Source organism: Aythya fuligula, chromosome 16 (genome assembly GCF_009819795.1).
Source record: "Aythya fuligula isolate bAytFul2 chromosome 16, bAytFul2.pri, whole genome shotgun sequence".
Classification (NCBI taxonomy): Eukaryota; Metazoa; Chordata; class Aves; order Anseriformes; family Anatidae; genus Aythya; species Aythya fuligula.
In genome coordinates, this window is record NC_045574.1 from 2,930,373 (window position 1) to 3,035,821 (window position 105,449).

The following is a 105,449-nucleotide window of genomic DNA, read 5'->3' on the forward strand; positions in this document are numbered from 1 at the left end:
TTACACACTGCAGTGAACAGCAAGTGTGTCCGTGCACTCATTTTCAGACTGTGCCGGTGAGCGTGGTACCCGATGAGAGGTCCCCTGGCCAACAGCACCAGGAAGGGAAGTAAAACACCCAACGGAGTCCCGCATAAAAGCACGGAGCAGCAGAAGCAACGGCCTCATTTCACCATTACGGGTTCCTCTTGCCATTTTAGCATTGCTCCTGGACAGCAAGGATGTCACCTCCCCGGCGGGAAGCACATGCAGGACCCACAGCATTTTAAAGACACCCTAAAAACGTGTTTCTCCTGCACCTCAGGCACGAAGTGATTAACAGCAGGACTCCACGAGTGCCTTCTCCATCCATCATCTTTCACCAAGGAGAGGTCACAAACACCTCCTTGGTGGGACAGCACCGTTCTGCCTGGGAGCAGAGGCACGAGCAGATGATGCCGCCTTACACCCTCCTGTAAAATTACCCCCACACCGACGGGAGCCCTTGGACATCGCTGACGGAGGCACAGCGCAGCTGCAGGGCCCGTTCTGCAGCCCCTTGCTGGCACGGAGAGCCGTGTCCCTCCCGCAGGCCAGCTCCGCCGTCACCACGCCGCTGGATCCTGGCAGGCTGGCGTTAAAACCCACCTCCTGCTCTGCACATCATCTCCTGGGCAACTGCAAAGGCGGCACTGCGGGCTGTGGTTGGCACATCCAAACCAGAGGGAAGCGGAGCGTGTCTGCGGCGGAAGCAAGCTGACAGGACACAGCATAAAACGGGATCAAACGCTCAGTTTCAGTTATTATGAAGATCAGAGTGGAAAAGGTGAACTGCTCCCATCTGGCTTGCACCAAGACCACCACGCTCGCTATGCCCAGCACTTCGCGCCTGGGTTTCTTTCTGGCTCTTCAGAGTGAAAAATCCACGTGATGGCCTCGGTCCGGCTTGCAGGAAGGGGATTAAGGAGAAACCCAAACCTACAGACAGGCAGCGCTGGGGCAGCATCGCATGCGGCCAGGACAACCCGAACAATCGCTCTTCGTCCATCTCCCTTTTGCACAGACACGCAGGGAGTCCCCCCTGTTTCTCAAGTTAAACGCAGGATGGCACCCGTAACACGGGGCAGAAACCCTACATCCCAGGTTCAGGAACCAAGCAGGCCACCGGGCCGTACCGATGCCATCCCCGGGCTCCGTGAGGCAGCTGCGGAGCAGATCTGCACCGAGCACAGCCAGCAGCAGCCTGCGGGATGTCCTTTGGAGCCGTGAGACCTTTAAAAAGCCACCTCCGCCTTCCCAGCAGCAGCAAGCTTTCCCTACAACCTGCCCAAAAGACGAGGATCTGAGGGATGCCAGGCTAAAACTCCAAGGCTATGGGTTTGCCACGATCCAGGAGTACCGACACAAGTGCTTGCAGCCGCGCACAGATGCCGAGTCACCGACCCGGAGTCTGACAGCGCACAACAAACACCAAGAGCTGCCAGTTACTGTGGGCTTGGAAAACAAAACAAAAACCACTCCGCCGAGATGTTTTGCCCTCCTGAATTTGGCGATGAAACCCGCCCCACAGACAGGGACCGGGGCACGCACGGTGCTGTCAGACGCCCCAGGAGACCCAAGGGGGGGAAGCATCGCTTCTTGCTCGTCTCTCCGCTGCTGCGATCGCAGGTGCTGGTCCTAAAGCAGGGGCGGTGATGCCGCTGCAAGGCCTGCCAGCCAGCGGTGTCCCCTCACGTATGGGAAAACGTGGGATCCGCTCCGGGGGATACACGCTTTGGGAAAGAGCTCGCCTCTGAACGGGCTGACCCCAGGCACAACCCCACACAGCCGGGCACTGGCCGTGCCACGGAGCCCCCACACACCCCACAGGGCCACGCACAAACACCCAGGGGTGAGAAGCAGCCCGGGGGCAGGCAGGGGGCACGGCTCGAGCCCTGGTGTGGGGTAAAGGGGAAAACCCCAAAGCTGGGTCGGTGGCCGTGGCCGAGCGTGCCTGGCACAGGGATGGGGAGCGAGGGGCGCCCCGGAGGCTGGGAACGGGGTGATGGGGTGCCCCGATGTGTGGGGGCTGTGAGGCGATGGGGAGCCCCTAAAGGCAAGGTCACAGGGATGGGAGATGTCCCATCGGGGGGTGCAGCAGTGTGCGGGGACAGGGTGACAGGGTGACAGGGGTGCCGCAGCACCACCCCAGGGGGGCGATGGGGCCCTAAGGCTGAGGGACACGGGGACAGGGACCCCCAGGGACCCCCAGGCAAAGCTTGAAGAGGCAGCAGGAGCGTGGAGGGGGGGACCCGGTGCAGCGGGGGGGACACGGGGACGGCAGGAGGAGGGGGTCCCCGGGCGGGGAGGGCAGCGGGGAGCGGTGTGGGGGGGTGGATGCGGGTTTGGGGCGGGCAGAACCGAGCCGGGGCTGGGCTGGGGGCGGCGGTGGGGGCGCAGCGGGGCCGCCCGTTACCTTCCAGCGCCTCGAAGATCGCCTGCGCCATCTTGGAGCCGGGGCGGGCACGGAGCGAGGGGAGGGGAGCGGGGAGGAGGGGAGCGGGGAGGGGGCGGCCCCCGCCCGCCCGCCCGCCGCCAGGGGGCGGCCCCGTCCCGCAGCCCGAGGGGCCGGGGAGCGGCGGGCGCCATGGCGGGCGGGGGGGCAGCGCCGGGCCCCGCGCCCCGCGTCCCGCTGCGGGCCCTGCTCCGCGCCCTCAACGCCCTCCTCAGGCAGCGCCGCCACCGGGCCGCGCTCGCCGCCATCAAGGGCTTCCGAAACGGAGCCGTGTGAGTGGGACGGGGACGGGACGGGGACGCGATGGGGATGGGGGGGTGCGGCCGGTGGGGGCACCGCGCTCCCTGGGGTGGCGTCTGCTGGGTGCCGGGGGGGCTCCTGGGGTGCTCCCCTGGCGGTGTCCCCCCAAACCTCACCATTTCTTTTCGTTTTCACAGCTACGGGGCAAAAATCCGCGCCCCCCACGCCCTGGTGATGACTTTCCTGTTCAGGAGCGGCAGGTACCGGCCCGCAGGCACCCCGTCCCCGTTCCCCAAAAGCCCAGGTTTAGGAGCAGGAGGATTCGTGAGCCCACTGCTGTGATAACCAGCAGGATAACTTGTATGGAAATGCACACGCACAAGTGTATGCAGTCGTGCAGGTCAGCCACTTGTCTGCGGGTTGGGCCTTGGCAGAATTAGGCAAAAGCACAGCGTGAGAAGAGCGTTGGTTGACCCCCGATGGGTGCCCCCCAGCCCGGTGTGCCCCCCTCACAGAGCAGGAGGTGCCCTTGGGGTACCAGAGCTGATGGTGGAGGTGGGCAGGGTGAGGGGGGTAAGGTCTGGGCTGGTTGCTGGTGGTGCTGCCTGTTCGCTCTCCTAATTGTCCGTTTCTTTTGTCCAGTTTAAGAGAGAAACTGAAATCGATCGCTCAGGCTACGTACACCCATTCCCGGAACTTGGCGTATTTTGTGTTCACCTACAAGGGGCTGATGGCATTGCAGTCCTGGCTACAGGGGAAAAAAATCCCGTTTCATTCTTTCTTGGCAGCCTGCATTGGGGGTTGGTTAGTGTTCGGTGAGAACAATCCCGTCAACAGCCAGGTAAATGTCTTTGGTGGACGTTGGGTTGACAAAAAGACCAGCGGGTGGGTGGTTGTGTGCCGGGAACCGGCCGGTGTAGCGTGGCATAGTGCTGGTGGTTCAGTTCGAGAGCTGACAGCTCTGCTTGGCCTCCAGAGTTGCACTTGTATCTAGGACAGCAGGTTTGCAGCCCAAAGCCACCTGGTTCCCCCACGCGTTCTCTGAGCTGTGGTAACCGCCTGCCTCTGCGCTCCTGGCCTGCTTGCTTGTAGAGTTAAACCCACAAACTTGAGCTTTGTCATTTGTAGAGAACGATTGATTACAGAGCTACACTTAACTGAACTGCCTAAACTGACAAAAGGTGCTCAGGGGGAGTCTGATCTAGAGCTGGTTGTTACCGACTTCAGTTGGGGTCAGAAAAACACAGACACAGATTAATCAGAAGCGTTCTACTTGTGCAATCCCCTGCAAGACAGCACCTTCGGTCTGGTTTTAGGATGTGTCCACACTACTGAGCCTGTCTGTATCTGCTTGGCAGGGTGACGGAGCTGCTCTGTGGCTATCGGCAGCAGCATCTGGGGTCGTGTTAACTTAGCAAAGATGAAAGTTGTGCAACTGAGCTGCAACTGTGCAAAGATCTGTTGCATCAGGTGTGATTTACTGCTTACTAAATGAGAGCACCTGCAGGGAAGCAAGGCTTTGAGGACATAAGGAAGACACAAACATCTCCAGTTTAAGATTTTTTGATATGTGAACCTACAGTCCGTTTGCCGTTAGGTTGGGTAAACTGTTCCTGCCCCTCTTGCACAGCTTATCCCTTCTAAATCACTTCCTCTGACCAGATTTACTGGCTAGGTTCTCTTCCTAATGTTCTCTGGGTTTTCTCTTTATGCAGATCGTTATGTACCTGCTGTCTCGTATCCTGTTTGGCTTGTCTCGGCTGGCGGTGGAGAAGGGCTATGTCCCACAGCCCAAGCAGGATCCCTTTCCACTCGTTGCTGCTCTGGTGTGGGGAACAGTTCTCTGGCTCTTTGAGTACCACCGACAGACTCTGCAGCCCTCCCTGCAGGCCTCCATGACCTATCTGTATGACGACAGTAACGTATGGCATGACATTTCGGACTTCCTCATTTACAACAAAAAGCCTGCAAGCGAGTAGTTGGTTCCTTGGAAAACACCTGTGAACATGACGGTACCTAAGGGAAAAGGTTGTTCTGTCGCTCTCAACTGGTTATTATTATTATTTTTTAAATTAACTTCTGTCAAGGAGAGTTGCCTCTTGTGTCCTGACCAAAATGTTCTGATTAGTCTTCTACTAGCTCTGTTTAGAGCGAGTTAATACCCCGCAGAAACTTGTTGCAATGCCTCAGGGAGAGTAAAATGCCTTGGGAACCTTCAGTTAAAATCAGTCTTCTTTTAAAGATGCCTTATTTTTTCCTGTGAATGTATTTTGTTTGGTTGGTTGGTTGGGTTTTTGTTTCCTTTTAAGAAAGGAAATATGCTCGTAAAATGGCAGCTTGACAGTAATTGGGGAATAGGTCTAATCATGGAAAAAATGCTCTAGGAGTTGTCTGGGTGCTCATGAGATGGAAGCATTTTTCTCTGCTGCTGTGCTCCCTGTCGTGGGAAGATGGGAGTGGGAGCCCTGCTCGGTTCTGGAAGCTGAGACATAATTTCTTGATTTCTAAAATATTGCAAGGAAGGTTGTGTGCTCCCTAAGAGAGTTCCTCTGCAATCTTTCTTCTCTCAGGGAGGCAATAAGATGTTTGAGAATAAAACTTCTGAGATTCTCCCACACGAGTCTGGTAAATCAGGCTTGGAAGGAATATTTTTTTTCTCAGTTTCTCTCATCCACTTGGGCTGCATCTGTCTTTCTACCCAGTGCACTAACTTAATACCCTGTAATTATTTAAAACTTATTTGTAAAGCTTTTGAAAGCTGCTTAAATTAAATACCAGAAACAGTTACGCAATTTAAACTCCTTTGAAAACCGGCTGAGGCACATTGCATGCCCTCGGCTGTCACGCTGGGTACTTTATACGTAGCAGGGAGATGCACTTTCGCTTTGGTGGAAGCCCATGGGTCCAGAGTCCACCCCCTGCACCAGCGGGACGACCTCGCTGTCATCAAGCTCGAACGTACGCGTGGCTGCTGCAGTGCTGTCGCTGGGCCAGGCTGAGGTCACGCAGGAGTATTCAGGTGGCTCTTCCTTTAAATGCACTGCTGAGTCCCACAAACAGCACGTGCCAGGCCTTCACCGAGGGTTGACTGGCCAGCTGAGAAATGCTCCGTTTCATCAAAACAAAAACTTTTCAAGTTGATGAAATCAAACTGTTAACAGCATTAAGCGCTGATAGGTCTGTGTGACACTAAGCCAGTCATTCACTTAATGATGGTGTGTAAAACCAGTAGTCAGGAATTATTTCAGTGTGATATCACAAGAGTCAATAAGCTCCCTGTGTTGTTCCCTTTTGTCTCAGTCAATATTACTTGTTTCTTGCTCTTTTACCTTCTGTTGCCTAAAAGAAGTTAGCTGTCTGTGTACACATCCACTTTTCCATCCTGACCTTGTTGTTTCATAATCCCACTGATGGTGCTCTTCATCATTTTTTGCAGTCTCGTCTTTACAATCCAAGCTCTAGCAATTTGTTGTATTTAATGGTGTGACTGGAACGGGAAGTCCAAGTTCAGGTACCTTCTGTGTAGGAAAAAATTCTTGATATCTTAAAGATGTTTTTCCTTCATCTCTTTAATCTTTTTTATTACTCCTGTGCATCTTCTGAGTGCTGCTTTGCTTTTTATTTTTCCACGCTCTCTGTCACCAAGATGGAGAGTTGAATGTTCCCCTCCCCACAGCCTGTCTGTTGCTGTGAGGTTCAGGATTGAAATCGCATCCAGAGAGGCTCAGCTTGAGTAGAAATCAAGTCTGCTTTTCAGTCTTGACCTACATCTGGCACTGAGGAGAGCTACGTGTGCTGTGAAGTCTCAGTGCAGAGATGGAAGCATCCTTGTGCTCATCCCATGCAGATCCATGACTACTCTTCTTTGAGCCCAGAAGACAAGGATTACTTTACCATCGCCTGTGGTCCCTTTACCTGCTGTTATGGTCTGTCTGGAATGTTGGGGTTGGAACACGGAGCAGTATTTTGTCAATTTTTCTGGGCCTGTAGAAGTTAGGAACTGTTTTTGCACTTCTTTCTAGCTCAATATTTTCTTTTGTCTTGGTGATCTCAAAGATTCAAGTAGAGGGGAAAAAAAAAACATGAAGCTGTAGCTGAGTTGTGATTTCTGTATAAGTATCATGGCTGTGTTTGCTCCGCTGGTGGATGCCTGAGGCAGTGTGTCCTGACAGGGCAGTGCTGCACCTGACCTTCGTGGCAGAAGCCTCAATGTGGTTCTGAACGAGCGTGTTAATATTGAGCTAATGTTGCTGAACAGCCTTTGGTGGGATTTGAGGAAACCCTTCCAGAATCTCAGAGCAATGGCTTGAGAATTTCTTCCTAAAACTGTCAGACTGACAAACCCCAGGCCACGTGTGGTTATTGCAGCACACGCTGCGGCCTGGCTCACACGTGAGCTGTGTCTGTTTGAAGTTTTTAACGTTTTGAACAAATTGTCGATGTTCTTTCAGGAGAAAGGCTTACAGTTCTCTTACACATGAGCTGATGTGCTTCTGCTAGTCGTTGTGAAGCACTTCTCTGCCTGTGAAGTCGGAGGGAAATGTCCTTTTTGTGCTGCCACGCGCAGTACCTCTGTCCTCTCTAGGTGGCAGAATCAAGCCAACAGCAGGGCTCCAGCAGCAGCTTGGCAACTGGCCGCCAGTCGTCCTTGGTTCAAACTGCCCTTTTTCTCTTGGGAATCTACCGCCAACCTCACTTTCAAAGTAAATCGTGCCTGAGACTCCAACCATCTGTACTGGTGACCCAGGAACCAGCTGCTGTCCCTGGAAGCGAAGTGCAGCTCGTCCCAGGAGCAGGCTCTGTGCAGCCGCCGGTCGCTGCGCTTTGGGGGACGGTTTGTGCTCCTGCTGCGTGCGGGCTGGGCGCTAAGCTGCAAGTCACTCCTTTCCCCGGGGAGGTAATTGGGACGGTTCTTTAACGGCATTAGTGCTCGTTGCCTCTTCTGCCACCAGATAGCTGGGGACGGACCCCTTATGCTGCCGATGTGCCGGAACAATGCGGGCGTGTAGTAAGGAAGCGAACTAGAAGTAATTTGTCTGAGTCAGACTTTTGGATACATAAGTGACACTCCCTGCCCTCCCCCAGCGCATTGTGTAAGGAATTGAGTCCCCTGTTTGTGTTCCTCTTTATTAGCATTAAAACCAAAAGGGATAAAGAGACAGTTGGGAAGCCACCTGCGAATCGGCCGAATGCTGAAGGAATCACAAAGGAGAGCCGTTTTTTCTCCCCGACCCTGATCAGTTTTGAATTTTAAGATGAACATGCTTTTGTTTGTCTACGTCGACCTTATTTCCTCTTCTTATTTCTTCTCAGCCACCTGACTCTGAGATGCTGAGCGCCTCGAAAGAGGAGCAGGGCATCTCCATGTTTAGCTTGGTTTGTCAAAAATTGGGATTTCTGGATAAAACTGGTGCGTTTGTTTTAAATTGATGCTCCTCCTTCAGATTTTAAGCCTCTTTCACAGAGGGAACTTTAAAGGTTAATGAATTGAACTGATCAAAAGTTTTCACCAAGCCTTGACTCTGTATCCTGAGCTATTAATCATTTATTTTATGAGTGAACAAAGCGAGCTGAGGGTTATTTACAGCCGCCGCATGCTGCCCTGGCATACCTGCTGTGCTTCACTTCTCTTTGGAAAATTGCTCTTACATTAGTGTGCTTTTTCAGGGTTGCTGAAGGAAACATCTCCGGGACAATTACATTATTTAACAAGGGTGAAAGCTGAGTGGGTGCGTGATATTTGGTTTAGCTGAGGTACTGCATCTGATCTGTGCAGTTCAGGAGAGGGTCATTCTGAAAGAAAAACTGCAGAAGATTTTTGGTGTCGCTGCTGCAAGACTTCCTTGCCCCGGTGGAGAAGTTTAAGCTCTGCTTTAAACCGAGCTGGGTGTGGGGTGGCAATGATGGGATGGCCTCAGGCTCCTGAAGCAGACCAAAAGCAGGTGTTCAGAACATCCCCCCTGCACCCTGAGCTCTGCAGCCAGCTGGGAGCCTTCGTGGATGGCTGGTGCTAGTGAAGGAACCAGTAACCACTGCGGGTATCCTCTCGAAGGAGAAACTGGTGTGACTCAAGCTCATTTTCACTGCCTCAGCACAAACACGACCTTTGGAAAATACCCTGAGCCGCGCACTGTTTCCTATTTGTCAGGTTGTGTTTGTCTGCCTGGATCCTGCTAACCTGAGCAGACTGTGCTCGCCTTTCTGGTGCTGGTTTTGAAATCCACCTGATAAGGAGTAGAAAAAACGAGGCGTAATGCTGCCCAGTGCCATGTCTGGCTGCCACTGTTAGTGTTTTAGGGGTGCTAATCTTGAATTCTCAACCTGTGTGTTCAGACCAGATTGTTGGAGGAGGTAACTTTTTTTTCCTTTACTTAGAATTTGCTTCTCTCTCATTTCTTTATGAGACTTGTGATGAGGAGGGGAGAAACAAATTAAATGCTCTGTAATGCAAATATTGTTACCTCTGGTTTTGGCCTCGCTGTATTTTGCATTCATAATTGCCATGTAACCCAGGTCCTGATTGTGGGATGGCATAGGATAACGCTAAGTCCATAACCTCAGGTAACTTGTGGTGATGCCAATCGGAATGCTTGTGGCAGCTCCCCGGTGGGTTTAAGCGGTGTGAAGGAAGGGGCAGTGGTGCTGGAGTAGCTCTGTCTGCTGTGAATCAGCTTCCTGTGCAGCCGGTGCAGCAGTCAGCCTGGTGTAAGATTTCTGCTCACCTCCTTTGCAGATTGTTTCTGTATAGTTGGGTTTTGAAGATCATGTTGTGCTTTCTATAATAATAATAATAAAACTAATTTTTTGACTTTTTTTTTTTTACTGTCATCATTATGAAGCTAAAATATTTAAAGTAATGCTTAATTAGTGCATGCTACTAGTCCTGCCTGCAGAGAAGAAATGCTGAGAGGGTTTTTCAAATCAGCCGTGCCCTCACGTTACCTGCTCCCAAAAGCCAGCGCTGGATTTACCACGCCACCAGCTTGAACTGCTGCAGCCCCTGGGAAGGATCCCGTCCTCAGTGACAAACTGGGGCGGCTGTCATCTTCCTGAAGCACAAACTTCCCCCTGTGCTGGCTGCTTGGACCTCTCGGGTGTTGCTGTATCTTCAGACCAAGTGAGTCAAACTGGGGCTAGGCTGCACCATTCATGACGTGTGCCGGGACGTGCTCGGTGTGAGCAGGAATGAACAGGACCGGCTCTTGCATTGCAGCATGAAGTCAGCCTGGCTCCTTTGGGCTCCCTGGGGTGGTTTTAGGGCAGGCTGCTCCTCGGTACCTTGCAGCTCATTGCTGATGTGGGCAGGTGGATTCAGAAAGCGTGCAGCTTCCAAAGAACACAGGGCTGAGTCTGCCTCTCCCATTAGCTAAGAAAAATAAGGACTTACACAAATGATCTGGGTGCCTCTTCAGAGCTGAGAGCTACAGAGGAGGTGTGCCATGGAGGTAAAAGAACCATGGAGAACCCCTTCTTGGTGCCACCAGCTGAGCGGCTCCTCTCCTCGGTGTCTGTGCCACCAGCTGAGCCAACCCACCCTGAGCAGCAGCAGGATGCCCGCTGGAGGAAGTCGTGCGGGTGCGGTTGTGCCGGTGTGCGAGCTGAGCACAGCTCACAGCCCACAGCTCACAGCTCACAGCTGCAGAGAGCGGGGCCGGGCTGCAGCTGGCAGGGCCAGTAAACGCTTTGGGGGTTCTGCGTGCTAAGGCTGGATGAGCTCGGGGTGCTCCAGCCTCAATCAGGAATGAAGCAGCATCCTCTGCATCTTGCCAGCTGCGCACACGAAGGAGGTGTGCCTTGCAGGCAGGCTGCAGGCCCGCACACCCCCTCTGGCCTCTCCAAACACAAAGCACTGGAGTTTGGGTCCGGCCTGTCCCTGCCAGCAGGTTGCATCCTTCCAGCCCTCCTTGCTGTGTGCTCCCACAGCCGGGAGCTGCTCGCACACACCTGCTTTGGAGGCAGCCAAAAATCACGACAGCAACGGGATAAATCCCGCTGGTGTCCAGAGCGTGAGGAGCCCTCCTGCCCCTGTCGGTGATGGAGAGGGCTGTGGGAGCAGCAGCCCCTGCAGCTGTGCCGGGGGGATTCATCTGCATGCAGGGGAAGCCCCCGTCCTCCTCTCCCCCCGCAGCATTTGCTGCAGTGACGGTTTGCCTCCCGTTTGTCCTCGCATCTGCCCTTTTCCAGCACCACCTCGCAGATTTGGCACCGCGGCCCCGTGGCACAGCCAAGCCGTGAGGGGAGGGGGGGGGGGGGGGGCTGGGCACGGTGCGGGGCTCAGCCTGCTCCTTCTGAATAAACCGCCCTGTGAATTGGGGGGGTTGGGGGGATACAAATAAATAAATAAACGCTCGGGCTGCCATCCCCCCAGCTGCCCCCGGCCTTTGTGTGTGTGTGAGGGAGCAGCTGGTGCGGCAGCTGCCTCCTCCTCCCAAACCCTGCCTGGCCCGGCCGGGGCTCCCCAGGGACGGGCAGCACCGGCAGCCCCTGGGGTGGGCTTTGTGCGTGTCCCCCCCCGGCAGGAGCAGGCAGCGGGCAGGCAGCTGCTCCCACTGCTGCTGGCGAGGCCGGGCGGGACACGGCAAGGGCCGAGCGCTCCGTAACTGCGCCCATCGGCGTACCGGGGAGCCCTGCCACGGCCCCTGCCACAGTACAGCCCCCGGGGGGCGGCCAAGGACGAGAAGCCCGGCCCAGCCCCCAGCCCCCAGCCCCCAGCCCCCAGCCCCCAGCCCAGCCCCACAGCGGCTCCGTGCGGGGTTGGGGGCTCCCGGCCCAGCCCCACCGCTCCTCGCCCCAAGCCCTCCGGGCCTCCGGGCCCCGCCTTCGCGGGCGTTTTGGGGTTAGATACCCCCGCTTTGGGTTCTCCCAGCTCTGCCCTCCCACGCGGGGCTGTTATCAGGGCCCTGCACCCGGGGGTGCCGGCGGGGGGCGCGGCCCTGCCCCGCCCGGCTGCCGGGCCCCGCGGAGGGGCCGTGCCCGTGCCCGTGGCCGTGGCCGTGCCCCCGGGGCCGCTCCGGGCGCGCCGTGCCCGCGGCCGCCGCCGCTTCCCCTTTAAGGCGCGGGCGCGCTCCGCGTCCCGGAGCCGCCCCGCGATTGGCCCCCGCCTCGGCGCGGCGCCTCGGATTGGCCGCCTGTCAGCGCGTCCGCCGCCGCCCCGCTCGACCAATGAGCGGCCGGCACCACCCCTCGCTCCGGCGGCGCCGGCCAATGGGGCGCCTCCGTGCGAAGGGCGCAGCCAATGGGCGGGCGCGCCGAGCCTGGCGCCGCTTTCGCGGCAAAAAGGATTTGGCGCGCAAAAGGCGCGCGGGGCCGGAGCGCGGGGACTGCCCGGCGGTGGCGCGGCGCGGAGCGGCCCCGCGCCCGGCATGGGGCGCGCCCCGGCCCCCGCCCCGGCCCCGGCCCCGCCGCCCGGCCCCTGAGCCATGGCGGCGGCGGCGGCGGGCGGCTCGGCGGGGCTGGCGGCGCTGCTGGGCGGCTCCTCCCCGCACCTCCTCATCGTCTCCGCCGCCGAGGAGCCCGCGGGCGGCTGCCGCCCCGACGCCGACCTCCTGCTCTTCGCCACGCCGCAGCCCGCCCGGCCCGGCGCCGCGCCCCGCCGCCCAGCACTGGGGCGCCCGCCGGTAACCCGCGGGACGGGGCGGGGGCCGGGGGGGAGACGGGGGGGCGGCGAGGGGCCGGGATGGGGCGGGCGGCTGCAGGGGGGGCGGCGAGGGGCCGGGCCGGGCCGTGCCACGCGGTGCCCCGCGGCCCGAGCCAGGCCCTGCCCGGCCCCGGCGCTCCGGAAGCCGCGGGCGGGGGCCGCCTCCTGCCGGGCCTCCCGCGGGGGGGAGGCCGGGGGGGGGCCGGGTGCCGCCCGCCCCGCTGAGGAGCCCCTGTCCCGCAGGTGAAGCGCAAGCTGAATCTGGAGAGCGACCACCAGTACATAGCCGAGAGCCTGCCCGCCGCCCGCGGCAAGCCCAGGAACCCCGGCAAAGGTACCGGCACCGGGGCCAGACCTCACCGCGCCGCGTCCCGGGGTCAGGCCGGGCCGGCTGTAGCCGCGCTGTCCCCAAACTGCGCCGCTGTGCGCTGGGCTGGGGGCGAGGACCCCCTGCAGGGGCCGCCCTGCCCAGCTGCAGGGCTCGGTCCCTACCCCTGGGGCTGTCCTTGTCACCGCAGCCTCCTGCGCACACTCCTGCCATTCTACCACCCTGCAGTGTCCCCGTGTGAGCCACCAAGCCCAGCCATCGGTGCCACAGCCCAGCTCATGCTCGCAATCAAGTGCAGCTGCCAGAGCCCTGCCCCAGGGTCCTGCAGCAGCCCTCCCAGGGAGGACCCTCCTGTCCCCAAAAAATAGACCTTGGGGTGCCGCTGGTGGCACACGGAGCGAGGTGGCACTGGGGTGGTGTGGGGACCTCCCAGCTCCGGGGCTGCGTTCCTGCGGTGGCTGAATGCTGCTTGTCCTTGCCCGCTGGCAGGGGCGAAGTCTCCCGGGGAGAAGTCCCGCTACGAAACCTCGCTGAACCTCACCACCAAGCGCTTCCTGGAGCTGCTGAGCAAGTCGCCCGACGGCGTGGTGGACCTCAACTGGGCGGCCGAGGTGCTGAAGGTGCAGAAGAGGCGAATCTACGACATCACCAACGTCCTGGAGGGCATCCAGCTCATCACCAAGAAGTCCAAGAACAACATCCAGTGGCTGTACGTCCCCGGGGACGGGGGGGGGGGGACGCTCGGAGCAGTGGCGGTGATGACCGTGGGGATGGCCGTGGGGGGGGTGCTGGCTGCGTGGGACAGCCGGGGGGGAGGTGACAGCCCCGTGTGTCCTGCAGGGGCAGCCAGGCCGCCGCGGGGGCCTCCAGCCAGCACCGGCTGCTGGAGAAGGAGCTGCGGGAGCTGCAGGCGGCCGAGCGGCAGCTGGACGACCTCATCCAGACGTGCACGGTGCAGCTGCGGCTGCTCACCGAGGACCCCGCCAACCAGCAATATCCTTCCGTGCGGGGCCGGGCCGGGTCTGGCGGGGTTGGAGGGCTGGGGGCGGTCGAGCCCCGGTGCCTGTGTTCACCCATGCGGGGCTCGGTGCGTGAAGGCGTCCCCGTGTCTGCTCCTTGACCCGCCACACCGCAGCCTACGTCACCTGCCAGGACCTCCGGAGCATTGTGGACCCCTCCGAGCAAATGGTGATGGTTATCAAAGCCCCCCCGGAGACCCAGCTCCAGGTCTCGGACCCGACGGAGGTGAGTGGGGGCCCTCCCCGGTCCCTCCCCAGCTCTGCAGAGCCCTTGGTAACCCTCCTGGGCTCCCCGGGTGTCCCCCTGCACCGTGTCTCACCCGTCCTGCCTTTTCCCCAGGCTTTCCAGGTCTCCGTGAAAAGCACTCAGGGCCCCATTGACGTGTTCCTCTGCCCCGAGGACAGCTCGGGGGTCTGCAGCCCCGTCAAGAGCCCCTTCAAAGCGCCCTCGGAGGAGTTGTCCCCTGGCTCGTCGCAGCCCAGAGCCTCCCCTCTCCTGCATCCCGCCCAGGACGTCAACATGCCGCTGCTGCCCGGCGAGCAAGGTGGGCGGCGGGGCTGGGGGCAGTGCCTGGGCTCTGCGGCACAGGGACAGCGTCCTCAGCATGGCTCAAGCCCCACGAGCCCTGGGGTGAGGGTGCGGGGCTGCAGGCGATGCTCGGGCTGTGTTTTTGCTGCCTGTTACGGATGGCCCAGCCTCTGCTCTCATGTTTCCCCGGCTGCCCACCGGCAGCGATGGTCTGCGCCGTGCTGAGCTCAGCAGAGGCAGCCTTGGAGGTGTGTGCCAAGGAGAGGTCGCTGGTCCTCTCCATCCCGGCACCCCATGAGCAGTTTGGGCCACGCTGTCCTGATGACCTGGATGTTTCCAAGCTCTTCAGGTCGTGCCACGCGTGCTTTCTCGGTGGCGGTGCGGAGCATTGCCCAGAGGTGCTGCTCCGTGGCGTGTGGTGGGGCTGAGAGTCGCTTTGTGTCCCCACAGAGGCCCTGCTGCCGGGCGCCAGCGTGCTGCCCAGCAAGTGTCCCGCCGAGGAGGTGAGCCTCTCGCCGCTGGCCTCCATGGACGCCCTCCTGGAGCAGAGCAAGGACGATTTCTCGGGCTTCTTGGCGGATGAGTTCATCGCCCTGTCGCCGCCGCAGCCGCAGGATTACCACTTCGGGCTGGAGGAGGGCGAGGGCATCAGCGAGCTCTTCGACTGTGACTTTGGGGACTTCACGCCCTTGGACTTCTGAGGCAGGCGGGTGCCTGCGTCCAGGCGCAGCCGCCGAGGGCGAAGACCCCTGAAGCCAAGGGGCCGTGGGGCAGAGCAAGGGACGGCCGCCCCGTGCCCGGCTTTGCCTCTGCGTGGTTTCTGGTGCCTTTCCTGGGGGTGTCCCTCGGCGGTGCAGCGGCCACAGGCCCTCTCGCCACCCCCCTGCAATATTTCCTTCCCCTCCAGCATCTCGCTGCGGTGTGACCGAGCCCAGCGCCGCTCAGGGCAGCTCTGGTCCTTGGGGGGGGGGATGCTGGGGTGCGGGGGGGGCTCCCCTCTCGGTGCCCCCTCGCCACGGGGGTGCCCGTGGCAGAGCTTTAAGCAGTCCTGTGTATAGATTGGATTAATTTATTTTTGGTTCCCTGGGGACAGCGTTTCGTTTCCTGGGAGGGGCCGGGGGGGGGAGGCATGCGGCAGTGTGGGGGTGCCGGGAGGTTTCCTTATGCTGGGAAGGGGCTGGCGGAGGTGTGGGGGTGCCGGGTCGCTGTGAGCCCCCCCTGTGCGGGGAGGGCACCGTGCCCGGCTGAGCGTGGGGTATTTATTTATTATTTATGCCGTGTGGGAGCTCTCCCGGGATGTGGTGGGCAGGGGGAGCAAGAGTGGGGCATGAAGTGGGGGGGGAACGGTGCTGGTGGAGGGCCCCGGCGGGGGTCTGCTGGCACACCCCAGCTTTGCTTTTGCCCCCAAACGGGGCGCTGGCAAAGCCCCTGCTGTGCCAGGTGGCCATGGGAAGGGCGATGGGACAGGAACGGGGCCGTGTGTGTGTCCCCCAGGGATGAGGGGGTCCCGGGGGTGCATGGGGGGTGGGGATGCTCCCCGGCCCTGGTGCTGGTGAGGACCAAACATTGTCTCCAGGTTTTCTCTTCTAAATTCCCGTGCAGCCATCCAGGCCGAGCCCCTTCTGGGGTTTGGTTCCTCCTCCCTGGCCCAAGGGTTTGGGGGGGCGGCAGGGAGGAAGGGGGGGCCCTGGGCCAGGCTGGAGCCGCACTTTCACTTACTGCCTTTTAACAAGCTTGTGTTCCTCTGAGCTTCGTGTTTAATAAAGGTTTCTACTGACTCTGGTCTCTACTTTGGGGCTGGGCTCAGCTGCCTGGGGACAGATGGGGGCCTGAAATGTTGCCTACACCCAGAGCTAAGGGCTGCGGGGCTGTTTTTTTGTTTATTTTAACTTGCAATGCAAAGGTGGGGCTCTCAGAGTCTGCAGGAAGCACTTGGGTCCTCTTGTGTGACACAGCCTCTGCCCCGGGCCAAATGTGGGTGAAGGACAGGAAGGGGGTGTCCCTGCAGGGCTGGGGACACTGCAGATCCCAGGGAGATGGGGACATTGAGGGACGTGGGGGAGGGCGGCGTGGCGGGTCTGGGGGTGGCTGGGACGTGCCGCTTCCTTCCCGTCTTTGTGCACTCGCTCCTCGTTCTTTCTGCCTGGCTTCCTGCGTGTTACTTATTTAAATACCCTGATAAATATTTCACTCCGGCCTGCGTTGTTGCATAAGCCCTCTGCTCCCACCTGGGCGTACAAGGCCGTGTGGTGCCGGGCTGCCCTGTGCTGCTGGGGCAGGTGCAGTACTCACACGGCTCCTCGTGCTGAGCCGGGATGGGTTTGGGTTTGGGGGTGAGGGCTCCCTGCCCTTGGGGGTGTGCTGGTCCCTTCCTTCTCCTCTGCAGGGTGCCCAGACCTGGTGGGGCTGCAGAGCTGCCCCCTGCCCCTCGCCATGCTCCCAGCACAAAGGAGCAGCCGTGATGCTGCAGGGAGGTGGTTCCAGAGGGGTTCATGGCACTGGAGCATCCTCAGTGACCTCCTTTCCTGCCTCCTGCCGTGCAACAAACCACCCCGGCCTTTGGGGCTGGGCCGGGCCGAGGCGGTGGGAAGGTGGCAGGTTGTGCTGATAGGGATTTCCTTCTTGGTGAGTGCTCGGCGTTTTCCTGACAAACAAAGCCCAGCTGGGAGAGCCTGGCTGCCAAGCCTGGCATGGGTGGATACGTGGCGCGTGTCGTGCAGTCGTTTATCCCTTCCCATTTTTCATGTCCTTGTTTTTATTTGTGGAAATCTGTACCCACATTCGTGATGTCTGCAGCGTGGAGCAGCACAGCTTTTCCCCTTCCCCTGAGCAAAGGTGAACCTCCCTGCACCACCACCAGCAGTGCTCACCGCCGTGCTTGCGGGATGCGCTTCCTCAGGATCAGCAGTCCCTAAAAAAGCAGGGCCAGCGCCGTGAGCCCCGGCAGGGCCAGGGCACGTCCCCCCTGTGCCATGCAGCCCATCTGCGGGGCGATGCGCGGGCTGCCCCACGCCGGGCAGAGCTCTACAGGAATAGCTGCTGTGTCCCAGGGATGAGTCACGGTGCAGCTGAAGGGCTTCCCTGCTTCTATTTTGGATCCCTGCAGAAAGAGCTGATCGCCCGTGTAGGAGTTCTCGCTTCTGACAAGCACGCGTGGGGATGGGGCGAGCGTGGCTGTGCCACCTGGAGCGGGGAGTTGGGCACGAAGGGAAGGAGCCTGACACCAGCCCCATTTGGGGCCCAACACCAGCCCTGTTTGGGACCTGCCATCCCCCTGCAGGTGGGACAGCCACGGAGCTGGGTCCTGCTCTTTGCCTCGCTTTGCATTCCGTACTCCACCTCCCCAAAAGCACTGGCATTTCTTTGGAAAATAAGCAAAGCAGGGAGCTGAAACGCAGCCTCGTTTATTCACCAGACACCAGCAAGCGGGTGCTGCGTTGGTTGATACCTGGCTGTGTGCCTGTGCCCCACTCTGCCTGGGCAGCGCCGCCGCTGCAGGGCCAGCAGCGAGGCCGTGCCCTCCTTCCCTCCTGGAGGCGTTTGGGTATCAGCCACGGCTTGTTTTGGGAAGGAGACGTGTTGGGAAGGAGAGCTGGGTGCGATCCTCTTCCCTCGTGTGCACCCGGAGAAGCCGTGAGACGAAACCTCCCCGTGAGGCATCCTTGCGCTGGCCCCAGGCTCCGCTCACAGCCGTTTCCCCCTGGGAAGGGGGCAGCCGCCCAGCCCCACGTGCTGTGGCTCCGTCATGTCGGGCTGGGAAGCATCTCGGCTCTGAAAGCTGGGTTATGAGAAGCTCAGCGAAATGGGTGAGGCTGCAGAGCGCCCTGTGAGGAGAGGAGCTGTGCTGATGCAGCCTGCCGGGCCGTCACTCTGCGCCCAGACGAAGCCCCGGGTTGTAAATAAACCCCTGGGATGTGGGGTTGGAGAGGAGTGGGGAGAAGGGAGGCTGCAGGGGCCACCGGGACCAGCCGTGGACACCAAGGGGCCTTTGGCATCACTGGGGGGCAACCGGAGCCAGCTAGGACCTCACTGGGCTGACTGGAAACACACTGGGGATGCAGTGGAGACACGATGGCACCACACTGGGGCTGACTGGGATCACACTGAGGTGACTGGGATCACACTGGGCTGACTGGGGCTGTGCTGGGCTGACTGGGACCGCACTGAGGACGCGTTGGCACCACACTGAGGTGACTGGGATCATACTGGGCTGACTGGGATCACACTGGAGTGACTGGGATCATGCTGGGGCTGACTGGGATCACACTGGGATTACACTGGGGCTGACTGGGGCTGTGCTGGGCTGACTGGGACTGCACTGGGGACACGCTGGGGACGCATTGGCATCGCACTGAGGCTGACTGGGATCATGCTGGGGCTGACTGGGATCACACCGGGGTCACACTGGGCTGACTGGGATCAGGCTGGGCTGACTGAGGCTGTGCTGGGCTGACTGGGTCCGCACTGGGGATGCACTGGGGCTGACTGGGATCACACTGGGGCCGACTGGAGCCCCCTCCTCCCCGCAGGGCCGCCACAGCGGCGACCACCACGGCCCCCCTTGCACCGCCCCGCCCTTCCCCTTTCCACCAATGAGGAGCGGGCCGGGAGGTGCCAATCACCCGGCTGGGCCAACCGGAGCGCCGCGGGGGCGGGCCCTGGGCTGAGGCAAAGTTGCCGGGCGGCTGCGGAGCCGCTCAGGGGCAGCGCGGGGTCCGCCGGCCCCTCACGGCCGCACCTCACGGCCCCCTCACGGCCCCTTCACGGCCCCTTCACGGCCGCCTCCCCTCACGGCCATGGCGTGCGCCCAGCTGCTGGCCATGTGCCTGCTGCCGGCCAAGGCCGGCTCCGTGCCGCACCGGGAGCCGCTGCCCATCTTCCACGACGTGAGTAGCGGCGCCGGGGAGCGGGCCCCGTGCGGCCGAGGGGGGTGAGGGGCGTGTGGGGGAGCGGGACAGAGCCGGGCCGGGCCGGGCCTCAGCCCCGCAGCTTGCCGGGGGGGGTTTAACGCCTTTTAACGCCTTTTAACGCCTTTTAACGCCTTTTAACGCCTTTTAACGCCTCCCCGGGCGGCTCTCTGCGGCTGGCCGGCTCCCAGCCGTGCTCCGTCCCGGGCATCGCCCCCGCCGTGGGCACGGCCTCCGCTGCCGGCACCTCCGAGAGCCCCGAGGTGCGGAGCTGCCTCCCTGCCCTCCCCCGGAGGCACCCAGCGGGGCCTGGGGAGCTGCAGGAAGGGCTGGGAGCAGCTCCAGGGGCTTCCCCGCTGATGCTCGTGGCGGGGAGAGCTCCCGGGGGCTTCTGCTGTGGTGAATGTTCAGAGGAAGAGGTGACAGAGGGGGCCGGGTGAGAGAGAAGCCGGCTGTGCCTGCCTGGGTGTGCCAGGTTGTGCCAGGCCGGCTCTAACGAGCCAGGTCAGCTCTCCTGGTCAGCGCTCCGGCATTCGGCACTGCTGGGAGCTGCTCACATCCCGGGGAGGTGAGGAGGAGGAGGAGGAGGGGGGGGGCTTTATCTGATGCCTCGCTGTGGGTGCTGTGCGAGCCGCAGCGCTGCCGTTGCAGTTCTTTCTCTGCAGACATCCCAAGCCTCTGGGACGTTTGGCCCCCAGGCTGGACCCCGGGGCTCGCTCGCTTTCCTCTCTGCGTGCCAGAGACTGAGCAGAGCCGCCTGGGCAGCCAGCCGTGAGCACAGTGCTTTCACCCTGCTGTCCCCTCCCTGCAGCCAGCCTGGCCCTGGCTGAGTGTCCGGGAGCTGGGGTTGCTTCCAGTCCTGCATGCAGGGGTAAGCCTGTGACATCCTTCCTTCCCAGGGCTGGGGGGCTTGGGAAGTGTTGGGTTGGTGCTTCCTCCATCGTTCTCAGCCTGTCTGCCATCGCAGGCACTGAGTGGGGTGCAGCTGCTTGGGCACAGGGACAAAGGGACAGAGACATCTCTCTCTCAGGCTCGCAGCAGCGTTCCTGCGTTTCTGGAGCTGCCAGCTGCCCTGAATGTGACTGAGGATTGAGGCAGGGCTCCCCAGCAGCCCACGCAGACCTGTTCCCACTCCCAGGCTGAGTCCCCCTCACTGTCCCCAGCATCACCTGGTCTCAGGGGACATGGGGCAGGCGCTGCCCCCTCTCGCAGGGCTCTGGTGGCTCTGCTTCCCAGCTGAGCTGAACTCAGGTAGGAAGCGCAGCCCCGAGAGCCCCGGTGGCAGCAGATGCACCAGCAGACCCTTTAGCCTGGAGAAACCTTTGCTTTAAAACCCGGAGAAATCCCCAGCGTGTGGGAGCTGCAGGTTTCTGTACTTAGCTCTAGCGAGGAAGCTCTGGAGCGCGCCGTGGGAGCCCTGATGGGCGTCCACAGAGCTCCCTGCTCTACTTTCATGCAGGAAGGCAGCCTGGCCCTGCTGGAGGCTGGCACCCTGCAGGTACGTTACCTAACGCTGGGCAGCTCGGGGCAGCGCTTCCAGAGGAGCCTGCTTTGCTCAGAAGAGCATCCTCCGAGGCATCCCTGCCTGTTTTTGGCCATGGGGATGCACCGGAGAGTTCCCTGCTGGGACCAGCATCAGAAAATCCTCTGCCCGGTTGCAAGGGAGCAGCATCTTTGGGAACAGGATTCTGGTTTCAGCTGTCTTTGCCTCTGTGCAGTTATCATGAGTGGCTCCTTCAGCGGCTGACTGCGGGGTGAGCCCTCAAACAGTGCAGCAAAAGCATCAGCGGGGAGCAGGGGGTGCAGGGGCAGCTCAGCAGGGACGGGGCCTCCTGCAGCCAGGAGCAGAGCAGGTCTGGGGCACTTTGATCAGCGGCTTCTACTTTGCAGCTGCTTGGAAAAGAACCTAGCACAGTTTGCCTTCCCTCTTTCCTGCCTTTTTTTTCATTCCTGATCTTTCTTCAGACCTGGAAGGGATGGCTGAAAAGAAAGTTGTTACACAACTTGCTGTTGTCAGCTCTGCTAGGATGTGCTAGCCAAAGCCTGTGCTGCGCTGTCTGCGAGATGTTCCCAGGCTGCAGAAACCGTGCTGCTCCTCCCCAGCCAGCCAAACCTGCAGAGAGCTGCTGGTGAGCAGGGAGGGAGGAAGGGACGAGGAGCCCCAGCTTTCTGCTGGGCCATGGGCAGGAGAGTTGGGTCGAGACATGGCACTGGAGCAGCCCTCAAACTGTGCTCTGGGGCTGAATTCGTTACAGATGGATGAATGAATGAATTAATTGCACTGGAGGGGGTTCACGTGTCCAGGTGTCCCAGGCAGAAGGACTGCAGGGGGTGGTTACACCGCTCAGGGCAAGAGCTGCCCGTCAGTGCTGAGGGCTGAAGTGTCGGCGGTGACGCTCGAAGTGTTTCCATTGTGGGCGTTTTTTTGCTCAGTGTCCTTTCATTGAAAGGATCTGAACAATTCAACACCTCCCATCACAAGTCTGTAGCAAAGCCGCAGCGATGCCCTTTCTCCTCTGTCCCCCTCTGTTCTCTAAAAGATGCTCTGAGCAAGTGCTGGGCCCGCTCAGGCAGCAGCGGGTGTGCTGGGAGCTGTGTGTGGTGGAGCAGAGGGATGGTTTTCGTCATTTACAAAGGGAAATCTCCCCCAGACCGGTGTGTGCAGCGCCGTCCTTCCCAGCCCCGGTAACGTGGGCTCCTGCGGGGCCCGGAGGTCTCCCCGCGGTGGCTGGGGAGGGCCGGCAGCTGGCTCGCTCCTTGAGCCGCGCCGCTCTTCCTGCCGCCTCTCAACCCCGTTGTGTTTTTTCCCTTTCAGATTTTCCGGCGAGCCGACAAGAACGGTGAGTGCTTTGTTCTGCCGCCGCCTCCCCCTCGCAGCCTGGCTCTGGGCGAAGCAGCAGCCCTTCCCCGCCGAGGGGCTTGCTGCAAGAGCAAAGGATGAGGGCAGGCAGCTCTCTGCCTGGAAGAAAAACGCCTTTCTGCTCTGCCTGCTGGAGGAAACGCCGGCCAGGGGCTGGGAGGGGGCTCCCCAGCCTCACTGCCTGCGTGTCACGGGGGGCAGAGCCTCCTGGTGCTGGGTGCTGCTCGGTGGGGCCAGCAGCGGGAGGGAGGGCAGAGCAGGCTGTGCAGCACGGCTGGCCAGGCTCCGGCAGGCTTTTTCTCCACCCCTTGCAGGACTGTTTGGGTCTCTGCCCTGTGTTTGGGTGACCTGCTGGAGTCCCTGGTGTCTGAGAGTTGGGCTCTGTTAAATCTGACACCTGGAAACCGGCAAGTCCAACGTCACAAGGCATTTCTCTGAGCCTTCCTCCCACTGGGCTCTTCTGGGAGATTGCAGATTCCAGGAGCCGCTTTTATTGCAGAGCAGAATGCAGCTCGGGAGCTGAAGTTCTCCACACATGGGAAAGGGGAAGCTCATGAGTCAACCGAGAGATTTTCTTTCCCTTAAAGATCTGACACCATCCTCACTGTTCTGTGTATAATAGCTCTGTGCTGGGGAGAGCTAAATGGAAAGCCTGCCTGGAAAGTCACTGAAGTACAGAGTGTCTGGATGTGTTTCTGAAAATGCTGCAAAGAGATCTTTTGGAAGGGTTGGAGTGGCTGAAATGCCTGCCCGGCAGCACCCGCACTGCTTGCCAGCCTTCCTAGGTGTTTGGTGGGGATGCTCTGGCTGGTGGGACATGCTTTCAATGAGATCTCTGCTCTAATTATTATGCACAACACGCCCAACCATCCCACGCTGCTGGTAAAGAGGCTGCTGGGAGGATGGCTGGGGCTTGTACGCGTCTTTCTGCAGATATATAATTATTCTTCCCTTTTGTTTAAATGCAGATGATGGGAAACTGTCATTTGAGGAGTTCAAGAACTATTTCGCTGATGGGATCCTGAGCTCGGAGGAGCTGTGGGAGTTGTTCAGTGGCATTGACAGGCGTCATTCAGAGTAAGTACCACGGTGGTGCAGAGGAGAGGAGATGAAGGAGGATATAAAACTGCCTGACTGTAGATGGAGGACGTTTGGAGGCGGGTGCAATAAATAGTCAGGGTGAGATAAACCTACCTCTTGTAACACGCAGATGTTAAAACCCATTAAACACCGGGTACAAGTATTGCTGGTGAGAGAAGCCAGACATTTTGAGAACAGGCGTTATCAGATTTACTGTAGTGCTATAAAAGCAAGCAGCCATTTAAAATCACATTATGTTGGTTTGAAAAACGTATTCCAGAAATACACAGCCCTACGGAGCAGGTTGTGTATCTGCAGGAGGAGCATGTGGTGGTGTGAGGACGATGAACAGACAGCTATCTCGGCGGTTGCTGACACAGGGAACTCGTTTTCACTTATGTAAGAACTTCTTTCCACCAGAAATGGGCCTTATGAGTGTCGGTGTAACTGTGAATTTAGGCCAGCTTCTTTAAAAACAGAAATGAATTGCACTTAGCTCTTGGTTGCTGTAGATTGGGGCTACCCAGAGAAATCTGTTGGGCTTTCTAGAGAAATCTGCTGGGCTTGGCTGGCTTTGTCCCAGTCTTTCAGAGATCAGCGTGGCCTCGCTGGGGATCCTCTGCCCTGCCTGCTGCTGAAACCAAGGGTGTTTTGGCCCTGGCAGGAGCCGGCCTTTGATTGTCTGGCTCGTTGGGCTCGTTGGATGCAGGCAGCAGGAGGTGCCCTGCCAACACCTCCTCATCCTCCTGGAGGTCCCAGGGGTTTAGCAGAGAGCCGTCACCTCTGTGTGAACGCTCCTTCCATCGAGCTTCACTTTGGGGTGACTTTGGTGACCACTGGAAGCAGACTGCACGGAGCTGGGGCTTTACCTGGATGCCAAACGTCTCCTGGTTCCCTGCTGTGTTCCAGTCGGGTTCCTCCACCTGTCCTGACCGACAGAACAGGGCTGTCAGAAGGCACACGAGTGGCACCACGGAGCCTTGCTAACGCCACCACAGCCCGCGGCAGCTCTGCCCAACCTCAGCCCCTCTGCTTGGGGTTGGGCAGGGCGCTGAGGCACCCTCCCAGCTGGCTGGGGCGTGTGGCAGCAGGTGCCAGGCCAGCCCCGAGCTGCCCCGTGGGCTCTGTGCCCCCGTGCCCCCAGCAGCACGCCCTCTCCAAGCGCCGTGCGTGGCCCTGGCTGCGGCGGTGCTCCCTGCATGACGGCGCGGTAGCTATGACAACGTGGCAGCATTGAGCTGGTGACATCTATTAGCAGGGCATGACCACTGTGGTTTTGATCCCTTTTTGCTGTGAAGAACAGAAGGGACATCGCAGACAGAGCTGGTTTCCAAATTTGTGTGTTGTGGGACTTCAAGGCCGCGTAGGAGGCCCCCAGCCCCGTGAGGATGCCCTCATTTCTGCAGGAGCAGGCTGGAAGCCCCGGCCGTGAGGCTGTTTCAGGGATGCTCCCCGTTCCTGTCCCAGGCTGGTACATGACCCACACGCAGGGAATGGTGTGAGCAGCTGCGAGAGGGATGGATTTGGGGTTGTGGCTGCAGGGAGCTGTGCACGATCGCTCCAACCTGACCCCCAGCTGGTGAAGGAGGAGGGGGGGGCATGTCCTGGAGCAGGAGCCTGGCTCTTACTGCCTGCTGAGAGGCATCTCGTCCCCTGCAGACGCGTTTCTCAGTGTGCTGTCATCCTGACCGGGAGCTGTGTGCCTGCCAGGCTCAGGGACTTCAAGACAGGCTTGTCCCCAGGGAGATCCTGCCCAGAGGCTGCCGTGTCTCCCCTGGGCCACCCCCACTGGTGTCACACACAGCACAGCCTGCCAGGAGTCGGCGTCAGCTCTTGCTCCAGGCTGGGTTTGGCCTTGCGCTGATCCGTGGCATTTGCTGCCACACGCGTGGCACAGAGACTGCCTGGGGCAGGCAAGCAGCCTGGGCTCTGGGAAGCCTCGGGATGCGTCGGGCGGTTCATCTTTTCGCTGAGCTTGCCAATTCTTCAGGGCTGTAAGGGGTTGTGCTCTGTGTTTGTATAAAGAGGGGACCAAAAAGCGTACACAAGGCTGTGTGCAGAGCCACTGCACAGCACGGGCAGCAGAAATCAGGCAGCGTTTGGTGTGCTGGACCAAAGAAACCTTCCTGTGGCTCTGTGTCTGGAGCTGGGCTTTGTCATTCGTGTTTGGGGTGCTCAGGGGGACCTTCCCCTTAGGGCAAACTCGTGGCTCCTGAGGGCTGTGCTTGTACCCCGGCCGTCCCCTCAGCAGAACCCTCCTCCAGGGCTGCCTGCTTGCTCCGTGCTTGCAGGGACCCGGTATTTTGGAGGACTGGGTGGAACTTGCCACTGGATCCAAGAGTTGCTGCCTAAGGACACCAAGAGATGCCCAAGAGCGTGGTTCTATGAGCCAAGTTTCTTTACACTCATGATCTCCTCCTGGCCTCTCAGAGCAGTTTGCTGTGCCAAGGAGGGCTGAGGGAGTTTCCCCTGCGGTGTGGTGTTGCTGGGCACCTGAGCCAGCACCGTGCCCGCCTGCAGTGCTGCCTGCTGCTGGCTCAGTGCTGGGGACAGCAGCTGGGGATCCTGGCCTTCGCGCCAGGTCTGCCCTGCCCTGGAGGTGCTGGAAAACCCCTGGCGTGGTGCTTGTCTGCACCACTGCTTGTGGAGGGGCTGTGAGCACGGGGAAGGACGCAAGGAGAGCCAAGCTGTGCTGGGCCAGGGCTCTCCCAGTATCTTTCTGCCACCAGCGTGCACAGAAGGTGCTTAACAAGGCCATGTAGGAAGCACCTTTACCCTCACAGCTTCTAGTGGCCGCTGGTTTGGAACTTTCTTGACCAGACCACCAGCTCCCGGAGTTCTCTGCTCCACAAATTTGTCTAATTTTGTTCTAAAACCGTGTAGGCTTTCGGCTTCGACCACATAGGCTGCAAGTGAGTTCCACAGTGGAGCTGTGTAGCATAAACTGATTTTCCTTCGGCGTGTTTTAATGCTGGTGTTTGCCAACCGTGTGGGACACTCTGCAGGTCGTTATGAGAGGCACTGTGAGGTGCTCAGTGAAGCCTTCTCCCTGCAGATGCTGTGATTGCTTTGGGCTTTATGGAAGGAAAAAATGTTCCATTACTGAGCAGAGCACATCCAAACAGTCTGCTTGTGTCTGAAATCAAAGGCTCAAGGAGCAGTGGTGGGAAGAGACCTTCAGAAGGCTCCAGGTCAACCTGCTGCCGGTGTGCTGCTTAAGTGTGAGTTCAGCACGGGCATGGTCAGCTCTGCAAACCTGCCCGGTGTTCTCCTTTCATGCCCCGGAGCTTTTCTGGTGATGGGAAAGCTTCAGCACTAAGCCAGTGGCTGGGTCTGGCCGTGAGGGTGCTGTGTTCATCAGGTCTGGGTTGAAAGGATTGTTTTCTTGTCAGTGCCAGCCTGACCGAAGGAGACACAGCAACAGAGATTTTTACACCCAGACGTTATCCGTGCCTGAGTAATGGAGTGCTGCCCAGACACATCCCGACTCTCTTTCATCACTGCGAGACTGCATCTGCTCCTCTGGCTCACAGAGCTGACATCTGTGAAGATTAATATTTTAGAGGTCTCATACATTATTCGTTCTCCATCCAGAGAGGCCGTAGCACCACGCTTTCCTCCCCTCTCCTCTGTCCTTCCCGTCAGGTCGTGCTCCACCTCCTGTTTGTTCTGGCGCTGGGGCAGGGTGCTGGCAGCCCGTGTGTTTAGCCACCTCCATAAGGTTTGGTTCTATTTTGAGCTGGTGGAATAAAAGCTGAGGTGTAGCCCAGCATGTCTTCGGTGGTCTGGGTGGTGGGCATAGTAAAGCTCATCAGAATGTTCCCTGTAATGTCTCTGAATCCAAAACATTTGAATGATTTTGTTTAAAATTTTATATTTCCCCATGAGACTTTTTTTTCCTGCAGTTCTCAAAATTATTCCATTTCGGCTTTAAAATATCTCCTTATTTGAATTCTTTGACATTTAAAAGATGATGTTCCACGTTGAAACCAAACGCAACTTCTCTTTGTGATTGGGTCCAACCGCCAGGTTCGCTGTTTGGTTTTGCTTGTCAGAAAGCACAGTGCTCAATCTGGCGCTGGAGCAGAACAGAAAGCTGCGTCTCCCAGGGAGAAGGCGTTTTCATCCACCACAACTTCTGGGAGAGGAAAGACAAACGCTTTGGGAAGGGGTGAAAAAGCTCCACTGCCGCAGAAGGGCCTTGGGAGAACCAACACACGGCTCGCAGCCTCCCCGGGCCTCTCTGCAGCAGTCCCCAGCCCGGGCTCCGCGTCCTCTCCCAGGGGGCAGCGTCGCAGAGACCCCGCTCCGAAGGTGTCAGCACCGAGCTGCGAGGTGTGCAGCTGGGCGCTCGCTGCTCTTGGTGTCAGCTGCTGCAATCTGCCCTGGGAGGTGCCAGGCAGCCCCCGTGGAGCTTTCTGTCCTGCATCTCCTGGGAACGGTTAGAAAAATGAGGGTCAGAAAATCCTCCTTTGGGTGAGAGGGAGCGGTCAGGTGGGAGTGAGAGGAGGCTGGGTACGGGCTGCTGGGAGCCTGAGGCTCTGAGCTTGAGCCGCGAGTGAAAGATTTTGGGTTTCAGTAGAAGCACTGAGCTTCTACTTTAAAAACAAACAATCTTAGAGGAAATAACCTCAGTCCTTTGGTGCCGTGGAAGAATGGTTGTGTAAACTGTCCTCCTGTCTTCGGTCAGAGCCTCAGTGTCAGCATCAGCCGGTCTTTCAGCTCTGGAGAGCAACTGCACCACTTGAGAGTGCGGTGTGAGGGTTTGGGAGCCAGACCTGTGATCACAGCGGAGGTTTCCAACCTGAGCATTAAATGATAAAAAATAAATAAAAAAATCCCATCTGCGTTACCGAAGCTGATTGATGTTTTCTTGCATAAATTCCAGGCGCATTCTGACAAAATCCTAACAACATAATGATGACAAGATCCTCCATCATCAGTTCAAGCTTAATTACAGTTAATCAGAGGTTTGAGCACAGTCAAAATAGAGCGATGAGGAAATGCGGAGCATCTCAGGATAAGCACTTTGGAGGCAGAGGGTGCCTCTGCGGTGCCAGGGGAGGGCAGAGGGAGGGGCAGAAGGAAGCCTCTTGCACCCTTGCAGTCCTGCGAAGGGCTCAGGATTAGGCCCGCAGGATCTCTGCGTTAGCTCCTCCTGCTTTCTGGTGTGACAGAGCTGCTGGTGGCGTTACAACGATGCTGTTGGCACTGATGCTTTTGTGCTGCGCTCTGTTCGGACCGAGCCACGTTGTGCCCTGGGAGCTGATGTTTCAGCACTGAGCTGGGAAGAGCCGGGTGTGATTCTGCACTTGTGTGGGCAGGGGCAGGGGGGGCAGGACCTGGGAAGGGAGCGGGAATCCTGCTGCAGGAGGCTGGGTTTGCCACGGGATCTTGGTGATGGGCTCAGCGTTTACTCCTTCAGTGTTCTAGTGATTAATTAGTTACTGTTCGCTTTACGTAGCGAAAAGAGAAGCTACAAAGAGCTACCAGCAGGCTCTGGCCTCTCCTTCCAAGCCGCAGCGTGGGTGCTGCCAGCAGCTCTCTGACACACGGGCACCTGGATGCCCAGTCTGGGGTCTGGGCAGTGCTCTCAGCTGGCGGCCCCTTCTCATTCCTGCTGGAACTTTTCCCAGTTCCAGGTTCTTACTGGGGACAGACGCAGATGCCGGGGTAATGTACGTGCTAGGTATGTGCCTGTGTTTTGCTAACGTGGGTCCACATCTCTGCTTTGGCAGGCTGTGCCTATTTCTTGGACGGGGACCAGTGGCTGCAGTTAATCCTCTGGGGCACGGGTGCTGCGGTGCGTGCCGAGCCTCTTGTGCCGCTGCAGCAGCAGGGCACTTCAGTGGCTCTGCAGGCTCCAGGCAGCTTTCAGGATTATGTGGAACAAATTAAGAAGGAGCAGGACGTTTTTGCAATGTAAATTTATGCTTCAAACCCCAGTCCTCCTTGCGGAGCTGTGGTTGGATGCACGGAGCTGCTTAGAGATGGGATCAGCAAAGTTTGACAGAGTGGAATTGGCAGATGAAGGGGCGTTGGTTTTGTTGATTATCTGAGTAGTTTCTCAAGGGAAATGCTATTTTTTATTCTCATCAAACACTGTCTGCAGTGCCAGGACAGTGCACCAGATCCCCGCCTTAGTCAGCTCCTACAGTAGGTGTTTGAAGCAGAGGAGCCAAATCCCACCCCAAATCCCACCCCAAAACTCTCCCGTGCCTAAGCAGGGGGCTGCATCCAGCTGCCAGGGGGCTGTGGGGACCCCTCACACCCACAGGGGTTAGGTTTGCTTCTCAGGTGCAGCTGCTTTAACACAACTAGCTGCTGTTCCTCGCCACCCAGTACTTCCCCTCCCAGCACCCCAAATTTGGGTTCTCCAGGAAGTTGTAGGTGGGGAGCATCCTCCCAGGTCAGTGCCCTCCCCTGGGACACCCGCTCACCGCCAGTCCCCTGGCCTCTGGTGGCTGTGCAAGCTTCAGGGTGCCCCAGCAGACAGCTCTGCTCGCAGTAGAAGCGGTGCCGAGGTGTTGTGTGCCCTGTGAGGAGTGGGCAAACCTAAAATTTGAGCTGTCAGATCAGAAACGAGAGGCTTCATGGGTGGCCTTGCCCAGCAGGATTTGCACGTTTTGCTAATTGGAAGCACTGCGTGGTGTTGCACCGTGCAGTGGAAGCTCAGCAGGAAGGCAGACCCAGAACCATCCCTGGCAGCGCTCACACGAGCAGCGGGGCCGCGTCCTCGTGCTTGGAGCCCAGCGAGCTGCGGGCAGCTCCAGGTCCTCTGCACGTGATGGAGCTCCAACGTTTAAAAATCTCCTTCGTGCTGCCTTCCACTTTCCCGATGAGAAATACAAATGGCTGCAGACACTGAGGGGATTCTGAGACCAGAATTTCTGGAGGGGAGGCTGATGTGAGTGAACGCCACCCTGGGGCATTTTCCCTGCAGGTGATGCGAGGCATCGCAGGCAGCCCTGCCTCAGCAAACCTCTGCTTCAGCCTGCAGTCCCCTCCCGACAGCCGGTAGGTGTTTCTCGGTGCTTCCTCCTCCCTCTCCACCCCAGCTGTGCCTTTGTTAGCACGAGGAAGGAGCTCAGCCCTCTGCCTGCACTGCTTGCAGACCTCGCAGAGCTGCAGGCACGGGGTGATGGGGCTGGGCTGGGGGCTGGGGGCTGTTCTGCCATGACCCCGTTGGCACTAACGGGACGGCCTCTCTGCCTACCTGGACCTGCTGGCTTTTCTGCAGGATTCCTGCCTTGCCTGGCTTCAGGGAGGCTCGGGGATCCGACCAGCTTTCCAGCGTGTGTGTTTTGTTCTTTTCTTTATCACGTTTGCTGTCTGCAGGTCCTGTGGAGCTCCAAGCCTTGCAGGAGGCCAGGAGAGGGCCTGCTGCCGTGCGGAGAGGATGGGGCTGAGGCAGGAGGGGGGTGTCCTCGCTGAGCACGTTGTGAGCTGGGGGGAAAGAGGTGCTGCAGCAGCAGCTCTTGGGTCTTGTCAGGTCCAGGACCAGGAGCTCTTTATTTTAAAAACAGAGCTTTTAAAAAAGCACCGGGGGGCTCCAGGCAAGCCTCTGAGACCCTGCTCACCACAGCTCTTTCTCCCAGCCCAGCCCCACCATCTAACAGGTGTTTTTTTTTTTTTTTCTTGCAGCAACGTGGACACAGAGAAGCTGTGTGGTAAGTCGGCCGACCTTCCTGCTCAGCGTGGGCTTTGTCTCCTGTGGGTCCGCGGCGGGGTTTGTGCCCACCTGGGCAGGGCAGGGCAGGGCTGGGTGGCTCAGAGGATCTGCCCCTGTGTCTGAATCCCTCCGGGAGGGTGTCCCAGGGCGTCTGTGCTTTCCTCCAGGGAGGAGAGGTTTTGTCACGGGAATAGAGGGCTCTCCTGCTGCCAGGCAGGAGGTGTGACCCCTGGGAGAGGGATGGGAGTGCCCTGAGCAGTGCTGGGGCAGCTGGCACAGGGGAGGCTGGGAAGGAGCTGCTCTGGGAGCTCACTTGCCTTCTCTCCCATTTCAGATTATTTCTCAGCGTATCTTGGAGAGTACAGGAACGTGCTTTCCGCTCTGGAAACGCTCAACTCTGCTGTCCTGGCAGCCATGGACAAAACCAAGCTGGTAAGGACGGGGCAGGAGGGCGATGGGGCAGCCGGGGGGTACCAGAGCTGTGGTGAGCTCAGCTCCTCGTTCAGTGTTATCCTTGGGCTGCAGGGGCCACAACCGCGGTGCCTCCCGGGTGCAGCGGGTTGCCTGCAGCAGGGAGATGTGAGGTGGGTGGGCTACACGAGGGTCGGTCCTGCTGCGGGCAGCTGGAGCTCCTCACAGCCCGTGCTCCTGCCCGCGGGGACAGGAGTTGCTGCAGGGACAGGGAAGGTGCCAAACGGTCAGAAGGAAAGGAACGGTGAAATTCAGACTGCCGGCTCCGTGCTGTGCCCATCCCTGCTGCGAATTCCTTCCCCCCTCCTGCAGCTCGCGCCGACGGGAGGCAGATCTGAGGCTGCTAATTAGGCCGAGCAGCGTCCTGCCTCGCGAGCCTTCCTGCACACTGCGGGGCAGGGGCTGTGGCGCCCAGCACTGCAGCTGACATACAGCTGTGGGAAGAGCTGCAACCCCCGTGGGGACGAGGGTCTTGTTCGCATCTGGAGCCTGTAAAATGGCTCAGCTTTGTGTCTGGCACCTCCTTTGTGCTGCGCTTGGCCAAAAGGCCGTTCGTGAGGCTCTGGCAGGCAGCAGGTGAGGCTCTGTGCTGTCCTAGTGCTGCTGCGGGCAGCAGAGCCAGCGTGGCCCTGCCCAGCAGGGCAGCCACAGCTCTCTGCTGTCTCTTCTTGACTTCGGGAAGAATCGCCTCAGTTCCAGGCAGGGCGAGTGAAGCACCCACAGCTCGAGCTGTCCTGAACCTCACGGGAGGAAGTTTGGACTGAAATTTTCCACGTACCTGCTGGGAGCTGTGTGCTGCTGGAGGAGTCAGGGCAAAGCTGAGTCGGCCATGGCAAGGAAGGTGAATGGGGAAGATGGGCAGCTGCCCGCTGAGCAGAGGGACGAGGAGGGGCCGGTCCTGCTGCTGGCTCTGCCGAGCAGCCTCAGTGGTGTTTGCATCTCTGTGAAGTCACCGGGGATGCAGCCCCCCGAACCTCCCTCTGGCTGTATCCAGCCTCAGCAGCGTCTCCCTGTACAAGTTCATTAAGAGGTAGAATGATTCATCTGGAGGAAGCCGTGCTTTATTTGAGTTCTTTTCTGCCTTATTTCTATATTTATTTATTTTAGTAACGAGTTCATTGTATATTCATGCGTTTCTCCAAAGTACAGCACAATTACTGTCTGCTGCGCAGTGCTGGCGTGATGTATTCATTCACTTAATGCTTCCTGGTGTAAACATCCCAGAGAGCTCCGTTATAATTACACATCGCTCTGCAGCCGTGTTCAGCACGTACCTTGAACTAATCATTTTCTTAAATTAACTTCTCATTTTTATCTCCTGGCCCTTTCCTTGGGCTTGAGGAAAGACAAAACAACCTGTGCTGGGCTTGTTGTTTAAGTTGCAAGACCTTGGATGCAGCTGCTAGGAAATGGGGCTGGGCAGGGACTCCTGGCAAGGGGGAAGCCGGTTTCCCCTACTGAAACAGATTTCTGTGGGGTTGTTTTCCCACCTGTGGTGGCTCTGCCCAGAGCTAGGAAGAGGAGGACGGGGCGGGCAGGCAGTTGCAGCACCGCTCTCACCCGTGGCTCAGCCCTGAACTCCTGGGTGCCCCGGGGCAGGTGCTGACCCTCCCGGGGTGCTGCTCCCTGCACTTCCCTGCTCAGCTGGGCTCCGCACCAGGGAGGAGGCAGGAGAAGGGCAATGCTGTGGCTCTGTAGTCACGGCTTGTGCTGGAGCTGTGGGAAATCTGTCGCTGCTGGAGGCTGGCAGAGATAAAATGCTGCTTTCTTACCTGCTGTGACCTGGATGCATACCCATGTTTGTATTTCCAGGTGGGGATTGGTCGTGGGCTATTCTGGGATTATAGGGTTGGATGGGAAGGTTTTAGACAAAGCTCACACCGCTCAGAGGCAGAGCAGAGGGCAGAGGTTTCCCATCTTACGTGCCTGCCTGCCAGTTCTGTTAATTCAGACCTCCCTAACGGCCCCGGGGCTGAGGACCAAGAGCTGCGGTTTGGCAGAGGAAACCTCACCCTGGGGGTTGTGCTGGAGGCACAGCAGCACCGGGAGCTGAGCAGGCTGGATGGGATCTGCCCACTGGCATGGTCCTCTCCATGAAGCTCTGCTTACACAGCAGGGCTGCGGGGCCAGCAGAAGATAATTTTCAGTCCCTGCCTGGTTTTCCCCAGGCTGTATTTAAGAGAGCTTCCCGTGGTGCCCAAGGAGGCAGCGATACCCCTGCCAGCTAGAGGAAGAAGGGCACGTGGAGTGTGACCTGGGGCTCACCAGTTAAACCATGGCACCTCCTGCTTAGAGCACGATCTGCCTCCAGCTCCTTCCTTCTGCTGCCGGAGGGCTGCTCTCCCCTGCACCCTCCAGGCACTTACTGCGCAGCTGTAGAAGGTCTCGTGTACGTACGAGCCCACTTTACAAGATGAAAACCAAACAGAGCATGAGATGCTTTGTTAGCAGAAGGAAAGCACGCCTCACGGGAGCTGTGCTTGGCACGCTCAGACGGCGCTAGGACAGTGCTGCAGCAGGTGAGGCAGGGAAACACAGAAACCAGAGCTCGGGGGGGGCACACTGAGGCCGTGCTGGGAGCCGTGGTTTGGAGCGGTGCCACTGGAAGGACTTCCAGTGTCCGGGATTCCCACCTCTCTGACGGCCAGGAGACCTGGCGTGGCTCAGAGAGGGCTCGGTTCCCTCTGCCAGGCTGCTCGGTCCTGTGCCCGTAGCACACCTTGCTGCCCCAGCAGCCTGCAAAGCGTGGGGAGTGGAGGCCAGGTTGATCCTCGCCGCCTCCGAGGCTGCGGTTCCTGCAGGAAACGGTGTTTGTGCGGGCAGCAAACCTGCACGTCGCTTCTTGTGGGTCCACGGTTGGCAGAACGAAAGCAAATTGTCAGTGGGTTGTGCCCATTCTTCAGTGCTGAAAACGTGGTGAAGGAAGATGCCTCTTCAAGAAGAGGTGCTTTTTTTTCCATTTTTTACCAAATTCCATCATTTCCTTATGCATTTTTAAAATACAACTGCTGCTAGCTATGCTAAATATGCTAAATGCACCTCTTTCTGTGGCTCCACTTTGCGGTTACAGTGTCATAGTTTCAGAGTAAGGAGCAGACTATGGAAATACCTCGGGAAGCAGTCTGATATTTCTCTCAGGAACCCAAGTGCTAGAATCTTCTCGTTCCCCAGCTTGCCATCGCTGCACGCTAAGCTATAAATACCTCTCCAAGTCAGATGCTCTTACGTCTCCGTTGGCAGGAGTTCTGCGTTCACCTATTCCGTTCTGTGAACATCATCATAGGAAACTAATAAAACCCCGCAAAGCACAATTGCAGCAGCTCTTGGCAGCTTGGGGATTTTCGGTTGGGTCAACAGAGCAGAAATACCTCTCTGCAACCAGAAGAACTCCTCTTGTGTCTGCCGAGTTATTTACAGCTTTCCAGGAGTCTTTGCTGTCAGCAAGAAACGCGGTGTGCTCGCTGAGACACAACCTTATGGAGACTGTTTCTGGGGGGCTGGCGCTGCTGGCTGCAGTACCTGACGGGTTTTGCTCTGCCCCCAAGGTGCAGCTGAAGCAGAGAGGAGTGTGTTTGCAGTCACTTCATTCCCTCCCCCGGCATGCAACCACCCAGGCTGGTGCAGAGGAGGGAAATAGAGTTTGAAGGGCACTGAGATGCCTCCGGTGACCCGAGCACAGGGCGCACGGCGCTTGGTGCTGAGCGCAGGCGGCGTGTTTCAGCCCGGGGGCTGGAGGTGCTGGGTGAAGGAGGGCTGCCCGGCCTCGGAGGGGTCTCACAGGGCAGACGTGCCCCAGGCTGGGGACTGCTGCTTCCTGCTGCGTTCCTGAGAGCTCTGTGGGGCTCCTGAGGAGTTATTTCCAGCCTTCTCTCCGCTGGTGGGCTGAGCAAGGCACGGGAGGGAGCTGCCTTGTTGTTGCAATGCCCGTCTGAAACGTTGGCGTGTCCCCGTGGGACCTGGCTTTGCCTGTGCAAAGTGGTTGGAGGTGCCTGGGAGGAGCTCTGGGCAGGGGTCAGTGCGGGCTGGAGCCTCCAGAAACATCAGGCAGGAGCCTGAGCTCCTCTGTGTGTAGCTGAGGGTGAGCTTGTGGGGGCAGCCCAGGCCTCTCAGCGTGAGGCACCCAGCACGGGATCTCCCAGGGGGTGTTGCCACCTTCCCAGCGCTGTTCCAGGCAGGGGGAATTGCTTCCCCCGAGCCAGGCCAGGCAGCAGGGGTTTCTCTTTCGCAGAGCTGCAGGAGGAACGGGTCTCCTTCGGGCTGCTGCGTGTGCTTTGGGAGCAGACAGCCCAGGCTGTGCCAGCCCCCGCCTGCGGGGAGATGCTGGGGTAGGGACAGAGACACTGGGGTAAAGTAAAGGGCTCTCCCTGCAGAGAGAGGGGCAGGGGCAGCAAATTCAGCCCAATTCCATCCTGGAAACAAAATGGACCGTGCCATTAAAAAATAAAAGGTGGATGGAAACCGACACCCAGCACAGGCTGCGCTGAGAGCTGCCTGCTCACCTGGGTGGGGAGCAGGGGGCTGTCGGCGCTCTGCAGACGAGCATCCTCGCCACTTCCAAGGCCGGGAGCTGGCGTCCCTGTAGCCCTGCAAGGACGCGTCCCCAAACGGAGCTGTTCCCAGCAGCTGTTTGCAGCTTCAGGTGGGATGCCTGCTGCCTTCGGATGCGCCTGTGCGTTGGGGTAATTACGGCAACGGCTTCGTTTCTCCCACGCAGGTGTTGAGTCTGTCCCCCGGGGCAGGGGCTGCCAGCTCCGTGCCACCCCTGTCCCCCAGAGACGCTGCCTTTGAGCCCCAGCCCGAGGAGCGGGGCGGCTCCAGGTGGGGCCTGGGCCTTGCACCGCGTTTTTGGCACTGGCGTTGAGAGTTTCAGTCCAAGTGCTTTTACGCAGAACTTCTGGAATTTGGGATCCTTGGTTCTTCTGCCTGTTGGAGAGAAAACAGGATAGGAATTGGAAGTATTTGACCTTAATAAAGCAGTCGCATCACTGGAGGCTGTCTTAGAGAGGGGAGAGGGAGCTCGCAGTGCCTGGCGCAGGGGTGACAGCCTGGCTCTTGCGGTGGTGGGGGTGGCTCAGGTCCGGTCTGCCTGGTGGTGTCCTCGAGGAAAGGGGTGGTCCCCTGCTGCTGGATGTTCCTGCAGAGCAGCCAGCTCTCCTGCATCAGGTGGAGACTCCCTCCGTGGCCTCCCACCACCCAGCCGTGTCTCTGGGGATGCTCACAGCGCTGCCCTGTGGCTTCTCTGTCCCTCAAGTCTTAAACGCTGGGCACAGGGGCTGGCCTCAGGGTGCTGGCAGCACTCCCCAGCTGCTCCCCTTGGCCTCCTCCTTACCTTGCCTCCAGCAGTCAGCTCAGGTTTCTGCTTTTCATCAGCTCGTGCTCTGTACCCGGTGCTGAGCTGCTGTGGTGTCAAGGTGAGGAGCCCCCTCCTGGGGCAGAGTTGCTGTCCTACAGCACCCTGTAACCTCCGCTCATCCCTCCTGCCCCCTCGGGGCTCCTGCTACGCTGGCTGCTGTGTGCAGGCAGGGAATTCGTCCATTCTCCCCAGCTCCCGTGTGCCTCCCTGCACCCTCCTCTCACGACAGATCCCGCTGCACCTCCTCATCCTGCTGCAAAGCCCCTGCCCTGCCCCGAGCCTGCCCGCTGGCACCAGCAGCCGAGGACTTGTGTCTGTAAGGGCACAGCCCCGTGCAGGTGTGTGAGGGAGCCGAGACGCAGGAGGCACCTGACCTTTCCTCCCCCCTTCCCCGCAGAGGTACGAGACCTCCTCCAAGACGGAGCAGTTCCTGACCCGCTTCCTGCTGCGGGAGACCATGCACCAGCTGCAGTCCCTGCAGGGCTCGCTCGAGTGCGCCGTGGACACCATGGAGGAGCAGGCGGGGAGGGAGAGGTAACGGGGCCCTGGGGGGACAGCGGGGAGCAGGATCTGCCCTTTGCAGCCTCAGCTGGCCCCGCTGAGGACTGGCTCCGGCTGCCCTGTTGTGTTTCATTCCTTCAGGAAGGACGTGAAGAAGTCGGAGAGCTCCGTGGGGCTGAGGTCAGGGAGGCGCTGTGGGCGCAGAGGGCAGAAGAACGTCTGCCTGTCCCCGACGGACCCCTACTCCGGGATGCTGACCACAGGTACCACCGCCCGGCCAGCCTGGGGCTGTGTGCTTGGGACCTGGTCTGCTGTGGGGTCGGGCCCGGTGTTCCCAGAAACATCAGCCCTGGCCGTGGCAGGCTTTCATGTGTCTCCTGGGCAGTGGGGAGAGTTTCAGGAGAAAATAAGTTTCTTGCTTTCGGAGTTCAGAAGCTTTTGCAGTTTTCTGAGCTTGCAGCGAGCCTTCTGCCTTCCCTTGCGCAGGCATTTGCGTCGAAGCTGACAGCCAGTGGATGGCCCAGATCAGCAGGCTCCAGCAGCTCATCGAGAAACTGGAGTGCAAGGTGCGTGGCACAGGGGGGCGGGGGCCGGGCCCACCTCACAGCGAGCTGTGCTGGGCTGGGGGTGCCTCTCGTTTGGCTTTGTTCCAAACTCCCTGCAGTTAACGATGGCTTTGTGAAACGCAGAGCCCACGCCTGGAGCCCCTGAAGGAGGACGCAGCGAGCAAAGGAAGGGATGAGGTCAGTCGTGGTCCCAGCTCCCTGCCCAGTGACTGGGGAGCACACAGGTTGCCCCTTGCACACCTCCGTGCTCCGGGAAGGGTCACCTGCGTTTGCTGCCTCTGCTCTGGGTGGGCTCCTTGCCCAAGGCTCACGTGGCTTCTTTGGGGGCTGTGGGTTCTCACAAGCAGTCCGAGGAAGGCAGCCCGCTGCTCGGGAGGGCCCAGACCTCCCGGCTTCTCTCCAAGCCCCTGCAGGCCGTGCACGGCCCCAGCAGAAAGCCCCCAGGGCCCAAGTTCCCCTGTGGGCTGGCAGCGGACACGGGGACATGCGGCAGTCCCAGAGCAGGGCACTGTCACCAGGTGGAGCACGAACCCCTGGGCTGTGCGGGCTCAGTCTGCTGTAACGGGGACGTGCCCAGCTCGGAAAGAGGATGATTTTTGGTCTTGGCTCTGTCCCGGTGGGGCCAGCCCCATGCTCGTCACCTCCCTGTGCTGCAGCAGGGTGGGAGCAGGGCAGGCAAGGGGACGGCTCTGCCTGCGGTGCCCCCCCGCTGACCGCCTGTCCCCGCAGCACATCCTGGTGGCCAAGAGGCAGATCTCGGTGTCCAAGAGCGGCGTGGAGGAGTTCCGCCAGGCCTTCAGGTCCTACACCGAGGTCACCGCCGGGCAGAGCAGCTGCCTGCAGTAAGTGGGGCAGGGGGCAGGGCTTGCCCAGAAATGGGGGGCCCCATCAGGGTCATAAGGGCAGACCTGGGGAGAGGGGCCCTGGCTTGGCTTCTCCCCTGTGCCAGCCCTGGGCAGTGAGCAGGGCACAGCCCCTCGTCCCATGCTGGGCACAGTGACATGGGGGTGGGCTGGGCAAGGGATGGGGGGGGTTACACCGACAGGAATGGGGGTGGTGTGCGTGTGTCAGAGGGTGCAGCACTGCTCCTGCACTGGAGGACTTGAGAGGAAGGGGGAGAAGCCAGGGGAGAGCTCTTGTCACAGCACCGCCTTATTTAAAACGTGTGCAAGGCTGGTGGGGAGCATCCGGGCCCACCTAGAGCTGCCCCCCCGTGCGAGACCAAGGCTCAGCACCACTGCGGAGCCGGGGCAGGGCTGAGGATGGAGCCCCAGGTTGGGTGCCGTGGTGCAGTGCTGCCAGGCGCCCCCGGAGATCGCGCAGCTGCGCGTGGAGAGCCCCTCTCCTCCTCCTCCCACGGGAGGCTTCAAGGCACTCGCGGAGGGAGATGTTCGTCCTGTTCCCATTTCAAGTGTCATCTTTCAGCTCTTCAGCTCCAACCGTACAAAACTGCGTTTTCGGGCCAAACAAAAGGAAGCTCCTTGTTTTGACGTGTGGCAGAGAGGAGGATATTTTTTCTCTGGAGCTGACGGGCTTGCCTGGCATGAGAGCTGCCCGTGTGGCAGCCGGGCTCCCCGGGTGGGCAGAGCTGGGCTGAGCGACAGGAGCTGGTTCAGGTGCGGGGTCCCCTGGAGCAGCCAGCGGCTGTGGCTGTGCCCAGAGGTCCCTGCTGCCCCTGGGGGTCCCGGTGTGGGGCTGGCGGGCGGATCTGCGCCCCTCGCCCCCAGGTGGCCCCAGCTCAGGGTCGCTCCTGTCCCTGCAGCGTGTCTGCCTGCAAGCTGACGGACGAGGCCTGCTTCATCCTCTACGAATTCTGGCAGGACGTGACTTCGTGGAGGAGGTTGGAGGCTTTCCTTCTGCCTGGTGGTGGTGGCGGGTCCGGGTGCTCGTAGACATGCTGGGGGTGGCTGAAGGGGCTCCCTTGGGACTCCACGGTGGCCCCGCTCGCCCCCTTCTTGCACAGCCTGTGCTGCTGCTGGCACTGCCCTGCCTGGCACGGAGCCCCAGGGGCATTTGCAGTGGAGATGGGGATGGAAGCCCAGGCAGGGGTGGGGAGCGGGGCAGAACGGGACATCCTGCTCTGGGCAGCACCGTCCCCCTGTGCCAGGGCACAAAAATGCGCCTACAACAGAGGGCCACAAGCAAGCCCTGCCCCTGGGGCTGGAGCAGGACGGCCTCCTCGCCCCGTGCTGCCCTGACCCTGCCCGCTGCCTTACAGCCACTTGCAGTCCAGCTACAGCAAGAGCTTCCAGCGCGCCATCATCAGCCTGCTGGAGTCCCCGGAGCTGCTGACCACGATGCTCTTCCCAGGTGAGCGGGGCGCGAGGTGCCGGCCGTGCTGCTGCTCTGAGGGCGAGCAGGCGCCTCGTCTCACTCCAGGGCAGAAAATTGGCTTGGGGGATCACTGAAATCGTGTTTTCTAGCATGTTCTCTGGCCTGGATAGCCAAGCAGCTGGGAGCATGTCCCAGATGGCAGCTGTGCTGAGTCCCACTGATAGCAGCCTGAGCCCTGGCTCGAGCACGCTTCACGCCTCAATTTTCTTCCCCAGATCCCTGAAACCTCTCTGCAAAGCGCTGCCCCTCCTGGGCCTCTCACAGTGGCTGTGTCCCAGCTTCATTTTGAAGGCTGAGTGGTGCAGAGGCAGGGGGGAGCCAGTCAGGGAAGATGTGTGTTCCCTGGGGCAGCAGCAGGAACCTGACCAAGAAGTAAGGAACGGGGGGAGTGTAGAGAGACAGGACCACGTCGAGCTCCAGCTGAGGGTCTCTTGGGTTTCCTGGCACCACCCGTGGCAGTGGGTTCTGGTGCTCCAGAGCCCGCTGCCTACAGGGGAGCATCAGCTCCTGCTGGGCAGGGGCAGGGGCAGATCCCAGCTCTCCATCACCCCCAGCTTCCCCCAAACCCCCGTGTGATGCCCTCCTGCCTGCCGCCGCCCCCTCAGCCCTCCCCTGTCTCTCCCCAGCGTCCTGGTGGATCATGAACAACAACTGACCCCGGCGACCAGCAGCTCCCCGGACGCAGCTGGCAGGCAGAAGGACGCAGAGCCCCCTGCACAGCCACCGCCGTCGCTCGCGTTTGTCACCTCCGCCTCCCTGCCCTGCGGCCCCTGCCTCGTGCTCGCCTCCCGCAGCCCGGGGGCTGCCCGCCCCTCAGCTCTGGCAGTTTGCCCCTTCTGCTCGTTTCGCGTGATTTATTTATTCCTCTTCCTCCTGGTGCCCAGGACAGCGTGCAGGGAGGGGCTGGGGGACGTGGCACGGCAAGGGTGGCTCTGGCCTGCTGTCACAGCCCCGTCCCTCACCCCTCAGAGCCACCCTTGGGGGAGCAGTGGTTTTGTCCGGGGAGCTGGGCTGGCTTGTGCTGTGAAGAGTGTTTTATAGGAGAAAAAAAAAAAAAGATTCAGCAAAGGCAAGCGGAGTGTGTTTCTGGACAGGACTGCCAGCCGCAGCCCGCACAGCCAGTGCTGGGGTTTGGGGCAGCCTGGGTGCACCTCCCCTGCGCCTGCCCCCCCTTTGTCCTGCAGCTGAGGGACCCAAACCCAGACCGGCACCCAGAGGCTGGGCTGAACACCCAGCGGGGCAGCTCAGGGCGTGCAAGGAGCCAGGAGAGCCCCTGGGGCTGGAGCAGCACAAAGACCGCCCCAGCCCATCCTCGCCTTGCAGAGCCAGGAGCTGCTGTGCGTGGTGTGGAGCTGGTGGCACCCAGGGCAAAGGGGGCTGGGCAGCGCTGCCACAGAGCGGTGCGAAGGACGGGGGCTCCCTGCAGGGGTCGGGGTCACGAGGAGCAGTGCAGAGGCTGGGAGCTGCCCGCCAGCACCCTGCCACAGCACCACAGGGGGGGCACCGAAGCCAGGGTGGGCCCCGGAGGGTGGCAGCAAGCAGGGGCTCCCTGCGTGGGACGGGGCGCAGGAGGGGACCCAGCTCATCCCTGGCCACAGAGCTGGGGTTGGGAGGGAGTTGGCCCCAGCCACCAGCTCCTGGTTAACTTGGCTCCTGCAGGGCCCGGGGCCATGTGCAGCCACCCCCAGGAACACATCGCTGGTTCCTGGCCTGGGAAGTTCCACCCAAGCTCCAGGGCCCCCCAGCTGCCAGGACACCCCCAGCCATGGGCAGTGCTGTGCCTCGTCCCTGAGTCCCGCATTTATTTCAGGAGGGTGAGGGCACTGCTGGGATGTTCCCTGCTGCTTCTCTGAGCCCCCCGCACCCCGAGAAGCCAGGCTTTGGGGTCCCCCCACTGCCCCCCAGGTGCTGGGGAGCAGGCAGCAAGGGGTTGGCACTGCAAGCTCCCCCCCAGCATGCTGCAGGCTCCTCTGTGCCCCAAATCAACAACGGGCTCAAAAAAACCACGCTTCAATGCAAAGGGAAAGAGACCCAAAGTTCCCCAGTACCTGACTGGCGTCCAGCTCTGCCTGCGCCCCTGCAGAACCCCCGGCAGCTGCCCGGGCCCCGCCGCAAAGCATCGGTCCTTCAAGGAAAGAGGCCTGAGGAGCTGTACGATGAATATAGTCTTTTTATTGACTACTTTTGAGTAGAACAAACTAAATACATCTGTAACAGTTTGGGTTCCTTTATACAGTACATTAAATAAGTTATGCACAGGAATGAAGTAACAAATTCCTATTACAGAATTAAATGTCAAAAAAAAAAAATAGAAAACTCACCCCACCAAGTCTTCTTCCCAGGTCTGAATTTCACATTTATCGTTACAATTATTTTTTTTTTTTTAAAAGCAATCGTTCTAATCATGACCGTTAGTACTTCATTCATTTACACTGGGGTTAATTTTAATACACAGCCAAAGTTGCATGAGAATTATGGAAGACAATCTATTTACAAGCCATTTCTCCAGCACGGCACCGCGCTCGTTCCTTTCTCAGCCGCTCTGGCAGCGCTCGGCCCCCCCGGCCCCTGGTGTGCACTCAGGGACCCGCCGGGACGCCGCAGCCCCGTGTTGGTACCTGAGGCAGCTCCCAGTTCTTGTGCATTGTGCTGCGGGCACGGGACAGTCCCAGCTGCCACTTGAGAGCTTTCGTGGAAACCAGGAGACTTCGTGGCTTTTTTTTCAAACTGAAACCTCGCCGATGTGGGACTCGCCCGCTCTATCCCCCGACAGCAGCTTCCAGTGTTCCCCGAGGGATGAAGCTGGTTCGCTGGTAACTCGGTTATCCCTGGGCACACCCCTGCCAGCCAGCAGGCAGCCACACCACGGCACACCCGGTGACTATTCATTACATCTCTATTATTCACCTCCAATTGAAAAAGTGATCAAAAATAATTTGGGAATTACTTGCCTCATTGGGCTCCAACCCAGCAATCATACAAAAGCAGTCACGGAAACACAGCTTTGCTGAATAGATGGTTTCCTGGATCCCATTTGTGCACAGCATGTGCAATCAGTGTGCGTCCCCGAGGGCACGCTCCGGTGCCTCCCATCCGCCACCGACAGCCTCCGAGGGGAGAGCTCCGAGGCTGTGCCGGAGCCGAGCCCCGCAGTGGCTGTTGTTGGGTCAGAGCTCTGCAGGCTGCCCCCGAGCCCTCCCCACGTGCTGACGCAGGGGCTCTGCTCCCTCCTGGGGCTGGCGCTGGGTCCCCGCAGCTTTGGGTTGGGCTCAGGGTGCTGACAAGGCGGGGGAAGCTGCACGGGGCCCCCGGGAGGGCTGCGCGTCCCCACGCACCTCCAGTGGGGCCAGGGGTCCCCGGGGTGGGTGAGAGCCGGCACAGGGTGCCGAGCCCTGCATCGGTGTGGCCAACGTGCGGGGAGAGAATGGGCTATAAATAATCCACTGCAATCACGTTGGGATCTTTGTGGTTGAAAACACCACCGGTAACTCTCCAACCAACAACTTCCATGCAAAGAAGAAATGCTTTCTGCACAGCAAAATAATGGCAGCCAGGTGGAAAGCGCAGTAACCACCCACAAGGAATCCAGATTTGGTCTGCACATTTTCACTCAGCAAAGGTCCAACCCCGAGTATCACGCAACTGCCTGTCCAGTTACAGAGAGGGATTAAAAACAGGCCCTCCAGCAGTGACCAGCCGTACTTCCCTGGTACTGACATTTGGTTTAGAGCTGTCCTCAGCAGACGTGTCCTCTCCTCAGCCTCCACAGCCTGGAGCCGCCACCCGCCGCAGGCAGGAGCAGAGCAGCTCAGTTCTCCCCAAGCAGCTACGTATTTGTCATTGCACTAGAGAATGAGATGCTCTTGCTGGAAAATCGGCTCTGGTCTGTTCAAAGCAACAAAGAGCCAGCACGGCTAACTGAGAAACCTTTGTCTGGGAGCAAGATTAAAAAAGAAAAGATGCGTATTATGGAAAAAAGGTAGCTGAACGAGGGGGCAGTTCGGACACCTCAGGAGAAGAGCCTGAGCGCGTTTGACCCTTGAGAACAGGGCTCCTTGGCTGGGCACCGCTCGCTCTGCATTTCCTGCCGGCGCTCCATGGGGGCCGGGTTCCCCCGAGCGAGTGCCCGGCCCCCCCCAGGTCCCACACGATGCTCTGGTGCGGCCCTTCGGAGAGAGCAGCACGGAGGCACCTGGAGCGAGGCCGACCCAAGTCCTTTATGAGCCCTAAAAAAGGCAGAATGAGATGGCAAAGCCCAAGTGCCGGTGCTCCGGAGGAGGCGGCGTGGATTTGTCAATTGTGTCAAGTGACAGAAGTGTCTGCGGTGGTTTTTTTTCCAACTTAAAAAACAAATAAATCGGGAAAACTAATCAAATGGACTGACCCAAAACTTCCCTTTTAGAGTCCGTTCGTTTCTATTGCTGTCACAGACGCTGGAGTGGAGGATCGAGACGTGGCTGCCGAAGTCTTCTCGAGGGCCGGGCTGGACACGCCGTCGATGGCCTTGGCGGCTGTGGAGCGCCCCGCGGGCAGAGCCAGCGGCTTGCTCTGGCTGTGCAGGCTTTGGCCGCAGATCCGGTGGTGCCTCTCCCAGTCCTTGTGCTGGCAGAAGGAGCCGCAGTACCGGGCGATGTTGCAGCCACTGCAGGTCTCGCTGGCCTTGCGGCCGCAGTTCCAGCAGCTCTGAAAGGACCCAAGACACCACACTTCAGAACACGTTTCGTTTCCAGAGCTGTAGGACAGTGCTGACTCGACAGCTCTGGAGGGGACGTTCATCCCCCTCTGGCCCAGATTTAGTAATGTTAAGATGAGCAATCCATTTATTCTTGCTATTTCACAGACCTTTGCCAAGGGTACTAACCCCTACTCCTCTGCCCTACAAAAGCCTGCCAGACTGCGCTGCACACATCCTCTCCCCTAGATCCACCCAAACGCACACAGGAAACAGCAGGCAAGGACTGAAAAACACACCACAGATGCTGCTATTTGGTCTTTTTATTTCCTGTTTTAAGCAGCTCTATTTTGGTACCGCTCCCAGCCAAGCGCTCTCCGCAGGGATTACAGCGCTGCACAGGCACCATTTGCTCTGCACCCTGCCTAGCTGCACAAGAGGTCAGAGCCGGCTAATTTGGAAAAGAAAAAGCCCGTTTGAAAGCCTCCCAGCCAGGTGGAAGCGCTGCCAGTGCGCAGCCTTCAGTCTGGACGAGGAGCAGAGCCCCTCTGGCCGGCGGGCGAGGCGTCAGCTGGTGGGCTCATCGCCCGCGCGGCGCGAGCACGGGGGCAGGGGGCCAGCGCCGGGAGCTGCGGCCGCAGCTGCTCCAGAGAGGGGAGCGGGAGGATTAGCTTCCCTGCAGCTGGACCCCTGCATTAGCAAACGCCTACTGGGAGGGCAGCTTCAGCTGTGAAAGAGCAGCCCCTGCCAGAGCCCCGGGCCTCTCTCAGCAAGGCACATTTCATGGCCACTGCTGCCGCGAATGCAAGCGGAAGGCTGCCGGGCCCCATGCGCCCACCAGCAGGGTCTGTGCCCACGGCGACTTCGGGGCTGTAAAAAGAGCCCATGCGAGCTGGTCAGGAGCGAGCAGCTGCTGGGAGCAGCAGGACTCGCAACCAAGAGAGGCCCCACAGGAGCCTACAGTAACTGGGAGAGCTGGGCCAGCGCTGTGCGGCTGTTTGCACTTGGAGCAGCGGCTTCAGACGTATTCCCAAGGTTCCCCGGCATGCCAGAACACACGCCAGCCTGTGAACAGGGCCCTTAGGGAAACAGGCCAGGGACGTGGGGTTCACGGGGTGCTCACTCGACTCCCAAGGTCCTGCACTGCTCCCACCCCCTGTGCAGCAGCACCGCGAGGGGGACGCACAGACCGGAGGACGCTCCCCTGGTATTCCCCTACAGAAAGCTCATTGCTTATCTCATTTCTTCCCCAGCAGTTCCACCCACTCCCATCATGTGTTTACTGACTGCCGCATCTGTCCTTCAGTGATTTCAGGGGAAGTCTCACAGCATGCCCACTGCTGCAATAACACCTGATGCTTACATGGCTCCTGCTGCGTGGGGTGCCCAGAGCGTCCCAGGCCCCGAAGGAGAAGGGAACCAGATTCACTGCCCATGTGGCCTGAAGCGACACGAAGCCCTCACTCCCATCAGATTTTTGGTCAGCAGAAACAAAGCCCAAAGCATTTGTGCAGAGAAATGAAAGCAGTAAGGCAGCCACAAGTGGCCATGACATCGCAGCGCAGGAATTAACCGAGCAATTTGTGCTCAGTGCAGCTGAGATCTCCAAAACTTAATGAAATGTGTTTCCAGTTAAAGGACAGCGAGAGTGATAATTAATGACTGAGGGGTGGAAAGGAATTCCCTGAGACACCCACTCAGCAGGTGTCGCTGGCTATGACAAACCAGGAGCCCTCCCTTCTTTCCTGAGATGCAAAAACCTCGTTAGGTGTCACCAGCCCTCTGCAGGGCAGGGACAGCTGTCCCCCACACAGGTTTCTCTCTGATCTCATGGGATCAGAGGAGCAAGAGCACTGCAGGGCCTGTTTCTGGAGAGAAGCTACCACACGCTGCCTGGGCACGTGTTTTGTGAGCTCACAAACTGGCAAGGTCCAAGGCAGTACGTATCCACCGCGCTGGTCAGCACCAAGGCAGGGTGTGATTACAGACCATCAAGAAATGAGTAACTCTGACCTCTCGTGGGACCCAGTTTCTACCCTGCACTGTTTTAAAGCCGTACCCACCAGCACCCTTTTCTCTTTGCTCTCTAAATGCACAGAAATCCCTGGTGGCTGCCCCGTGTCCAGCTAACGGTGCGCAGCTGGGCCCTCACACAACCACACTGCACCTGAGGGCTCTTCCAGAGGGGAATCAGTTTAGGCTGATTCCTCTGCCAATAAAATACAACCTAAAATTTTCTTTTTTTTTTTTTTTACAGTATCAGTGCATCCTTTTAGTTACTGACCGGGGAGAGGCTTTTAAAAGGGAAAAGGGATGGGGGACCTGCAGGCTCCAAGCCACCCCTGGGCAGGACCCAGGGCCTTGGTGAGTCCCTGAAACTCCCCGCTGGGGACGTCCCCGCAGCTGGGCCAGCCCTGGCACCGTACCTCCGTAGACTCCTCCTGTTCGTTGATCACAAGGAAAGCGTCCTCAGTAGCCTGGCGCTTGGCGTCTGCAATGGTCTGCTCCATGCGAGCCCTCTCGGAGGCGATCATCTCGAAGGCCTTCTGCTCGGCCTCCGCCACGGCCTTCTGCACCTCCGACATGGCCTGGCGCTTCACCTCGTTCACGGCTTCTTCTGGAAGGGAACAGCAGCCTCAGCAGCCTGCCCGAGCCTCGGGGCGATGTCAGCCTGGGCAGGACGGGGGCACGGAGCTGCAGTGCCGCGGCCCCTCTCGACTTGGGACACCCACGAGTGGGGGACACGGGGCTCAGTTGGCGCTGCTGCCACGGCTGCTCCCGCCAGCAGCAGAGCCAGGCTCGGCCCCGCGGGCTCCCCGCCGACACCGTAGGCAGCAGCACCCTTGGCAAAGCCGGGGCCGGGGGTGCGGGCAGCCAGATGTGCACATCCCGGGGCTTTCCTGCAGCTGGCCTTCTCCAGTCGCTGCGGAGCAACGTGCAGCATCTGTGTTTACCTCAAGGGATCTGGCAGCGTCCCCTGCCAAGGTTCCTAACAAACACTTACCAGCTTTTTTCCATATCTCCTCGGTGACGTAGCTCGTTCCCGACCTGCTGCTGAACTCCCGCAACGAATCTGTTGGAACAGGGGACAGGGGAAAGGTTGGCAGAGCCTCATCCCAGCCCACGGCCGGCCGCGGGGTGGCTGGGGAATGCCCGGCTGTGTCTGGGGACCTGGCACAGACAGCGGCCCGGCAGGGTTGGGTTAACAGGCTAAAACTTGAAACAAAGGATTCCTACAGTTAGGGCCATTCATCAAACACTTGGATGATAAATTACAACATTTAATTAGCGCCCTGCATAATTTATGATGCAGTATAACCCATTTCCATCTCCCGGTACTTTATAACAACAAGCAATACTTATAAATACGTGCCATCAAACATCTGCACTGCCCACTGGCTTGGAACATCAATCTATAGGAGCAGCAGTTTACATTAAAGGCAGCACTTTTCATTCCCAGGGGCAATTCAAAGACTCGAGTGGATGGACAAAGCGTCCTGCAAGCTCCCTGGCAGTGAGAGGTGTATACATTCCCCAGCACCCAGGGAGCCAACCTGACAGATGGGGACGCTCATACGAGGATCTAAACACAGAAACCTTGTACTGTCTTCTATCCACATCTCTTTATTTAACACTTCAGAGGAACTTTCTGAAGGGTCAGATGGCACTGGCAGAACGAAAGCTGATTCATGTCAAGGGCTGTGAGGTTATTTAAGCTCGTGGCAGTCTGCAGTGTGTCCGGGGAAGCTTCCTGACATTTAGCTGCACCTTCTCGCAACAGCAACAGAGCCTGGAATTGGCTCCAGGTTCCAAGGAAGGGAGAAAACATCAACAAGGCTCCCGATAAAACCAGAAATGGTGCCACCTTCAGCAGCACAGGGCTGTAAGTACACGGGCTGTGCTGCACCCAGGTGCTGGAGGGCTAGGGGCTGGCCGTGCTCCTTGGGTCCCTACCCTCAGCAATCAGATGGAGCCCAGCGTGCTTGGGCTCATCTCCCTGACCTCAAGCTCTGCACGCTTCTCCTGTCCTCTGCGCTTTTCACAGTTCTAAAATTGTTCTAAAAGAAGCCGTCAAGCTATTGCAGAATTTATTTATTTTTAACCAAAAATTAAGTTACCTCCTTTCGGTGAAACTTTAAAAGCCATTCACAATTTCAAATCTGAAATTCAGATCTGCATGATATTCCCAAAGCAGGGCAAGGGCTGATTTAGAAGCAGGATTTTTTTTTTTTTTAATTTATTCTTCCTTCCATTTACGCACTTGCTCCCACACTGAAGTTTCCACATACACAATCCTCCCTGTTGCTTCTGTTTAGAAGTGCTATGACTGAAATCAAACTGAGTTAAAACCCTAAGGGTAAATTAAGATTTAAAGCTGCAACCAGCAAATGCTCATTAACATATTCTATTTTAGTTGCTTTTTCTCGTGTACTTGTTATTGTTTTCCTACGAAATACTCATTCTCACTGCCTGAGAACTACCAAAACTTGTTCAATTGCAGCTAAATCTAAGCTGGACCCAAATTCAGGTGCTCTTTTGACATGCAGGAAGATTCGCTCGCTCTCTTTATGTAACTTACCCAACTTGTTTGTATTACACCAAATTGACATCTTGAGTTTGACATTTATTATTACTGGTAGAAAACATGTATTTTCATTTTTGAATGAATGAGATTTTTTTTCCCAGCACTTGCAGCAAATGCTTTTGGATGGAGATTAGAATTCCCATCCAAATGCATAAAATCAGCACCTTGAGCTTGGATTTTGTGAAGGGTAAAAAGCCCTTGCCTATTGGAGGGGAAAAAATATTCAGTTGCAATGAAGTTAATTGACTCATGATAGGAAAAAAAAAACAAAAACATTTAAAACCTGAACTAGAAGTAGTAGTAGCTCTTACACCAGCCTCCAGCATTTTCAGAATTAGCAGGTCCTGCCCTTTAAAATCCTTTATGCAAGACAGGCTGGAAGCAAAAGAGGAAGGAAACCAACAACTTTTCCTGCCCAGCTGGGTTCTCAGCCTTGGAGGATCCTGGTGTCGAGCTGCACCTGCTGACCAAACCCAGCCGAGGAAGATGCTCTCCTGGCACCAGCAGAAGCTGCTGCCAAAAAGTGCCTTCACACTTCAGCAAGCGCTGGCTCCAGGAGCTCACCCAGGAGCTGCCACGCGGTCAATGACTCGTCTCTCTTCAAAGCTTTGAGAACAGTTATGCACTGATCGAGATTTATTTATTTTTTAATTCTTCAAGGTCAAAAATAGTTTGGGTTCCAATGAAAATTGTGTTCTTGACTGGGGAGAGTAATGGCAGCTTTTCATCTACAAGGTAATGCTCAAAATTGCCACGATGATAGATGAATTATCACAGAAAGTGATTTACCAGCGTGAGTTTTTCCCTATAATTTCGTTAAGGGAAGTCAAGCTGATCTTTTCAGTATGTTCTATTTAACAACTCATTATCAGTCTAAAGAGTTTTAGAGCCAGCATTTGGTCACCATGCTGGAAAGAAGAAATCATTAGCTTTTTTTTTTTTTTTTTTTTCTTTTTTGGTAAATTAAAAAGTTCACAATTAAAATGGAATCTTTTGAAATTAAAACTTTGCACACATTCTTTTTTTTTTTTTTTCTGCACAGCAGGTAGTAAGAAACGTCAGCCAGAGGCGGGTCTTACCGCTGCTGATGGAGTCGGAGCTGCTGGGGCTGTGCTGCCTCGAGCCCAGCTCGCCGCCCGCCTTGCGCGTCTCGGCCGTCTCGCTGCAGCGCCTCTTCCAGTAGTTGAGCTCCTCCCGGTCCGCCTCCTGGCAGCGCCGCAGCACCGCCATGGAGCGCCTCGTCTTCTCCACCATCTCCATGATGCAGTTCAGCGCCTGCGGGGAAGGACCAGCTTTCAGTTTTTCTGCCTGCCGACGAGGGCTGCTCCGGGATTTCTCGCTGGAGGTACCCGGGGGGCTGTGCCGGGGAGGTGGAAGGTGAGTCCGTGCGGAGGATCGGGGTCTGAGCGCGGCGCTGCAGAGGGAGCAGGGCCCGAGCAGGCCCCTGAGGTGGGTCCCGTACCCACACACGGAGTGCAGGTGAGCCTGGACACAGCACGAGCTGGGAGGGAGGTGGTGACACCCACACCGCTGGGCTTTGGTCACCATCAGGTGTGGCTGAACAGCTTTAGGGCCCTGCTCCTGAAGGTGGAGGCGAGAACAAACCGGTCCCTAAGGGAACAGTGTGTCCCTGCAACGCACTCTTGGCCAGGGGACAGTTTTTTGTGACTTTTATGACACGTCTGTCTCTGACCTAGAGGAATTGGGCTTGGTACCAGCTCTCTACAGCCACATCCCAACTCACCACATTTAGCTATAGGGCTTGACACCCACACAAAACATCAGCTTTTGGGTATAAGCAAGCACGGGGACCCTCTGCATTTATGATTAAAGCTGAATTTCAATCCCCTCTCTGTAGGGAAAATGCTCCAGTGAAGAGCTTGGACCAGCAGCCTTGCTCAGTGCAGAACAACAGGCTCTGCACAGGGTCTGCCAGATGTACCAACTCTTGTCCATACCCAGCTGTGACCCACAAAAGGCTGGCAACCCAGGAAAAAAAGCTTTTAAAAAATAATGATGGGGTTGGTTATTCTGCAAATTCCATATACTTGCTGCATATAACACATCTGCATGCCTGGTGGTACAGTGCTGGCCTGGGCAGCTGCAGAAAAGACCTTTATAGGGACAAGGCTGGGCTTGGTTGCTCTGACAGCCATGCTCTAAAGGAGAAACTCCCCCGCTCAAGCATTGAGTCCAGGCTGGGTTTGGCTTCCACTGCCCACGGGCAGAAGAAAACTACCAGGACACTGCTACTGCTCCTATCTGCCCTCCCCACCATCGACCTTCCTGTGGTGGCTTGCTCATCTACTTGGAAAGTCTGGACATGGTACCAACAAGAAGAAAATCACAGATCGGGGCAGGTGAGTGCTGGGTTGTGTCCCACAGAGCTTCCCACAGCTCCCAGTGCTCCTTACATGATCCAGATGCTTCCACTCATCAGCCCACTCTCTCTCTGTCAAGCGGTGGTCCACCAGCTCGTCCTGGTACCCTCCATTCAAACCTGCAACAAACCACAGCCACAACAGGGGTTAGATGGACCTTTCAGAGCTGGAGAGGTAACGTGGCCCTGAAGCAACAAACAGAGCTGCATTTCTAACCATGTACAGCTGTGATTTCAAACACTTCCCAAAGAGAAGGCTAATTGCATGCTGGTGCTTGTACCCCTGCTTGTGTCACCATCTCAGAAGTGCTACAGTCCCCTCACTGGACCTGACTCGCTTGGGAGGGCAGTTCCCTTTTTATAAAGCCGTAGGAGCTCAGAGCTGGTGATTCAGGCTGCCCTGTTGGAAACAGAGCTCACCTACACACCCCCTGCAGGGCTGGGGACAGAGGAGGGGGTCAAGCTCCGTTCTCTCCAGGCCTCACACAGCTCCTGGCTGAGTCACCTCTGAAAAGTTCCGTTCTGTTCCCATGGTCATCATCTTTGCCTGCTGGGTTGGCTACGCTCAGAACAAACACCAGGTCCTTCCTCCTCATCCTCGGTGGCTCCATCCTTTATACAGACAGAGGGAAATACCCGCTCTGCCTCTCAGCCTTCCTGCTTCAAACCTTTCAACGTTAGGTGTTTTCTCTGAATTCCCTGCTCTCAAACCTTTCAATGCTAGAGGTTTTCTCTGAATTCCTTACTCTGATCTTTTGGGGCGTGCCTGGAATTACCCAGCTTTAGGTGTGAGTGGCTGAGCAGGGGCCAACCAGGGACAGACTCCTCAGCTCCACTGCTGGACCTCGCAGCTCCCACAACCTAAGCCCGTCAGACCCTCTCACCGAGGCTGCTGTGCCTGTCCCGAATCTCCCTGTGCTCCAGCATCTTGCTGGGGTCTCTGTAGAGGTGGGAGGTGGCGATGTCTTCCAAGGTGTAGTGCTGGAGGGGCGGCGGGGTGGGGTGGAACTGCCCGCCGGGGTTCATCAGGGGGATGCTGAGGGCTGGGCTGTGCCGCGGCGCGGGGCTGATGGTGCACACCCGCTTGGCCGGGGGCTCCGTCGGCAGCGTCTCTCTCTCGAAGCTGTTGTCTTCTCTTCTGCAAGCACACCGACAGACAGGATTCGTTAGCGCCGCATCAACGTGCTCAGAAAGGGAAAGATGCAGAATTGGGGCAATGATGATTTTACTGGGGGGTAAAAGCAGGGAGCTAAACCAAACATGCTCAACTTGGGAACAAATCCACGAAATGACCTCGTTAAAAAAAAAAAAGTTCAAAATGCCTGAGTGTTGTGATTCATCTTTCCAAGCATGACCAAATTAAGATTTCACAGTTTTTATAAATTTGATGTGTGCTCCACATAATTACATAACAACTTCTTCTTGGAATAAAAGTAGTGAAAATGAGCCGTATCCCTCCTAGCACTGACAGTGCCGCCACTCTCCGCCTTTCCAGCCCAGGTATTTCAGTGACCATCTACTGAACTAGTCCCTCTGGGGCAGAATCTGCCTGAAAGCCCTCAGAAAGGATCCCCAGCTGAGCTCTCAGTGCAGGAGTACTGTGAGGAGAAGCTACAGCCACGGACAGCCAGCACTGTCTCATTCACATAGCTGTTATGAGTGCTAAGATCTTACAGTTTGGCCCTGGACGCCGCTACAAATTTCGTTTCGCCTTTGCTGCTGTGAAAACCCACGTCTTCAGGAACTTGGCAGTGGTACAAGCTCTTCTTACCTGTCCGGGCTGTGCCTCTTCCCGTTGCCATTCACCTCGATCAGCAGCTCGGAGGAGTCGGCTGGGGAGGCGGTGGTGGCGTTCAGCAGGATGTGCTCGTGCTGTGCCAGGTACTGGGACGGCGTCTGCTTGGCAGCCCGGGCGCAGTGCAGCAGCTCGCGCTGGAGCAGAGGGAGGTTGGCCTGGAAAACAGGCAGGGCTCTGCTTCACGCGGGCTGCACGGGCATTTGCTCCGTACACAAAACCCCTGCGAGCAATAAAAGGTGAAGCCTGGGCCCCCGCTCAGTGCGTTCCCTCCTGGGATGCCTGCGCCGTGCAGATCTGCCTGTGTGATCTCAGCATGATCACAGCACCGAGCTGCTCCAGGCACGCTCCCTGTGCCAACACCCCAAATATTCTAGATCTGAGCACTGGCAAATCAGATTATTGGATGAGAAGGTGCAGCACAGAGCTTGGTTTGTCTCACTTATCCCTGACACGCAAGCAGACATACGTGGCACTCATTACAACGTTAGCTCTCCGTGAGCCAGTCGCACATGGCGATCGCTATGGTCTGCGCAGTCTGTCTTGGACTTCAACAAAATTGTTCTGGTGCTTGAAATGAGAGCTTTGCTACTAGTGACACGCTGCCAAGTAGCACAGACCAACACACAAATTGTTAGCAAGCCCCACCAGCTCACTGTCACCTTCAGAAAGGGGATCACAAACGGCCTTAGGGGGAAGTTCGTCGCCTCTTGCAGCTTGCAGTGAAATTCCTCAATTGTCACCGTTGAGTTCTGAGAAAAGAAATTAAGAAATGAAATGACAATTTGCTCTTATTTTTAGACAGTTGGGAAACAGCTCAAAATGAACAGAACTGGAAGGGAGACTGCATCTGCCGTGACAGGACTGACAACGTTTGCATCGGATCCCGCCTAGCACAGCCAAAAAGACTCAGGTCAACGGAGCAGAAAGCAGGGAGATCGACCACACCAGGCAAGGCGTGAACATGGCACGCAGCCAGGCGCTCCCAGCTCTGGGGTGGGAGGCAGGGACCTGCTCTGGAGGCAGTGGGACCCAGCTGCCACCTCCTGCACCCTGCCCAGGTGGCCTGGGGCAAGCCAGGGGAGCCAGGCAGTGGCTCCAGCTGCTCTGAGCTGCTCTCCTTCCCCCTTCCTTCCTTTCCCCCTTTCAGCTCAGCTCATCTCACCTATCTGCCACCCACAAAGCGACTGCCAGCCTGCTGCTCACCCCAGCAGCACGGGCTCCCCCAAGGCTGTTTAGGCTGTGCACTCCCTGGACAAGCAGCATTGGATACACTGCACCTACAACGCTCGTCCCTGCAGCAGTAATTGCTGTCAGGGGTGAGAAGGATGAGCAGGGAACATGAACAGCTTTTCATTTCCTTTCCAAAGTGGTAAGCTAAGCTACTACCTTACACCCACGGAAATATACAGGCCTGCCTGCTTTCGGAGGCAGCATTTTGCATCCAGTGCTCAAGTTCTGTAAAAACCCGAGGCTGCATCCAGCCTCACATTTGTTCTGCCCATGCCAATCTGGGAAGCAGAAATACTCTGTGCCTGCAGTCCAGCCCCATTTGCTGTGCACTGAGCCTCAAGAGCAAGCCTGCCAAAAAGCAGAAACCAGCTCAGGAGCTGTGCTGGGTGATGGTGCAGCTGGGCTGGTGGCATGGTGCTGTGCTCCAGGGCCTTGGCTAGGCTCGCACAGAGACTGCACAGCCATTTCTAGCAGTGAATTTGTGAATCTGCAAGTCTTAGATACAATCCTGCAGCCAGACCCATTCTTTTCTTTTTTGAAGGACGCTTTCAGCTCTCCAAAGATGCAAAGGGACAGGAGGCTATACATCTACTGCTTGTGCATGCTATATAGCCTCAGCTATTGCAAATCCAAGGGCAAAAGCTGCACAGAGGTGTTATTTACCAAGCCCCTTTTTGTCTTTGCACCCTCAGACTGTCCTAAACACGAGTATGACCGAATGACAGTTTGCACAGCCACCAATTTCTTTGTTAATGCAGGCGAAGCAGCAGAGTATCAGAAGCTGAGGCCTCCAGCTGCAATAGCACGTTTCCCATCTCCTACAGACCTCGGCAATGGTTCACCCTGCAGTGCTGGTGGGGCTGCGCTAAGCTGCGCGGGACAGCCCATAAAGAGGAAAGAAGCCCATTAAATACACTGGGCCCAGCACCGTGTATCAGAACTGAAATGCTTGAAGCATCAGGAGGTTCTCCACACACTCCAGACTTAGAACTGGACTTTTGGAAAGGGGTAGATGCAGACACTACCCCCACACGGCATTTCCGGAAGCCCCAAAATTCAGCATCCTCCTTCCCCTCAGAAAGATGTGCTTTCAACGCCCCCACACCGTACTGCAGAGCTGCAGGAAATAGGATGGGGCCCTGGGCATGACAGGCCCACCAGTTACCCACAGCGGGTGCACAAGCAGTGGTCTGCAGTCAGAGGTGCTCTCAGACAGAGCAGCTTTCAACTTCCAACTACCAATTTTCCAGAAGTTGTAAATCCCTCCTACTCTAGGCTTATGGGGTGCAAGGAATTAAATGTTTCCCTAGCAGAAAACTGCAGTCTCCTCTGACCTGTGTGGAAGCTTCACCCAAAACAGCTAACCAGGAAGCACAGCACAGCCACAGCTTCCAGCAAGGATGGCAAAAAGCCCCAGACATGCAGCTTTTGTAATCAAGTTCAGTCCAAAATCTTCTGGGTTTCCTTAGGTTCAGCTGCAGCCGGGCTCATGTCAAAGCAACGCAACCGGCCAAGTAGCTTTTGAAACCCACTGAAGACGAGAAATAAAAGTCAGCGAGTTTACCAGAAAGCATAAACACTGCGGAGCCGTGCTTGTAAAGACACACGGGGTTGTGCAACGCCGGCACGTGGCGGCTGCCAGGATCCCACCGCTACCATGCTTTTGCCACAGCAAAGCCCCCCCGGCCGCCGTGTGGCTCCGCGGGGCCGTGCTTGGCCGTGCTTACCACTAAGGCCAGGACGAGGGTCCGGACCTTCTCCCCGATCTCCGGAGAAATGTCGTTGCCGAACTGCTGCAGGGTGGTGAGGAAGCGCTTCAGCTTGCTGAGCTGCCGGGCCCCGCAGGTGGCGGGGAGCTGCTGGTTCGTCAGGGAGGAGGAGGAGGAGGAGGCAGGGCCGTTGCCGAACCGCTGGGGGGGGGACGGTGCCCCATTGAGCGTCGGGGGGGAATGGTTTATCCCGTTGGGCACTGCAAGGCAGAGAAAAAGTGTTATTGGTGTGAGGTGGGCACGTCCCCAAGGGCTACTGTTTAAGAGGATGGGGATGGTCACCAGCAACGCCCCAGCCGATCCAACCATCCCTCCCGGCCACATCATTTATGGGCAGCCCGCAGTGCTCGCCGCAGCCCGGGACCTGCCGACGGGCACCGGAGCTCAGGTGCTGCGGGGGGCTGGCGGCACGTCCCGAGGGGCTCCTCCTGCCCATGTGCCCAGCCGCGTGCCTCCCCGGGGCCTCGCAGGGTGTTTCACAAACACGCTTGTTTTCCCAACCTGGTCCCATCTGCGCCTTCGCCTCCTCCAAGCAGAAAGCATGTTGAAACAGCCTTCGGTTGGGGAAGTTTGGGAAGTCCGCGAGGGATTAGAATAAATTGTTGACATCCCCACGCTGCCGTTGTGCAATCTGAAGTCGTGTCTGGGAAACGGTGGAGAGCAGCTGTGCGCTTGGGGCCCAACTCCACACAAACCCAGAATTTTAGAGGTGAAAAGTACACCATCTAAATAGAGATTTAGCTGACGCACTGGGTTATCCTTAAAAGCCCAGACCCAAAAACTTTGTGAAGGCGAGCGCTGAAGGACACCAGAGCCAATGCTCTGCCCTCGCACCCTGGCATGCCCGGGCGGGGGAAGGCGTGTGCTGCTCCTGAAGTTTCACAGCACGTGAGAGATGCAAAAACTCCCACCGCAGCCTCACAAAGATTGCTTCTTGGCTCCTCCGAAGAACACCGCCGGTTTGGGGTTTTCAGAGAAAAATACGGGACGTAGCCGAGCAGTTAAACCGCCCTGGGGCACACCGAGGGTGTGCAGGCTCCACACACCTGGACCTGCCGTGGTGAGCCCGGGGAAGATGAACCACAGTCAGTTAAGATCCAAGGGAAAGATAAGGCTGAAGAGACCTTCAAAGCTGGCTCGTGCTAACCAAGGGGTGAAAGGCTTTTTGGGGGCATAACGAAGACACGTCCCTTTGCACGCACAGGGACGATGAAGTGAAGGTAAGTTCTCGTTTCAGATTGTGAGGGCAGAGGTGTAAAGGCAAAATGAGCTCACGCCTTGTGCTATGGATCAATGCCACTTGGGAACTTCTTGCCCACACCGGCCTCCCCGAGCCAGTAAAGGAGCAGAGATGTCCCGCAGAGACACCGCACGCACCCACAGGATTAGCAATAAGGGGTGTAGCAGCCAGCACTGAGCTGGTTTGAAAGGACAAATACTCATAATGAGCATTTAATTCATGATACAAACGTTATAAACGTGGGGCAAAGCCACCCAGGAGGAGCTCCTCTCAAGCAGAGGCGGGCCGCTCAGCTCTGTGCCCTCTGAAGGCTGCGGCTGAGGCACTTTGCCCCATTCTCTATTTCTCTTCCTCTTTTCTTTCACAGGAAGGAGGAGGAGAGCATGGGCTGCTCTGCGTGCAGGCAGGAAGGAGCAGGGGCTGCAGGGGCTGCAGGGGCTGCCCAGGGCAGGAGGCAGCAGTTGATGAACTCGGGCGCTGCTGTGGCAGCCCAGCAAGCCGGGGCTGTCTTTGGATGGACGCAGCTCCAGTAACTGCTCTCAGCATTTTTAGGCTCACCCTGTCTGACCCTCTTGCAAACTGGATTACCGCAGAGCAGCTGGCAGTTATCTGATCCTGCCTATCTCCAGGATCTGCTCAGCCACAGACCACGGAGCCTTACCAGGTCCTGGGCTCCAGATGAGAAAGCAGAGCTGAAGCAAGCGAGAGCAGGCTGGGGAGACAGCACACAGACCCTGGTGGAATTACAGGTGTGAGGAGGAACGGAAAAGTCATCGCCTAGGGCTACACCATTAAAACCTGCTTTAGGTACTGAACAGCTTAAGACTTTCCTTGTTTTTCCAAGCCTTCTGTTACTGATTCGCTGCCTGCACGCAGGCAAAGCCTTCCTCTAGCGTGCTCCTCCTCGCTTACCCACGCTGTGGGCTTTTGCAGGGCAGGGTTCACACAGCCTGGCTCTGACCAAGACCCTCAGGCACAGCTGAGAAGTTAAAAAGCAAGAGTAAACTTCATTACAGGTTGCAGCTCTCATCTCTCCTGAAAAGAGGCAATTAAGTCATCTGGAATCAGCAGATTCAGGCTACTTGGGCCTTAACAGTGTGTCAAACAACCTGATTGGAAAAATTAATTTCTGTCACTTTGCTAATGGTCTTTTTCTGCCTTCGCAAAAGGAGAGCCATTAAAAAACCCTCAGTGTATAAAGATGGGGACAACGTGTCTGGCGGGATAACCCAGTGATTAGCGTTATTGCCAGCATCACTCAATACATTAGTGAGTGTCCTGAAAGAGAGGCTGAATTGTAAATCTGCGAAATCCCCTGCCAACACGAAACTGTGAGATAGCCCAGACACCACCGTGGATAGCAAAGCAACACAGAACCAGCTAGGGAGACTGTCAGCACGGGGAACAAAAGGCAGGCAGAGCCTGAAAAATATGTATGTGCCACTTGTGCGGGTAAGATAATTTCAAGCCCAAATGTTAAATAAAATGGCTTTGCTCTGGAATAATGCTTTTAAGAGATGATGGCTTAAATGTTGTATAAGGGGGAAAAAAGAGCTTGTGCTCTTTCTAGGGTGTGAGAAAAGGCTGTTTGGGGAAGCCACCTCCAAGCAACAAGCTAGGTGAAGGAAGCTGCTGGCATGAGGCTGCTCTGCGGCTGGGCAGGGCAAGGATGAACTGCAGCTTCTTAGGAAAGATTATGAAGCAAGCAGGGAGAAAAGAGAATTTGGACGGACAGCAAGGAATTTCTGAGGCTGGGAAATTAAAAGACGAAAACTTTCTAATCTCAGCTGCAGAAATGCTGTCTGCAAAGCAAGATACAGCAGAGTGGGAATTAACTCCTCCAAAGATACAGAGAAAAGCCCAGCTCTTGGCTCCTTTGAAGCCAACCTGATAAAAAACTTCAATTTCTTAAGGAGTTCACTGCAGAAATCAGGGCTGCACCTGCAAGGAGAGTGACTTGAAGCGACTGCAGCAGCACTGGGGCCAAGGGAGGAGCTGGCAGGTGCTGGGGGAACATTACAGACCCCATCACACATCCTGTGTAAGCAGTGAAGCAGCGGGATGCCCCCAGCCCTCGCTCCATTACCACCACACGGCACTGCCAATGCTCGCCATGCTGGCTAGCGGCCCTGGCAAGCAGCTGAAACCCCACTAGTGACTTCTACAAGCCAAGTTCCCTCCTCGCTGGATTTAGTCTCGTGGACAAGCAGTGTTACTGGTGTCTTACGTGCAGCTGGGGTGAAGGACACGGGCCGGGGGCCGCCGGGGTTGACGGGGGGCAGCGGCGGCATGTTGGGAGGAGAGGATCTGGACTGAATCTTCACTTCCACGGGCGATCCGGGCATCACTGGCACCCTCTTCTCACCAGCAACTGTACAAAGAGAATGTGGTAATGTTATTGACAGTCACAGACAAGGATTTCCCTGCTGAGCTCGCGAAGCAGAGTTGTGGTGGTGAAGATGGAAGGAGGGACAGTCACACAAGCCTGCCCGGCTGCTCTGCATAGAGACAGGAGCAGGGCATGGACCTGTGCAGGTGGCCACACACCTGGGGTGCAGTGGTCACCCCAAGACCCTGGCACACAGGCTCGGGATGCTGATATTCACCATCAAAGTCTCTCAACCATACTTTCTCACCCCTCGAGCCCAAAAACGCTTCCACAAACATTTTCCTGTTTGCTTTGCTTCCCCTCGTCCTTTAAATCCCCTCGGTACTCCCAGGTACGCCCATGATGGCTCACGGGTTGGTTGCACGTTTGGTTTTTAAAAGCAAACTCACAAATTGAGCATTTCTGCCCCTTCTCTCCCTCGTGAACGCCGAGCGCAGCCTCCCCGCGCTGCACAGACGCGGCCGCACACACACGCATGAGCGAGCCCGCGCGGCGACGCAGTTCCTGGCCCACAAGGAAGCACACGGGTGCCTGGAGGCAGCGCCAGCCCCAGCTGAAACCACGGCCCCTGCCCTTCGCCTCCCGCCTGCTGCCGAAGGCCGGGTGCCCAGGCAGCGCGCACCGCCCCGTGTCCGCTGCGCCCGGCCCCGAGGTGACTTCTCCAAAACCTCTGCCAGGTCTGAGCTGTGAGGAGGGTGGCATCCACACCAGCAAGGTACCGAAATTGTCAAAGTGTCTTGAAAACAACTCAACACAAGGCATCTGCAGCCGCTCTCCTGTGTGGGGTCTCTCTCTCTCTAACGCAGCTCAGCTGGACGCGGTGGCTGTGCTCCTCGCTCCAGCATCAGGCTCCAAACTCATCCTCGGAAGGAAACAAGACAGAAATAGGTGCTAATGCAAGCCTTGTTTTGTTTTGTTTTTAAATCCAGACAGGAAAATACTTCTGACACTATAAAAGAAGCCTGAGCATCTCTGAAGAGCAGCACAAACCTCCCCAGGAGGCACTGGGCACCGCAACCTCAGCTGAGCAGCGCGGGGCCACCCGACGCGAGCCATCCCTTCGGCAACGCGCTGACCACTTTCTGCTCCTCCGAGCGACGCCTGTCTCGTTTGATTAGCTCACTAATGAGTTGTGACTGCGTTCCAGCATGCCCTTCACAAAAACGTTGACAGGTTTCCAGCATGTCCATCTGTGCCCTGGTTTGGGGGCGGTGTGGGGAGGGATGGGGCTGCCAGTTGTCTTTCCCTTTCCCTTCTTCCCCTTGTGTGCACGCTTCGGGCCACCTGCTTTTTGGGTGATGGAGCCAAGGGCCCAGAGGAGCAGCTCGATGTGGTGCACCCATCAGCACCCGGCACTGGCGAGCAGCGGGGCCGGCGGGAGTCTAGTGGGAGAGCTCCCCTTCAATCCAGCCAAGAAGAGATGAAACTGCGAGGTTTGGATGCTCGCAGAGGGCGAAATGGAGCAATTTTCTTCGACTGCTGTTGGTAAGCAGAGACATCTGGACCTGCAAAATGGGTTTGTGCTCCCAGGAAAGCGAACGTCGCTGCTCAGCACGCTGCCAGAGGAGCTCGCAGCGTGTTGCAGGGATGGAGGCAGGCAGCAGAGCGACACGTGCGTGCCCCCTCCCTGCCAGGCACGGCTCTTCTGCCCGGGTCTCCTCCACCACATGCAGCTCTGCTGGCGAGCTCCCCGCTGCGCGATGCCCCTGCCGAACGGGTGCTGGTCGTTCCTAGCATCTGCCTGGGGCTCCTGCCCCTTGCACAGCCCGCATCGCCTGCTGAAAGAGAGTGCTTCCAAATCCACCACTGGAAAAACCAACGCAGGGCAGCCACCGTCCTGGCCTGTGCCTGGGACAGCTGGCTCCTGTAATTAAGGGCAGGTGATGCCTCTTCAAACTGCTGATAGAGAGACCGCGTGCTGTAATCACCTGCTGGTGGCATGGAAACACACCCCTGCCACACAGCACTGCTGTTCTTACAAATACCTACCAGCTGTAAGAAAACCAGCTCTCAAATTCGGGCAGCTCCTATTAAATGCTGCGTTCCCATAAAGAGAAGCACTGAGCAGGTAGAGAACACCAGCACCAAACCTGCTGCTCCGCCACTCCTGACAACGAAGCTGCCACCTCTGGGAGTGCAGCCACGGCGCTGGCCAGGAATCCTCTCGGCGAGGCACCAGCACCTGCCTTGCCCCCGCGTGCCCTGCACGAGCTGGCTGCTTTATTTCCCCTAGGGCACGTCCCTGCTAAAGCCAGCGAGGTAACAAATTCAGTTTGTTATTCCTTGTGGTTTTTTTCTGGTTGCAGGGCTGTCTGGGGGAGGCAGGGGCAGCGCTGGCTGGATGCTGAGGCCCCGTGTTTTCCTGCCACTTCAGCACAGCTGGAGTGACTGGGGTGGTGGGGCTGGAATCGCGGTGAAACCCGTGCTCGTGGTGCTGCCACGGTAGCAGGTTTGTGTCTTCGCTTCAGCCTGCCTTCCAGAAACAACATTTGCTGGGCTTTGCTACCGCGAACAAAGCAGAGAGATACCAAAGCCATGGGAAACTACAGTCAATTTTAACACAGTAATGTAAGACCGATACTAACACCATACTGCCAATTATTCCAGGGCGTTTGGTCCCACTCACACGTGGTTTGGCACTGGTGTGCCCGGCCACACTCGTGCACAAACACAGCATTAGTACAACTACCACCACACTGCCGCAGGAAGACTGCCAGTGTTTGTGCTCACAGGTAACACCCCAGCGGGCAGCATCATGGCAAGGGCAGGAGGAAACAACCCCCTTCGTTCCTCCCACCCTAAGCAAATGGAGCAGGAGAGCCAAAGAGTCAGAGCCTGGCCTGAGTTCGCTTGCTCCATTGGGGAAGAGCCCAATCCTTCAGGAGAACTCCTTCCTCCTAACGCAGTCCTAGGGCACGTTAAATACGGCGCCGGAGCACCCGCAAAGAAAGCAGAGCTAATTAAGTTAATTTGCAGCAGGGGCGGGGGAAGTCAGATGGAGTTTATTCCCCCGAAATAAACCCCGTCACGAGGGGTTTACTGCACGAGGCTCCGAACCCGAGCCCCGGGAGGAGCCAACAGCTCCTCTTCCAGGCGCGCTGACAGACAGGCGAGCAGCAACCAGGGCTGTGAAATTTAAAAGCTTCCTGCTAATGACCCGGGGCATCTATAAATGCAGATAAAAACCATCTTTCTAAAACTCCCGATTTTTAGTCCAAACACATCCATTTAACGAGAGTCACGTGAGCAAAGCAGACCGTGAGCGAGGGCTGGAGTCAGCCTCCCGCTGACCCAGGGCTACAGACGAGCCAGCGGGTCTGTCCCTGGAGGCACGGCGCCTTCCCCCACTCCTCCTTCCCCATTTCAGCATTTGGATATATTTACTCGCTCACCAACGGCAACATCCAGATGCACAGAGGATGCTGAGAAGCTCCTCAAAACGCCTGCAGGTCCCACCAGCACGTCAGCCACCTGAAATTGTGCTTCAGTGCCACTGGGGCTCTTTGGGTCACACCACCAAGATGTGTCCATGACCAAATACTCCGAGTCTCAGGACATCTGCCTACACTGGAAATGTTGATGGGTTCTCCATCAAAAAGGCTTCCTTCCAACCCCAACCGAGACCTTGGTGCTGGATGCGCAGCCACCCCGGGCTCCTCACAGCCGCTGCCCCTGCCAAAGGAGACTGGGCTGGAAGGTTTGCTCTCATGGCATCTCCTTTTGAAACATTTACAAATGTTGTGTCGTTATTTTTCCAACAGAGCCTGCAGGACACAGATTGGATGTGTTTATGGCACGACGCTTGTGCCATCGAGCTGCCAACCAGCAAGACTTCGCAGCGCCACGCGCTAACTTGGCGCCCAGAAACAGCAAATGTCAACCTGGGGAGAGGACGAAGCGCCGCGGCCACGCGGGGCGGGTGCCGGAGCTCCACATGGGGAGATGATTCACTTGGAGCAAAGCAAAACCCGAGCACGGAGATGCTGTTTTAGTCTTGGCTTGGTGCGAGAATTTCATATTCTCAAAAAGCTGATGAAGTCTGAAGAGCAGATTTCACAGCGATCGGAGTTCCAGATTTCAGATGCTGCAAAGCTTCTGGCTGGCTCGGGGACAGCTGTAGGCATATTTCAGTTTATGCTGCGTGCCCTACATACTGCGTCCCAGTTACGGACCCAGGTGTACAAGAGACCACGAGGTCCCCTGCGTGGAGAGGAGGAAGAGCCAAGCTGCACCCATCAGGGGAAAATCCGGGGCTCCGAGTGGTGCTTGGGGAGAAGCCCTGCTCCTTGCTCACCAAGGCTTGAGCTGTACGACGCAGGGACATGCCTTGGAGCAGGCAGCCTGAACACCCAGACAGATTTCATTGGGTTTATTTTCTTTAAAGAAGTCTTCTGGCTGTCGTGTTTAGTATAAAGAGAGTGTTGCTATGATAGGTAACCTCAGAAGAATGGCTAGCATTTGCTCCCATTGTAAACTGTATAAAGAAGCCACTTTATTAATCTCCTCGTGCTTGTGGGTTTGAGAAAAGGAAAAAGGCACAAGTAAAAATAGTCACGCGTTAGGGACCATCTCAAATACTCTGGAACTGGAATTAATTCTTAAGTGCCTTTAGCAATTAGAGAGCAAACTAAGTAAAGAAAAGAAAGAAAAATGCCGCGTTACCTTCCCAGCAAAGCAGGACCAGGAGGAGCCCGAGGAGGCAGGCGGACAGCCCGGCGCTCTGCTCTCGGCTCTGCAGAGCGATGCAAAAGCAGAACCCTTCATCTGGTGGCAGCAGCTGAGCCCCGAGCTTGCAGAGAGCAAAGGGCACAGGAAGAGAGACAGCCACCGATATGATGCAGAGAACGGAGAGCTTTATACCAATTTACATAATAACGTTTATAGGGGCACAACCACCACCATACAGCTACCCCGTGTGAGCACAGGCTGTATGTGCTGCCTCTTACCCCTGCTGCCAGCTCAGGAGGGTAAAGCCTTTCCTCCTCCTTCACAGGAAAGCCATTTAAGCCAGTGGCTGAGCGTTTGGGGGGCACACCCAGCACAGACACTGGTATCTCCAGGTGTTTTTGATGCAGGTGTAGGATCCCCTTGGCTCCCTGTCGCCGGCTCAGCAGGCAGGAGGAACCTGCCTGCCCTGGCACCGATGCTGTGGCTCCTCCTGCCAAAAGCTGCACGGAGCCTGAACTGTTTCTCACAAAGCCGTTCGGTGGGTGCAGGCACTCTAGCTTAGCGTGCTCCAGCTTTCTGTAGAAGTCAAAACATGAAACGCGTTGGAAGAAATAAGGAAGAAGCACAGTGAACAGGACACGGTGCCGCACAGCCAGCTTTTTGCTTCTGCAGCTTGCAGGGTGGAGAGAGCAGTCGCAAAACGAGACTTTGAGAGGTTTAACTGGAGCAAATGTTTTCACCTTTCATACAGAATAGGCAGAATGTGCCCCAAACCTGAAGAGCCACCCTGAAGAGCCACTCAAAGTGAAGATCCCCAGGTTCAGACCTGCCTCCCCGGCTGCTGTCCCGGAGCAGAGCCCAAGGTCAGGTCTGGCAGGACAGAGCCGTGGGGCACGCGGGCGCTTGCTCAGAGCCGGCCACGCAGGCACCTTCTGGAGCCCACCGAAAGGCAGAGACCTGCGAGGGCAGCTCAGCCCATCCTAAAATATTCATCAGAGCAGGTGAGACGAGCCACGCTCTAGATGCGTCTCCATTTCCACTGGCCCTAGCACCTCAGATGACCGCTCGGACTAGAGGCGTAAATTACAAAATGCCTACAGGTCAGCCAGACGAGCACTTCTAGAAACAGCCCTTTGAAGCAGAGGCTCATTCCCCCTCCCCCCTACCCCATTTAAATGGGTAAAAGTCACAGGTTTAGGATAAAGCAACACAAAGCTTGTCTAAATGGTAACAGAGACCATTTGCAACAGGGAAGCTGAGGACCCCGGTGCCCTCTCCGGTGGCTGGCACGACCCTGATGGTCTAGGGGAGTTCCTTTAACGAACCTAATATATTGTCTGGGAGAAAAGGCCAGGGAAATGGCCCCAAAACCTCCCTTCCAGCCCAACCGTGTCTGTGATTACAAGGGCCCGCTGCAGTAGGCTTGCTTTGCAGGGTTCCCTGTTGATAATCTGAATGCAAACAAGAGGCAGCATCAGTGTAACCTGACCCGATAATGTAAATAGGGTGAAATGAAATATGGTTCGCCACCTCCCCAGCTTTGGCGAATGTTTATTTTGAATAACATGCTTATCTGCTCCAACTGCTCACCATCTGTTTTCAGTCTCCACCAAGCTAATATTTTTCACATTTAGGAACTGAGAAATGGGAAGAATTACATTTAAATTTTATTAACATCTTCCCTCTGCTCTAAGGTTGCCTTTCCCTCCCCTTGACAGCTCTAAGCCATCTGCAGAGCACCTTTGCGGCTCTCCAAGGCTTGCAGATAACCTCTCATCTGCATGCAAAGCAACAGTGCTGCTACTCAGACTTTAGCAGACGCTGCTTACGGCTGCTCCATCGCAATCTCTCCATCACCTGCTTCCAGGCAGCTCCCCAAAGCTCAAAATGAAATCACGGCGCCTAGGAAAGACCCAATATTTTATCTTTTTGCAGCATCACTGCATCAGAAAGTGCTGCATGGGAAAGGCAGAAAATAAGCATCAGAAACGAGGCAGCTGATGCAGCAGCCCGAGGAAGACGAGGAGGAGTGGGCTAAGTCCTCACTGGGGGGGAAGACAGAGAGTGAAGAGGTCTGGAGTTAGGAGGTTACATTGCTACACGACTACTGACATCTATCTGCATTTAGGGTGGCTTCCAGAGGTCTCCTTGGGTCAATAAATGAGAACTTACAGCCAGACCTGGGGGACAGGAGCATGAAATGGGTCGGTGGCAACGGTGGTCAGCCGAGTCCACTCGCTCCTGTCCACCTGCCCCCACGCCGAGTTGTATAAGACGATACTACAGCATCTGTGGCAGCGGGTAGCTGATGGTGCTGCAGGGATACTTCCTCCACTCAACGCCATCAGCCTATTTTTACACTGTTTTGCTTGGGTTTATAGCACATCTAGGCTCCTGATCTGCGAGATGCTGTGGGAGTGGAGAGGACTCGGCACCTCGCAGGAGAGCCTCGCATCGCTCAGGAGGGAGCTGCTGAGTCTGGGACAGGCATTTTATAAATCAAAAATAAACGCGTGTAGCTCCATTGCCATCTATTTCTCTCCCACACACAGCTGTTTCACTTTAAATCTCAATTCAATACGAAGCTTGGATAGGAGAACTTGAAAGAGCAAAGTATTTTATCGTTCGCAACCAGTCCAGAAAGCAGTTAATAAGGGAAATAAGATTAATAATTTATTCCTGAAGGCAGACTGCAGATCGTTATCTGTCTTGCCCTTCAGTGATTTTTATAAAAACCTATTAATGTTCCTGACTCTACAGACTCATCAGTAGCCCAGGTTGGACTTTGCAGCAATTCTCCTCTGCTCTGCTCCCAGCCAGACGAGATGGATCCATACCGGAGCCAGTGGTGCAAACCAAGGGCTGCAGAAATCCACCCCACGAGCTATTATCGCATCTAAAATCCCCCACAGGCTTGGTCAGGGGCCCCCAAATTCTCATAGCCTTGCTTGTGCAAGGAAATAAACCAGCATGGTACCCCCACACCAAGGAACAAGTGGAAATGTTGCTCAGGGACATGATTTAGCAGCAGACTTGGCAGTGTTGGCAGGTTGATGGTTGGTTTTGTGATCTTAAGGGTCTTCTCCAAGCTAAACGAGTCTATGATCCTATGAGTAGGTACTAAGACGGTGAAAGCTGGCCGCACAGCCACCTACACCTGGCTCAGCAGCCTCCCAGGAGCTGGGGCTGCTTACCAAGAAGCCGTCTCCATCCCTGCCCTCCCTGCACAGCTCACACCCAGCAAACACATTCGGGGACTTGGATATCAGGAGCTGGCTCCGAGCTTCAGCTCCCTGGCACCAAAACCAAGGCAGCAGCCAGGATTTAGCCTTCAAGGTGGAAAGGAAAGCGCTGTGGGGATCAGGAGAGCACTCCCCCCCAGCCACCCCCGGCATGGCTCAGCCCACCCGGCCGGGTTATAACCAGGGCCTCATCAGGGCCAACTGCATTTGAGCAATGTCCAAGCAACTAATGAGACTAATTAAACTAACCAGCCAGACAATTCTGACAACCAGGGATGAATTAGTCCCCAGAAGTCCCTGCCCGCCACACGGCCCTCCCAGCACCCTGGCTGTGTTTGGGCGTGGAGCTCTCCAGATGGGAACATCTGCCTCTCGTTTGCCACGGGGAAGAAAACACGAGGAAGATTAACAGCTCCCGAGCCCGGCGGAGCCCAGACACAACAAGTACAAAAGGGATACGACTTAGAAAGAGTCTCGGAGCAACAGCTTGGTGTCAGGTTTTGTGTTTTTGAAATGACCATTTTGTGGGACTGGTTCATACACAGAAAGGTCGTGTCTGGAACAAAGAGGCCGAGGTTCACTTATAGCCAACGCTGCGCACAGCGAAAGCAGGAATTGAGTTATCTGCACTTTACAGGGGTGACATGAGCACTTCTACCATCTCTGCCAATCTTTTGGCATGAGGGCATTACAGAAGTTGGCTTTAAGGGCTTGTCCCCAAAGGCCTGCTCTTTCCAGCCTCCGTTTTGTGTGCAAGGCGGCCTCTGTGCCGCAAGGCCAAAGCCCCCAGCACAACACTGGGGTCTTGCAACCTTCCTCCCCCTCCTCCATGCTCCTCAGGAGCACGTCTTGGTTACAGAGGTACCCATTTAGAACAACCCCAAAGCTCTTCTTACTCCTAATTAGCGGCCGGGTTTTTGGTACCTATTCAATGCCCACCAGTTTTAGCGGGCTTTCAGCACAAGCCCTCTCTGGAGAAGCCAGCCTGCTGCACAGGGTACTAACAGCACGAAATCAATTTCATCCTCCCGTCTGTTAAGGTAGGACTGGAGTTTCACAAAGCAAAACCTTCGGTATGGGTGAGACTGCCTTCAAAACTTGTGCAAGCACTGCTTTTAGAACAAAGCTGGGCTAAGATCTGCTGAAGGTAAATGAAACTCATTTGTTATGAGGATTCCCCTAGGTTCTATCGAACACCTTTGCGCTATAATCTGCAGTGTGGAAATGTTTTTTCTTCCTGCTTACATTAAACAGTACAGACTAGATAAAGATACAACTTCCATACCTGTAAATGGGTGACCCGAAAAGGAGAACAGTCACTAAAGCAAGCTCAAACTTTTGTAAATGTTTTCTACCTTTGCAAAGGCTTTGAGACCGCATTTAGGATATGATTTTATCTAGCACTCATAAACCCTTTTAAAACTTGGACTGCTTGCCATTTAACAAGCGGCTCCACCCTTCTCCTGCTTCCCAGATGGAATACATATGCGCTGAGCTCCATTTTGTTACCTTCCCCTTCAACGCAGCAGTATCGGAGAAGTGACAGTATAGCCCAGGGAGCAGCATTTAATTGGCATCCTCTTATTACTAATTAGCTCTGAGGGGCTCTCCACAGCTCCTAATAGTCAATAGAAACGGATCCGCTGATTTATATGGGCTCGCTGCAGAAAATTACGAGATGCTGGTGCAGACTTTGAGGAGCAGCCCCGGCAGGAGAAGCAGCCCACGGAGCAGCCCGTGTGGGGCCGGTGGCATGGAGGCCGTCTCCAGCTGCAGGACGGACTCACCCTGGCACGGGCACAACGAGCAGGGCATGCACAACGTCGGCAGCACCCAGGGAAGGGAACCTTCAGGCAGCATTTCTGCAGCAGCAGGGCTGTGATTTTGCAGCACTGTTCCTAGGAGGCTGAACAAAATCCCGGCCTCGGCTACGACGCTGCAGCAGCGCTCACCGCCGATGCAGCCCTTTCTTTGTGCAGGGCTGCTGCAAAACGTTCGGGTGAGCACTGAGAGTGATGTTCCCAACCCAAGCACCTTGCCTGGTATGCACAGGCTGTAGCAGGGAGCATCGGACAGCTCATCTATCTTGCAGACAGATCCTGCAGCCTCCACCCTGTGAGTTTGGTTCATTGCTGGAAGCAGAAAAAAAGCCACAATGGCCTGCTCTGAGCTACCAGGCTGCTGACCCTACTTTTTCACTGCCCATTTATTCCCCAGATCTTAATTTGAGTAGGAAAAATAAAGTTGTGGAAGAGAAAGTGATTTTCTAGCCAATTCTGTAAGAAATTTAGCAGATGTTGAGAAAGATGCTGTTTCTAGGTCACTGCAGTGAGCCCTTTTGCTTAAGGGCTTCCCACCAGCGGTTCCTCTCTCCTCACTACGTGATGAATCCTTGCCTGCCCAGGATCAGTCATCCGGGAAGCTCCCTTTGGGAAAAACCTCACGTCAAGCAGGGTCCATTTCATTTGCTGGTGCACTGTTAACCTCCGTGCTTGCAGACATGCCGTTTCAAATGAAAGAGATCGAGGTCAAACCACTTGCCTCTGCATCAAGACACGTGGCCACCGTGCTCCGTCCCAGCTGATGTTTGCAGAGCCGCTGGGTTCCTGGCAAGCCTGTGCCTGCTTTGCAGGGGCTGAAGCAGAGAAGCAGGCAGCCCATGCACCGGCACGAGGCTGTTCTGTTTCTACAGAAGCTCCCACCCACCCTTAAGAGGATCTTTCTGACCAATGTGTCCAGCATAGCAAATCCTCATGTTGCAGCCCCGATGCTCCTGGCTGCAGACTGCCACCTAAATCCCCCTCCGACTTCCAGCACACCAGGAGGGAAGTCGCTCATAACCAGGATAGCTTTTGGGAGCAAAACTGCAGGTTTTCAGCTGCACTTCCAAGCGCAGCTGAACCAGGAGGGGCAGCTAAAACACCTCAAGGATGGGCAACGTGGGCACCGGCTGGGCAGCGCCAGGGGCAGCACGCTGCAGGGCATGCCCCTGCAGGGCCTGGGCTGGGAGAAAGCTGCTGAGGGCAGGGTTTCTTTAAAATAAGAGGATGGATCGAAAGCCACAACCAACTCTTCTTAAAGTCATCGAGTAATTGAAGATTTCAGGATTTTTTAGCCTAATGACCAAAAGATCCACAGGAGGATGGTTTAAGTCAGAAGCTTCAAAACAATGATTCAGGGTTGCATTCCTCTTCCCTTTCTCCTTCTCCCAAGCTCTACTGCTCAATGATTTGGTTCCCATCATTATAAATCAACCTAAAAAACCACCACTGACTGCAAAAATAGCTAGCACTGAGCAAACCTGGATTTCATGAGGCATCACAGATGCCACTGAGCATGCAGGGACCTGAAGCTAACGAGAATGGCTCCAGCAGGTCTGGTGTCTAAGGGGTGAGGGTGTCTGATGAGTAGGAAATACTCAGACTGAACAATAGAGGAACTAAGATAAAAAAGGTCCACTCCTATGAGGCAGACCCAGAAATACCAGCACCCCAAGCAGCACACCAATAACACCAAGTAAAAAAGCACAAGCACTTCTTTAAGAAGTGAGAAGATCTCAAGGCAGAAGACCACCATCTGTACCAACCCGCTAGACCACAGAGAGGCAAAGGTAATACCAAGGCCGCCTGAAGCTATTACCAAAAGCCTCAATTAAACTAGAAAAAGCCAACCCGTTTGTGAAGCACAGAGCAGGGCAGGTGCAAGTCCTGAAGCTCATCGTGGTCAGGTGAAAACAAAGGTCTTCTTCGCCAGAAGAAGAAAAAACATCCAAACTCTGCCCAGAACGAAGCAGCCACATAAAGACAAAGGAAAAACGGCTGGAGGAGCCCCCTTGGGTCCCTGGAGGATGACTCCGATGGGCTGCTCGGTCCCATCGCAGGACCCGTCAGGCACTGCCGACCAGCCCCAGGGCTGACACTCCACTAAATGGGACCTAAAACCAGGGCTCCACGACACCAGAGGCCCGCAGCGTGCTGGAGGGGGGCAGAAGTTGTTTCCACCCCTGGCATTAACAATTTTGTGCAGGTGCCCAAGTCCCAGGGGAGGGCCGCAGGCAGGACCTGGCCAGCCGGGCCTCTGCCCCTTTCCCTGAAGTGCCTCATCCCCTTGGGTGCTGAGCACAGTACCTGCAGCCCCACAAACACTCCTGATCAATGACAGGCACGGGATCCAAACCAAGAGGGTATTTGTGAGAAAAACTCCTCACATCCCCACCCAAATCGCTCTTCCCTTCGCCCTGCACCCAGCCATAACCCTGTCGCGCTGGGCCCTGGCAGCAAGGCACGGGGGGTGGATTTTAAAGGCATCCAAGAGAGATGGTGTGGGTGGGCACCTACAGGCCTGTAAGGCCTTTTGGAGCCACAGCCCCACACAAGCAGACGGACACCACACGGGCACGATTGGTGCAGGCAGAGGTGTCCCACGGACAGCCCTAGGGGCTCCAGAGCTCCTCAAGGGATGGAGCGAAGGGGTGGGCTCGGCCCAGCTCCCAGGGGACAGGGACGTACACGGGGTGGCTGCTGATGCACTCGTTTCCAAATCATCATCCTACACACAGCACAGAAAGGGCTTCAAGCTCCTGGGTCTGCCACAAACGGGTCAGCAGTGAGCTGCTCGCTGTCACCTGGTGACAGAGGTTAAACAAGAAGCGTGACCACCACAACTGCAGACGAGGAAAGAGATGGCACCCCACACACCAACAAGTGGAAAAAAAAAAAAACGAACAACATAAAAAACAAGTTTGTTTTAAACGGCTATCCTCCCCCCAGTCACAGCAAGGCCTGTGACACGGTGCCTATAAATTCCCTCTAATGATGCAGCAGCCAGGCAGGGCCCCATCTGTGCCTGGGCACAGGTGAGACTTTTCACTATGGTGCAAGTGCAGGCTGCCTTTCAATTACACTCACCAGCCCATTAGGCAAATGACATTTGCATATGAGAGGAGAACTAGAAAGTCACAAAACAGGCCCTGAAGTAGAGTATGTTTTATACCTACATGCAGGCGCCGCCGCTCAGCCCAGGGCTGCGCCTGATGCTCTCTGGGTTTCTGCCGGGGCGCTGGTGTACTTCTGGGGACAGGCATCTGCGTGCCCTGCACCCCCGTCTCCCTAAAAATCCAGCCGTTTCTGTAGGGCTCTGCATTGTTTTTGGGTCCTGTCCTGCAGCGGGCTGGAGAACAGATGAAAATATCACGGGCTCAAAAGCATTTAAATAGATTGCACCTGGGTTTCAGTCCCGCACTCGGGCAGGGCCGAGCACTGCGCAGCACTGAGCGCCACGACTATTTCCAGCACCCCAAGGATGCACAACCAGCACACGCTGCCCGGCGGTATGGGATTACACCGGTGTCCGATGTCACCGAGGGCATTTGCGTGGAATAAACAGTCCTGCTCAGGTGATCCCGAAGAATTAATCTGCCTACAAGTACTTTTTTTTTTTCTCCTGGTGAGTTTATGCAAAACAGACACAACCCAGCTCATCTCCCAGAATCCAGATGGCACTTGCAAACCTTGTCTGTGTATCAAATGTTGTTTTTTAGATCAACTGTCCCTGGTTGACAACACAGAACTTCATGATGCTATCTTTAGAGAGGCTCTTCTGCACAGAAACACCCTTTGAGCATACGTTACAGGGAATATGCTACTGCAGCTCCGTGTTTTCAGCGGACGGAAATGTGGCTGCCCCCGGGAGCCCACACAGCCCAGCGCACACCGAGCCTGGCTGAAGATGAAGGGTAACCCAGCCCTGCCGCCAGCACCGAGCCCCTGCGAAAGAGATCTACCAACAAGTTAAGATTGCAGAGCAAGGTTCACTTCCAACGCTGCAGAGACGCAGGATGAGCCAACGGCAAAGGCCACACGCACGGAAGAATTACGCTTCCCCCAAACCCTACTAAATGACTTAAAGTAGCTGAATACAGACAGCAAATCCAAGCTTTTGTTCCTTCATTTCTCCTGGAGGGTTGGAGATGCCTCCCCCACTTTGCCATTCACCTAAATACAAGGGCCCAGTAACAAGCTGGTGATTTACTTCCCCAACGTCTTAATTTCCTCCTCCAGATTTCATGCAAAGATAAAAGCAGCTCAAGCAAAGTACTGTTTTTAAGCACTCCGTTAATAAAGAAGAGAACTCCAAAACTTTCTGTTTCACATACTCCTGAGATGGTAACGTTTCCCTTGATACAAAAGTAGTAGTAGTTGTTAACAAAACACCCCCAAACCCTCACCTTGAGGTGTTTTCTATGCTCCTCAGCTCCAAGATCAAGAAAGCAATCATGTGAAAACGCCTGAAAAACCAACCCTGACCTGTGCATGCTGCCACCGGGCAGCACAACAGCATTACAAACGCTGGGAGAAGACAAAGAGGCTGCAGACACAGAGAAGGTTACGGCACAGCTCATCTCCCAGACCAGAAGGTGACACCAGCGGCGGCGGCTGAAATAACCCATCTCACCCGCTGCTGAAAAGAACATTTCAGAACAGCGACATCAGGTAAAGCAGCTTCTTCTGAAAAAGAAAGTGATCCAGGAGGTAGCTCCTTCCATATTGCAGGCATTCACAGTAAACACCATATGGCCTGTTAATTTAATTAGGGAGAAGAAACCCCCTAAGTTTGAGATTTGACTTTGAAGGGTTTAAAACAAGTCTCAGGAAAATTGCTCAGAATACTGCGTGTGGTTGCTGTACTGGCTCCATCCATCCTGCTGACCCCATCACCTGGCGACTCACCTTAAGGGGCTTTTTTGTTGTTTTTGTTTTCTTTTTTACAAGCCCGCTGCCAGATGTGCACAACCTGCCCTGCGCTGGGCAGCTCGGCCAGGGTGGGGCTGTGTCAGGGAGGAGGCACATGCAGCAGGTGATCCGACTGTAAAACCCCTCTCCTCAGGTGCCAACCCGAGTTTTATTTTGAGTCCTTCTCACGAACCACAGCAGTGGAGTCCCCCATCAAGGCAGGGTGCTCCTCGGGGTGGAGGGCAGCTGGACAAACACCAAGGAACCTACGAGAGACACACAGCCTCCGGACAAGCCTGGTCCTTGCCTGTAGGAAAAACTTTGCACTGCTACTTGTGAGGTCAACCAACCAAGCCCCGGCTGTTCCCAAAGACACGGACACAAATAACCACTTGCCTCAGCATCTTCCAGCCTAGCAAGAGGGATGCTTTGCCCACAGATGCTGCGTTATCCGAACAAAAAGGCTTCTCTGTTTTTAACACACCTTCCAGTGAGCAGCTGGGGGAAAATGGGAATTCCCTTCTCAGACTTGGGAAGAAAGCAAGGCCAGAGACCGACCGACCCAAGCATCCTACTACAGTTCCTCCACTGGAAGGGAGTTCTAAAGACTGAGCATAACCTGGAAAAAAAAAAAAATAAGAAGGAAAGTAAAAATAGTCTGTAACAATTTTCCTTAGTTTTGCTTCAATCTGGACAGTTACCAGTTCTTAACAGGTTGCTCTAAGGACAGAAGAGAACATCTATGGTCTTCTCTGGGCAGATTCAGATACATTTATGGGTGTCAGCAGTGCAGGGGCACGAGCTGCCCAGGGCATCAGCAGCAAGGAACGATGCAGACCCTCAGGGAGGTGGCTGCTGGGGCACTCCAAGAAGGCAAAGGCAAGGGTTGTTAAACCCACCGATCCTCTACAAAACAGCCTCTCAGGCTGCGATGGCTGAGGCTCACGGGGTGCGGAAGGGATTTCTTCTCCAGCCAGCCCGCTGAGCTCCTGGCAGCGCACCCAACAGCTCGTCCGGGTGCTCTGGAGAACATCAGCCCCCAGCGAGCTGCTCAGCCAGGAGCCATCAGCTGCAATGCTGCAGCTTCAACAAACTCCTCCCGGGAGACCCAGCGCAGCCCACGGGACACCCAAAACTCCTCCGTAGGAGCACACAATCCACCCGTCCTCCTTCTGGACTGTCCTGCTTTCAGCTAGGAACCACCGGGCTGCCCCATTGCTGCTCTGGAGTGAGAAACCCAGAAGAGATTCGGGGTTTGGGTCCCGTGCAGCCTGTACTGGGGGAAAACAATCCCGCTCCCAGAATCTGGCAGCCTCGATTTGCGTGTGGTTTCCCTTCAGCTCCTCTCAACGTTTGATAACACGAACAAATTAACAACCAACCTGTTTGTTTTTTTCCTTCTCTATCCAGACCCACGTTGGGATCTGCTCATTTGTTTTATAGGTGTGGCATAGAAGCATGCCAGGCAGACGGGTTTCCCATTTTCTGATTACAAAAAAAAGCAAACAAAACCCAGCACCAAACATCTCAAACCAACAGACTTTTTCCTGCTAGCCAGGGACCTCCTCTCAGGACACTGCAAAGATTTAATTTACTGCCACTTGCCCTCTGGCTATTTTACATTTATGGGGTGGGGGCTGAAGAAAGGAAGGAGGCAGGGGCAGGGTGTAATTAGCTCTCCTTGTAAAATGTTCATTGCAGTTGTAACAGTGCCTGGGATGCAGAGCCTATCGGGGGCTTAATAGATTTCAGGGCATTGTTCTTCGGGAGTGAAGTGTGTGTGGGGTGGGGGGAATAAAAAAAAAAAAAAAAAAAAGGAAAAAAAAAATCAATAAGTGGATCCTACTTCTTGCCACAACCCCATATGGAAGTAATCAAGCACGAGGGTGGCAGCTGGGGCCAATAACAGTCACCTGCAGTTGAGGGACATGGGGGTTTCGGATGGGTTTTTAATGCTAATTTCCTCGGGAAACAATGAGGGAGCGAGCGGGGCGCAGCAGACGAGGGCGGCTGAATAGGGACCAGCCGGAACAATGGCTGCACCTGGTGCTGGGCGCAGCGGCACAGAGCCGGCACGCGGCAGCAGCGCACGGCACAGCTGTTCCCCCACAATCAGCCGCTCCCCCGACGCCCCGCCAGCAGCCCAAGCCAGGCGAGGGCTGTCAGCGCGCCCGGCTTGCCGCAGAGCAACAGGTTGGAGTCGTGGCGAGGCTGCAGCGGGCTCCGCACATCCTCATCCTCATCCTCATCCTCCTCTTCCTCCCCACCTCGGCTGCGGTGGCTCAGTGGGGGCGCGTTATTGATGCCTTGCGGATCTGGGTGTTGCTTTTTTTTTTGTGTGTCCTGTTTCTGTTCGGGAAACGGGCTCGTGGACCTCCCGCAGGACTGGGGGAAGCCCAGCAGCAGGTCTGCAGCAGTGCTGGTTCTTCAGAGCGGTCTCGGGGCCGGCCCCCTTCACCCCCACACCTCCTGTCCTGCCTCTGATGGGAAGGACGGGAGCCCCACAGCTGGGAGCCAGCCCAGGGAATTCAATGCACTTTATCCTAAAGCCTTAAGCTTATAGAAATGCCACTGTACCGCCCCTATAAAGGCTGTGATAGTTACACTTTAAAATGCTTTGAAACCTCTGAAATTGCCATTGTCCTTTCGCACGTAAGCGGCTGACACGGAGTGGTGGGAAGGTCGAGGTCCTGCCTCACCGAGCTGGGAACCAAACCCAAGCCTCTCCGCTCAGCGGAAGGCTCGCTGCTCACCAGTTCCTCCCAGCTCCTGCTCTCCACAGCCGCCTGGTTTTCCAGCTCCCACCAGGAGCAGTTCCCCAAACGCCCCGTCAATTAAGACAAAAACTTTAACGGGCTCCCGGAAAGCCGCGGGGATGCTGTCCCCAGGGACCGCTCCGGAATTTCTCTCAAAACCCACTTCATACCTAGCCCCTGACAAGCAGCCCAACATGGAAATGTTCACTGGATGCTGGGATAAAGCAAAGCTGTCAATCTGACCCAGAACAAGCCAGCACTTTTATGATGGGGAAAAACCCACCCAGCAGCAGATTACGACCACCTCCAGTTGAAGACACCAGCCAGCGCTCCCTTACACCCATTTCGTATGCCCAAGTCCTCAGCTGACTTCATTCAGCTGTCCAGCTCTGCTGTAAACATTGTGCATGCACGTCAAGCAAATCTTGGGTTTTGTCCAAACCCTAAAAAAAAATAATAATCAGAGCTGGAAAAAGCAAGAGCCACCTGGCTTGCCCATCCCAAGGCAGCAGTGCAGAGGAGCGCTGCCCCCTGCGAAACAGCGCCCACGGGGCAGCGAGGAGCTGCCTCGAGAGCTCGGTCTGGCTTCTGGGGTCAAACCGTGTCCTTTCCCTCTTGCACCAGTTGTTGCAGAGCGACGTGCAGCAGCGCCCCGTGCTCTCTGAAATGGAGGTGAGGCGATTTGGGACTGGCACAAGACCCACCAGCAAGGCTGCAGCGAGACAGGAAAACCTCTCCTGGGGGCACGGCTTCGGTAAGGTTAAGAGGAACAAAACAGGAAAAACCCCAAGAGCCTGACCACAGGTTCCCTTCGGTTTTGGCGGGTTGCACAGCCAGCAGATGCAGCCTGCAGGGTCACGGAGGCCGGCAGGGTGACACTGCCATCACCCCGCAGAGCAGGGCCCAGCAGCACCGCTTTGGCCTTTTCACTGTTAAATGGGGTTTCTGCTCTTTTTCCTAGGGGCCCTCCTCAGGTTAACCATTTGTTCTCCTCGCCCTTAGCGATTTTTATCCCTCCTCAGAGCCTTCCCACCCTGCCCGCAGGCACTGTCTGCCCAAACCGCCCCAGCTTCACCTCCTCCCCTTGTTCCATGTCTGGGCTCCCTGGGGCTGGCAGCGGCTGGGACCGAGGCACCTACGGGGGGCCCTCAGCCATCCCGACCGAGCCAGGGCAGTTCCCCACATCAGACAAGACTTCTCCTTCTCCGGATTAAAACTGAAAATCGTGTCATCCAGCAGGCAGCTCTGGAAACGGCTTCGCTCGGATGCGCTGCCCCATCCCCACACAGCCACCCCCAGCAGCCACCCAGCTCCACGCCACCCCCTCCCCACCCACACCCCACCTCCTTCCCTTTAGTTTTCCTCTACAGGACCCGCAAAGGGAAAAAAAAAAGTTTCCCCCAGGCAAGAAACCAGCCAATTAGTTGTCGGACGGCCAAATTACGCCGTGCCAATGCCGGTAAAACTTCCGTCTGCTTCGAGCCCCCCGGAGCAGCTGCTCCTGCACCAAGCCGGGCAGCCTGCAAGCTCGCTGCAGCGGGGCTCCTGCCGGAGCACAGAGCTCGGCTTTCAGACCCTGTCACAGCCCGCAGAGCCTCCCGGAGGTTTGCTGGTTTTCTTTCCTCCTTTGTGCTGCTGTGCTGTGAGACGCTCAGCCCGCAGAGCTGCTGCCCGCCTGCTCCCCGGGGACGCGGGGACACTTGGCGAGCGTTTAACGTGTCTGGAAGCAGGCTCGTAACGTTATTCAGAAATAAAACAGCAAAAAACAACGGCCACCAAGCCATACCTCCGCCCTCTGCGAACTCCAAGAGCAGGAAACCCTCGAAGTGGGAAGGCAGCGCTCCCTGGGGAAGCCCTGCCACTTGGCACAGCAAGAACCAGCCCGGACAAAGCACCAGCAAGCGCACAAAAGAGGAAAAGAGGAACCATCCCGCACGGAGCACCTAGCACACCGCCTCTCTTCCTCTCCGCTTCCGCAGCGAGCGACCCCCCCCTCCCCTCCCGGCACATTTTGGCTCCCCAAACTTTGCTTTGGGCACCCCTCCCATGGCAAAGCGCGCCGCAGGGGCAGGAGCAGCCGGGTTGATTTCCCGGGGATATTTCGTGGAGCAGCCACCCAGCCCCGTGCCGTGGAGGGATGCTCACATCCCGCAGCTCCCGAGGGCTGGAGGAGCGTCTGCTGCTGCCCAACCTTCCCAAAAAGAATGGGGTGGGGGGAGACAGGGGGAAGGGCAGGTTTAAAATATGCCCATGGGGTCGGGAGATTTCGGCGGAATAAGGCAGGGTGCGAGATGCAGCAGTCTGCAGCCCGGCAGTGAAAACGTCAGGGCAGGGAGGTCTGCTCCTGTACCACCGGCTTGATCCGGGAGATTTACATGCTGGGAGCATCACTTGCTGCTGGAGGAGCGCAGAGACAAAAAGGAGTGTGCTGACACAATGCAGAGCCACGCTGAAAATACGGGTAAAACTGAGGAAACCTGGGGGCCGACGGAAAAAATCCATCTCTGCAGGTTTCCCCCCGGCTCCAGCATTAGCATGCACCAAGGGGAGGCAGACCGGGCGTAGTGGAAAAACCACATTTTGCTACAACACGCACAAACCTCCCCGGCTCTCCATTTCCCCAGAAAGCACCGAATCCTAGCCTCGTGCTCGGGGGGGATTAAAAACGATTAAAAAAAAATAAAATAAAAATTAAAAACAACCATTCCACAGCCCCGTAGCGTGAGCCCTCCCGCAGCTCTCCCCCCGTGGGCTGGGTGTTTTGCCAGCTGTGCAGCCCGTGCAAGTTTTCCCCCGCTCCCCCCTCGCCCCTACCTGCGGCGGGGTCGGGGCGCCGCGGACCCCACGGCACGGCACGGCACGGCGAGGCAGCCCGGCCGCCCCCCCGTCGCGTTTAAAAATAGATTGCTTACCCTAAGCGGCGAGGTTAGCGCGATCCAGCTGCTGGTGAACACACCTAGTTTCTTCGCAGTATAAATAAAAAGGGCTCTTCCTCCCTCCGCCGCTCTTAATCCGGGAGCGCAGGCTGAGCCCAGCCTTCCTTCTCCTTTCATTAGCTGGACATGTGTCAGGTCCCTCACATCTGCGCTTTCTCACCGCCTGGAGCCGCCTGTCCGGTTCCAGGGAAACACAGATGGATCCCAGATGGGGAGGTCCTGCCAAGCAGACCGGCTCCCACCTTGCCAAACGCCCCGCTCCAGGCGCGCGCCCGCGGCCGCCTGCCCGCTCCCTGCCTGCGCCGCGCTGCCCGGGCTCCCGGCCAGCTGATGTCACCCAGCGCGCACCTCCCAGCGCCTGCAGCCCACCAGGATGCTGCTGACGGCCGGCGACAGCCGGGGCTCTGCGAGCAGGCTGCCCCTTGCAGCGGAGATCGCCCTGCATCGGGCCGGGAGGAGCCTTTGGTTTCCTTTTTTTTTTTTTTTTTTTTTTTTTCCCCGTAAGCCAGAGCGGGGTACGCTGTCGGGCGAAGCAGCGAATTGATTTCCTGAAGGTTTCCCCGCGCACGTAGATCGCTCATGTGAAGTCCCCCGCCAGCCCCAGCCGCGCAGTTCGCGGCGCTGGAAAGCCGGCATGTGGTAGCAATTAGGAGCAACAACAAGATAACAAGATACTGATGTTGCAAGGGTACCAAACGAGGACTGGAAAATTCAAAGGAAGCGCAATTAAATGTGTAACGTATTACTCAGATCGAAGAGGAAGTGTTAAAGGAAAATGTAAATCCTAAATGTTTTATACATGGAGTAAAGCCCACGAGGGATTTCACAGCACTAACAGAGCAGGCTCGTAAAAGAAACCCTCTGGACACCGCTGCAGACCGTGCCCCCCCCACACCCTGCTGTAGCGCCCAGGCTCCGCAGCTCTGCCACCTACAGCACCCGCCTTGGTGGGCAGCCCCCAGGGACCCCCCCGCACACACACACACACTGCACCCCCCCAGAGGCCATGCAGGCAGCTGGGAGGGGAAAGGCCGTTTGCCTTTTGCTTGCAGCAAATCTGCTCCGCAGCCCGGGCAGGGAGCGCTCGGGCACGTTGCAAGATGTGAGGAGGGATTCACCGTGCCAGCCTGCCTCCCTCGGAGCCGGGCAGGTTCTGGGCTCCCTGTAATCCTCCTCCTGACACCTTCACAGGCCATTGCAGCTCTCCCTCCAGCTATTTGAAAACCAGACACCGAGGTACCTTGCCAGGACAGCAACAAACTACAAGCTCCCTGCTGCCAAAGCGGAGGGACGCCGGTTTCTCAAAAGCCCAGAGACCTGCAGCTGGCTGGTGCGAGCGTGGCAGGACATTTCCTGGCTCAGGAGCCCCGAACGCTCCTGGTTAGGGCATTCCCAGCACTTGGGAGCTCACCAAGCCACATCCACAGCAGCCCCCCCGCCTCCTGTGCCCCCCCCAGCAGCTGCAGGCACCTCCCCGCAGGGCACGGCACCGAAGCGCTGCAGCCCAGAGAGTTCAGCTCGCCGGGGCTCCTGACACTTGCGATGAGGGTTGCGCAAAACCCTCCAGCTCTCAACATTTCATCAGCCGAGATGGAAAAACCATCCCTAAATTACCCAGACAATGAAGCGAGACAAAAAACAAACACAAACCACCAACAAGGAGCAGCTCCCCTTGCACCAGAATGAGCGCCGCTGGTTTCCTACGGCCCCGGGTGTGCCGAGGCGATGCCCGGCGCCTCGCGCTGTGCGGTCCCCTCACAGCTCGGCCCCAGCGCAGCAGGGACCAGGGGATGGGATGGGAAACTTCAGGCCACCCCAAGTATTTTTACGGGCTGCCCCAGGAGCTACGGGTGCCCCATCCCAGGGGGTGTTCAGAGCCTTGGCCAACCTGGTGCAGCGCGTGGTGCCCTGCCCATGGCAGGGGGTTGGAGCCAGGTGGGCTTTGGGGTCCTTACAAACCCAAATCATTCTGTGATTTTGTGATTTTAAGTATAGCTATGATTTGACGCTATAAACCTTGGTGAAAGGCCACGTGCTCCTTGCCATGGTGCCCAGAGGGCAACTTGTACAGAACCCCAGTGCCCTCAGGAAAGGCATCCCCAGTTGTGCCCGGAGGAGCAGGATCAGGCCAGCCCCATGGCTCAGCCCCACGGGAAGGATGTGCCCTTCCACACCAGCTTGTATCAGCTCTCAAATCATCATTACTGGAGCTGGCGCACAGCCGGGTGCCACACACAAGCCTCGCTCCTGGAAATCCATCCTGGAGAAAGCCTCCCAAACACCGCCAGGGGCTGTTCGTGAAGCAGGGGCACACAAGGCACTGAGCAGCACCCCCGAGTCAGCCCAGACTGCCCCACGAGCACCCAAAAACCAGAGCCCGGAGCCCCGCGACCCACGGACAATGCAGTGGAAAGACGGAGGGCAGCAGCTCGGGAAATTGCTTTCCCCGACGCCGCGTTAATCGGCTTCTGCTTTCTTCTTGTGGGAACGCTGCATGGAAAGAACGATGCAAACGGAGTTTGAACACTGCGAGCTATTGATACCTGCTGCTAAGTGTGGTTTTTGAGGAAAGTGAGGAAATCTGAAATATTTTCCCAGTTTCCAGTGGAATTTTTATGCCTATCACGGCCCATTTCCACAGCGAGCACCAGGGACCCGAGCTGCTCGTGATGTCTCCTCAGTCCCACCCGGCTCTCGGGGCACGCTGCGGCTGTGCTCTCTGCCTGCTGTGCTCCTACCTTGGAAAGCAGCTTCACAGGCCCTCGTGGCAGGCCTGGAAAGCCTTTGCCATTTGAAGCTGACCGCTTTCCACCGCGCAGAAAATAAATCCAAACGCACCAAGGCAGCCAAAGCCATTTATCAAGCTAAATGGAAACTGTAAATTCATGCTAACTGCAATCCGATGGAAACCAGTCGGGATCCTCCTCCTCCTCCGGGCTCAGGTTTGGCAGGCGGCTCACACGGTTTTTTGCCTTCCTTTCGCCGTCCTCGCAGGCAGCTGGAGCCGGGCCGGGCGCGCTCCCTTCGAAGGATGCTGGAGGAGCATCCCCCCAGCGGCCCCGAGCGGAGCTCAGAGCTCCCCATCCCCAGCCAATTTCTCACGTTTAACAAACATCCTCTTTTCAATACCTCCGTTCTTTAAATTAGCACATGGCAGATTACGTTAATGAGCTTAATTTGTCAAGTAAATCTAATCATATCGCCTGCTTCAGTGGGGAACAGGAGCAGCGTTCAGCGTTTGTGCCGTGTCAATTCTGCCTGGAGAGGGGGAAAAACATGCACCAAAAGCTGGCCTTAACTGAAATAGCAGAATTTACACCCAGAACTATGATCAAACACCAAGGAAAAAACAGCGGTGGCAAAGGTTCGACAAATTAAGTACAACCTAATCAAGTCACCAAAACTTTACTTACGGCCACTGATTTATGGCTGGGGGGGGAGGAAGATAAGAGACCTGAGTGCCGGCTGCCCTCCTCCTGCACTGGTAAAGAAGAAACACCCAGGAGGTGATGTCATTAAAAAAAAAAAAAAGAGGGGGGGGAATGGAAACAACCAATTCCCCCCTCTAACACCCTCACTGATTAGAAATCCAAGTCTCTGTAATTGTCACGGGCATTTAAACCAAACACAGAAATGCGGAAAAAATGAGTAATGCTGCTTGGAGAGAGGAGAGCCCGGCCTGCAGAGGATTAGGCCTCGCTCGGCAGCCCTGCAGCCCGGCAATATTTTCCAAAGGGCAAGGTCAAAAGGTGCAAAATCAACAGCGGCGCCGCGGAGGTTCCCGAGGTGCCCCTTGGACGCCGAGCTTCAGGCTCAGCCGAGGCGGCCACGGCCCTGCTCTTCCCCAAACCCCCCCAGCTCCCCATCCCTCCTGCCACCATTCGCTTCCCTCCTCCGGGCTGAGACTTCTCCCCCAGGAGCTGCTTTTCTTTCCTTATCTCGGGCTGCTTTACCAGGAGCCTTTTTCGCCCTTTATCATCGTTTCCCTTCCCTCCTGCCCCTGGGGACGGCTGCATCTGTGAGCGCTTCCCAAGCTTGACTCGAGCGTGCCGGTGACGGATCTGGTGGCAGGCACACCGGGTGCCCCTGCCCCTGTCCCAGCCCCTCAAACCAGGCGGCAGCTCCACATCCCACAGCCCAGCCACCTCCTGCTATCAACATGCACCAAAGCAGCTTTATTTCCTTGGGGATTTACTTGCCACTAACCCGGTAACCTTGATTAAAAAAAGCCAAGTTTCTCAGCCACGCTGCAGCCTCCCTGTAAGGTGCTTAAAAAAAATTCCTCAGTTCTGGTTTGTCCTTTTCACCCAGCGAAACCCCAACTGGGGGCTTGCAGCAGGGTTCCCGGCGGAGCCCGTCCCAGTTGCTGCCACAGCTTTGGTGGTTTTGCAGGTTTAGCGCCGAGCGGGGCTCCCTCCCTCCCCGCCTCGCTGAACAGCCAAAAAACCACGTTTTCAACGGTGACTTCCCTTCTGGTTTCTTATTTTTAATTTTTCACCATTTTTCTTCCCCGAGCCTGTCTTTGCCGGCTCCTCTTCTGCTCTCAGTCGGCTTGCCGGGCCGCTAGGCCCGTAACACACAGCGAGGTTTGGGGGCGAAGAAACAAACAGCCGACAAAAAAAAAAAAAAAGGAAAAAAAAAAAAAAAAAAAAAAACACAACAAAACCAGCGCAGCCCTTTGTGCCTGGCCGGCATTCCAAGCTCCCCGCTCCTGGCTCCACCAAGTCTGATTTAGTAGCACTGCTGGGAGCTATTAGTTTACGAAAGCCCCAGCACGCCCACCCAGGCGCAGACGGCTGCGGGAGGCTCCCCTTACACCGCTGCCATGTGCCTCTCTCCCCCCCTGCCCGGAGCAGGCGGAAAGGTTGCGGTTTCGCTGCGGGCAGGAAGCCAGCGAGAAGCCAGAGCGGCGGCGAGCGCGGAGGTCAGGCGGAGAAGGGCTGGATCGCATCCACGCCCCGCCGCTGCCACATGAGAAAATATTAATTAACGGCGAGCTCGTTGAGGGAGCGCAGCCTCCACCCGGCTCTGCCTTCTCTGCTTTTACCCTGCCCGATGCTCCTTGCCCCCATTCCTTCTCTTGTGCGTTTTGGTGGCCTGCAACCGTTCCTCCTGCCTTCCTGGCTCCTTGTCCTCCTTCCACCACCACCCTTTCTCACCTGATTTCTGCTCCACGTCTCCATTCTGCTTCCACCACCTTCTCACTTGCCTCCACCCCTTGCTGCGGTGGCACGGAGAGCTCCAGCACCCCAATGATGCCGCACAGCCACTTGCTGCCTGCCTCCGCCACCCACAGCAGCCCAGTGAGGCAGCACCCCAAAAAATCAGAGGCACGGGGAACCATGAGGACGTCCTCCCTGCGCTGCTGCTCGCCCCCCAGCAGGCTGTGGCACCTTTGCCTTGGCACTGGCAGATGCACAAGATGCAGGAGAGCCAAGCGTGGAAGGTGACAACAACTCCACCGGCTTACGCTTCCCACCAGCTCTCCTCTTGGAGGTAGGAATAAAAGCAAGGTTAAGGGACATGGGCGGTAACATGCAGAGGCTCTTAACAGCTGCCAAAATTTGGCTGGCTCGTTATCCAAAAACGCCTGCTCGGGACGCAGGAGAGTTAACTCCCTGACACTGAGGATCAGCTCTCTGGAGGAGAAACAAAGGAAGAAAACAAGCGATGAAGCATCGCTCCACAGCCACTGGGGTTGTGAGAGTCCCCAACTGGCTTCTGTTAGGACTGCATCCATATTTGGGTGCCTACAGATGAGGAAAAATAAATAGTAAGTTTAAGAAAGGCTCATTCCCAGAGTTGGAGAACAACCAGCAGGTTCCCTTCACTTGGCTCCGCCGCCTTTGGGGCGTTTGGACACAGCCCAAGGAGGGCCAAACGCAGGGAACGAGGACCTAAGATTTTATTACCTCCATCTTCTGTCAGCAGTGCAGCCTGTTTGCAGATTTACAGTTCATGTCAACAGGAAGTTCATGTTTACAAGTTTCCAGGAAAAAAAGCCAGCATTCCTGTCCTATGCAATCGCTTGGTGAGAATTCTGCCTCCCATGGGAGTTCACAGATCGGTATGCTGAACAGAAACAAGTTTTAGCCATCTGAAACATCCAGACAAAAAGATAAAGCTAGGAAAAAACCGAAGGCCAGAAAGAAAACAATAATTCAGCAATTTAGCGGAAAATACACAGCGAGACACTACAACCATGTCTGGAAAAATACTTTTTAGCATCTGGGATTCACGCTTAATAAAAACAGAAGAATTTTAAGAGGGTGAAAAGCTACATTCAGGCGCTAGCTGAGTTTTTCTCCTCTGGCCCCAAATCCCCTGTAACCTCCGTGATGTGGGTGCCCTGGGGCCCATGCTGTGGATGGCTCCCCGGCCTCGCCGCCGTCCTGAGGCCTTCGTGAAAGCGAGGGGCAGGCAGGATTTTGGCACATCGGCACTCCGGTGCCCTCCAGTCCCTACACACGGTGCGGTGCCGCAGCTGGCACGCTGAGCTCCCACCCCGGCCGATTTCACAGCCGCTTCCCCCTCACACGGCCACGTTTTGAGAGCAAAGCTTCGAACAGGGAACCCCGAGCCGAGGATGCCGCTTGGCACCTTCAGTCAGCAGCAGGCAGAAGCGCTCCCCTTGCCTATGGGAAACAAAACCCCAACCCTCCTGCAAGAGTCACCCGGAGCACGGAGACAGTGGGACAGCCAGAGCTCCAGCAGGATGCCGAGGGACCCCACTCAGATCAGCAAGTACAGATTTATCCCATGGCGTTTATCCCATGGTGTACCCTAGATAAATGGCACACCCAGGGCGCGTCCCGCTCTCCCAAGCGCGTGTTGTGCCCAGGGAAGCGTCTGCCCCGACAAACATCCCCGTTCCACCAGCAGAATATTCTTCACCACCTTCCCGAAACAACCTTGTTCAACGAAACCACGTCGGTACAGAACATCAAGGCTCAACAGAACCACGCTGCTTCTCCCGAGAGATGGCTGAAGAAAAACAGGCCAAAAAAAAAGCATTCAGGATATAACGTGCAGAAGCTAAAAGCCAGCCCAGCTAAGGAGAAGGCCCCGACCTGCCAGAGGCATCAGCTCCCCCGTGAAGACCCCCCCAGACCTGCACCCAAACCCTGCTGCAGCCACCCCCGGCGGGTTCAGGGTGACCCAGCTCAGCCAGAGGCGCATCCCCGCCTGCTGCCACGCACCTGAGCGCTTCCACACTGAGGCTGCACGACAAAACGCCCGGCTGCATCAGCTGGATGGCAAGGAGGAAATGAGGAGAAAGCCGCCCGAAGCTCTCAGGGCTTCCTTTCCACCCGAAGTGCTCTGCTACCTGCGTGCTGAGCCCTGCCGGCCTCCCTGCCCAACCCAGCACGGCGCAGAAAAACGCTCAGGCGGCTCAAGGAGAAGCTCCAACAGAGCGAGAGGAGCGTTGGAGCCGAGCACCGCACCAAAGCAGGCGGAGGGCTTCCACCCACCCCACTCAGCAGGCAAGCGCCAAGAGCCAGAAGCGAGCAGCCTGCGTGCTGCCGTTCATTAACGTGCCCGGGGGGGGAAGAGGAAGAGGCCAAAAATTACCTTCGATCCACAACGCAGACGCACCAAACTCGAAACTTCAGCAGCTGTCGAAACCTTGATTTTCTACACCGCAAGTCATTGAAAAAAAATACAGACAGCTCAGGGAAAGCAACGCGAAAGGAACCTCTTAATGTAAAAACCCAGCACTAAAAGCTTGGGGGAGGAGATGAAAACGAAACGTTCACCAGCAAAGCTTCTCCAAAGCGGGGTTGGAGCCGATGGTGCGCCCAGTTACAAGGCAGCATTCTTGAAATAGTTGATTTGATTTGGCTGTGCTACTAACGAGAGGAAGAAGGAGAAAAAAAAAAAAGCATCTCAAGCGTACATTTACTTCCTCTTCGTTTCACTAATCCCACCCGGAGCCGAGGTGAAGCTGTGTTTATTGCCGGCAATTTTGCTGCGGGGTCGGCTCTGCCCAGGTGAGGCGGCACGCTGCACGTCTCCTTCTTAACTTTTCCCAGCTGTGTTTTGCTGGCTCTCCCGAGCCTCCCCACCTGTTTCTGCAGACGGAGCAGCTGCAGCTGGAGGCGAGCACCTGGCAGCAGGAGCGGCTCGCTGCTCCAGCAGCTCCTGCCCTCCTCGGGGCCACGCACGGCTCCTGCGGCCGCTAACCCAGCTGCTCCCGGCCCGAGCACCCCGAAACCTTGCGTGGTGATTTTAAGGCGAGTGAGACTCGTTTGCATGAGGTTAGCTTTGGGCAAAACCGTGCGCCCTATACAGCCGGCACTGCTGTGGGTCGCAGCCAGGGCAGGTGCATGAGGGTGGCGCGGTCACGGTGGGCTGACTCGGCAGCACGCCACCAGCACGGGGTGCCCCGAGCTCGCACCCGGGCCCTGCACCCTCCTCCTGCAAGCCCAAATTCGCCAGTGAGGCCGTTTGTAGCAGGAGCACACGAAGAGCACCTGCAAACAGCGGGGACCGCTGGGACACACACAGGAACCCAGCCAAACCTCCGGGCACAAGGTCAGCAAGAGGAGCTACCTGCTGCCGAGCACTGAGTTTTGGAGGAGTTGAGCCTAATTCAGAATCACAGCCTTATGGAGAAAAGGTCCACCAGATGGAGCGTAGTTTGGAAGGAAGGAGATAATCTGAGGGCAAAAAAATAAAAGTTGCAAAGACAAAAGTGACAGGTTCAGGGAATTAGCTCAAGAGAGCCCAGGGGGCAACTGGATTACCTCTGGTCCTGGGCTCCCCAGTACAAGAAAGCCGGGGATCTTCTGGGATGAGTCCAGCGGAGGGCAAACAAACTCTGGGAAGAGTCCAGGGGAGGGCCACTAAGATGATACGGGGCCTGGAGCATCTCCCCTGTGAGGAAAGGCTGAGAGACCTGGGGCTGGTCAGCCTGGAGAAGAGGACTGAGGGGAGAGCTCATCGATGTGTATAAATACCTGAGGGGTGGGAGACAGAGGGATTTGGCCAACCTCTTCTCAGTGGTCTGTGAGGACAGGACAAGGCGCAATGGTCACAAGATAGAGCCTAGGAAGTTCTGAACCAAGATGCCAAAGAATTTCTTCACGGTGAGGGTGCCGGAGCGCTGGGACAGGCTGCCCAGGGAGGCTGGGGGGTCTCCTCTGGAGATATTCACGGCCCGGCTGGGCGCCTCCCTGGGCAGCCTGCTGTAGGGAACTGCTTTGGGGGGGGGAGTTGGTGATCTCTGGAGGTCCCTTCCAACCCCTACAGCTCTGTGATTGGTCCTTATGCAAACTAAAAGGTTTTTAAACCAACTGCTCGTCTGGGAAGATGGAAACGCTCTGGCTTCATGCCCTCAGGATCACATCAGCAGCAGAGGCCATGGAACGAGAGGAGCAGGCCAGGAGATGGGACCTGCGCGTGGTGAGAGGCGTGGGAGATCTCTTTGCAGCCGAGCCCGCCTGAGTGGATGATGCTCACAGCTCCCTGTGGGTCCCAGCCCCAAAAACCCAGGTCGCTGTGCCCGCTGTGCTCGGCCTCCCCCTCACCTCGCCTGTTTCACGGCCCGGTCCTGCAGCCCCAAATTTACTACAACAAGGGAGCGAGGCCGTTTCCTTGACCCATGCAGAAGGGATGACCCCAGCGGGATAATCCCGCCTTAATGAGGGAACAATAGGAGCTTTGATAAAGCATACAAACTTCATAAAAGCCCGACTAAAACATTCCTTCGTCTCCGGGCCTGGACAGCGGGCCTCTGAAATGAATTTCGTGTGTGCCTGCCTTAAGCCGCGTAACGCAACGCGGGGCAGGGAGGGCAGCCTGTGAGGGCACCGTGACACCCGCAGCGGTGCTGAGGGCAGCTTTCCCCTGCCTTCTGCCACCTGCGTGCCACCCCTCCAACAAATCCCAACTCAGAGGAGCCCAAGGACACCACAATCTCACCTGGCTCAGCGGAGACACGGTGAAACCCGCAGCTGGCTGCCAGCGTGGGCTGTGGTGCAGCCCGGGACCTCTGCTCTGGTGTTCTGCTATTACTCAGCCTCTTCAAGCCTCTGCGAAACCGAGACCCGGGGCCAGGTTTTGCATTAAACACTCATGTGTGTTTGAAAACGGCTCCTCAGTGCAGCCTAGGTGCAGCAATCGCCGTGTGCTCACCGCACAAAGCTCCTCTGACACTTGTTTGCTGCCCCGGCGAGACCTCGTCCCAGCGGCTCAGAAGTGACATTTCAACACTTTCTCTGACCCTCGAGTGTAAACACGCAGCCGCTGAGGAAAAGCAGCGATGCTCCGAGCTGACACAACCAGGCGCGCTGGGGGAGGATTCCTGCGCTGTATCAGTGACTGGAATTACCAGAGCTTTGCCAACAGCTTAATGAGATGGAAACTCACGGTCCCGCTGCCAGAACATGTTTGCTGGGGTATAAACTATTTGGATGCCCTGAATATTTTGCCTCAGTGTTATAAAACAGGTGCAGAGAGGTGCATCTCCGTTCAGGGAGCAGCCGCTCGGAGCGGCACGGCCATTTGGACGCTACCAGCGGCGACAGATTGAAATTCCTGGCGTGCTACACGGACGGAGGCCGGCCTGTCCCTCGCACCGTCCTCACCCTGGCTGTTCGGGCTGAGCCACAGGATCATCCCACGCCAGAGAAACGTGGTCAGCAGGCAGCTGGCTCCTGCATGTCCTCACCCAGCTGAGCCCGCCTGGCCTTTCCTGCGGGGCGCCCAGCATCACCCCGGCCGCCGTGGAGCTGAGGGGGCAGCTGGCTGCAAACCCTGCTGCGAACAGGGCAGAGCTCGGGGGGCTCTGCTTTTGAGGAGCTGCTGCCCGTTCAGGGACACAGAACAACGATGAAGGTTGGAGAAAAGCTCCGAGATCATCACCTGGTCCTGCCCAAAACGCTCGCTGCAGCCTGTGCGGTGTCACCGGTGCTGGCAGAGGCTGGAGGAAAGCACCGGGTGCGGTAAATAACATCCAGGAGCAGTGACTCAGCCTGCAGGCTGTATTTTTTAAGCATATTTGACCATAAAAATAGAATGCATCTCATTCCCTTAACTTTATATCTAACTTAGCTCTCTTAATTAGAGGTATGGGGCTCAAGGGAAGCTGCTGTAATTATTGAACAGAAAATAAAACCTGACGGGATGGTGGCTGCAGCGACTGAGGACTTCACATTTAAATAAAGCCGGGAGGACCCCATACAGAGGACCTGTGTTGTGTCATGACCCTCAGGTACCCATTCCACACATGCTGTGGCGTGGGGAGAGCGCCCTCGGCATCTTTCCAGCGTCTGTCGAGCTGTACCACGACTGTCAGATGTTGTCAGTGCCTCCGCTTCTCATTTTGGCAAGGCAGAACCTGAAAGTCCAAAGCAAAGAGCAAAGCTCCCAACGTCGTGGCCACAGCACCGTACAAAGCCTTGTAAAATAAATCATTTAAAAATGTTTGAATGTCTCTTGGGTTTGCAGGGCAGCTGGCATGGAAAGCCACGGGATTAAACTGACAGATTTGTTTCCACCGTTGGACCCTCTCTTGCTTTCGGCCCAACTAAGCTGCAGAAAACACAACTGCACTGAAAGTTCCCAAAGAGCAGGATAAAAACAAACAGCATTTCAGGCCGTTAACACATCCAGGAAAGACTTTTGCAGGCTGGTGTTGGAACAGCACATCCCAAACGAGTAAGATCAGAAAGACACAGAAGAAGGCTTGAAAACATTGTCCTGTCAAGTGATGGGAACCATGAAATAAATGCTCTGCTGTATGGAAAACCTGCACACATCCAGAAGGAGGAAGAATAGCATTAAAATGTAAAGCAAAGGACTGTATTCCAGCCCCATGAGCTTCCCAAAAGAGGGCAATCTGCTGCGGTCTAAGATTCTTCCTAAGAAGCTTCCATCCAGTTCATCTCCAGGCGCCAGGCACACCTAGATCCCGAGGGCTGGCCACGCTTTCACGGAAAAAAATCCACCCCTTGGGGAAAGGAAAAGGCACTGATCAGTCTATTCTGAAAGCTGGTGGCTCGTGGACCAAGAACTGCAACCTACGGGGTCAGACCTTGTGCAGCCGAGGAGTAAATGCACAGCAGTACACGGGTGCAGGCGATTCAGCCGCAGCTCCTGTTTGCACGATGCTGATTTTGGTCTCGGTTACCTCGTGGTCAGATCTACCACCTCTACGAAAAGCTGCTGCGGGCGTCTCCACATCCCTGCCCCTCCTTTCTGCGTGCACATTTATAGGGGAGGGCTGGTTTGGCTGAAGAAGTGGAGACCAGAGGACAGGAAGGCAGCTGTGGCACCGTGCGTCTCCCACCTCTGCGCGGTGCTGAACGTACCTGGAGGTGACGCCCTCTGTTATCAGCCGCTCCGTGTGCCATGAGGAAATGCCTCCCTCTGGTGCACAGCCTCCTCTCCCCCTCGGCACAACGAGGCACGGATGGACGGTGACAGAGCCCAGGAGGAGGATCTGCTCCTGCCTCTCTGCTTCTCCACCCACAGCCTGGAGCTGCTTTCTCTCTGTGGCTGTCCCAGGGATGCTCTCCCAGATCTGCTCAACTTCAAGGTTGCCGCTGAGTTGACATTTTCTTTATTCGTTTGGAAACCATTCTCATTGCTACCTTTCCTTTCTGTCTCTAAGCAGAGCTCCTGGCAAAAATTTATCAGATGGCTCCGTGATAAGGATATCAAGTATAATGACTTCCAGCTACGACCTGGGGAAGGAGAAGGGAGTAGGGAATGCACAGAAGGCTGAAAACCTGGACACCTCAGCTTGTTCGTACACCCAGCCATGGCAGAAGCACTGAAATATCCCGAAGGAGATGTCTAGGCTCAGAGAGGAGGCAGCTGTTAAAGCTGACACAAGTGATCTCAAGTTGGGCTTGAGGGTTCTTCAGTGCTCCCTGATTTGGGAAGGTCTAGGACAGACAACCTTCCTGAGGGCGGCTGAGCTGCTCAGCCCCACGTCACGCACGGCTTGTGCCGTTACTCACACGGGCAGGTGATCCATTAGCAGCTGCAGTGCGAACGAGGGAGCAAACAGCAGAAGGAAAGCGAAGAGCTAGGGAGATTTTCTGGCTGGAACTTGCTGCTGTAAGGCTCCCCGTAAACACGGGCTGTGTGCTGAAAACGCCACGTTCGCATCGCAAAAGCGAAATGGGCATAAGGCTTCTGTCCAACGCGGGTTTAATTGGCAGAGGAGACAGATCAGCTCTTTGAGAAAAATCCCAGTTGTTGATCTCTGTTTTGTCTTGCAGTGCTGTACAGTGTTCCTCCTCGCTTCCTGCCAAACGTGGTGCGAGTGCTATGTGCTGTAAAGTAATTACAGCCGTTCAGCCCAGAGGTGGCTGCGTTTCAAACTAAGCAGAAGATGAGAAAGCGAGGGGCGGCTCCTCGAGAAATGTTTAACCTGCGTTCAGACCTCTGGATGAAAAAGCCGTTCTTCCAAACAGACGGGCGCTGCTTGCTTAATACCTGTCCCATTTGTCTCCATAAAGCCTCAGTGCTGCCCAGCACTGCTGGCACCTCGGGGCCAGCCCAGCAAACCCAGGGCAGCCCAGCCCAAACGTGACATGCAGGGGACAGAGAGGCCACCGTGGGCAGGGCTTGGTCCCAAAGAGGCTGGGCTCGATCCCAGCTTCTTTTGCTGAACCGACCTGGCTCCGGTTCCTCAGAAAACCTGGCCACACCAGCATTGCACCCCCCAAAATACACTGCCTGACTTTTGTAGTAGGGCTGGGAGTTCGCAGTCTTCTGATTATCAGCAGAACAGCCACAATTACCCAAATAAAACTATTACTATATTGGGCCCTGGATCATAAATAGAACTTAATGGATTTTATTACATCCCAGGAAGCACGAGTTACAGAAGGAGAAGTATTGCTAAGCGTGCATTGCTGCTACCTATCAATTTCTCCTAAACACTCAGCACTTAAGAAATATCCAAAGAAACACACTGCTTCCACAGCACAACTATTTCAAATTCCCCTTTCAGCTCTTCCCTTTTAGCCGACGTGCACGGTACACTTTAGCAGCTGAAAATTAAAGGGTCACAATATTGAGCCTTCAGGTATCAAGTCCACAATGGAAATAGCAGCTGACACGGAAAGGGCACCGCTGAGCACGGCAGTCGTAATTCTGTTGCCTCGGAGCTGGAGGCAGCTCCCTCACATCAAGTTTGTCATTTAACTCAGCAAGGAATGAAAGAAAACGGTACCGCCGCCGATCGATTCCTCACGCGGCCTCTCGCAAATCAGGCTCCAAACCCCGAGCCCCGCCAGGAGCAGGAGGATTTAACCCAGGCTGCGGCACCCCCTCCGGTCCCAATAACTCCCATTCGGGGGACGAGGGGACAACCTACATAAGGCCTGCTGTGCTTCAAGCTGGAGCCCAGCCTGCAGAGGCCGTCACGGGAGCCTGAGGCAGCTCCGGGTCCGAGCGCAGCAGCTCAGGGCCGGGCACGGCCCCCAGCCCAGGCCACCTCCTGCAGCAGGGGAGGAACAAAGAGCGCAGGGAGGCAGCCAGATCCGCAATTCCCGCTCGCCCCCTCCTCGCCTGGTAGAGGAAAAGCAATCTCCCCACCCCGGGGACTCCCCACCTGGCCCCGCTCAGAGGTGACAGCCCGGGCCTGCTGTTATCTCCAGCGCAGATGCATTTTCTCTCTGGAGAGCCTCCCACATCTCATCTAGCGGCGGTTTCCAAACGCCTATCGCACGGTCTGGCTAAAACCGCTCTAAGCTCTTTCATGCAACTGTTTCTGAGAGCATTTCGGATGGGGGAAAGGAAGGAAGAAGGAGAAGCCTGCGTCACGGGGGGCCGGGGCTCGGTCCCCCCTCGCCATCCCCGATTGTCATGGAAAGCAGCCTCCTGCCCGTCTGCCCGCTCCCTGCCTTGTAAACAGGACCTGGCACATGAATGGATCTACAGTTCACAAAGATCCCTCGCTTACAGCAAATTTGCCTCTCAACACATGGCCAAACTCTCACACAATAAATTAACTATTTGGCAGCCACCGAGCTATCGCTGGAGCCAAACCAATTAGGGTTTAATGTGATCCCAATTTCCTATTTCTGAGACTGGGGTCGGGGGGGAGGCAAGAGGGAAGAGGAGGGAGCGAGAGCTAAGTAAATCCCCCCTTGGTTTATAAATCCTTGCCAATCATCCCAGATAAACCTGTCACCCACAGCTCCAAAGCTGCATCTGCACTCGCACGCTCAAAGGGCCGCGCTGGGAACAGGCGCGCGGGGCTCGGGGAGCCTGACTCCCAACATGTGTTTCCCATACTTGGGAAATTCAATCATTTAAAAAATATTTACCAAGCTTTGTCTTTAATTAGAAAAACATGACGACGGATAAGGAGAGTTATTGTTCCTAAGCTAGAAATGTCAGAGATCCTAATGATGTCACAAGATAAACCCAACTGCCGACCCACGGATGTGCTGCCAGGGAGGCAAACGCCGCCGAGAGTTTTTCCTCTCCCCTCAAAGCTCAGAGCGTCACTGTCACAGCTCGGCAGTGGCTTCTCGGCCCCCCCAGACCTAGCCAGGGAGGAGGAGGGAAGGCTCCTGACTGCGGATCTGCTCCGCTGGGTGTTTTGATGCAAAAGAGCGTGCCCGGAGGGGGCGGAAGATGGAAACCATTTGACTTCTTTCTGTTTCAACATCCTGACTGCAGAGCCTCCCCTGCTCGTGCAATTACCTGCCCTCACCTCAAACAAACAAACCATCCTCATCTGCACCTGGAAGTACCACGCAGCGAGCGTTCAGATCCTTTTAAAAAGTTAAATTAATTTTCTGCCTGACCCAAAGCCACTGAAAGATTTTGCCTCCCCCCGTACTCACGGAACTGCAACGAAAGGGCCTGGAGGAGAGGACGGGCTGCGGGCACCCACGCTGGCCCAGCAGGCAGGCACGAAGGAGCAGCCGCCGTCTTCCCCCCTTCCCCTGAAGGCAAGGAGAGGTTGAGCATTTTCCCTGTCCACGCTGCCGCCCGCGAGCCCGCTGCAGGAGCCGGCCTCACGCCTCCAGCTCAGCGCGTTCAGGCACCTCCGGCCAGATGCAGAGAGACTCCGCAGGCAGGATACACAGAAACTTAAAAGTATAAAGCAAATATTTGTTGGCTAACACACACACAGAAGATAGCTGGGCTGTAATGAGTTATTAGGCGAAGCATTTGTGTGCTCACCACTCCTGATAAGGCGTCTGAAGAGTCTCTGCTGGCCGGCAGGCGTCAGGGAAGGTCCCTGGCTCGGCTCCCCAGCGCTGCCCAGCTGCTGCCTGCCACCAGCCCAGTCCCACCAGTGCCCCCAGTGCTCGACCCAACTGGTCCTCCCCGCTCCCTGGCAGAGCACACCAAGCACCCTGCCCTCTCCTTGCTTCAGGATTTGGTACCTCCCCGTTTCGCTTCTTTGCCTTCTCGAGTCCTGGGGTGACTCAGGGTCCTCTGGCTGTAATTTCGGTTTCTCTTATCTCTGTACAGATTTTCTCACAGCTCTTTCTCAGCAGTCTGGGTCGAGGTTACGCAGCTGTGCCATGTCAGAGCCCTGCTCTGCCACGTCACGGCCAATCCCTCACGCTCTGCAACTTCTGGATTTGGGGGGAATTTAAGATACTCCAAGTCGTGTATGCCAGGAACAGCAAGGTAAACACAAACAGCAGCCCGGCGGGAGTGTCCCAGGTGAGGTATTTGGAGGAACGTGCTGCTACAGCGACCATTAGGAAGTGGCAGACCAAATCCCAAAAGCCCACAAGGATTCACAAAAGCAGATGTGTTCAGTTCAATGTGTTTAGCTCAAGGAGAAGCTGGTATTGATGCTAGCAAACCAGCGTGCCTGTTAAATCCACATCGCAAGGCAGCAGCGTTTCTGCAAGCATCCACTAAGTGCAGTCAGCCGATTCTTCTGTGACATCTTCAGAAAAAAAATGGCTGCTGCTACTCTTTTTTAATTTTTTATTTCAAGAAGCTTCAGCGTCATCTGTGGATGCAAAGTCAAGACAACAGCATGCCATTTATCTTCTGAAAATATCCCTGCAGCTCAAGGTTGAGAGCTATTACTAAACACTGCCTTAAATTCCACCATAAATCCACCCTGGAGAAAATCCCTGCCTGCATATTCTGATCCTTTAAATTCGACGGAGGCTGCAAAGCTTGACTTTGAAGAAAACACACGTGCAGTCTTTGACCTCAAAGCCCAATCACCAGATAAGCTATTACCTGTAGAAGCTAACGCTTCTCTCTCTAGAAGAGCGTGAAAGGGAGTGAGGAAGTTTTAGCTGAGCTCTGAGGTCAGGGCCCCAGCCCCGGCTGCCCCCAGCCCCCCCCAGCCTGGCCTTGGGCACCCCCAGGGATGGGGCACCCCCAGCTCCTGGGGCAGCCTGGGCAGGGCCTCGCCACCCTGGGAATGAAGAATTTCCTCCTGCCACCCAACCTGAGCCTGCCCTCTGCCAGTTTAACGCCATCCCCGTCCCCCTGCAGGCTCCCTCCCCTCTCTCCTGCAGCCCCTCAGGCCCGGGCAGGTGCTGGGAGCTCTCCTGGGGCTCCCCAGCCCTCAGGGCAGCCATCTGGGTGCAAGCACTGCCTCCAGGACGTTTTATGTCAGAGGGGGATATCTGGTGGCTACACCTCGAGGCAGCCGTGAAGCCTTGGCAGCTCAGGCCGATGGCAGCGGCGCTCAGCGTGTCACTGCTGCCCTGCTTCTGGGAGTCCCAGACCCGCGCTCTGCCTGAAGCACACGCTCTTTCCTGTCCTCGGAGAAGCTGCAAGTCAGAGAAAAACTCTTTACAAAGTCAGTTTGCTTCACTCTCCCTCACACTGGTGGAAGGGAGGAGTAACATCTTAAGCCAGTTAGGTTACTGCACAGGAAAATCAATACCAAGCCCCTCAAAGACCTATTTTAATTTCTACACGTTGGAAGTACCGGTGTAAGAAAGGGATGGTCACGAGAGCCAGCATGCGCCTTAAACTCCTATGGAACAGCCCAAACTTTTAGAGCAGTCCCACATTTCTCCTTTCTTTCTGGATCATCTGTTTCAGAGCAAGCACTGAAGCATTTGGTCATACTTCCCTCAAAGAAATCAGGAAACCTCCCAATATCGCCAACTACTCACAACCCAGTGGAAAACCCTGGGCTGGTAACAAAGGCAATGAACAAAATTTGTGCTTAAACAAATTACGGGTCTCTCCTGATCACTCACTTCCTAGAAACCAAAGATAAAACCCAGCAGTGCTCTGGGGCAGATGCGAGGCCCAGCGACAAGAACCAGTGACGTCTGGTCCTAGCAGTCAGCCTGGTCAATACCTGGCACGAAGAGGACATCGCTCCCTGCTTTCTGTCTATAAAGCTGCTGACGGCTGTGACACATATTTACGTGCTTACCCTCATAAAACAGCAGCATGGCTCATCAGTGTTATCATTAGCACTTCACCGGTGGAAGCCGAGCCACAGGCGTATGAAAGCTGCATAAAAAATGCTGCTGTAGCTGCAGCTGAGTCATCTGCAGAGCCCCCTCGCTGCGTGCCAGGTGTTTGTGCCCCTCTCTTGCCCCTGGTCACGGCCTTGCCATCCCTGCCGGCTTCTGGCCCCATGCAATCGCTTCCTGAGCCGGTTCTGCCAAAGGGATCCAGGGTAACAGCCCTGCCGGCAGGCACGGTTTATGTTGCCAAACTGAACAGCTACACGAAGACTTACATTTCATCTGCAATCCAGAAAAACATTCAGACAACTTGCCCAAGGTTGCAGAAAGCACCGCAGCCGAGGCAGGAACTGGTTTTGCATATCCCCCCTGAAGCTCTGGCTTCAGGCACAAGATCATCGTTTCCTTTCGCTTCAATTATTCTTCAGTGGGATTTTAAAGGGCTGCCTTTACTCCCAGCGCTCAGTCTAACAGAAACAGGGAACCTAACCAGCCTCTGCACCCGTCAGGCTGCACCCTGAGCAGACACCCTGAGTGGGATTTGTTTCATCTAACTCCTCGCTGCCAAAGTCTGAGCCCGTTATCCCAGGCTCCCCTTGCAGGCTGTGAAAAAAAGCAGGCACCTCCAGAGCATAATTCATCTCACCCCAAGAGCGGTGTCCAAGGAAGGAGAGATGAATCTCCCTCCTAAGTGCCTGCTTCTCCCGTAAAGGGAGCTCAGAGGAAGGAGCCCAGGTACGTACGGCTGACTTTTGGGTACTGCAGCTAAAGCAGGTGGTCTCGCCCAAGTTCCTTCTGTGGGGTCCCTTTTCCAAGACGAAGAGAAGAGCCCTCCCTCGCAGCGAGGTTAGGAGCGGCTCGATCAGGTGCCAGGTTTCTGCAAACCCACGTTGCTGCTCACACAGCTTGCTCATCGCGACGCCTGCCTCCCGCAGCAGCCGTCTTCACCGCCGGCTGTTTCCAGTCTGCGTGCTTTGATAGACCAATATTTGTAACTGCCTCGGGGGCAAAACAACCTCGCGCAGAACATCCCCACGCACCCCGCACCGAGCGGCGTGCTAAAGTATTCACCCACCCCCTGCGATTGCCGTCCCTGGGTAATTCCTTCTTCCCAGCAGGAATGTAGCTTGCAGGGTGGTTTCCACATTAAAGCTGGCATCTATCTTCGTGCTGCTTCCCTTTGAGCAGTCACACTTCATTTTAAAGTTCCCTCATTTCCTCTCAGCGTTCCGATAAGCCCTTGGTGCTTTTCTGCACTACAACTCACAAACGAGTCGCGAGGAGGCCACGGTCCAGCCTGCGAAAGGCCCACGCAGCCCATGAGCCGTCGTCCTTCCTCCCTCGGCCCGGGAGGGTGCTGACCCCGTTCCCAGCACACACATTGCTCTACAGATAACTGCTGCACACAGATAGGTGAGAACGACAGGAGGCCAATACCTGGCGGGCACGTGCAAACCATTTATCCTGCTCCTTGCCTGCACTCTTGCCAGCCTCATGGCTTTCAGAGAGACCGCAACCCTTCCAGAAATAAACGCCCTGTTTTGAGAAACTAATGAAAGCAGAGCTCCCGTTATTCACGGTCCTACTCCCAAACAACAGGGCACACTCAGGGGGTCCCCGACAACTCCACACGCCCACACGTGTGTCCGCTCCTGCTCGGCCGAGCACACCACGGCCTGCCTGCAAAGACAAGAGGACAACATGGCAGCGGCGTGCCCGCAGCACCATGAACCAAGCAAAGACATCCAAAAACTCGCCCTGGGTGCAAAACGTGCCCGGTCCCCATCACCTCTCAGCGTTGGTGCCAGCAGCTCACGGCTCACCGACCACTGCCATGACCCGGGACCACTGCTGCTGCCCCACAGCCAGGTTGTGGGGCCTGCCCCATCCTGCCAGGAGGCAGGGAGCCCCCAGCCCACCCCGCTGCGCCCCTGCTCAGCACCGCCAGCCCCACGGGGCTCACGGCAGGATGGGGCAGAGCCAGTCCTGCGCTGTGCCTGGGGGAGAGAAACCGCATGGTAGTGCAACGTGTGCTAACACACATGGGTAATGGCTGTATACATCCATGTGCATCCACATACACACATAGACATCCTCATACACCCACATACATCCCTATATACCCATATACATCCACATACATCCACATACATGCATATACGTCCATATATATCCACATACATCCACATACACACACATACGTCCACATACGTCCACATACATGCACATGTGTCCATATATTCCCACACACACCCACATGCACACACACCAAGCCTGTGTGCAGCCGGAGCAGAGCCCCCGGGGCACCCATCCCGGCCCTGCCCGCCCCATCCCGGCCCATCCCCACGCGGTACGGGCGCTGTCCCCCCCGGTTCCCCCGGATCCCCCCGATCCCCCCCCCCCGGTGCCGCCGCGCCCCTTACCCTGGCAGCCCCCCGGGATCCCCACCATGGCCCGGCCGGGCCCGGCCCCTCGCCGCCTCCTCCCGCTGCCTCCGCGGCCCTGCCCGGCCCTTCCCCGCCCGCCTCTCGCCGTGACGCGCCCGGGGGCGCGGCCTGCCCCGGCCCGGCCGCCCGGGAAGGGCCCCGCTGTTGGCGGTGGCGGGGCCGGGCCGGGGGCGCCGCCGCGGGGGCTCCCCGTGGGGCCGAGGGGAAGGCGCGGAGCGGAGCGCGGCCAGAGCCGGGAGCGCTGTGAGGGGAAGGGGAGAGCCCGCCCACAGCCTGCCTCCGGGGGGCGGCACGGCGGGGACCCGGGCTGTGCCCCCCCGGTGTGTGCCCCCCCGGTGTGTGCCCCCCCGGTGTGCCCCCACGGCCGGTGGAGGGGCTCCGAGCACACGGCCGCCCGCTTTGGGCTCCCTCCCCCAAAATAAAGCGGTGACGCCACGATGCGGGGCATGGCGTCTCGCTCTCGATGACCCCTTCAAATAAAAATCAGGTTCAGAAATTCAGTGTAGCTGAGTCTTTCGTGAGGATTTAACTGGGAATTGCTTTCTAGCGTTGATTTTCGGAAGGTCCACACTGGCGCTGTGCTGCTCTCCCAGCCATGCGGAGCCTCCCCGCGCCGCCCGGGTTACCCCAGGGCCGTGTTGGTGCCCGGTGAGCGCTGTGCCCACTGTCCCGGCTCTGTCCTGGGGACAAACTGGGGGCCAGACGCGGTGCTGCCCGCACAGTGCTGCTCACAGCGTGTCCGGGGAGCCCCGTGCTGCTTGCAGGGCAACCAGGGTGAGGAACGCGGCTCCTCGGCAAGCTCAGCGGCGGTCACGGCTCCGGCCTTCCTCTGAGTGAAGCTGGCCGGGAGCTCCTCCACCAGCTCACCGTGAGGTTCGGTGTCACCTCGCTGGTGAGGGAGGTTTGTGTGCCAGCAGCTCTGCCACGGGCCCGGCCCATCTCCCAGCGCCTCTGTCTGCAAATTCCCCAGAGTCCATGCACAGAAAAGCTCATTTAGGCAGACTCATGAGATGAAGCCAAGTCAAAGACCTGAAATGGGGGCGTTTAAACTCTGGCAGAGTCCAGAGCTTGGGTGCCATTTCCCTCTGGTCGGTACCTCCAAGCCCAGCAATGCCGCAATTTTGGATCATGAAAGCTTCTCTAAGTGCCTATGAGTTCTGCTGGGGTTTGTCGAGGCTGCACGTGCAGCACCAGCCCTGTGCTGACGGCTGGCTGGCATCTGAAAACCAAGCACAAGGCTGCTCCTGTCCTGAAGGAATTTGCCCTGAGAGGCTCTGCAGGGCCACTGCAGGTGGGACAGCTGGGCCAGGGACTTCCCAACAGACCTAAAAGAAAGTAGCTGTGCATCTGCAGATTGGGTTATAGCTGGGGTTTCTGTTCCCACCAATAAAATACACACGTGGCCCTGGAAGCAGGGTGAGGACCCGGTCTCCTGTCCTGGGTTGATGCCATGCCACCAGTTGGCAAGTCATGCTGGTACCAGTGTGCCTGTGGCTCTTTGCTTCCTGCAGTCCAGTGGCCCAGCCCTTGCAGGGCTCCTAGCCAGCAGAGGGGACCTCTTGGGATGGAGAAGGACACGCAGACTGCCCGCCCTAAGCACCACCGAGTCTCTGCCTTCACAAACAAGGCCACGAGGGCTGTGAGCCCTGCACAGCTCAGGAAGAAAAGGCAGGAGCCCCTGCCTACAGCTGTGGGCCGGGGCTGCTGTTTCCCAGTAGGATCACACTCCCAGCAAACGGGGTGTGAATCCCCCCAGTTCTGCGCTGGTTGCTCCTGGTCAGGCACCCACTGAAGGCTCAGCTGTGGGTGAGCGGCTGTGCTCTGGCTGAGTGCAGCTTGGCTGCAGTTTGCTGGCATCTCTCAGGTCCAGAAGTCCCGTGATGGAGCAGATCCAAACTTGCTCTAACATGACAGGAGCAGCCGTCTAGTCGCATCGGCCTCGATTTAACGTTGTGGCTTTGCCCCCTCCCCTGGAGAGACACTAGCACTTCACTGGCCCAGCCCGTCCATCAGAGCCTGCATCCCCCCGTGGCTCTTATCTCTGGCCACGCTGGCTGCAGCTTGACTCTGGCCCCTGTTTATCACCGCTTTCATTTTGGTGTCATCTCCAGCCTTCCTGTGGCCAAATTTACCCCAGCGAGGCAGAAAGTGCCATTGTGTGGGGTGCTGATAGGGGTTTTATTTTAACTTGGCTGGTCTCCAAAGCCAAGGAAACCCCTAGGAGAGCAGCAGGCTGGGCTCCGTCCTTGGGGCAGCCTCCCAAAGGCTTCACCAAGGTGATGGGAGCAGCTCCCAAACCACCTGGCTGTCCTCCCCACCCACATCCCGGTGTCTCCCCAAGGCTTCCAGGAGAGCTTGCCTGCCATAGAGCCCTCCATGTGCCCTAGAGCAGAAGAGGAGGTGGGAACAGCCGTGCTGACAGCATGGGGCTGTCCCTGCCCTGCTCCATGTCCCAACCATCCCGGACACCGTGGCCTTGGGGGACATGCCCTGCCTTGAGGTGTCACTGCTGGGGACGTGGAGGAGGTGAGGAGGGCTGGGGCAGTGATGCAGAGCACCCCATCGCCCTGGGGGAAGCTTTGAGGGAGAAGCTAATGTATGATGTGTGTTCATCTTTCTGGTAAGCAGCCCTGGTGTTGCCAAAGGTGAAGCCATGGGTACAAACCAGCTCCGCTGCAGGCTTTGTATTGTTCTGGTATTTCTAGATGATAAATATAGATAAGATGATATAAGATGATAAATAGATAAATCTATTTCTAGATTTCTAGCCATGGAGGAAAACCTCAGCAACGAAAGGACTGTGCCGCATATCCTCATAATGCCAGCACGGAGTCAGGACATGGTACATACAGGGGCCAGTCTTGAAGATCTCGAGGCCAATGGATGATGTAGGAGCTCAGGACAGCAGCTCTGGGGACAATTCCTTACCTACCTGTGTCTGCCTCTCAGAAATGAGCTCCGGTGCTACACGTGTCACCCTGCCGCTCCTCCACCACGCGTCTTCCACAGCGATGGGGAGCTGGAAGCAGGGCAGGGGCTCTCTGTGCTCCCAGAGATGTGGTGCCAGGTCTGGGCATGAGAAGGGACAGGAGGGGAATGACCTGCCCTGGGACACATGCTGCCAACATGAGGCATGGGGAACACCACTTCCCTGGCTCCCCTTGTGACTACAGATTTATGGGATGTGTCCGACCGAGCTACTCCTGTTCCCCCAGCTGATGGTTCTGTACGTCCTTGAAATGGGCTTGTGCGTTAGAGAAGATGCTCTATGGGCACATGGACTGTATTTGGAGCCCTTTTCATTGTGTCACTTGAAAGTGATGTGTCTGGGACAAGAGACAATTGCTCAGCCCGGTGATGTTTGTGGGTACACATCCCGGAGAGGAAGATACGTGTGTATAACACACAGGTATGTAGCACGTCTGACTGAGCATCCACAGTTTTGCAAAGAGCATTTTTAGGACTACAGGTACACAGTCACGATATATGTGATACATCTATGGTCAGTAAAACACAAAAAACATCCCCAGCTGTCCCTGGGCACCCTTCTGGGCTTGGCCCTCTTCCACTCGCTGTGCTCCTCCCAGCTCCTGCTCCAGCTGCTGCAGAGCTCCTACCAAACCTTCCTGCATCGCATGGCCTCGAGTCCCCCTCTACACCAACATGATGAAGGGGTCTTCAGATGGAAGCTCAGACTTGGCAGCCTGGCTCCTGTCCTTCCAAAGCGCGTGTTTGTGTGAGCCCCCCCCAGGAGATGTGCAGCAGGGTACAGACCGAGGTGGGTCAGCAGGGCTGAAACATGCTCAGATCCCGCCTGCTGGAGCTGGTGAGGTGGCTGAGAGCAGCTGAAGGTTGCCTCCCCTGCAGACCCATGTCCAGGTGGGGAGCAGGATGCTGAGCCAAGGGTAGGGGAGGTCCTGGCTGGTGGCCATGGCCCTGGGCTGGAGGGAGCCCTGGGGCAAGGACTGTTCTCGCTCCCCACAGCTCAGCTCCTTCAGCCTTGTCCTGACTCTTCCTCACCCTTTGCTGTCCCCTCCCAGGTCCTCCCCCTCCCTCCAAGGGGCAGTGAATCTGCTAGCAAGGATTAATGGGCTTGATCAAAGAATGGCAAACACAGAGCAGGAGGGAAAGTTGTTTGGACATCTCACTTCACAGGCATGTGTAGCTCTGAAAATGCTGAAGAAAGAGTAATTACTGCCATAAAATTGAGTGGGAAATGAGATAAAGGGTTTATCTCATAGGCCAGGTCA

At 56.8% G+C, this 105,449-nt stretch overlaps 4 protein-coding genes across 5 annotated transcripts; 3 read left to right on the forward strand and 1 right to left on the reverse strand.

Moving 5' to 3' along the window:
* The first annotated feature begins 2,605 nt into the window (after positions 1 to 2,605).
* Positions 2,606 to 6,780, forward strand: PXMP4 (peroxisomal membrane protein 4). The gene is made up of 4 exons (XM_032198504.1): positions 2,606 to 2,745; positions 2,911 to 2,973; positions 3,356 to 3,554; positions 4,429 to 6,780. Exons 1-4 carry the CDS (start codon positions 2,606 to 2,608, stop codon positions 4,690 to 4,692), a joined length of 666 nt encoding a protein of 221 aa, XP_032054395.1. The 3' UTR covers positions 4,693 to 6,780.
* A 5,352-nt stretch (positions 6,781 to 12,132) lies between these two features.
* Positions 12,133 to 15,159, forward strand: E2F1 (E2F transcription factor 1). Its single transcript, XM_032198505.1, has 7 exons — positions 12,133 to 12,330; positions 12,594 to 12,684; positions 13,168 to 13,387; positions 13,519 to 13,671; positions 13,809 to 13,923; positions 14,038 to 14,242; positions 14,677 to 15,159. Exons 1-7 carry the CDS (start codon positions 12,133 to 12,135, stop codon positions 14,925 to 14,927), a joined length of 1,233 nt encoding a protein of 410 aa, XP_032054396.1. The 3' UTR covers positions 14,928 to 15,159.
* A 3,741-nt stretch (positions 15,160 to 18,900) lies between these two features.
* On the forward strand, positions 18,901 to 41,013 carry NECAB3 (N-terminal EF-hand calcium binding protein 3). The gene is made up of 13 exons (XM_032198449.1): positions 18,901 to 19,112; positions 21,949 to 21,973; positions 22,962 to 23,070; positions 30,718 to 30,743; positions 31,080 to 31,177; positions 36,967 to 37,103; positions 37,212 to 37,333; positions 37,557 to 37,636; positions 37,760 to 37,813; positions 38,366 to 38,478; positions 39,399 to 39,476; positions 39,855 to 39,946; positions 40,597 to 41,013. Exons 1-13 carry the CDS (start codon positions 19,023 to 19,025, stop codon positions 40,623 to 40,625), a joined length of 1,053 nt encoding a protein of 350 aa, XP_032054340.1. The 5' UTR covers positions 18,901 to 19,022; the 3' UTR covers positions 40,626 to 41,013.
* A 1,109-nt stretch (positions 41,014 to 42,122) lies between these two features.
* On the reverse strand, positions 42,123 to 101,222 carry CBFA2T2 (CBFA2/RUNX1 partner transcriptional co-repressor 2). Of its 2 annotated transcripts, none has more exons than XM_032198446.1 (11): positions 101,176 to 101,222; positions 59,872 to 60,015; positions 56,363 to 56,604; positions 54,065 to 54,154; positions 53,379 to 53,560; positions 52,492 to 52,745; positions 51,642 to 51,727; positions 50,307 to 50,502; positions 47,647 to 47,715; positions 47,069 to 47,259; positions 42,123 to 44,653 (listed from the first exon to the last, which is right to left on the reverse strand). In XM_032198446.1, exons 1-11 carry the CDS (start codon positions 101,201 to 101,203, stop codon positions 44,369 to 44,371), a joined length of 1,767 nt encoding a protein of 588 aa, XP_032054337.1. In that variant the 5' UTR covers positions 101,204 to 101,222; the 3' UTR covers positions 42,123 to 44,368. The 2 variants fall into 2 exon arrangements, with proteins under 2 accessions (XP_032054337.1, XP_032054338.1); XM_032198447.1 differs by lacking the exon at positions 101,176 to 101,222 and adding an exon at positions 60,423 to 60,460.
* Between the last annotated feature and the right edge of the window lie 4,227 nt (positions 101,223 to 105,449).

What these genes read in the sequence shown, in the direction of transcription:
- CBFA2T2 (XM_032198446.1), bottom strand. Translation starts at nt 101,203, where the DNA reads ATGGTGGGGATCCCGGGGGGCTGCCAGG. An exon ending in TTGTGATCCCCTTTCTGAAG is followed by an intron (nt 53,561 to 54,064) that starts GTGACAGTGAGC and finishes CCTGTTTTCCAG; the next exon opens with GCCAACCTCCCTCTGCTCCA. An exon ending in AAGAGGCACAGCCCGGACAG is followed by an intron (nt 52,746 to 53,378) that starts GTAAGAAGAGCT and finishes GTGTGCTTGCAG; the next exon opens with AAGAGAAGACAACAGCTTCG.
- PXMP4 (XM_032198504.1), top strand. Translation starts at nt 2,606, where the DNA reads ATGGCGGGCGGGGGGGCAGCGCCGGGCCCCGCGCCCCGCGTCCCGCTG. An exon ending in GGCTTCCGAAACGGAGCCGT is followed by an intron (nt 2,746 to 2,910) that starts GTGAGTGGGACG and finishes TCGTTTTCACAG; the next exon opens with CTACGGGGCAAAAATCCGCG. An exon ending in ACAATCCCGTCAACAGCCAG is followed by an intron (nt 3,555 to 4,428) that starts GTAAATGTCTTT and finishes CTCTTTATGCAG; the next exon opens with ATCGTTATGTACCTGCTGTC.
- E2F1 (XM_032198505.1), top strand. Translation starts at nt 12,133, where the DNA reads ATGGCGGCGGCGGCGGCGGGCGGCTCGGCGGGGCTGGCGGCGCTGCTG. An exon ending in AAGAACAACATCCAGTGGCT is followed by an intron (nt 13,388 to 13,518) that starts GTACGTCCCCGG and finishes TGTGTCCTGCAG; the next exon opens with GGGCAGCCAGGCCGCCGCGG. An exon ending in AGGTCTCGGACCCGACGGAG is followed by an intron (nt 13,924 to 14,037) that starts GTGAGTGGGGGC and finishes CCTTTTCCCCAG; the next exon opens with GCTTTCCAGGTCTCCGTGAA.
- NECAB3 (XM_032198449.1), top strand. Translation starts at nt 19,023, where the DNA reads ATGGCGTGCGCCCAGCTGCTGGCCATGTGCCTGCTGCCGGCCAAGGCC. An exon ending in TCGAGAAACTGGAGTGCAAG is followed by an intron (nt 37,637 to 37,759) that starts GTGCGTGGCACA and finishes TGTGAAACGCAG; the next exon opens with AGCCCACGCCTGGAGCCCCT. An exon ending in CGAGCAAAGGAAGGGATGAG is followed by an intron (nt 37,814 to 38,365) that starts GTCAGTCGTGGT and finishes CTGTCCCCGCAG; the next exon opens with CACATCCTGGTGGCCAAGAG.